Source organism: Mytilus edulis, chromosome 2 (assembly GCF_963676685.1).
Source record: "Mytilus edulis chromosome 2, xbMytEdul2.2, whole genome shotgun sequence".
Classification (NCBI taxonomy): Eukaryota; Metazoa; Mollusca; class Bivalvia; order Mytilida; family Mytilidae; genus Mytilus; species Mytilus edulis.
This window is the reverse complement of record NC_092345.1, coordinates 59,277,293-59,380,614: the sequence shown is the minus strand read 5'-3', so window position 1 is coordinate 59,380,614 and position 103,322 is coordinate 59,277,293. Positions and strand designations below refer to the sequence as shown.

At 33.2% G+C, this 103,322-nt stretch overlaps 2 protein-coding genes across 2 annotated transcripts; both read left to right on the top strand.

Annotated features, from left to right (window-relative positions):
• Positions 1 to 36,683: 36,683 nt before the first annotated feature.
• LOC139512569 (very low-density lipoprotein receptor-like) lies at positions 36,684 to 52,755 on the top strand. The gene is made up of 8 exons (XM_071300289.1): positions 36,684 to 36,779; positions 38,913 to 38,948; positions 45,189 to 45,369; positions 45,749 to 45,970; positions 47,664 to 47,779; positions 50,381 to 50,653; positions 51,640 to 51,678; positions 52,623 to 52,755. Exons 1-8 carry the CDS (start codon positions 36,722 to 36,724, stop codon positions 52,694 to 52,696), a joined length of 999 nt encoding a protein of 332 aa, XP_071156390.1. The 5' UTR covers positions 36,684 to 36,721; the 3' UTR covers positions 52,697 to 52,755.
• Positions 52,756 to 68,604: 15,849 nt separating this feature from the next.
• On the top strand, positions 68,605 to 92,227 carry LOC139510620 (low-density lipoprotein receptor-related protein 8-like). The gene is made up of 8 exons (XM_071297170.1): positions 68,605 to 68,639; positions 70,131 to 70,311; positions 81,009 to 81,239; positions 81,572 to 81,687; positions 82,890 to 83,177; positions 89,564 to 89,605; positions 90,416 to 90,457; positions 91,954 to 92,227. The coding sequence occupies exons 2-8, from the start codon at positions 70,226 to 70,228 to the stop codon at positions 92,022 to 92,024; spliced, it is 876 nt and encodes a 291-aa protein (XP_071153271.1). The 5' UTR covers positions 68,605 to 68,639; positions 70,131 to 70,225; the 3' UTR covers positions 92,025 to 92,227.
• Positions 92,228 to 103,322: the final 11,095 nt, after the last annotated feature.

The window sequence follows — 103,322 nt, the reverse complement described above, 5'->3', positions numbered from 1 at the left end:
TTTTTTGAGGTATTATGACTTTTGTCAATAATTGTGCAGTGAGTTTTTGAAGAAAGGGATCAAAATAATAGTACTAACTTGTACACTAGTTAAAAATGTAATTTTTAGTGTTCCAGCGCAATCACAAACTTGAAATGCGCTGAAAATCCGTAGTCATTTCTTAAATATTTTATCGTAAAAGAGACAAAAACCACTAAAATGTCCTGATCGTTTTTAGCAAAGTTGAAATAGATGTAAGAAAACATGGTTTCGTAAGTGTTTGGGTTGATAAAGTTGAAAACACTTTTGTTTAAATGAAGGAAAATGTATATGTCAATAGAAACAAGACCGATTAATAACTGGATTCCTCCTATATTTGCGCAAAAATCATGCATTTGGTCATTGGCATTAAAAATATATCTTCTGAACACATAATTTCTAAAAGAAAACAAGCTGGGTGAGGATCGTCATAATTTTTTAATGTTTTTTTTTTTTTTTTTTCACGTCTTGAGTAGTAGACTTAAGTATTTAAATTTATAAATGTTCCAAACATGCAAGTGGTATGCTGATCAAACCCAAGACGAAAAGATCGCGTGTTGGATTCCCACTGCTGGTGGTGGAAAAATTATTTCCTATATAAAATGTAACTTAACTTTACTTTCAAAAAGAAAAGAAAAACCAACGAAATACTTATGTTTGTTTTAAAAATGTATGTGTGTGTCAAATTGTCCCCCACTCCCATTTGCTTCATCGGGTTTAGTGTCCGAGTTTAAAATTGGACGAAAAGAGCGTCTGAAATCAGTTATTTTGAATGTTACAGACATCGAGATTTTAAGGCATAGAGCAAATATGATAACTTGTATGTCTTTAACATACTTGGGCCATTGTGTTTCCACCAAAACCTTACCCTATTAGCGCAACAATATGTTTCAACACTACTTTTGCCCCAAGGATTTCGTATTTTTTCACATTTTCTCCAAAAGTCACTTGATCTTCCGAAACATACCACGTGACCAAAAAAAGACGCACTATCTTGAAACGTTATTTTCTGAAATATTTAACCAGTTATCTTTCATATGAGCCCAACATGGCATGTGCAATTCAATTTAACTTTTAATTATTAAATAGTGTCTTTTCAATAAGTAAATAAGTAAAGGTATAAAATGTCTGCAAGGGAAAGGGTCAATCAAACTTTCAAAATCAAACTTTCAAATCTTATATATGTACGTATACATTGTACATGTCTTGATTTAAAAATATTCCATAGGAGTCCAAATGGTGCAATATAGGTCGTTATGTTATATGTACGTCATTGTCATGATTGAAAAATTTGCACTAACACAGCCATTATATATTGTAAAAAGTATAAAATACTATAAGTTTAAACACAATGTAGACGTAATAGTTCTAGGACACCGCTCTATGTTCCAACTATGTTTGAACTCATCAAAGATACCAGGCTTATAATTTATAAAGCCACAAATTAAAATACACACACAAACACATAATAAATCAAACAAAGACTAATTGAATAAAACACTTATTGTATATTCTATCTCATGATAAATACTGTTGATTGACCTTCAGACATCTTTTGATTTTCTTTCGTTGATGTGTTGTGCTCTCGTTGATGGATAACCCACACCTGCTCTTAATTTACACAAAGAGGATGCGTCTTTTGTTACTTTTTGCCTTTTCATTTTTACAGAATTTTAAATTTTTTTGCAGCTAATTTCTAAAATTAAATCTAATATCTGGCCTTGAAGTCATAAAACTTTCGAGTCCGTTTTTTGTACTCATACTCCAAAATCAACCAACCAAAATGCTGGATTTCATGTTTCGAGCATGATTTTTGTTCTCCAAACACCGAGCAAAGTTTTATGACTTCGACCGCTGGGTTGATTAACGTGCTATATAAAAAAGGACGTAAATATCCCGGTTGCGATACTCCTAGAGATATTTTTTCTACAAATTCACCAAAAATAAATGCAAATGCGCCAAATACCGACGGAATTATTGAGTTCAGTATTCAGATAAATGGGCTTTAGTGTACTGTGCTGTAGCTGTGTTTTTCTATATTCGTACGTATGTCTTATTACATGTCTGTACGTCTGTTTTCTAGGGTAAACATATTGTGTGGTAGTATATCCGTAATGTTTGGCCCTAAGTCCGCTTTTCTAGTATAAGTTGTTATTTTGGTATCGTCTAATGGTTGATTCGTGCGTCTGTTGTGCTGCTTTTGTTTTGTCTTGATCAGATTTTGTCAAATTTGAACCATTTTTAATGCAGATATAGTTCGATATCTATTCACGCAGCGCGATCTGATATTTCATACAATTTATCTTTACCTTTACGACTTGTTTTTACAACAACAAATATAAATCTCGTTACCAATAAAATATTTAATTACCTAACTACAAAATATACCTCAATATAAGAGCAACATGACTTTCAAAATTGTTATTCTTGGAAATAACTTGACCCTTAACAAGATTCCTATCGTACTAACATGCATCACCAGCATAAACAGTTAACGTTTTCGTGGTAAATTTCAATTAGAAGCAAATAAGATCAATCGATACCTCATCCAGTTGTTTTTCTTAATAATTTGAGGAACGCTAATGTAAATTGTCTATACTCGAGAACATCACCAGGTGCTTGTAGTATATTAAACAATTAACAAAAGTTTCAACGGTTTCTTTTGAAAACATGTGCCTGCCTTATAAAACATTGCACGTTCTTTAATTTCATGTAAGAACACAAATGCCTGGTTACATAGAGTACTTCTAGTACATGTTTATTCTTCGGGTGCGGTAAATATCATGTATATACACCTACAACTCTGTGTTCAGAAAAAATAAAAAAAAATAATACTAAACTCAGAGGAAAATCAAATTGGAAAGTCCCAATCACATTGCAAAATCAAATGACAAAACACGTAAAAAACGAATGGACAACAACTGTCATACTCCTGACTTGGCACAGGCATTTTCAAGTGTAGAAAATGGTAGATTAAACCTGGTTTTATAGCGCTAAAGCTCTCACTTTGTACGACAGTCTCATCAAATTCCGTTATATTTACAATGATGCGTGAACTAAACAGACATAATAAATAGAATAGTCAAAATATGGGTACAGACCAAGGCTTAAGCTAGTTTCGGTTCTGAAAAATAAGCCAACTTTTGCACATTACAATTTCCAAACATTTTAAACCACGAGAGTATTAAAATTACTGCATCGTTTTTTATTTGGTGGTTACTTAGTATTTTAAGTATCTTGACTATCCATGACAATGCTTTGTACAGCTTTCCATTATAGAAGATCTCTTTTATTTTTTGAAATTGGATCAGTCGTTTACCTTATATTAAAATGAACTCAATCACCCACTGAGGCTTCAATTCTTTGTCAACTTTTTCTGACTGAAGTTAAAAAAAAATTACAGCACTTTTATACGAGTTCAGAAATCAAATCCTTAATAAATCTTGTACTTTCAAATTTATAACTCCCATTTTTTAATTCTTAAAGAAAACATGTAAAATACGTCAGGATTCCAGACTTTATAAATCATCCGTTTTTCATAAAATAATGAAATTTTTGATTAAAAGGGATTAATGTACGACAAAAAGAAATAAATAACGAATCCTTGTGCTGTAAAACTATGACAATCTGGTGTTCGAAAAGTTGATTCGTTGCATGATTTGTCTAAAACAAACATGATAAATGACTTACGGTATTACATTATAGGCCTGTTAAGTGACAGGTACAGAGATATTTTGTACTTTATATTTTTGTATCAAGCGAAAAAACACGAATAATCAAAACCAAAGTTTCAAAAAACATATGAACAAATGTACTATTATCATATAATGATATTTCAAATGCTTAACAGTCCAGCTCTTTTATCTCATATGATACAACCTCTCCGAGCAGGGCTCTGTTGAATAGTCCGCGGGCGCCCTGTAGTAACCACTTTATCTGTATGTCCGTCTGTATTTGTACATTTTGTATGTCGTAAAATGAAACGATTGCATAAACTCTTTTTCCAATGTCATATGAACAATGTGAACATAATTACCGGAAGGTCTCTTAGTTTCCTTTTAGAAGGAAATTGAAACAAACATTAAGATGCAAACTTTATGTTTGCTACAAAATCACATATTTTAAGAAAATTTTTATTTTCTACTAGAATTACGATATTCTATTCATAATTTAACCAAATCACACAATAAGTCTCTTTTGTGACAAAATTACAAATTTTGATAAACACATTTTTGTACTAAAATTTCAACAAAATTGATCTGTGAATACGAAAGGCTATTTCAAATTGATTCCAGGTGTCAAATTAGTAAAAAAATATGATAAAATTGATTTTTGTTAACAAATAGCCGAGAAACATCTTTTTGTGCTAACTAGTATACAGTGTAAGATTTCAACAAAAAATTAAATATCGGCATAATAAACTCTTTCATATAGGTTGAAATGTTAGTGTATTATGAAAGAGGGAAAATTGAGTAAACATCAGTATGTGCAAGGATGTTAATAACAACTTTTATCATAATGTTTAGTAGTGAATACAGTAGTTTTGCATATTTGATAAATAGCCTGCTGTTTAATCAATATCGCGCTACTTTGATGCGCACCCTTTATCGCATACCCTTTATCACACCCCTACCCTTTATCGCATACCTTTTATCACACCCCTACCCTTTAGCACACCCCTACTTTTTTTTTTTACATAAATTTAAGTCAGTTTTTATTTATGTAAGCTTAAGAAAATTTTTTCCTTAAAACAGGTCCAATAGAACGGTCGGAGTGACGTAATTTATTGAATGACGTCATTGTTTGGTATGTGAAGTCACGAACGTCAAGTTTTATATTTTTTGGCACACTAATGCTAAATGAAACTATAAAAAATACAAAAAACAACAAAAAAAAAAAAAAACAATAATAAACAAAAACAAAAAAACAACCGCACGCAAATTGTAAGGTAACCAATGTGCTTCGGATAAGAGCAGTTCTTTTAAGGCTTTTGAAGCAAGACAAAAGTAGAACTGAAGATACCCAGAGCTATGGATCAGAAAACAGTTCATGTAATATAATACTCTACTTTTGAAATATATGATAAAGCGTATAAAACATGGCAAAATCCGTATCATCTGTCGTATCATCCCGAGACACCAATATCAGCCCAAGGGCCTTTATGATACGGATTTTGCCATATATTATTCTCTATATTATTTATAATAAGTATAACATGAATCCGATATGAAAATCGCTATGTAGGTATAATTCACTATTTCAACATGATACCATGTGTAGAAAACTATTGGTTGCCCAACATGTACAAAATGCTTAATATACACAGTGCTTGGATTTTATCAAAACTATTATTCATAGAGAACACATCCTAAATATATTTATGGTGTCAAAATTTATGAAAATTGATACTTTATAAACATTTATTGCTTTGTATTCACTCGTCTCTGTTCTATATAGGGGCCTGCTCGGGTCATAACTCATTTTGTTACACGTACGCTAGAGGTACGCGTAACAGGCCGTTCACGTACCCTACACGGAACACTTTGTTCTCGTATCCAAGAGGAACATGTAACAATATTTTTACGTTCCTATGAGTGCATGTAACTGTTCACGTACAACGTATCCTAGAGATACGCGTAACTTATGTTCACATACCCTTGAGGTTACGCGCACCTCTAGCGTACGTGAAACAAAATGAATTATGACCCGAGCGGCCCTTCATACTCTTCCTTGCACATAAATGTTTAATCTGTCCCTTTTCAGAATTGAACCAATTGAAAGTAGCTAGTAAGTCATATGAATGTATACGAAAAATCTGACAATTGGTTTAAGCAATGTCACTTTAAAGACATCGTATAAACTTTCTGTTCTTTTAGTTTGTTTTTACTTTATATATATTTATATATATATATATATATATATATATATATATATAGAGTCTATAAGAATCTACCAACCAGTAAACTTAATAGGTATTGGATCATCAAAATTGACAATACTACACAAACAGGAAAATTTATATGAGTCTGAAAGATTGTGTAACAATACCGATAAATAGATGGAAAACAAAACAATAAAAAGTGTTGAATATCATTGCACAAAGATGGAAAAACTGAACAGATGATATAAATTATACAATAATTGCAAATATTTCGGCTCAACAAATGGCCTTCTATATATATGTCGAAAACTCGTTGAGTGAAGAAAAACAAAAGCAGAAGTCAAAGAACAAATAACAAATAACAATTGCGTCAAAAATGTAGAATGCGAAGACTAACCACAATATGTCAGCACAGCAAATAAAGTGTTGTAGAAATCATAAGCCATTTGAAGCTGTTACAAATGTATATTGATTAAAAGAAATAAAAGATTTAAGAAGATGCGGTATGAGGGCGGATGAGACAACTCCCCATCCGAGTAACAGTTGTAAAGGTAACCATTATAGGTCAAAATACGGTCTTCAACATGGACCCTTGGCTTAAAACCGTTCAAACGGAGAAAACCAACGGTCGTATCTATAATTTAAAAAATGAGAAACGAGAAATACTTACTTACCACATCAAAAAAAAAAAAACAACAATCACTGAACGTCAGGTTCCTGATTTAGGACCGGTGCAAACAAGTGCAGCGGGTTTAAATGTTTTAATAGGTACCCCAGCACAGAAAGATACAAGTATAAAATATTAATTGAAATGGCTTAACTCAATCAAAAAACAAACAGTGAACATACACTGAACGAATAAATGTGATCTATGGCACAATGTAAATACAAAATCAATACAATAAATGATAAGATGTTAAACAAATTTCAGAAAGACAACCATAACCTTCAACAATGCCGACAAATAGCATAATCTGCATTCCAACTGATTTAATATCTTTGATTACCTCAAAATATGTATTTTACAAAAACCTTGAGGAAAGACATAGTTTTGTTGCAAACAGAAAAAAAAAATATACTACATAAACAATTGAATTTTAAAGATTAAAATGTTAAAGTTCGCTTAGGTAATTTAAAATTTGGCAAGCACATTTCGGAAAAAAAATTGACAGCTGCTAAAACGAAAAGTTAGATTTAAATAAACAAATGCTTCAACCGGAGATAAAGCATAGCTAACGGAAGATAAAGCAAAGCTAACGTGGCTATTGTACCAAACCTAGACTCGATTAGAACTAAAATTGTCCATACATGTATAGCAACTTGTGTTTGATTTTTTATTCCGATAGCATATGACTGTTAAGTTTAACCTGATACAAACAAGTTTTAACTCAGTTTATAATTACTAATAATTTATTGTAATTTCCATATTACGAACATTTCAATTTTCTTTATGTGTTGTTTGTATGAAGTTTTCATATTCTTTTCTTTTGATTTGTTTATTAATTATGTTAATGGTGATATGTTTAGTAAGACCTAAGACACTGCACTAGGTATACATCATGATCTTTAATAATAAGTAAACACCAGGATAACATAGACTTTGTAAGTTATCTAATCAAAATTAGTTTCAAATTATTTACTTTTCTGGATTCTTGTTACAAAAGCGATAAATGTTGCACGATTTATTATTTATCAGTATTTTTCAAGTTAATGCCTAAAGTTATTAATTTTTGTTACTCATTAGAAATTATAAAGACTAGTTGAAGTGTGATTATAAACATGATTTATATATTGTTACATATATTTTGAATTATATTTCATCCGGTTTATGGGCTATAAGAATGGAATAATAGTGCACTGGGTCATTAACATAACGAAAAGAGTGCATGCAACTTGTTCACAGACATTTACTGCAATTTTAAAAGATAATTTTGATTAAAAACGAAGGGTTACCTCGTCAAATGAAAACTTCTCAGTGACGTCATGTGGTTAAACCAAACATCTGGTTGGGAAAATACTGAGGAAGAAAAAAAGATTTGGTATTTGAATCTGCTTTAATTATTGATAAGAAGATAAAATCGATTACAAAGTGCGTTTGGTACACTGTAAAAACGTCAAGTATAACTTTAAACAGACACAGTATTGCTTAGATTTTTCTACAAGGTGTTCTTCAATTGTTTATTTTATGATTAGAGAAAAAAGGGTTCAACAGAAATTTTAGGTTTTTCGGTTTTTTTTTACCCATGACATGAAATCTAACTTATACAATTACAGAATGATGCAATATGTCCATACAGACTATTTTTAATTATTAGTATAAAAGAGGGACGAAAGATACCAAAGGGACAGTCAAACTCATAAATCTAAAACAGACAACGCCATGGCTAAAAATGAAAAAGACAAACAAAAAAACAATAGTACACATGACACAACATAGAAAACTAAAGAATAAACAACACGAACCCCACAAAAAACTAGGGGTGATCTCAGGTGCTCCGGAAGGGTAAGCAGATCCTGCTCCACATGTGGCACCCGTCGTGTTGCTTATGTGATTACAAATCCGGTAAATAGTCTAATTCGGTAGGTCACATTCATGAAAGGGAAGGGGGTTGTAGTTACGACGTAAGGAACATATCCGATATCATTTGTGAAACGGTTATTCCATAACGGTCAACCAACTAGTGATGGCGTCAGTAAAATTTACGAAGGGATGATTTCAACTTCACCATTTGGAACTCTTGGTTTAATAGCTTCCTTGTGAGCAGTAACCCTCTATCAAGAAAATCATGATAGGAAATGCAAGCACGGGAATATCGTATCAATTGGGAGATATATACCCCGTATGCAGGTGCTGCTGGAATGTTGCTACTTAGAAATGGAAAGTTCACAATTGGAAAGCTGAAATCATCTCTTTTGTCGTAAAGTTTTGTTTTCAACCGACCCTCATTGTCAATTTCTAGATGTAAGTCAAGATATGAAGCCGACTTAACTGTATCTGTAGTATCCTTTATCTCCAATTCGATGGGATAGATGCGTTTCACATAGTCACCAAATTTTGAATTGTTTAGTGAAAGAACGTCATCTATATAGCGGAAAGTAGAGTTAAAGGATATTGCTAACTTCTTACATGTACTAGGCGATTACATTCTTAAATTTGATAGGATACTTGTTGAGAAAAGTAAGCATCTTTATGAAGTCAACGTAGATTGCAGTACGCAACAGTTGCCTGACTGTCTTCAGGTTCAATGACACATATTTGGTAAACAGTTTAGGACAATCAGCATAATCGTACGACTATCTGTACAACAAAATAAATAAAAATAAATAAAGACACAATTATACTTGCATCAAAACGATTACAACGCTTTCGGAATGTTGGATGAAATAGGCCGTATATATATATATATATATATATATATATATTTTTTTTTACCCGGCATTGGTGTGTTGCCGTTTTTATATATTTGCATCATAACATAATCTGAATGACAAAACTGTCCATGTCCTTCTAAATAAACATGTTTTTTTTTGTCGTTTGATCGGTTTTATTTTCTCCCTCCCTCAAATACATGTCCGACTCGAGGCTTCTTTGTCTATCTTTATATATACGTGTACAACAAATTCCCAAGAAGTTCTTTCGAGACAAACGTTAATGAATTTGGCAATAAGCAAAATCATGACAAAACATGTTTCCTGAATATCAGAATTCTTTGATGTTCAGACGTAATTCATGTTAAGCAATCTGTGCTTGAAATAAAACATCAATTATATCCTGATAAATCCATGACAGCTTCTTCCAAACGTTTTAACAGCTTTAACTTATGATAAGAAAATCAACTTCTGGCTATTTACATTGAATATAAATATTTCGTGATAAATTAATACCCACTAAATAATAGCTATTTCAGATGAAAGTTAATAGAATTTTGAAAAAACCTTGAACAGATGATTTGATTAATCAAAAAGGTTGACGTTTATACATTGTTGTGCTTTACTAAGCATGTAAATGAAATTTTTCACATCTTATTGTTTTCTATATCAGAAGTTAAAAGTTCTGATACTCAAACGATACTTACTTTTTACAAGGAGACACATTCGAAAACAAGAAGTAATTGTAACAGGATGCTGTTACGAAGTCTCCCAAACAAAGCTCCCATAACTCGCCATCCATATGGTTCCATGTTCATTTGATTTGATATTTTGTCCCGTACAAGAATATATATGGCTTACGAGTAGGGATCTCCACCATTTACAAGTATTCAAACAGGAGGGGTTGGTGTTGACCCCCAGGGAATTTACCTACATTTCATTTCATTTGTTTTATTGTCCCCTACAAGAATGTATATGGTTTAAGGGTGGGGATCTGGACCGTTTACAAGATAATAGCATATTCTCAAATTGAACGGGGTGGGGCAACCCCCAGGAACTTCCCTTTAATTTCATTTGATTAGCTTTATTGTCCCATACAAGAATATATATGGTTTAGGGGTGGGGATGTTGACCGTTTACAAGTTTTCAAACAAGAGGGGGTGGGGTGACCCCCTAGGGACTTCCCTCTTATTTCATTTCATTTTTGATTTATTGTCCCCTACAAGAATATATATGGTTTAGGGGTGGGGATGTTGACCGTTTACAAGTTTTCAAATAAGAGGGGGTGGGGTGACCCCCTAGGAACTTCCCTTTAATTTCATTTCATTTGTTTTATTGTCCCCTACACGAATATATATGGTTTAGGGGTGGGGATGTTGACCGTTTACAAGTTTTCAAACAAGAGGGGGTGGGGATGACCCCCTAGGGACTTCCCTTTAATTTCATTTCATTTGTTTTGTTGTCCCCTACAAGAATATATGTAGTTTAGGGGTGGGGATCTGGACCGTTTACAAGATAATAGCACATTCTCAAATTGACTGGGGTGGGTATGACCCCCTGGGACTTCCCATTAATTTCATTTGATTTGTTTTATCGTCCCATTCAAGAATATATATGGTTTAAGGGTGGGGATCTGGACCGTTTACAAAATATAAGCATATTCTCAAATTGAAGGGGGTGGGGATGAACTCCCAGGGACTCCCCCTATATTTCATGTGATTTGTTTTATTGTCCTATAATCAATTCTGAAGACTGCATGTATCTATCACTTACAGTTTTCAAGTTATATTCATTTAAAAATTTTAGAAAATAAAATCCCATAGGGTTCTATAGTAAACCCCTTCCTCCTTTCTACCCCTCCCCCCAAAATACCCCTTAATAGACCCCAATGCACAAACGAAAGATTGATGGCTCATCTAGACATATTATTCTACCATTTTATGAAATTCTAAGTCAATCTGACAAGCGGTTTTGGAGAAACGCTGCGGACAAGTTCATTTTTTAAAGTGGCGAAAGAAGAGGAAGAAGAAGAAGAATAATAACTAGATTTGTAATTGCTAGCAATAACGGATGGCACCCTCGTCCCCCCATTGCCAGGCGAGCGGCAGCCATTTTGGAAATTCCAAAGTCAAAGAGTGCATCTACACTTGTAAATTATCATTTTTGCAAAATTTCATTGAGTTTGGAGCATTTTGAAATTTTGGACAATTTTGCTTTTTCCATGGTTACGGCGGCCATTTTGGAAATTCCAACTTCAAAATGCAACTCCGCACATGCCAGTCACTATTCTTGTAAAGTTTCATCCAGTTTGCAGTACTTAATTTTTTTTGGAAATTTTGAACATTTGTGCTGCAACCATGGTTACAGTAGATAATTCCAAAATTCTAAAAGCGTACATCTCATTGCCACATGTTATGTTATATATCAATACAGTTTCATTCACTTTGGTGCACTACTCTCTGAGAACATGCTGATTTTATGCATTTTTCCATAGGGTCAATGCAAAACTTGGCCCCTGTTTCCATGACAACAGCGGCCATTTTGAACTATCCAAATATTGTCTTGACACCTTGGCATACTGGAGAACATTTTCATAAAGTTTCATCCAGTTGGATGATATAACGAAAGAGTTAGAATTTTTGATATTTTAGCTGTTTCCATGGTAACGGCAGCCATTTTGAAAATTCCAAAGTCAAACTGGAAATCAGCACATGCCAGTTAACATTCCTGTGGAGTTTCTTCCAGTTTGGACCACTTTGATTTTTTTCGCATTTGTGCTGTTTCCATGGAAACGGCGGTCATCTTTTACCATTCCATAGCAAGGTGCACAACTTCAAATGGGGGTCCTCATTATGTTATAGTTCCAACAATATTGGATCACTCAATTCTTAGAAACACGATGGACAAAATGTGTGGAAGAATAATAAAAACTAGAATTGCCATTGCAAGCAATAGCGGATGTCACCCTTACCCCCAATTGCCACTAAGCGGCAGCCATTTCAAAAACTTTTAACAGTGAATGCACATATTTGCATGGCAATGCATTTTTCTGTAAATTTTCAGTACATTTAGATCATTTTTAAAAACATGACATTTTTGCTGTTTCCATGGCAACGGCAGCCATTTTGAAATTTTCAAAGTCAAAAGTCTCATATTTACATGCCAGTTTACAATAATATTAAGTTTCATTAAGTTTGGAGCATTTTGAAAATATTTGACAAATTTTAGTTTCCATGGCAACGGTAGCCATTTTAGAAATTCCAACTTCAAAAGTCTCATCCAGACTTGCCAGTCTACAATCATATTAAGTTTCATCAATTTTGGAGCATTTTGAAACTTTTGAAATTTTTGACATTTTGATTGGTTCCTATGGCAACAGAGACCATTCCCAAAATTTAATGGCATATACCACATTGGTACATGGGAGGGACCATACCATCAAAGTTTCGATCCATTTGACCTACCATATTAAGAAAGTTAATGCCACTTTAAGGTTTTTGGACCATTTTGACCTGTTTTGCATTGTTTCCATGGTAACGGTAGACATTTTCAAAATTCCAACGCCAAATTCCACATCTTACAATGTTGCTCATCGTTACTGTGAAGTTTTATAAAATTTGGAGCATTTCCATATTTTGGAAATTTTTGGTGTAGTATCCATGGCAATATAGCAGTTCCAATGATTGCCAAAATCATCCCAAAGCAGTATATAGTGGGCACCTACATTGTATTAAAATCTAAAGATTTTAAGGTTAAGCATTCTCAAACAATTCACCTAACTCCAAAATTATATTTTTTCACCATTTTTAAGTTTCCATGGTGATGGCAGCCATTTTTTTAGTTCCAATACCGGAAAGCAACAGGAAAGTCAGGGTTCCTTGTTATAGTGCACCATCATTCAGATTGGTTCCTTTGGCTCTGAGAAAGCGGGCGGACAAAATTAGGTGGAAGAAAAATAATGATAACTAGAATTGCCATTGCAAGCAATAGCGGATGTCACCCTGGTTCCCCAATTGCCACTAAACGGCAGCCATTTCCAAATGTTCCATCAGTAAATGCAGATATATCCATAACAAAAGATCTTTTTGTCAGTTTTCATAGCTTTATGTACGTTTTTCTGTTTTCAACAATTGTGCCGTTTCCATGGCAACGGCGGCCATTTTAGAAATTTCAAACTCAAAAGTCAAGTGTACATTAGCTAGGCAACATTTGTTTAAAGTTTCATTAAATTTGAAGCATTTTGGAGTTTTTCATATTTTTGCTGTTTCCATGGTAACGGCGGCCATTTTGAAAATTCCAAAGTCTAACTTCTGCTGCAAATTGTTCTCTCCATAATTATATACCATCATATACCATTTAATGTCTCAAGAATAAATTTAACACTTATGTTCTGGAATGTTCCATAAATAATTCACCCCCTCAAATTATGTCTAGAGACCCCCCAGTTGAAAAAAAAATGTACCATGTTGAAGTGTGCATGAGTCTCTTAATATCATAGAAGTTTCATATAAATTGGAACACGTTTCTATTTTTCACATTTTTGCTGTTTCCATGGCAATGGCAGCCATTTTTTTAATTCCAAAGTCAGATGCAAAACTACACATAGTGATTAACATTATGTTATAGTTCCATCAACATTGGTCCATTCAGTTCCAAGAACTAAGCTGGACAAAAAGTGCGGAATAAGAATAATAAGAAACTAGATTTGTAATTGCTAGCAATAACGGATGGCACCCTCGTCCCCCCATTGCCAGGCGAGCGGCAGCCATTTTGAAAATTCAAAAGTCAAAGAGTGCATCTACTCATGCAAGTTATCATTTTTGTAAACTTTCATTAAGTTTTGAGCAATTTGAAATTTTGGACAATTTTGTTGTTTCCATGGTTACGGCGGCCATTTTAGAAATTCCAACTTCAAAATGAAACTTTGCTCATGTCAGTTACTATTCCTTTAAAGTTTCATGCAGTTTGCAGCACTTTATTTTTTTAGGGAAATTTTGAACATTTGTGCTGCAACCATGGTTACAGTAGATAATTCCAAAATTCTAAAAGCAGACATCTCATTACCACATGTCATGTTATATATCAATACAGTTTCATTTACTTTGGTGCAATACTCTTTGAGAAAATGCAGATTTTATGCATTTTTCCATAGGGTCAATGTTAAACTTGTCCCCAGTTTCCATGACAACGGCGGCCATTTTGGAGTTTCCAAATATCGTCTTGGCATCTTGGCATACTGGGTAACATTTTTATAAAGTTTCATCCAGTTGGGTCTTATAACGACAGAGTTAGAATTTTTGATATTTTAGCTGTTTCCATGGTAACGATAGCCATTTTGAAAATTCCAAGATCAAAATGCAGCTCAAGCCATGCCTGTTAATATTTAAGTGAAGTTTCGTGCAGTTTGGAAAACTTTGAATATTTTCGGATTTTTGCTGTTTCCATGGAAACGGCAGCCATTTTGACCATTCCAAAGTCAGGTGCACAACTTCACATGCTGGTGCACATTGTGGTATACTTCCATCAACATTGGTCAACTCAATTCCAAGAAACTGCGTGGACAAAATGTGTGGAAGAAGAATAAGGAAAAAAAGAATCGATGAATAACAATACGTCACCCCAACTCCGTTGAGGGTGCCATAACTAGATTTGTAATTGCTAGCAATAACGGATGGCACCCTCGTCCCCCCATTGCCAGGCGAGCGGCAGCCATTTTGAAAATTTCAAAGTCAAAGAGTGCATCTACACATGCAAGTCATCATTTTTGTAAAATTTCATTAAGTTTGGAGCATTTTGAAATTTTGGACAATTTTGCTGTTTCCATGGTTACGGCAGCCATTTTGGAAATTCCAACTTCAAAATGCAATTCCGCACATGTCAGTTACTATTCCTGTAAAGTTTCATCCAGTTTGCAGCATTTTAATTTTTTTGGAAATTTTGAACATTTGTGCTGCAACCATGGTTACAGTAGATAATTCCAAAATTCTAAAAGCGTACATCTCTTTGCCACATGTCATGTTATATATCAATACAGTTTCATTAACTTTGGTGCACTACTCTCTGAGAAAATGCTGATTTTATGCATTTTTCCATAGGGTCAATGCAAAACTTGGCCCCAGTTTCCATGACAACGGCGGCCATTTTGAACTATCCAAATATTGTCTTGACATCTTGGCATACTGGAGAACATTTTCATAAAGTTTCATCCAGTTGGATGTTATAACGAAAGAGTTAGAATTTTTGATATTTTAGCTGTTTCCATGGTAACGGCGGCCATTTTGAAAATTCCAAAGTCAAACTGGAAATCAGCACATGCCAGTTAACATTCCTGTGGAGTTTCTTCCAGTTTGGACCACTTTGATTTTTTTCGCATTTGTGCTGTTTCCATGGAAACGGCGGCCATCTTTTACCATTCCATAGCAAGGTGCACAACTTCAAGTGGGGTTCTTCATTATAGTTGAGTTCCATAAACATTGGTAGATTCAATTCTGAGAACTCGCGCGGACAAAATGTGTGGAAGAAAAATAAAAATAATAAGAAAAAAAAGAAACGTAGAATAACAATATGTCACCCCAACTCCGTTGAGGGTGCCATAAAAAAGAATCGTACAATAACAATATGTCACCCGACCTCCGTCAGGGTGACATAACTAGATTTGCCATTGCAAGCAATAGCGGATGTCACCCTTCCCCCCATTGCCACTAAGTGGCAGGCATTTAAAAAGCATGTAGACAGTGAATGCCCATATATGCATAGCAATTCATCTTTCTTTAAATTTTCAGTACATTTTGAGCATTGTCAAAAGTTTCACATTTCTTCTGTTTCCATGGCAACGGCAGCCATTTTGAAAATTCAGAAGTCAAAAGTCTCATCTATACATGCCAGTTAACGATAATATTAAGTTTCATTAAGTTTGGAGCATTTTGAAAATATTTGACATTTCTGCAGTTTCCATGGCAACGGTGGCCATTTTGGAAATTCCAACTTCAAAAGTCTCATGCAGACTTAACAGTCAACAAATATATTAAGTTTCATCAATTTTGGAGCATTTTGAAATTTTTGAAATTTTTGACATTTTGGCTGGTTTCTATGGTAACAGATACCATTCCAAATTTCTAATGGCAGATACCCCATTGGTACATGGGAGGGAACATACCATCAAAGTTTCAATGGATTTGACCTACCATTTTAAGAAAGTAAATGACACTGTAAGGTTTTTGGAGCATTTTGACCATTTTTGACTTGTTTCCATGGTAACGGCAGACATTTTTGAAATTCCAACGCCAAATTGCACATCTACCAATGTTGCTCATCGTTCCTGTGGAGTTTTATTAAATTTGGAGCATTTTGATATTTTGGAAATTTTTGGTGTAGTTTCCATGGCAACATGATAGTTCCAATGATTGCCAAAATCATCCAAAACCAGTATATGGCCGGCACTTACATTGTATCAAAATATAATGATTCTAAGTTAAAGCAACTCCAAATAATTCATTAAAACCAAAAACTGGAATTTTTCACAATTGTTCCGTTTCCATGGTAACGGCAGCCATTCTTTATGGTCTTAAGACCTACTGCAACCCGAAATTTTGTGTTCCTCATTATAGACAACTATCATTAAGATTGGTTCCATTGGCTCCGAAAAAACTGCCGGACAAAATTAGGTGGAAGAATAATAATAATAAAAAAAAGAAACAGAGGAAAAGCAATATGTCACCCGACATTGTCGATCGGGTGACATAATAATAATACGGAAAAAGAAACAGAGGAAAAGCAATATGTCACCCGACATTGTCGATCGGGTGACATAATAACTAGAATTGCCATTGCAAGCAATAGCGGATGTCACCCTGGTTCCCCAATTGCCACTAAACGGCAGCCATTTCCAAATGTTCCATCAGTAAATGCAGATATATCCATAACAAAAGATCTTTTTGTCAGTTTTCATAGCTTTATGTACGTTTTTCTGTTTTCAACAATTGTGCCGTTTCCATGGCAACGGCGGCCATTTTAGAAATTTCAAACTCAAAAGTCAAGTGTACATTAGCTAGGCAACATTTGTTTAAAGTTTCATTAAATTTGAAGCATTTTGGAGTTTTTCATATTTTTGCTGTTTCCATGGTAACGGCGGCCATTTTGAAAATTCCAAAGTCTAACTTCTGCTGCAAATTGTTCTCTCCATAATTATATACCATCATATACCATTTAATGTCTCAAGAATAAATTTAACACTTATGTTCTGGAATATTCCATAAATAATTCACCCCCTCAAATTATGTCTAGAGACCCCCCAGTTGAAAAAAAAATGTACCATGTTGAAGTGTGCATGAGTCTCTTAATATCATAGAAGTTTCATATAAATTGGAACACGTTTCTATTTTTCACATTTTTGCTGTTTCCATGGCAATGGCAGCCATTTTTTTAATTCCAAAGTCAGATGCAAAACTACACATAGTGATTAACATTATGTTATAGTTCCATCAACATTGGTCCATTCAGTTCCAAGAACTAAGCTGAACAAAAAGTGCGGAATAAGAATAATAAGAAAAAAAGAATCGTACAATAACAATATGTCACCCGACCTCCGTCAGGGTGACATAACTAGATTTGTAATTGCTAGCAATAACGGATGGCACCCTTCCCCTCATTGCCAGGTGAGCGGCAGCCATTTTGAAAATTCCAAAGTCGAAGAATGCATTTACAGATGTCTAGTAACATTTTTGCAAAGTTTCATTAAGTTTGAAGCATTTTGCAATTTTTGATATTTTTGCTGTTTCCATGGTTACGGCGGCCATTTTGAAAATTCCAACTTCAAAATGCAACTCCGCACATGTCAGTCACTATTCCTGTTAAGTTTCATCCAGTTTGCAGCACTTTATTTTTTTTAGAAATTTTGAACATTTGTGCTGCAACCATGGTTACAGTAGATAATTCCAAAATTCTAAAAGTGTACATCTCATTGCCACATGTCATGTTATATATCAATACAGTTTCATTTACTTTGGTGCAATACTCTCTGAGAAAATGCTGATTTTATGCATTTTTCCATAGGGTCAATGCAAAACTTGGCCCCAGTTTCCATGACAACGGCGGCCATTTTAAACTATCCAAATATTGTCTTGACATCTTGGCATACTGGAGAACATTTTCATAAAGTTTCATCCAGTTGGATCTTATAACGAAAGAGTTAGAATTTTTGATATTTTAGCTGTTTCCATGGTAACGGCAGCCATTTTGAAAATTCCAAAGTCAAACTGGAAATCAGCACATGCCAGTCAACATTCCTGTGGAGTTTCTTCCAGTTTGGAACACTTTGATTTTTTTCGCATTTATGCTGTTTCCATGGAAACGGCGGCCATCTTTTACCATTCCATACCAAGGTGCACAACTTTACATGGGGGTCCTCCTTATAGTAAAGTTCCATCAACATTGGTCCATTGGATTCCGAGAAACACGACGGACAAAATGTGTGGAAGAAGAAAAAGAAAAATAAGAAAAAAAAGGAACGTAGAATAACAATATGTCACCCCAACTCCGTTGAGGGTGCCATAATAAGAAAAAAAAGAAACGTAGAATAACAATATGTCACCCCAACTCCGTTGAGGGTGCCATAATAAAAATAATAAGAACTGAGCAAAAACAATAAGTCTCTTAACTTTGTTTGGGAGACTTAAATATTGTATAGAATAGTTTTATCAAATTCCTAATGACTTTTGAAATTAATATGGCCATGGGTAAGAAGGAAAAGATGGGTTTGTGATTACTGTAGTACATACTTATTACTCGTCACAGCATCGTATGGTCGTCACAAGAAAAAGATTGAAAAAAACACAATTTTCATCAAAATAAAAAATTTTAAATTTAAAGTCTGCCATCATACAGTGTACATATCGAAGAAAAATAACAATTGTTTGATCAAATATAATTGAGAATGGAAATGGGGAATGTGTAAAAGAGACAACAACCCGACCATAGAACAGACAACAGCCGAAGGTCACCAATGGGTTTTCAATGCAGCGATAATCTCCCGCACCCGAAATGATACTCAAAAGAACTATATAGCAAGTAGACAATTAAAAACAATATGATGGATGTAGCGCAGAGTCATTTGCATGCCCTCTAAAAAGAAAGAAAGCAATATTTTACAAAAGAAAACTTCAACATTAACAATTATTCTGTAATTTACAAACATCTATCATATTCAAAAGTGATATGCTATCATTAGGTATGCATTTCAAATGCAATGCATCGTTTTGAGGCAGCTATACCAGTTATTGAATGCAACCAAATGATCGAGTTTGATAGATTAAGATTTATATATGTCTTGTTATGGAGGAATATACTTCCATCGGCAAATACTTGATGGACCATCAGTATCATTATTCAACTTAGACTATATACATCAACTCAAATTTGGTTAAAATCGAATTTTCTTTACAGAAACAGTAAAAGATTCTTGTCCGCTTCTAGAATCACTATTAAAAATATACATTATTGTACAGCCGATAACGAAATGATGTCATTGTAAGGAGAAAAACTTTTTTGTTGAGTCTTAATACTTAAGTTAGTTTAACAAAGGAATTTAGCTGCACAAGAAATATAATTGCATTCATCTTTGATGCAAGTAAACTTTTCTATAACTTATGTTGGTCGGACGGCGTAACTAATTTTTCAAAATTACATGTAAGAATCTAACAGGAACTACATTTTTTTTTCTTTTAATATCATTTTATTTTTTTATTGTTCTGCTAGTTTCAACACCGTTTCAACATATACAAAATGATAAGCATTAGAAAAATATTTTATTTTTCTTCATATCAGAAAAAACTGTATATATGATAGATTGCTTGTCTTATGCTAATGACAAATGCATTTGCATTTATCTATTTCTACAACAAAACTAATCAATCCACAAAAGATCGACGTAAATTTTGCACCTAACTGACCGAATTGATTTTGTAAGCATCATAAATAAATGTTCAAACAAATCGAATAGTTAAAATCTTCAATGAGACTTAATTGTTGTATGGAAAGAGTTATCAAATACAGAGGTCTATAAACTCATTTCTTCTGATCAAATGTCGGACGGCTGATATTGGTTTTACTTATTTTGCTATCAATTACTTCATTTTTTCTCATGTTCTGTTTTCCCAACATTATACCGCCCAATAAAGAAAAAATGAAAATATCTACATAAGAGAGACGAAAACTGATATGTATATCTTACAAAAAGGACAAATGCAATTTTTTTTCCTGCTTCATAGGACCGTTAAAAACCATCTAGGAAAGTGCAGGATAAAGGAGCGCAATGAAATTTAACTTATTTCATAAATATTTATCTATCTTTTTATATCGTGTACATGTAATCCAGGAAATTTCTGTCGTGTATACGTAGACTATATAATTATGATCTAATACAAATGTACATTACAACTTATTACAATACTACAGTAAAATGCCTTGAACGACTATTTGAATCCATAATTGAAAGCAATACATAACAAATTGTCGTCTGGAGGCCTTAACCGGAAAAAAAAAAGTATTATCGTATAATTTTATACCAATGAATTCTAGAAATACAACAATTTTGTCAATAACGACTGTGCTTTGCTGTAAAGTAATTTTACCTTTTTAATAATTTATGGTATTTTAAATGTTATACATTTGGTATTAACAACAAAATGCCTGTAATTTCATATCATATCATATACATTTGATACAATTTGAGAGTACCAAAGGGTTACTCAGAAGACTTTTTGGGAAATAAACACAACTAAAAACACACAAACAATTTGATGGAGTACAAATAACAAAAATCGCGACACTTAACCAAACTTGAACTAACTTCCAGATAAAATAAAAAAGAATATACAGTAGTGTTGCTACATTGTATGTCTTGTTTTACACCGCAAGTTATTCATGATATATTTTAGTCGAATCCTCTAGTTTACAGGCGCGAGTCATCGTTCATAATAGTCTACTAAAACGTTGGGAAGGGAATTGACAAAAAAGGTTTGCTGACTGAACCACCGAAGGTGTGGTCACATATTTAATATGTTCCTCCAAGTTTACGTCGTTGTTCGAAGATATTAATATAACCATGTTCCTGATTATTATTTCAGATATTTAACACCAAAAGAAAAAAGAAAAAAAAACAACCAGTGGAGATAAGTGTGAAGCTATAACATTGAAAAGAAGCAATTTTCCAGGACCGAAAACATGACTTAAAATGTAAATCTTTAGATAGGCTGTAAAATTGACATGTATAACAGAGAGAATTAAATCTGTCATTTAGATAAACATAATAGTGTTGAAAAAAATAGGAAAGTTGGTATATTTTGCAACACGGCAATCCTCCAAGTAACATAAATCAAACCAAAACAGGATAAAAGTAGAGAGGAGAAAGATAAAAAAGAGATATTCAAGCTCAAATGTCGAAACCGAACTGACAATACCATGGTATATAACGAAAAACGAACAAAAGACGAACAACAGTTTATACTGTACACAAAACACAACATAGAAACATAAAGACTGAGAAAAAAGAACCCTCGAGAGTAATGTAACTTAAAGGATCCCACTTCCTGTTAGGTCGTGTTGCTCATATAAGTTCATACCCGGTGAGAAGTCAGATTTCATATAAGTTCGTACCCGGTGAGAAGTCAGATCTCATAAGTTCGTATCCGGTGAGAAGTCAGATCTCATATAAGTTCGTACCCGGTGAGAAGTCAGATCTCATATAAGTTCGTATCCGGTGAGAAGTCAGATCTCATATAAGTTCGTACCCGGTGAGAAGTCAGATCTCATATAAGTTCGTACCCGGTGAGAAGTCAGATCCGGCAGTTCGCATTCGAGTAAAGGTGGACAGGATTGATGTTAAGACAAGAGTCATTTATACCTGTCGTCATTTTAATATGACCAATTCATCAATGATACATCAGTACAATACAACAAAATTCTAGATACGGTATTGATCCATAAATAAGTGTCTACAACATAAACATGTCGATAGCTCTTAATCGCTATTTTCACTGACGTGTTGGAATTTCTTCTAGTGCATATTGCAACCGTTTTTAACCATTAAAGATTAATTTTGATATTATCTACATTGTTTAATGGAAAATGTCCGATAGAGAAGATAAAAACTCTGTCGAATTAATTGATATTTGATAACAACAAAACTTACAGTTCGTCAAAGCAAATTAACTACAAGGTACATGCTATTGATTAAAGACATACAAATATACATCGCCTCCCAGTTCGTAGTCTCAAGGTTGGATCTGTCAATTATCTGTCAATATTTAAATATGCAATTCCTTGGATCTGTTGATAACATTCCGAAATGTATTTAAAAGGTGTATAGTTATCAAAGGTACCAAGATTATAATTTAATACGCCAGACACACGTTTCGTCTACATAAGACTTATCAATGATGCTCATATCAAAACAGTAAAAAAGACAAAAAAGTAAAAAGTTGGGGAGCATTGATGACCCAAAATTCCTAAAAATTGTGCCAAATACGGCTAAGGTAATCTACTCCTGGGATAAGAAAAGATAAGAAAATCCTTAGTTTTTCATATAATTCAAAATTTTGTAAACAGGAATTTATACTTTAAAATGACCATATAATTGATATTCATGTCAACACCGAAGTGCTGACTACTGGGCTGGTGATACCCTCGGGGACGAAACATCCACCAGCAGTGGCATCGACCCAATGGTGTAAAATAGTTGAAACATCCACCAGCAGTGGCATCGACCCAATGGTGTAAAATAGTTATCAAAGGTACAAGGATTATAATTTAATACGCCAGACAGACGACTGAGGATAATAAAGGAACAATAAAAAATCCGACAATATAATGTTAAAATTCGAAAAACGTGATAAGCTAATCCTTCCCCAATAAATGACACTCGTTGTTTACTTAAAAGCAAGCCTGTTTTAGAATATGAAGTACTAAATGTTGGTCCCATTTCCGGCAATGCAATTTTCAGCAATTATCTCCTTAAAGGACGTTTTTAATAAACTAATTATGGAAAACTGCTGTTGATATCTATTTGTGATTTAATCTCACTTAAATATACTTGGTCCCGTTGCTTTTCTTAGTGATTTCCCAAAAAAATTTTCCCCAATTTTGATCAACATAAAAAAAACAAACATTTCCGGCCCTTCATCATATACAATGAGTACATGTTTGTGCTTGCATGAAACTTTATTTATAATGCTTTGCAGAAAAAAAAATATAAATGATATAACAACCAATCGCAGAAAGCCAGCTATTTTTATTCCTATGTTATGTTACCATCACAATTGGCTGCGTCCATGTTATTTTATGTAGTACATTACAACCAATTACCATGTTTACCTCTATGTATAAAGTTAAAAGTTTATGGTTGATGGTGTGAACATAATAGAAAAGATGGCTTAATTTTGGATACGACAGTTGGAATATATGTGTGGTAATCTTTGAAACAGCTATTTCATTACGCTACTAAGCGTCCGTGATACTTTTCAAGGGATGAATTTAAATATGAGGCAGGCATAACCTGTGAATGGGGACAGAGTCTGTATGTATTATTTTTTTTAATTCAAACATGTTGATAAAAGAAACGGAAATACCGTAACGTTCCTGATTTTGGTTCTGTTGTTAGGGATTTAGCTGTGACGTTCTTTAAGTTATGACGTCATATTCAAAGTAAACAAAAGAAACACTTTCATCAGGTAACATTTTTTTTTTCATATCAAACAATTATTAAAAATTTGTATTGAGTTCCAATCTTATACTTTACTAGACTGATAAATACATATCTTATTCAGTCTCATGCAAACACGACCGGAAAAGAAAGTAGATTTCTGCGCAAATGCGGGGAAAACCGGAACAGGAAGTATATCTGAAAAAAAGTTTTTCCGATTTTTTTTTTTATTGATTTTTCTTCCATAATTGGGGACTTCGTCCCCATAATATCACCACACCCTTGGCTCAAAAGCTTCTGTATAAGCAGCATCCTTGAGCTCCCTCATGGACTGTGGTAAATATGCCCATGAAGAAGGAGATGTTTACTCCATATGCAGGTAAAACCAGAATGTTACTACATACAAACGAGTAGTAATTGAAATATATATCCTTGTCGTATGGTCAAGATGTCAATCGACCCTCAGTGTCAATTTATAGTTGTAAGCGAAGATATATGACAGACGTGACTGTGTAGAAGAGTATTTATGGAAAGCAGTTGATTCCTAAACGATTACCAATGAGTGACTCTAGTCACAAATTGATTGTTGCTTTCAAATCCACTACTTCTTAAAGATTTATGTACTTAACCCATGGAAGTATTTTATTGTCAATATAATACTTCCATGCTTAACCCATATTACGTAAAACGACCTCTAACTTAAGCTTTGAACATAGATCAGGGTCATTGAATTACAATGATTCAATTTTATGTAATTTAGTGTTGTGTAAGGACCAACAATTTACACGTACATGTACATGTTCAGTTAAATACGACTTTTTTATTCATTGTTTGAACTTTAAAAGTAATTTACTTGACTTATTTCATTACGATCCTGACAGTTAAGACTTGTAGGTTAATAGATACAATTACAGTTGTTATCCATTCGTTTGATGTGTTTGGGCTTTTGTATTTTGCCATTTGATAAGGGACTTTCCAGTTTGAATTTTCCTTGGAGGTTGGTATTTTCGTTTTTCTAACTTTTTAGATACAGAGACGATTTCAATCATTCTAGTTGTAAACTATAGATCAACAATTGAAACTTATTTGATTGGTTTTTTTTTTCACCACTGAAATATCATTCGAAAATAGTACTTATATTTTGTTGGTTAAGATTAACGTTTTAGTCTGAAAATCTATATCTCAAGACTCCCAATTATGTGATATTCTACAAAGGTTTCACCTGGATGTAACATATTCCAGTGAGTTTTAAGATTCCCTTTGAGTCTGTTGTATTGTATAGATATAATTCATGTAGTTTTATCTTAAATATGAAATACTGGTGAAATATTAACCACCTTTTTTATTGTAATAGTACAAACACAGGAATTTGTGGCACGGACCACCCTTTTGATGGCCCCATTGTATTTTTGTTTCCATATTTACAATTTTCTACCAGACATAATTGTAACAATCAAGTAACCGTTACGACTTATTCATAAGTATATAATATTGTACTTATACATCCCTTCATTGTGTTATTGTTCTGTTGTAATTTTTGTATTCTTTTCTTTCATTTTTTGCTATTATGCTTTGTCTCTATGCCTTTTTGTGTTTCGTTGTCGCATATGATGTGGCTCTGTACTTATACATCCCTTCATTGTGATATTGTTCTATGATAAAAAAAATATATTATCGTTCATCTTTTCTAATATGTTTTGTCTATATGCATGTTTAGTGTTTTTCCCCTAAGAACTGTTTTACATTTTTCTTGTTGGGACTTTTTAGTTTGCTTTGCTTTTTGTATTTTCCTCGGAGTTCTGTATTTTTGCGATTTTACTTATTGTTACTAGTTACTAACATCTACATCGTTTGGTTTCTGGTGGATATTTGTTTCATTTTCAATCCTATCACATCTTCTTATATTAGTTATGTACTTTTTCCATCAAACGTTTAACTCAACTTCATATCTATCTTATGATGACATGGTTTCAATTCAAATAAGCTCGCACAGATAAATTATGTACATCCGCTAATGACTTAATTGATTGATAATCAAGATATGTTTTGTCTGATTAATTGACATTTTAACATTAAAAAAACTTCAAGTTCCTCTTCAGAGTATGCATAATTATTTCCTAAACAAGTACACCGTATAACATTTATTTTGATTTTGTGAGAATTTCAAGAAAACGTGCAGATAATTTGTTTCACAGGTAATTTATTATTCACTTAATCACGATTTAACGGAAGCATGTGCCCATTTTCCATTAAAGTTGCATGCAACGTAATTTGAATCTGCATTATTTTGAATGAAAATAATGACCCCAATTATATTAATTGTTAAAAAAATGTGTTATAATTACGGTAGTTACAAATTGCATATCCATTTTCAAATGAAAACAATAACTCTTGCTGAACTATTTAATACGAATGTTACTTTAAGTAGAAGTCGGTCTTCGTGATAGCTATAATCCTATTTTTTGCCCATTCTCAAATATGTTTTAGAGTTATGCTTCTTTTAATATATGCAAAATGCTTAAAGTAAATATCCATACTACAAAAAAGGAAGCACTATTATAATTCCCTTTAATTGTAATGGTATCACCATAGGCATAATATTATGATTAAAACTAACTCGGAGCTAGAACAATATTTTGTTACATTACTAAACTTTCATTACAATTTGCCACTTAAAAGTGTGACTTGGGAATATGAATATGGTCACTTTAGTCATCTTCAGATTGACAGTTAAATGAGACAACTGTCAAACAAAATCAATTGCAAGGAACGCAGACAATAAAGAGCAACCATACTCCTTCTGCAACGAAAAACCCTTTACAAAGGTAGGCAAAGTTCATTGGTTTATACAGGAATATTCAGAATAATGAAAAAATGATAAAATATTAGAAATCACGTCTAGCTGTGCCGATCATTTTTTCATCTCTGTATTTAGTTTGATAACCAAATTGATAGCATCTAGCAAAATGAACTCCAGTGTTTATAACATTAATCATCAAAAAACTAATCCTAGGCCTTCGATATAAAAATATGAATATATATTTTATTCAATTGATGGCTTTAAATTCAAACTTGGCAGCGACATTGTATGTATATTATCAGATGAAAGATACAAAAACGTATATCAGTATGTATGTTTCATATATCAGGTTTAATTTTTTACAAGGCAGCTTCCGAATGGTTTCTTATTAAACCCATTTCAGAGGGATAGGGTTACACCCATACTATCAACAAAATGTCTGTGTCGCATATGAAACAATATATGATACTTTTGTTGTCCCCTTCTCGTTCAAGAGATGTTCCATTCCGATCTTAAATGTCATAATAGTTATCAAAGGTACCAGGATTATAATTTAGTACACCAGACAAGCGTTTCGTCTACATAAGACTCATCAGTGACGCTCATATCAAAATAGTTATACAGCCAAACAAGTACAGAGTTGAAGAGCATGGAAATTGCATGAAATAACGAACTCCAAGGTGAAATAAAAATTGTATGAAATAACAAAACTCCAAAGTGAAATAAAAAAAAGTAATTACATGTAGAGCCCGATATCCTTAAACTTCCAGAGCACCCGTTCACGTCTAGTTTTAAAGAAAAGCTGTCCCTGTTGCTCTTGTATTTGCATAAGTTGAAAGTGTTTTACTTTTTGCTGTTTACTTTTTGTCAATATCCATGTTGTTTCTATCGATTCCAGTCTTGTCGATCGTATGTCCAGAAAAATCTTGTTTCAATTAAATTGAATTTGCTATCTGGTCAAACCTTAGGGTTAGAATATTTACATATTTCATTGATTGCGTCCGAATATGTTAATGTCTCATAGTAAAATAAGAGTTATTTCTAATCATTTGAATTAACTTATGAACATGTTAAACATAAGAAGCATGATGGGTGTGACAGATGATCAGGATTTGCAAACCCTTTTAGTCAACCTGTAGTTAGAAAGCTCCCGTTTTATGGCGGTGTTCATCTTGTTACTTTTTTATGTTGTGTTTTGTAGACTGTTGATTTTCTTTTCATCAACATTCGTTCAATGGCATTGTCAATTAGCCTTCGATCTATGAGATTGAATATCCAATTGAAAACTTTCACCTCTCTTCGACGACGATTGCCTTAGTCATATTTTGCACAAAGTTCAATTTTTTACAACTGTGAATGTTACATTTCAATGTTGTGTTTCCGTTGTGTCGTTGTTCTCCTCTTATATTTGATGCGTTTCCCTCAGTTTCAGTTTGTAACCCGGATTTTGTTTTTGTTCCCTATCAATTTACGAGTTTCGAACAGCGGTATACTACTGTTGCCTTTATTTATTCGAGCAACCGATGAGTCTTGCTTTAGACGAATCACTCGTCTTTTGTACTAGTTTGTAAGCCTGATATTTTTGTATGAGTTTGTACAGTTGATAACTTAAAACATTTCACTAAAATAGAACGTAAGTACGAACTGTTGACCTTTGAAAAGTGAAATAACTTTCAAAATAGCAAGTTATTCCACATCATTCAATTTCATGAACTACACGTACATCTACACGAATTCATGTCCTGTTTAGATAACAGTTGTGGTATTCAACAGAATACAAAGGCGAAAGATAAATTTTTTACTTGAAAGCTTAGAATAAAATATTCAATGAACAAATGCAGTCAATCAAATTAAAAAAGCTATAAATAAAATATAATCGAGTGGAAATTTGTTCATCTTCATTGTTTGATCAATACGTGATTAACCTTTGGTATTTAGCTATAGTAGTTAATCACTTCCATGCGTATCACCAAGTTTCAATTTAGGAAATACCATCATTATATTCAAAGTTACAGACAAATGATGCTTTTAGAACCACTGTCGTAAAGGTACAGAGATCTGTTATCAACGGTTATACACATCATTATAAATCACAAACCTAGTTAGATGAACAGAAGTATTCATTTCAGTATGAACGCCCGTATTGTAAAGCAAAATAATATGTATAATAAGGTATAATGTTCACAATTCGCAACACGTCGTTAGGAATATTAACTCCTAAATGTATCCTTGAAAATAATAATTTAAAAAAGACATCGCACAAGGCAAACATGAACTGTTTAATTAAGAGTATGTTTCTTGAATACAGGATGAGGCTGATAAAATACTATAATTTATATTTTACAAACTGTTAAACCAGTTCTTACCATATCACTATAAACTAAATTATATTTTTACAGTTTCCCTGTCTTTTACCATTTAAGTAGTTAACTATTAAAAATAGTATAAAAACTAAAGACTACAAGTTATGTATGTATAATTTACAGCATGACAGTGCAAAAGCAATTGCTACTCAATAAATGGTATACTAATGGGACTGACAGTCAACTTGCAATTGCACTAATCAAGTAGTAATATTTCAAACTCATGCAGTGATGTTAAATATAATAAGATTCATTTGTATGTCACTCGAAATGAATGAAACAAAATAGTTTTTTTTCACATTCAATGTCCAGTAAATGCCAAATTGTGGTTAATTGAATAGTATTTCGGATGCATCTACCGCTCTTTGCATGTCCATGCTATATAATTAAAATGATTGTGTATTTCTGTTCCCTGTACAAACTGAAATGTTAGTTTGGATAACAATTGGACTGATGTGCCGATCGTTAATTCAGGGGTTTAGATTCTTTTTTAAACAGCGGAGTCCGAGTTAAACTTTCTAATAGGAGGATTGCATGGTTGCACTTTTAGCAATACACAAGGGATAAGAATAATCCGTCTTTGATTCCCTGTTGTAATACCTAATATTCATTTGTAAAATGTTTAGAAAATTCTATTCGTAATATAATTAACTAATACAAAAGCTATTTTACTGCCCGTAGTCAAGAATAGTTTAACATTTGTGTTTGGGGAAAATCATCCTAATAGATGTGCAGTTGATAAAACAAATTGCGTAGAAACTGTGAACAATTATAAGAGCTAAAAGTTCATGCTGGAAATCTGATACACAATAATAATGAAATATTACTCCTACCTTTTAAATTGAATTACTTTCATACGATACTTCCTGGATTGTCCGTTTCCGATCTCATTTTTCAAACATCAGCGTCAGAAGGCTAGGCATGGTTTGAATCACTGTCAGTGTTATTTTATCTGACCATAAGTTTATTACAGGATGATGCGGTCATAAAAAAAATGTTGAATACGTAAGTGCAAAAACGTGTTTATTATCATTTCATTTGTAAAATTCAAACAGAAGAATTTAACATGCTACTACGTTTAACCTCTACATTGAAACTACATTCATTTCGAAGATCCAATATTTACTACGTGTATTATATCTTTCTTGTCTTCCTCTGCTGACTTCAAATAAACGGTTTATAAATTTATTTGAACAACATACTTGCCAATGTATCACTTTAAAGTAATATGAGTTTTCTCAGTTACATTATAAAACTTTTTTGAAGAGTTATCCCACATAAATTTTGAATAACATAACATATTTATAGATTTACAATGTGCAGTACATATACAGGTACTATCATACAGAAGACATTTTAAATATATCAAGACTGTACCACAAATTACTTAAGGCCTTTTCTAAGTTCCTACATGAATACAAAGAATTGGTTTGGAAGTTGGATTGTGCCCGTTAAAAACTTTATTTCGAACAGGATAGTCCAGCCAGATATCTATATAAATATTATTTACCGAGCCCCCGCGCACTAATTCTAAAAGTTCATCAATACAACACTATAATCAGATCTTTAAACATTGTTTTATTGGTAGAAATACTGATTTGTTATCAGTTAGTTAAAACCAAACTATCTGATATTTTAGATATTTAGATGCATGATAGTTCTGTTAGTTAGCATTGGCTTTTACTAGCTGTCAGTAACTTTCAGATATAAACATAGTCTTTTTTGGTTGTGGGGCAGGTTCGTGATTTAGTTAGATGTTTTTTTTTTCTGCGTTGTATCGATCAATGTTAAATCCTATTCCATCGATTATTATAGTCTGTTCATATTTTCTGTTACACCACTAGTTTTGGTTCTTCTGTGTAGGTTATATGCCTCCTTTAACATGTTTAAGTATTTAGAGTCATATTCAAAACAGTGTGGCTGTGGCCATTGATTGACGACCTTAATTATCCCATTGACTGGGACAGATTAGGTGAACGTTTGTCTGTAACGACCACTGCTCACTACTTACTTATTATAGAATTTAAACTGTGAGGTAACTAAAGGTTCTTAACGCCTTCAATAATAAAATAATTCGAAAAATTAATCAGGAATAACCTTGATGTTTTGATTTATATTATTGATATAAATCATAACATCGTGTTATTCCTGATTAATTTTTCGAATAACTTCATTTAGGTGTTGAGAACCTTTGGTGACCCCACAGTTTAAGTGTCTTTAACAAGTACATAGTGAGCAGTGGTCGTTACAGACAAACGTTCACATAATCTGTCACAGTCAATGGGATAATTTAGGTCATCAATCAATGGCCACAGCCACACTGTTTTGAATCTGATTCTATTTAATCATGGCTTTCAAACATTTGGTCGAGTTCCGGATACAGGATAATCCAGACAAGACTTAGTGCTAGACATCTTTCAAATTTCTTGAGAGTCATTTTCATATTTGAAATTGACAAAATCAATTTTGCTTGTCTTAAATAAACGACCAATTATTTTCCTGTATATCATACGATTTGTGCCCCGTGAGTATCCAACAATATAGTTTTTTTTCAGTAATGACTGTTGTAAGTGTTTTATGCTAGAATAAAATTAAAAAATTGAAGAACATAAAATCAAAGGTCTTGGTGAGAACAGTAAGCTTCACTTTAACGTCTGAATTAATACCGATCCAATGACGTCACACAGCGTCATTAGCATGATGCGGTCGGCCCTAGAGGTTCAGAATACATGACTAAGTCATTTCATGTTCACATATTCCCTTAACATCATGACGACAGTGATAATCTGTCTAGCCGTGACATATGTTCTAGCGTTAACCACTACGTAGAGGACGTTTGTATTGTCCAGCATCGATTATGCGGTTGCGCCTTCGTTTGATGAGGTATCACCATATATACGAAGACACAAATAGCTATTGAAAACCTGAATGGGATATGCACCTTTGGTATGGCAAGTGCTTGCCTACACATATAAACATTTTGATTTGACAAAATGCATCGTCAAAACTGAAAAGAAAGTTTAGAAATTAAGAAACCTTTTACTACAATACTGTTCTGTGCAGGACTTACATTTCTTTTGGGGCATTTTGTGATTGTAAAGGTTTATGTAGGTTAGTATTTAATTTTTGTTTTACCGAATGTTTTCCATTTGGAAAACTGAAATAGTTAAATCACCTAAATGCATATCTGGTGCATTGAAAAGACGCTATTTTATATTCTTATCATCGGTTAGATATTGTTTGTACTTGGTTGTAACATGTTATAAGTTATATATGTTTAATAACAAAGTATTTGGATGATAAATATTTAGTATAATAACATTGAACTCCAAAGTATCCTCTATGCAACGTTAAGCAATAACACAAACCCAGAAAAACATACAAAAGCAAACTTCATACTACAACGACCAACACATAGACCAAAAGTCACAATTTGATAAAGAATTTACGTACACAAAAGTCCGAATTTAGCTTTTAAAGACGCAGTTTTCTTTAAAGTAAAACGTAAAATAAAATGTTCAGATGACTATTTTAATTTGTATATAAACAAGTAGAATTCAGAAATTAAAATGCCACTGTTCATGACCCTTGTCAGTTGTGTCATACAATCCCATCAGTTTGTGATTGTTACCTTGATCAATTGTCTAAAATCTGAGCATAGTTACAGAACTATATACATTTTATTAATGGTAACCGTTAACGTAAAAAGTCATAAACAGCAAAGTTCGTGATTATATCTAGCAACAACTTACCTTGCATAATGAACTGTAAACAGTGACCGGTTACAATGTGCTGCATTTAAATCTTTCAGAAACAAATCCCAAGATCATCTCGATTCACTTTTGTCATTTCAATTTTTAAGATATACCTGACTTAGTATTGATAATGATGTTCTCATCTTTAATGCTACACGGCTTAATTGTATTTTTCTTTATGTTGTAGTAGTTAAAGTCAAATGGTTTGAATTTTCGTGTTAACAATCTTTCGAAAACTCAGACATACCAAACAGTGTCATTTCAATTCTGTATAAAATCGAACATTAACAGACTAATAGATTTCTGCAGGAATAAAAATGGCATATTAGGGATTTAGAGTTCTTTTTAAATCAGTTCTGATTGTTGCTCTCCATGGACGTAACAAATTTATCTACCATAGGTTTGATTCACGAATATGAATGCACAGACGATTAAGATTTACAGCATCGCATTTTGTTTCTGTAATTGACAAAGCAAGTACAGAAATAGACAAATATTGATTATCAATCAATTTGCTATAATTGTCGGATTACCTCCTCATTATAAAAGCAATAAATGAATTTACAAGTCGATTATGCAAGAACAGGATCAATCGATACGTTTTCCAGTCAACGTGAAAATGTCAGGCTAACAAGAAAAATTTGCAAAGTTATTTTAATTTGTCAAAGAAAAAAACGAATTTCAAAGTATAATTTTGATCTTCTTAAGAAATTTATAGAAATCGATGTAACATTTGTTCAATGCATCGTCCAGATACATGGTGCATACATAGAGCTGGTGACCTTTTAGTGATATTTAAGCTTATCTCTTTTATAGTTATTGCTTTCTGAAATCTATCATTTATAAGGACACCTTTCACATATCAATACATTGCATTAAAATTTTATTTTGTTAAAACTTCAGTCTTAACAGAGGCTTTATTACTTAATCTTAGTTCTAGAACCGGACTTACAATATAATGCATTTGTTTTGAACTATGGAACATCTCACACAATTGAGTTATTTCCCATGTTATCAAAGAGGGTTCTATATCCCAATAAGTTGAAGCTCTCCAAGGAAATCGATGAATTTTTCGACAATCAACTTATTGATACAAGCTTCTTTCAAATTGTAAAATAGTATCATGAACTGCAATACAGAGATATATAAACACAGTAATGGCATTTCTGAACATGATCGACGCTACCACATATTTTCAGAGATATCATTGTTTATTTGCTTATTAAATAAACATGATAAAGAAGAATAAATAATGAAACATATAGTTTTCACAAGTTTGTTGTATGTACAAACACTCTTCTGGTAATATCTGTGGATTTTTATAATATGATATGGCATAGATAATTATGTCGAAGAATTACAATAACACACGCTGGTTTTTTACGCAATTGCTAATAACATTTAAGGTACACTTAAATGATAAATGATGGAACTGCTGTACAATACAAATTACGTTTATATCATATTACACTTGAGAGGCAAAAGATACCAATAGGACATTCAAACTCCTAAGTCAAAAAAACAGAAACATCTGACAACACTATGGTAAAAAAACTACAAAAAATCACGTACACAATAAAGTAGAATAAATAAGGAAACATACAGTTTTCGAAACTTGTGTTGTTTGTACAAACACTTTCCCGGAAAGATATGTGGATTGTTATTCTATAATGTGACATAAACACTTTCCTGGTAATATCTGTGCATTGTTTTCCTATAATGTGACATAAACACTTCTGTCTAATACTTACAATACCACACGCTGGCCATGGTTTTCTTCGCAGTTCTTTCGCCTAACAGAGACACTAAAATGATAAATGATGCAATTGCGGAACCATACAAATTACGTTAACATTATAGTAAAAAGGTGTAATACCTTCATTGATTTCCACTTTTAGTCTTTGTTAAATTTGCACTTTTAAAAACAAATGTGCAGAATTCATCTTTGTTTCAAATAAAGAAACACTTGCCATGAGTAAAGTTTTATCCTGTCCAGTAATATAGAAAAAATTTCGCATAACATTTCATTGTATATAAGAAAATAACCATCACTGGATCAAATTACTCCCCTTATTTAATTTGTGTATAAGGTTTAGAACCATGAAACCTCAAGTTAACAAAATATTCTATAGAAACCCCAATTAAAATAATAATGGTGCTCTGATATACCCAAGACATATGTTTATGACACAGAAATGTTTTACTGCAATAACATGTAGGATTAATTACCTACAACTGTCAAATTCAAGGAAATATTTTTTTCAACCTATTTTCATATACAACCGGATGTGACATACCATGATTTTGGGATATTACACCTAAAAGAGAGGCAAAAGATACCATTTAGACATTTAAACACTTTTGTTGAAAAACAAATGACAACAATACGGCTGCCCCCACCAAAAAAACAACAACAAACAAACAAGTAAAACAGTAGTATAAATAAGAAACATACATATTTCGCAAGTGTTGTTGTATGTACATTTGAACAAAAACTTTCCTTATAATATCTGTGGATTTTTATAATATAATACATTGTTATATGATATAAATATTTATGTTATAGTATTACAATACCACACCCTGGCTTTCTTCAAAATTGATATTTCACGAACCTTGAAGGGACACTTTAATTACGAATGAGGTAACTGCGGTACCATATATAAAAATTAAGTTTATACGAAATATTATAATTGAGAGAAAAACGATACCAATAGGACATTCAAACTTTTTAGTCGATCAGAAAAACTAACAACGCCATGACAAAAAACAAAAACCCACAAAAAATATCATATAAAACTAAAGACTGAGTAACACGAATCACACCACATACCGGTGGTGATTTCAGGTGCTTCGGAAAGGTACGAAGAGCTTGCTCAACATTTGTCATGGAATTTAGAAATTGTAAGGAATTTGCAGGTTGTGTTGTCCTTCAGTTGTTTATTCTAATTTCCATTTTCATTAGTGTTGCTGTCTTTTTACAGCATATTATGCGACGTTTATAATCTTCATTATTAAATCATTTTCAGTCTACATTTTCATTTATGCAGCAAAAACATCTGATTGCGGGATAAATTATAAACGATACAGTGTATTTAATTAATAGCTAAAATATATTATGTTACGCTATGATCCGAACATACAAAAACAGAAATGTGCGTCTTCGATTTAGAATTGTAGTTTACATGTACTTGGATATATAGTCAGACTGTCACAATTATATATCATCCGACTATTATACTTCATGAACTTCAAAACACAAATTTTAGAAATCCCAAAAAATTACAGGAAGCAGGAATGTTGTATAAAAAGTTTGAAACATTGTTACAACTTAATGTATCATGAGGAACACTTCAAGCTGACAGTGCAAATACTTGATAAAAGTCATCTTTGAATATTTATATCTATGTCAGAAGAAGAGGATGTTTTTTACAAAAAGATCATCAGTTTTTTTGCTTTACATAATATTAACTTCCTTGATTTAATAATGAAATATTTTTCCATCAGGCTAACAGAGAGGATATCAAGTATCAAAAGTCCAAACACATTTGTCACTGTTGGATAATTTGATACATGTGCCCACAATCGATTAAAACATTAAAAGTATCTTAAGCGAACAACTGAATGGTTTTATTACAGGTAAAAGAAACACCCTGACATAATTTAACAAAATTTGCAATTCTCATCATTATTATCATTATATTAACTGCGTAATTTAAATACAAAGAAAATAAAGAATTGTTTTGATCTATTTCACTTGTTTATAAATAAAAACATTTTATCTTGACTAGTTCAATTTATTATTGAAAAGCAATCCTGATACACTAAATTGCCGCCGCTATGTTTACCATATTATCATGCACAATCTTAGCAGTTTACTTGGTGGCATTAAAATTTGGTAAGTAATGATTAATTTATATAATGTAATAATAAAATACAGATTTTGTGAAGAGATAGATCTACTTCGGCCCGTAGCGATAGCTTGATTGATTGGTGTTTAAAGACATTTTCAGCACTATTATGCTATTTTGTGGCGGTCAGTTATTATTGATGGAGAAAGCCGGAGTGTCCAGAGAGAACCCCCGACCTTTAGTAGGAAACCGACAATCCTAGTCAAGTAAGTTTGGAGTCGATTGTACCTGCCCCTTGCGGGATTCGAACTCACTACCTCAGTGTCAACGGACTAGTGATATAGGAGTTCGACTACTTTAGCTTATGTAGGTTTTCAACTAGCGGATTTTGCAGGTTTGTGTTTTTTTGTCAACCTAGTTTTTGCGAAGATATTGAATGTTGTCATTTTGTGTTATCAGATACAAATCGGAGAAAGTTATATGCTATTAAATGTATCACGTTTTACCAAAAAAAGAAAGAAAAGAAAACCGGAACAATGTGTATCTCCGCCATATGCACATTGTTTATGGTTTTAGCGCAGTTTAAGTAGAGCCATATCAACCCGTCTCCCATATATATGCTTCCTTCGAAAGCATTTTTTTGTACAGCAAATGATAAACATATATGCACGAACAATGTTAATTTTTTATTAATTAAACTCATAAGACGACGGGACCTTGGACTCCGTAAGGAGCACTAGATACCCACGGTAATGGAAGGAGCAATAAATTTAGGGGCATCGGTTCGATATGGGATGATATTATATCTGGCTGTATGTGGAAGGTGTTATTTGATGAGTTCCACAAGATTTTAACATGTTGATTTTAAATACTCATTTTACTTGACACCATATATAATATTCGTCAATCAGATATTCACCAAATTAGTGAGAAATTGTAACCTCCCTTTTAGTGTTGTCCGATACAAATTTAAGAGTAACTTGTAAATCGAATTGACGAAAAGTCTTTTGCGAATTGTATGAAACAGTCATACAATCGAGAAGATTAGTTAGTTATAAATCTAAATTGTATCCACCTTTTTCTAAACCTGTAAATGGCAGTTTAAATATGACAGTAGTAATCCGTTGATTTGATGTGTTTGAGATTTTTATTTTGCCATTTGATTAGGGACTTTCCATTTTCCTCGGAGATCGGAATTTTCGTTATTATGCCCCACCTACGATAGTAGAGGGGCATTATGTTTTCTCGTCAGTCCGTCCGTCCATTTGTTCATTCGTTCGTCTGTGCATCCGTTCGTCCCGCTTCAGGTTAAAGTGTTTGGTCAAGGTAGTTATTGATGAGGTTGAAGTCCAATCAAGTTGAAACTTAGTACACATGTTCCCTTTGGTATGATCATTCTAATTTTACAAAATTAGATTTTTTACCCAATTTTACGCTCCATTGAACATGGAAAATGATAGCGCGAGTGGGGCATCCGTGTACTTTGGACACATTCATGTTTAATAATGTTTTAATTTGCTTTTTAATTTCGAAAACAAGAGATGAACTCTGTAGGCAGCAAATTAACATATTAAAATTATCCAACATAAATTATACTCCTTGTAGGGGTTTTGACCTTCTATTTCATTAAAATCTTATCCCTTTTGGGTGTTTTTCGCAAAACTTTGATAGCTAGAATATGAAACAAAAAACTGATCGACAAAATGAGATCATACAAAAAAGGTCAACATTTATTTACTTTATTTGTTCAACGAATTCATTTGAATTCATTTGTGTGTTTGTATCCTATAATGGTGAGTTTTATCCTTTTATTGTTCTTGTCTATTATCTTGAAAACAATGAAAAATACAGATAAAGTGTGTCTTGCAACTATGCTCAGAAATTTAAATTAGACATTTTAAACATTCTTTCCACTTAAGGTACCTTGATAAACAAGACAGAGAGAAACTGTGAACAGCAAGACGAAATTACCAACAAAATTGTGGATATCGTTAATTGGCTTCTTTTAATGGTAATTTTTCTAGGTTACATGGCTTTACCTTTTATTTTTAACTATTACTGATAATGATATAAATGAAACATCATTTACGCGCGTCTGGCGTACTAAATTATAATCCTGGTACCTTTGATAACTAATTAACCAGTTATGAGATTGTGAGCCTTTTGTTTTATTACTTCAGGTAATGGTGAGGAGACTACCCCAGGATCATGCAGTTGTAAGTACAGTAATTGTTTATTTGTATAACACTTACTTTTTAACACATTGAAAAAACATTCTATTGTCCCTTGAGATATGATATCATTTCTTTTAGTTTCAATAAATAATGTATTATAATATATTTATCGCTATTTTGTGCATTTTCCTTAATCTACTCAATTAATATACTAGCCAAAGAAGTTCATACAATTCAAATGTTGAGATTGGAAAATCCTTATAAATCAGTTATTACATTTAGCGCATTTGACAGTAAACTGACCAAATAATAATGATAATAGAATATGTTGTAGTGACTGTAGTCAATTAAAAAAATTTCACCTCTTCTTTTACTTGTATGGTGATTTTTATTCATGTTTACCGGCACTGAATACGATTGATTTAAATCTGACGCTGTCAAATTTAAATTAACGATAAAAAAAAAAAGATAAAACAGAAACGACTCATTGAAGTACAAAGACATAAGTCGATCAAGGTTCATTTATAAATGTAAGTCCGATGGGATCAGATAGTATACGGATAAATGCACATATACATGTGAGAGACAGAAAATACAGTTGAAAGTGACCGATGTCGGATTCACTAGTATAATGATCTTGTCTTTCTCTATATAGGAACCACCTTTAGTTTAATAGTTGTGACAAAATCTTGCCATAACATTATCGAAAGTTATGTGTGAATAAAAGTCGAACACCAATTTAAGAATTTTATTCTATGCCTTTATCGTCATCATAACGTGGAAACAGAAGTATAAAAAGTTCTGTTCCCAATGTTAACGAAGCCAATACAGTATTACTTTGTGCAGATGTGGTCATCAAGCAAGAAATTTATGAAATTTTGCGAGACAAGTAAACATGCATGTATGCATAGGGGTTAAAATTAAATATATATATATTGTTTACATATACATGTACATTGGTAATAACGTAAAAGTATACATCTGTATACGTTTTTGAAATAAGAGGTGTATCTAATTATATTTAATACCAAATAAAGATATAGATCAATGATCTATATAATAAATTGCTAATTTGCAATAATCGTGACAATCTTAACCAAATTGATTGAATATACATTTATAATATGCTGAATTGAATGTTTATGTACCCCATCCTCCTCAAAACTGAAGAATAAAATTTATCATTTCATAAAAGTTTAGTACATTTTAAGAGACCTGAAAATAAAATATGAAGGCGTTTCATTTATTGCACGGGTTCTGTATCAGAATTTAAGTGAGGTAAATAAATACTAATATTATAGTAGATAAATCAACTGTTTTTTATTTGTACTACGACGGCAAAAATGAATTGTACATTGTATGTCAAACCTGTGTGTTTTGTTGACTTGATTTTATTTTTGTCTATTAAATCTATGCAATGATCAAAATCAATTCCACGGCATCAATTTGACTGTTAAAACTGCGATCAAAGAGAGAGTTAGAGTTGTCTTTCTTTGTGCGTTGTTTATCTTTTTAAATGGTCGTATATATTATATGATGATTACAAAAATTGAACCGTTTGTCTTTTGACAAAATAAAATTGTTACAATCAACACAAACATCAAAATCGATGTTTCCAAGTCAATGTAAAGAGTTGAACATTTTCTAATAAAAGCTAAGTGTGTATAAATAACTCAACTTTATTCGTAGGTATATTTCCATATGGCTCCATATTATTTACTATAGTCCGGCCGATCGGTGAAAAAATTGCTCAAATAATGAGGAAAGCACCAATTTTTGCATGATGGTACATTTTTGTGTACTGAGCAATATTAGCTATGGACCCATCCTCAAAATTCAATATGGCGGCCTATTTCAAGATGGCTGCCGTACGTTCTAAAATATTTTCCAGTATTGCACAAACCACAGTGGATTTGATGCTGGGTGCACAAAAATCAACATATTTGAATGACTTGGTGTACTTAGCAAGATTTTGTTTTGTTCTACTTTTGAAATACAAAATGGCGGCTATTTTCAAAATGGCCGCCTTGAAAAATAAGCAAATATTCATTATTGAGAATTGACCTGAATATGAGCATTTTATTGATGTATAGTGTCATTTGGTATCTGTCCCAGTTCTGTCCTTTCTGATTTTGCCTTGCTTGTCATTTCATACACAAAGTAGTAGCTGTCATAAAAAGCTGCAGTAGTAGCTTTCATTAAAAGCTGCACTATTTGTTGTCTTGAGTCACACATAAAAGCTGTAATTTGGGATTTATCTGCCTTAAGATATTATTCAGTGCCTATCTTATCTCTTGGTCGCAATATTTTGCAATTTGAGACATTAAACTGAATTGAGAATCAGTTAAACACATATCAGTGAAATGGCAGGAATTGGGGACAACAAGGACAAGAACATTGAAATGGCAGAAACTAAATCACTTGGTGATATTGAGAAACCCACAGCTGAAGACGCTTTAACAGAGGACAGCTCAGAAATGATTATTAAACAATTGTACCAAGAATATTTAACAGATAGAAATCAAATGCTAAAAGAACAGTTGATATTTACCGCAATATAAAACAGAGCGAAGCGCGAATATATAAAATATGTGTTGGTCTCATTACGTTTCAAGCTGAACAGAAAGAGGCAATGAATATCAATAACAAACAGGTGAAAGCAATATCTCAGCAACTTCAGCAGTCTGACGACAGGATAGACCACAAGGCTAGTAATAATTGCTTGACGGAATTGATGGTCAGACCAATAAGATATTCAATGTTGTGGTGAGACTAATGGACAAGCTGACAACACCTGAGGAAGGAGACACAGTTCTATTTCAAAGTGCATTTAAACAGCAGGGTACCTTCCAACAACTGGCATCTGTTGTGAATGAATCAGTGGACAATAGAAATAAAGAAGTTAATATTTCTGCAATGGACACATCATCTAAGCCAAAATTTGACCTTAGCCAGTACAACGCAAGTTTACCAAAAGTACACATCAAAATCCATGCCGTGGGTCTTTCCACAATTGTGCCATAAACCGTGCCAACTCATGTTGAAGGTGTCTTCGCCTTAAGTCAAAAGTCCTATGTCAGGGCCCTTGGCCCTGCATGAGACAGTTCAAATTATTCAACAACAATCTCCATTTAAGAACATACTATAAACCTCTAGTACTAATCAAGGATACCAGCAAAAGGCTTATGTGTCTTCTTACACACACTAATCATCTACTATGAGTCAATAATATTTGGTTTAGATCAGCACACCATTACAGAAACAATTAGCTGCAAATGAATTCTATCAAGTTTCTCCAATGCTGAATGCAGTGCCTACTTACGGTATCATCCCCGTCGAGTCAATGGCAAATCCCACATTTATCACTCCAATTATGACAACCTCGTCCGCTTCTGGAGCTCTAATATGCTTCCCATAACATCAAGTTGGCTCCATTGACCGATCCAGGAAAAGGCAGAGGAAAGAAAAAGAGTGTGACAACACCTCTTCTTCAGACTCTTCACTGGAGAGAGAATATACCATGTGGCAAGAAAATCTTTGAGCAAGGGACCGGAGCCGAAGCCCACAGCTGCCACAAATTTAAAAACTCAATTGAAGAGGATCCATCTCTTGGGAGGCGCTCATTTACCAATTTGAACGAACTGCCGGTAGATGACAATGGGAAATCAGGAAAAATGTGTGTAGGCCCCAGATTGCCAGGCCGATGTTGGCTTTGAGTACGCTCGCATGGTAAACACAGATGATGATTCCAAGGCCTTAAAAAGCATTCATTTGGAGCAGCGCTTCAGCAAGGAAGACGATCAAACCAGATTGCAACCATAACATTCCGTCGAGGATGTAAAGACAAAGAATCTTCAAGGCATGTAATAGAGAGGAACCTAGATGGCGATATATGGATAAAAAAGTGCCAATTATGACCATCGACCACCGTTAAAGAAAATATGAGCAGTCCTTTGGATTATGAGTTGCATAACCTCACACAACTTGTCACAAAACTAACTGATGTTATGCTTTCAACTAATCGGCATAATTTTGGATTGGCCGATCAATATAATCTCGGTTCTTCTGATAAAAAATCATGGAAGATCACCAGTTCAATGGAAGATCACATGATCAATATAAACGTGGACGATCTATTGAGCAATACAATCGCGGTAAATCGGCAGATAGAAGTACATCCAAGCTTAATGCCTATCGATCAGTAACACCCCCACTAAGCTAGAGATCATATAGTCCCTAAAGACAACGGTTAGCATCTCCACGGACAAACTCCAGAAATCCCGAATATTTCAGACAACGGTCACCTTCACCAGGATACGGAGCAAATCAAAGTGTAACCTCAACAATGGAGCAAAGGGTCGGACTAGTAGGACAACTCAGATTCCAAAGTCTATTGGCAATGAAACATCATCTTATCACACAATCGAACAGAGGCCCACTGCCTCGTCCAATATTGTCATCAGACGAACCATTTGAAAGAGCTTAGTAGTACGAGGTACTACACATGACCAGAATGTGAGCATGATTGTGGACACTGCTGCAATGATAACATTAGTAAATGAGAAATTAATTCCAGTAGAAAATTGAGATTTGGAGAACGTAACGCTACGTGATGAGGTTAACAGCTTGTTATTGAGAAGATTATAAGGAACGACTCTCGACATTAATAGAGTAAACATACAATGGGATGTGTGCAAAGAGCCATTAACAGACGATGTTATACTTAGGCTAGTTATTTTGGACACACTGATCGCAGTGATAAACCTGAGTAGTCCCACAATTACCATTAACAATAAAGAGATAAATGCTTCATTTGTTAATAGTGGAAACGAGATTTTAACTCAGCTAGTTTGCATAAAACGAACCATCACAGTTCCACCAAATTCAAACATGACTGTTACCATTAAGACTAATAAAAGTGCTGACCAGGAGTGCATTTTAGGATCATGCTCGCTGAAATGTTGCAAATTGGTTACGCACGTACTTGGAAAAGGAAATAGTTGCCCCTTAACTATTTTAAATGATGGCAATCGTCTAATCCGCCAGAAGAAAGGTACACCTATTGATTACATAGAATAATTTGACGATGTAGTGGGTACGGCAGATGCAAACGCGATAAGTGACGTAAGACGTGGCATTGAAGAGACACGAGACAAGGTGCCCTCGGCACTGCCTCAAAGTTCAGATGAGTTACCTACTATTCCACCACATTTAACCGACCTATATTAACGTCAATCGACTCGTTTCAACCTATTTCATTCCAACCAAAAACTGAAAGCGTTTAAAGAACAATTACAATAACATGTAACATTATGATATTGATTAACATTTTGAATTTCACTATTTGTTTTTGTATATGCAGCTATATTTGCAACTTATGTGTTATAGAAATACCCAAATTATTTGTTTTATACTTTTGAATTAATTGATAACAAATTCAAGAACATGAAGTCCATTTTTAAAGAATCATTACTTTAATTTCCGAAATTATATAGAATACTTTTAGGACAATCTCGAATTTTATACCGTTTTTCCGCCATCTTGAAAATGGCAGCCATATTGGATTTTTCAGAGTGGGTCCATAGCTGAAATCAAAGGGTATATAACCAAGAACTACTATGCAAAGTTTCATGCTTTCCTCATCAAGTGAGCAATTCTGCTCTATATCTGCACCAATCGGCCGGACTACTACCACTTAAAATAAAACTACGATTTGTTTATATTGAAACTATCTACGATTCCGGGTTTACAATTTTGTAAGTCAGACGCGAGCTGATACTTTAGTTACAGAAAATTCCGAAATTGTAACACAATTTATATAATAAAAACAACATTGAGATTCATTAGAGTAAAAATTATTTAATTCAATTTAAACCTAAATTTATTGCCTCCTTCTCCTAATCTCCGGTTTTCTTTTACTTTCATAATCGTTAGAATGAATTCCATCGATGACTTTCTATTTTACAATGACTATACTTACAAATACATATAGGAACTGAACAACACAAGATCAAGATAGCCTGATGCGCTGTATGCACAATACTTGGTTCCGATAAAATTCTTAAGTTTAAAGTGTGGAAAAGGGGGGCGGGAGCTCGAACACACGATTAACCTCACCACATTTGTCTATACCTATCATAGATCAGTTATTCAGAGGTTGCTGTCTGTCCTAGGCATATTTCATTTTTTGGTTTCACAAAAGTCAGGCCGTTTGTTATCGCTTTTCAATTGCTAACATTTTGTCAGTCCTTTAATATGCTAATTCGTCAAATATGCCTTTAGTTTCAGGAAGTGAACCACAACTTTTATTTTCCAACAACACACATATATTGTTGACCGCTTTGGATAGTGACAACTCGAGGGTACTTGTAGAAACTATGACTAGTTCTGTTTCATTTGTTGACTATCATTTTACGGATGGATCTATTTACTGGTCAGATCAAAATAAGCAGACAATAAGCAGGTATCATTATAACTGTAACTTCTAAGTTGTATAGCTTCTGTACGAAATTCTTTTGTGATGTATTATTTTAACAACCGAATAAAATCTATTGTAACCGCATGAGATTTTACTTTTTAAATGCAAAAATGATTGGATGAATGAATGATGAATGACTGAGAGGACGAAAGAGAGAGAGAGATATTTAGAGAGAGATAATAAATTCTGACAAAATTTGAGTACAACTACAAACGAATGTGCAGTTCACAAAATGATTTCAATGGTTACGTCATATTACTCTTCTTAAATTACTCATAATGAAATTATTGTAAAACATATTATAGTGTGTTACGATAAAACATATATTAGTCGTTTTTCAATGTTGTTTGTATATGTTTTTAAGGAAAACGTGTCCATTAGGCGACGAAAACTCAATTATAGAAACTATAATTCAAAACTCGAAAGCCATGGGAATAGCCGTAGACTCACTAAACGACCATCTTTATTGGGCAGACGAAGATAGAGCTGCTATAAAAAGATCTCGTTTAAATGGTTCCAGTATTGAAGTGATTTTAGACGAATCATTGCAATCTCCGGTTGCAATTACTATAGACACCTCAAACAGGTAAATACTGAGAATTTCATGATATTTAGATTAAACAAAAAACTAATGTACGATTAAATGTCAGTTATCATTATTGATAGACTGTACTTCGGTATCGCCTTGTGATTAAAATGATATGTATGTTAAATCATGCAATTGTTCCAAAACTAAAGTTACAACTATCTCTGGCAAATTTGAATTTGACTACGTTCGCTGCACAATTCTATATCAAATTTTAATGCTCAAAATGCATTATGTGTCTGCTTTTTCAAAACTATTGTGTTGAAGGTATTTAAGTTCAGTTTGAAACACGAGTCTGACACAATGATTTCGGTTTCTAATATATTTCTTATGTTGAAGATTTGAAAACTAGTAAATAGGATTATTTTCATTTTTACTTTCATAAGCATACATAAGTCAAGATAAGATATATAAATAAGAAGCTATGATTGCCAATGAGATAACTATCCACAAGAGACCAAATGACACAACAATTAACAACTATAGGTAACCGTACGGCCTTCAACAGTGAACAAGCCCATAACGCATAGTCCGATATAAAAGACCCCGATATCACAAATGTAAAACAATTCAAACGGTGTTGGTTTTGTGCCATGAATCCAAAATATTAACAGAATCAAATGCTTTAAACTAATCCAACAAATTAAGATGGATCCTGGCTTGGTAGTAAACAAATATAAAGATACGATTGGTCTAGTATAGAAATCATAAAATTGAGAATGGAAATGGGGAATGTGCCAAAGAGACAACAACTCGACCATAGAAAACAACAACAGCAGAAGGTCACCAACAGGTCTTCAATGTAGCGAGAAATTCCCGCACCTGAAGGCGTCCTTCAACTGGCCCCTAAACAAATATATACTAGTTCAGTGATAATGAACGCCATACTAATTTCCAAATTGTACACAAGAAACTAAAATTAAAATAATACAAGACTAACAAAGGCCAGAGGCTCCGCTCCGTATTGCTTTTTGTCATGCTAAAAGGTCTAAAGAATACAATACAGTATACATCTGTTAAAAAAACCCTCTACGATGTAACAATTTCAAAAGATTCTACATATCAGAGTGCAAGCAATTGAGAGCAAGCTAAACATGTACATACGGAAACAGCTAATATATTATAGTGATAGGTAAATATATAAGACTGGGATGAGAAGGAGTAGAAAATGTTTATAATATACCCGTTCATGCATATCAAAATAATCACATGACTACTTATAGGAGTTATTGCGCTTTAGAAATGACGTACGACTAATTTAAACGTTTTCGGCTTAGGATTTTGTAACTTGAAATTATTAAGTAGGTAAAGCAAAACTGTTAATAGAAAAACTAATCATCAAATATACCAGATCTATAAAACTGCAAATAAAATTCAAACTACCAATTTATTCCGTTTAGGAGTTATGTCCTTAAATTACGGTTTTGTGTTACAAATTAAAGTTTATTTATTCAATAATCTATGATAGAAAAAAAAAAAGAAACAAAAAATGTAATAAACAATACAAACTTTCAGGAACATTTAAACATACATTTTATAAGAGACATATGAGACAAAAATCTCACCAAAAAATAGTAGAATAAGATTTATTTAGGACAATTCAGTGTTTTATCATCCTTCATGTTAATCAAAATATCCTGCCCACCAAATATGCATATACCATTTAATTTTATAAATGTATTATCTTTTATAGATGGTTATACTTCAGTGATCACGGCAGACATACAATCGAGAAATGTAAATTTGATGGAAGTAGCAGACAGACACTAATAAGTGATGACATTCAGACCCCATATGGTTTAGCCTTAGGTAAGAATTGAAACTTCTTAATCAATCTAATCCATGTCTAATTAAGTAGTCAATTATGTTTATCACTAATGCTTAATTTTTAGAAATGCGAAGCTCTTTTTGCATTTGCGTCATTTTGTTATTATCTATTTTTTTCTTACTTATATAATAATTTGGAACTGATATGATATTGTGTTCTAAATTACAGTTAGCACACGCTATGATGTTTGATATGATTGTTATTTGTATAATTTGCTGCAATCATCTGCCTCAAGTTCAAAGCAAGGGAGTGGAAGTTTGATTTATATTTGTTACTGGATAGACACAACTTTTGGTTGATAACACTCAAACACTTTAGCTTAACAGAGGGGGGGGGGCAAGGGGTTTAACTGTTATGCTGTTATGGGGCAATTTAATTCTTTGTTATCTGTTATTTTGAAAATATATTTGCTGTTAGCTGTTATTGTCTTATTCTTTGTTAGCTGTTATTGGGCTATTAGTTTTTTTGTTATCTGTTATTGTGATAATGTATTTGCTGTTAACTGTTATTGAAAATTGGAATGTTAGCATTTTTTTTTGACAGCCAATATTCGGTAGAAATTGAAGATCATTGGACATTGGGGTCTACTAATATAATTGTCCCGTATTCAGAGAAGGATTCCATTAACATTTACCCATCACAGAAGTGAGTCCAGGGCAGTTCAAGTATATCTTATGATTATCCTTTGTAATAAATTCCATTTTTTTTTTATGAATGTGTATTTAGAATTATCTTAATTTTTTGTATGAGAATAATGTTCCTTGTTTCCCGTACGAACATATGAAATTAAAAATAATTCTTAATATGACAAAAAGGAAAACATATGGCCAGGAATATCTGACAAGGATCTCAATTAAGGACTAGGACCTAACAACCAGTTAACCTTTTATATAATATGGTACATAGACTCAGCTCTGATTCTTTTCAAAGCAGAACCAAATGCATTGTACAATGAAAGTTCCAACCATGTACTTGGGTCCGAAGCTGTACATAACTCATTACAAACAAAGATTTCTTTTGTTTCAAGCCATTGTTTCCCTACTAAACTATGTATTCTACTTACTAGTACACTTGGTACAATCAAAAACCTCAGCTGATAAAAAATTGTTCAAAAAAGGCCTTTGAAAATAGTGGAATAAATTGCTTTTGGAGTGTCAAAATTCGTTCGAAGTACTTGATAAATTGCATGCTTATAATTGGTGCTTTTGATTTTGCTACCCTATATACCACTTTGCCTCATAGTCTTATTAAGAAAAATTCACACACCTCATTAAATGGTCATTAAGAAAAAGTCGGAATATTCAAACTCTTTTAGGTCATTTTTTTTTATAAGCAACAAAGGGAGCTTCAGTCAATATAAATAAACAATACACCAACGTTTCATGAGAACTGCTGAAAGCATTTTTGAGTTATTTTTGAAAACTAGAAAATACCACCTTTTTTAATGAATAAAATATCTTAACTCAATAACATAAAATCTAAAATTAATAAAAATCAAAAGGGAGTTTACCACAATAGATATAAACATTTCAGCGCAGTTTCATGAGAACTGCTGAAAACATTTTTGTGTTAATGTCTGAAAACTGGAAAATACCCCCTTTTTAATTAATAAAACCAGTTAACTCGGAAACGTAAAATCTAAAATTTATAAAAATTGAAAGTGACCTCATGTTAATAGATATAAACAATTCACCAAAATTCCTTGGTTTGTGAAAGCATTTTTGAGATATTATCAGAAAACTGGAAAAAACACCAATTTTATTGAATAAAAACCCATTACCCGGAAACTTAAAATCTAAAATTTATAAAAAAAAAAAAAGAAAAAAAAAGAAAAAAAAGGGAGCTCACGTCAATAGATATAAACAATTTCCCAAAGTTTAATGCACATTGGTTAAAGAGTTTTTGAGTTAATACCGACATGTTGACGACAGACGGACAACAGTATACCATAATACGTTCCGTAAACGAGCGTATAAAAAATATTATAATATATTGAGTAGTAATTTAAACACATTCTAGATACATAAATTAATACTAAAAACATAGTCATAGAAAATGGAATGCATTACAAAGGATTATATCCGTAATAAGAAATACTGATTTGTCAAAGACTGAATTATTTTAATATTTCATTTACTGTTATCTGTTTTTGTCCATTTTAATTCCTTGTTATCTGTTATGAGCCAAATCAATTTGCTGTTTTGCTGTTATTGGGACCCCCCTTGCCCCCCTTTTAACATATGCAGTAACATTCATTCATTCGATCTTGCAGAGTATATAAATTCGCTTCATTGTTAAAATACTTGGGTCTCTACCATAAGTCTGATACTTTTCCGAGCAATTTCTATGTTTTCGTACTTTCAAAAATTTATATCGAAATAAGCGTTAGTTTTCAAGGAAAATACTGTATCTGTATGTTTTGTAGGGTTCGTGTTGATTAGTCTTTAGTTTTCTATGATGTGTTGTGTGTACTGTTGTTTGTCTTTTCATTGTTTTTCAAATTTTGGCCATTGCATTGTCAGTTTTTTTTCCGAATTATAGAAAATGTATTCATTAACAGACATATTTATGTATACATACAGATTTGAACTCAAAAAGATTATATTGGACCGATTCTGCATTGTATCACATCAAATCTTCTAATTTGGACGGCACTGATGTTAAACTAGTCTCCATAGATAGGTCATCATTGGTAGGCATTTCTATTGTTGTTATGGGAATCGACTTATATGGATCTTACATGTATGTTAGTAATCTTGGAACTGGAATATACAGGATACAGAAAAACAAACAGAATGCCGTGCCACACAGAATATCTGGGACTCATCATGCAGCTTACGGTGTAAAGATGATAAGTAAGTATCATAAAAATATCTAACCGTTTTCTTGGTTAACATCCTTCACAACATACATATAAAATCATGTTTATCTGACCTATCGAAAGCAAGGGATATGCATCATAATAAATGTACAAATTTTGCGTATCGGCGCGTATCGGACAAGATGAGTGATCTTACATGTAAAACAACAGATCGGGAATCTAATACACAAACTGTCAGACCATTCGTATATAAGTTTTTCTCAGCTTCTTGTTGACCTTTTAAAATCTTTGTTGTTCAAGAGAATAAATGATCAGACAAAATTTTTGTTACTTGGTTAGTCTTCTATTAAAATTATTTTAACAATACTTTGAAATATGATTTTATTTAATCCAGTGGCATATGAAACATCATTTACATCTGAAACCGCTCACTCTGTGGATGGTTTTGTTTATATCTTGATTTAGCCCTTTTAAACCAATTTACGAAATGTTAATAACGTCTTAGATTTAAAGGTTTGAAATCTATATTCGATACACCAGAGGGTAATTATAAACGTACGACACACAATACACGAACATTCATCTAGATGTCAACGTACAATCTTCAAAAGTATTTAAGTTGGTAACAAAACGTAATATTTGTGGCCGACAAAATAGTGTCTTTTGTTATCCAACATCAAACGGAAACCTGCAACTTGCATAAAATTCCGCAAATAAAAATCCATTATTAGGAAAGAAAGATAGAAAATCAACTTCTGAATAAAATAATAATAGATAGTAGAATTTGGTACGCCAGACATGAGGTTCGTCTTCAAAGGAGTAATCAGTGACAATCAAATCAAACAACGTCAAACTGACAAATAAAGTACGGAGTTGGGGATTATTAAGGACCCAAATTTCTGACTGGTTTCTCCAAAATACTGCTACGGTTATCTATTCCTGACTTATTTCTGAAATACGGGAAAATTAGGATATTTGCTTACACATTGCACTTACTATGTTTCATGATTTATAATGTAGAAAGCCACAGTGACACAAGTGATGCAACAACGATGAAAGGTAATAGAGTCATTTTAACATCTTCGTTTTCATCATCCTTATCTTTAGCATTCGTTCTTCGTCTCCTTTTTCTTTTTTCAGTATAGTTTAGTAATATTTGTGTTGTTAACATATTATATTCAATATGTATTGCTATAAATATTCTATTGTGGAGAAGACTAATTTGTGTCTGATCCTTTTTCGGTTTATCGAAATACAATATGTTTAAACTAACAACGTAACGAAATCATTCCATGCTTATCACAGTGATAACTTTTATTCACGGAACATCCATTTATTATTGGTTTTTTTTGTGTTTTTTTTTAAGCAGTGTGGTTAAAACAAATGTTTTTTTTTAATATTTGCGATTTTCTGTGTTTAAAAAAACACATCAGTGTATATATCTTCAGGAATAGGTGCTTGTGCCATTAATATAACCATACTTATCTTGCTTGAAAAAAAATCAAATAAATAAATAAGTATACTCTACGTGTTTAATTAAAGTTAACTAGTAAAAGAAATAAAATTTTTCGCGTAAACGTAAGGAGGTTCACCCGGTGGAATTCTACTCTCCAGTATAAAAAGCTTGTTATATACATTGAGTGTAATAAAGCCATGGTGGGAAATAAAGGCAACAGTAGTATACCGCTGTTCAAAATTTATAAATCCATGGACAAAAAACAAAATCGGGGTAACAAACTAAAACTGAGGGAAACGCATTGAATATAAGAGGAGAATAACGACACACCATTAAAATGTAACACACACACACACACCCACACACACACACACACACACACAGAAACAGACTAAGCATTAGACAAAATCCTACGAGAATGACATTTAAAGTTTGTACATGTATCTTGCGTCTCTAATGGTTTGGAAGCATTTAGTTAGTAACAATCAAAATCTGTAAGATATTTAAAAAAAAACAAATAATTTTTATTTATTTTTTTATTTTTCAGGATCTGCTAGACAAATGATCATATTGTTTGCTGGAATCCTATTCGTTGAATTTCAAACATTCATATCCATATAAAATGGTGAAAAAAATAAACGGATTAAACTCTCTTCCTTGATTTCAATTTTGTTTTTATAAATTTTCCATATATTAGCATATTTTTCTATATATTTTCCAACTCATTCAGTATTGTTTCTAAACCATTTCAAAGATTCTATGTACTGACGTTGTTGTTCATCTTTTATCTTTTCAGTCCTTGTATATCATTAACTTTTACCGTTTACCAATTTTAAATTATATACTGATGACGTGGATCCTTATTTATACACCCGCCATTGTATTATTGTGTTATGGTCAATTTTGAGTCAGGAATAGATAACCGTAGCAGTATTTTGGAGAAACCAATTTTGAGTACTCTTGCAGGATCTGCTTACCCTTCCGGAGCACCTGAGATCACCCCTAGTTTTTGGTGGGGTTCGTGTTGTTTATTCTTTAGTTTTCTATGTTGTGTCATGTGTACTATTGTTTTTCTGTTTGTCTTTTTCATTTTTAGCCATGGCGTTGTCAGTTTGTTTTAGATTTATGAGTTTGACTGTCCCTTTGGTATCTTTCGTCCCTCTTTTGTTCAGTTTTTCTTATATATTTTTTTCCATATGCTATTTTGGTGTTTATTTGTTGAAACAGTTATTTTTCTTGTAGTAATTAAGATTATATTACAATATTGACTGCCCATACATTCTTCTTAATTTAATTGAATTCTATGCGACTTTCATTAATAGTTTAAAACGACACACAACCGTTATAATATACTTTATATATTACTATATGATGTATACCCTTTATGACCCCCGAAGACGATGAGTAGATATCAAACAATGTCAACTCGCCCCACTTGCCAATCGGCCCATACTTTATCGCCACTTGATAAAAAAATCGCCCCACTCTTGTTTACCGACTCGCCCCACACTTAAAAAAGTGTAAAATCAAATTGAACAATCAGTCTGACAACTCATTTATTTACGAAAAAGGTTTAAACCCTACTGAATAAAGGTCTGCCAACTCGCCCCACTTATAAAAAGATCTTGCTTCCTTTAAGTATGTTAAATTACTGTTACTTCGTATCCAGTCGTCCTGGTGTAGTGGTGTGTGTCTTGGCTTGATAAGCTAAAGGTCTTGAGTTCGAATCCCAGCATATACCCTGGATTTTTTCTACATGAGTTTTGATAGATAGTCTTTTCCGTATAATTAATTATAAAATATAAAGTTTTATAGTGGATTTGACATTCCCGCAAAAATGTTACAGAAAGCATAACAAAGAACCTCAAACTGGGGTGATCTGGTAGGGGTGATCCGGTTCAGATCACCCCTGTTAGAACAAAGGAGCTGGGATGTAATACAATTGAATTGTCTAGCTAGCTATAAAACCAGGTTTAATCTACCATTTTCTACAAAAGGAAATGCCTGTACCAAGTCAGGAATATGACAGTTGTTTTCACTTCGTGAGATTTGTTTGATTTTTTTTCGCATATTTAACAATAAACTCATCATAGATACCAGGACTAAATTTTATATTTACGCCAGACGCGCGTTTCGTCTACAAAAGACTCATCAGTGACGCTTGAATCAAAAAAAAAAAAAAAGAAAAAAAAGGCAAATAAAGTACGAAGTTTAAGAGCATTGAGATAAGACTTTTCATTTTGAATTTGAGTTGAAGTTCGATATTTATGTTATTTCACTTGTTAAAGATAGAAAGATAGCAGAGGGACAGTCAAAATCTAGGATCCAAAAGATTTGTCGTTCAAAGTATTTTCAAAATTATAATTGAACAATAAAATAATGGCATTAAAATAGAACAATAACATAATTGCGGGATGTTTAAAAGTACAGAGCGACGTCATATGTACCAAAGAAACACAAAAAGTCGCACGTACGAAACACACCAGCAAAAATAACAGACAAAACAAACAACTCATTGACGGGATGTATAAGTACCGAGTGGATATAATCGAAAACAGACCAAACAGTAAAAGTAATATCAATAATAGAAGAAATACAAATAAAAAAACAACATAACACATTATTAAGATAATAAACAACGTCATTACGCAGAATCTATTCACCCAGACCATCATGTATTATTTGTGAAGTTGATACGGAATATTTAATAACAAGGTTATAGATTTGTAGGTACCTTCCGATGATCTTTTTTAGAGAAAAGACAAGATATTCTCTGACATATCCCTGGTTCATCAACTTTCTGCTCAGACACTGGTGACGTTTTACTAAGTCTGAGTAAGAGCTTCAAGCTCTTGAACATAGAATAAGTTGGCAAACATGAATCCTACCAAGAACTGGGTGTGATCACAGGTGGTCGTGAAGGATATGCAGATCCTGCTACACATGTGGCACCCGTCGTGTTGCTCATGTTATTACAAACTTGGTAAATAGTTTAATTCGGTAGGTCACAGTCGTGAAAAGGGAACAGGATTGTAGTTACGACGTAAAGATCATATCCGATATCATCTGTAAAACGGATGTTTCATAATGGTCAACCAACTCGTGATGGCGTTGGTAAAATTTACAAAGTGATGATAGAGTTTTAACTTTGTTTTTTTTCCTCTGAAGTTTTACGTGTTTAAGTTCTGTGTATTGTTTTCCTATAAAAAAATTTAAAAGTATTTATTTCAAACAATTCTGCAAGTATCAAGTATTCTATTTTATAATTTTGTCTTTTCTTAATCTTTCTTTTTTTATTTATTTCATTTTTACTACAACACAATTGTGCTAATATTTTATTTTTGTATTCATTTTCAACGAGTAATATTTGAATGCTTAAAGATACTGACTGTTTTACCTGTTATATAGACATTAACTGTTTAGTGTCTTTAAATATCAGCTGTATTTGTACTAGGCTAGGAAACAAGGTGTATGCGAGCTTTTAGTGAGCTACTACACCTGTTTCGAGCCGAGTTCAAATAAAGCTGATATTTAAAGACACTAAACAGTTATTTTCTTTATCCTGTAATTAATTCTGTATATTATTTGTGTTTTGAAAGACACAAAAAAACACATGTTTTGCATTTATTTTCGATTTGAAATCCCTTGAGGCCCGTGTAGTAATACGATACAGTAATCACACATTCAGCTGAAGAGGGGTTCGCAAAAAAAGAATCACGAATGGTCAACAATAATACATCGCTCAAGGTGAATAATTATCTATTTTAACATAACAAATAATTTCAACAGTAAATACAAATAACAAAACATTGTCCAATTTGAAACAGGAGTGTACGAGTTGTCCTACGCTTCAGACTCGACATTCACTAAACATGCATGCTGAAATTGACATGGTTGTTTTTGTTACACAATCATACACATTCAAGTTTTGAAATCGATACTTGTCATCGTAGGACAGATTGCTGTTCATGTGTGTATGTTATCAGAAAATTGGTGTGATTCTTATTGCTCTAAAGAAATGTTTGAAAACAAACAGAACGTATTAAAGTAATCGTAAATTCGCAATTATTACGCCATTGGAATGCAACTGCAATACACATTATGAGGTCACGCAGGTTCATACAATACTCAGTTCGGCAGTGGGCGGAGCTTCATAGTGATATCTGTATAGTATACAGGTACAGCATAGCGATATCTGTAGGGCTGTATCTGTATAGTAGAACACCCAATTGCCGGATAATAATTTTATTTGTTATAACAACACCTACTGTATTTTGTATGTAAGTAAGTAGGTAAATAGTTTATTTTATTATACCTCAATTATCATTTTCTATATAAAATAAATGCGCAATATGTTGACTATTTTTTTCAAATTGCAAGCGTTGAACTATTGGACCGGTTAATAGTTTTCAACTATTGGACCTCGGTGAAACTATTTGACCGTAAGCGTCATTATATTTTGCGGAATTTCCAATTAAGCTATGAGATTGGCGGATTTATAAAATACTGCGGGAGTAAAGACGTCGTGTTTTACCTATTGTATCTATGAGTCAGTGCAAGACATAGCCTTAGCATTTCAGAATATTTGTGTTCAGTGAAAGTTATGGTTGGGTTTCTGCTTTATATATTAGGACAGTTTATTTATCAACGCCATTTATTGTCTGTTGTATTTTTCGATATAATTAAACACTTACTGACTGGATATTCGTGGAATAGTAAGTTTATTGGCTACTCTTCAGTACAATAGTTGCACCTCGGGGACAATCAACTTACTATTCCACTCATTACCAGTCAATAAGTATACAAAAGTGTCACACATTGATTGGCATAAATACAGTCAAACCTGTTAAAACGGTTACTTAAGGGAGAACAAAAACATGGTCTCTTAAGACAGGTGGTCTTTTTTAAATACAGGTTCAATTTTTAGGAAATGTACTACAGAGGGATCTTTCATTGGTGATCCTTTAACACAGGTTTTTGATGAATACAGGTGGTCTCTACGCAGGTTTGACTGTATAAGCAGTATATAAATATATACAAATCAAACAATCAATATCCAGCCATAAAAACGACTATGATACACTATAAAACTTAAAATTCTATAAAAAATTCAAATATATCACGTAAAAACATACAAGGTACAACTATTTACCGGATTTGTTATCACATAAGCAACACGACGGGTGTCACATGTGGAGCAGGATCTGCTTACCCTTTCGGATCACCTGGGATCACCCCTAGTTTTTGTTGCTGAAAAAAAACATTTGTTTTGCCAGAAACATTCATATAAAAGTTTGCAAAGGACATATTGTATATCATAACAGTTCATAATTTCAACAATAGTTTTATGTATATCAAGCTGTGATAATCGTTTCTATATTTTTAACATTAATGAAAAAGGTTATATCGAATTTCGTCATAAAGCGAACATTCCATAAGAAAATGTTTTTCTGTCTCTACATTACATCTATCACATGCTTAACAAAGTCTGTCTTTTACGGGTGTATGCCGCCTGCAAATTCTGCCAATTTCGTATGTTTGCAATGTATGTAGGCATAAATTGAATATACATATTTATTAAAATTTAATGATGGCATAGGTTGAAGACACCTAAAATTCGTTATCGAATAGTCTCATTATGCCGATATTAGAAAACATACTCGTTTCAATGGTATTTATAACAAATAGGTCATACTTACAGAATATGGTGTTTTGTTTTAGTATGATCTTAATATGAAAACCAAAAAGCCAATTTTAGACTAGGTACATGTGTACCCCATAACTCTGAAAATATAGTGGCTATCCACTAATAAGCACTAAACATTTTGAGATATTGTTGCGTCTTATATAGGGGACAGGTTTCGATGAATAACAATTGTCGGACACGATTGGGGTTGAAAAACCTCGAACGCATTCGAACGAGGTATATGATGGGAAAAGAAATTGAACATGATTTTGAAGACTCATTTGGGGAAAATAGACAGGTATGAAGGGTTAACCATGTTCATAGGAGGATTGACACGTTTGAGAGAATTAGATGCATATTTTAGAATAATGTATTCGAGATTTTAGAAGCAAATACAGCATTTAATATCTTTCTCTTATTCCATTTGCTAAATACAAATTGAAAGTAGTAAATTAACACTTGTAGGTCAATGTAAAATGCATTAGGCCCATAAAAGAATATCATGGACAATTTTGTTTTTAATTTTTTAAGCCCTTCTATTAGTTTGATTCGATCTTTACTTCTGTTTTTTATGCAGATATAATCTTGTTTTATTTGATCATATGAAGTCAACAAAAATTAATATTATCCTTTTCTTTTATATATAATATCATTGTTGTGAAAAATTCTCTGGACGAGTATTGTGAAAATAATTACATAAAGTTCCATATTGCATGTTAGGTACGTAAGCGCGTCACTGTTTTTTTTTTATATCCAGTGGTGTTTGTCGTTGATAGAATGTTGATAGAATGAGTTCATTTATGTTCTACAGGTTGCACGATGTGTCGACTATTATATCATTAATTTTGTTTGTGCGTTTTTCTGTTATGAATGTTCTTGCATGTGTGTGTGCTGTATATCAGTCACTTATGGTTGTCATTTCAGCGAAATGTTTTTAATATTGTGTTAAAGCGGGAGGTTTGGCTAGTCAGTAAACCAGGTTAAATCCACCATTCGTTTATATGTGTTTCTGTTGTGTCGTAGTTCTCTTATATTTGATACGTTTCCCTCGATTTGTAACCCGGATTTGTTTTTTCCTTATCGATTTATGAATTTCGAACAGCGGTATACTACTGTTGCCTCTATCCATGTATGTGCGGATTTGTGTTCCGGTTCTTCCTTTAGTTTCCTTATATAGTTGAAAAATTTCCTTCGGTTTTAGTTTGTAACCCGGCTTTATTTTCTCTCAATCGATTTATGACTTTTGAACACCGGTATACTACTGTAATAACAAATATTGTACATTTCATGTTTTTTTTAGATATGTATATTATAATAAATTTCTTTGCACGGTTTTATGTAAAGTGGTTCTTTTATATGTAATAATTTCCTCTTTTTTTTTATCTTTCTGCAGTATTTGGTCAAAAAGATGCAACAATTCCAAGTAAAGTATATATGAATCTTGAAAATTAAAGTGTATACAATCAACATTATTAAATACAAATAGGGTATCCCCAGCACAGTAGTCTGCACTTCGGTGTTGACATGAATATAACAAAAATGGTAATTTTTAAGTAACTGATTGAAGTTTTGGGTCCTCAATGCTCTTCTACTTTATACTTGTTTGGCGTTTAAACTGGTTTTTTTTTTATCACTGATGAGTCTTTTGTAGAAAAAACGCGAGTCTAGCGTATCTAATTATAAGCCTGGTATCTTTGACAACAATTGTATCCTATTACAAATCTTGATCTTGATCTACTCAATTCATACATATCAATGCTTCCATTACACTCTAATAATACCAAGGCAAGACATTGAATTAACTGTTTATTTCCTGGCCAGATCAACGATTATTGAAATAGAACAGGGAATATGATAAACCTTCATCATAAGAAACAGCTGGGACATTACCAAGTGTCGTAACTACAATCAAGTTCCTTTTTCCACGAATGTGACCTATCAAATTATACTTTATACCGGGTTTGTACTAACATGAGTAACACGACGGATGAAACATTTTGAGCAAGATCTGCTCACCTTTATGGTGCACATTCATTGTAAGATTATCCCAAGTTTTTTTGGGGGGTTCGTGTTGCTCAGTCAAAAGTTTCCATGTTAATTTTTGGTGTATTTTAATTTGTCTGTTGGTATTTTAGATATTTTAGCAATGGTATTTTCAACCTATGAGTTTGATTTTCCATTAAATATTATATTTAACATTGCCATTAGTGCGAGGTTTGGCATGCCACAAAACCAGGTTCAACCCACCATTTTTTCTTTGAAAATGTGCTGTACCAAGTCAGAAAAATGGCCATTGTTATATCATAGTTCGTTTCTGTGTGTGTAACAGTTTTACGTTGTGTTTCCGTTGTGTCATTTGTTTTCTCTTATATTTTAGTGTGAATTCACATTACTATAAGACGTGTCACGGTACTTTTCTATCCCATATTCATGTAATTGGTTTTGATGTTATATTTGTTATTATCATCGGATTTTGTCTAATGCTTAGTCTGTTTCTGTGTGTGTTACATTTCAATGTTGTGTCGTTGTTCTCCTCTTGTGTTTAATGCGTTTCCCTCAGTTTTGGTTTGTTACCCCGATTTTGTTTTTTGTCCATAGATTTACGAGTTTTGAACAGCGGTATACTACTGTTGCCTTTATTTTTTTGGTATTTTGGTTCTCCTGTTAATCCTGAATTTAAAATTAGCTTAACCTCACCTTTGTTTGAAAATTGTTTCTAGATCAGTTGTAATGACAAAATTGGGAAAGCAACCCAAACAGACATAATAGGTTATCTGTTGTACAGTAGTTGTCGTTTTTTTTATGTAATTTATACGTGTTTCTCGTTTCTCGTTTTTTTTTTTATGTTATATAGATTAGACCGTTGGTTTTCCCGTTTGAATGGTTTTACACTAGTAATTTTGGGGCCCTTTATAGCTTGTTGTTCGGTGTGAGCCAAGGCTCTGTGTTGAAGGCCGTACATTGACCTATAATGGTTTTACTTTTTTTAAATTGTTATTTGAATGTTGTCTCATTGGCACTCACACCACATCTTCCTATATCTATATAAGCTCTTACGAAACCATGCTGCGTACACAGTTAAATAATTGTACTGCCAGGGAAGACACATCCCAAGACCCCCCATCAGTTTGCGCATTTTCAAAGGTAGCTATTTAATTATAGATACACAGATGAAAAAATGTTACAAGTCATATTCCTGGTGGAATTTGTATTGCCTGTAATAGAAAGCATGTATAAATATATGTTTCTTATTATATTTTTACGAACAAAACATTTCGTAAATATTTAACAGAAATATTATGGCCAATGAAGAATACAAGTGCATGACTGTATCATATCTAGAATATTTATCCTCGTTAACCTTCTTCTTGAAGAACTTCTTGTATATTGATATCGTTAGTATTGGTTTCAAAGTTTATAAAAAGGCATTTTATAAAATGAAGTGGTGGTTAATTACACTTATAATCATAAATAAATGAAGAAAAAAAAGCTACAGCTTCAGTCAATTTAAGTACACCAGTTGGTACCGGAGATAAGAGATCTAACTTTTTGAGGATTTATATACAAATATTAGAAAATATGAAATATAATAAATGCAACAACTATCCACCTAATACACAAATGACGTAAATTTTATCAACTACAATTCTATAGAGCTCGGCCTATAACAATCAATTTATTTTGTCATGAACCGTTTTGACGATCAAATTAATTATTTGAATATTTAAGGCAGTTGAACCATTTTGACATTTTGAAATTCTATTTATTTTTCTTTCGCCTTTTGATAATTAAACCGGTTTTAAAGAACTCTATAGCATTCACTATCCGGTCTTAATGCTTAATCAACGTTACTTATAATTTCTCGGTGAATTCTCTCTATATATACTAGTGACAACCGTACGGTATTATACATTTAGTCAGACTATTTTATATAGAGCAAATATTGATTCTGGTACACCCTAAAACAAAACAATTTGGAAATCCAAATATACCTGAAGCAGGAAATGATTATAAAATAGAAACTACGCCGCTTGATTTATAACGAGGAAGCCTCACAAATAAAATATTCAACTATTTAGTATCTATTTCGAAGGAAGGCGGATTTAAAAAAATAATCTGTGTTCCTATGAAAGAGACAAAACTTCCTTGATTGAATACATACAAGATAACATATTTCCACCAGCTGATCCTTAATGAGATAACAGGAATGTAAACAATAGAAAGTCCGAACAATTTTATCAGCATAAAAGGATAATTGGATCTGTATGCATACAATTGGTAGTAGTAAATCAACAACTAGTAACAAAAAATTACTATAAGATAAAACAAAAACCCTGACCTACTTCACCAACACTTTTATTTTAAAGTGTTTAAATCTTGTAAAAAAATCAAAACCTAACCATGTCACTATTTCTACTGCGCATTAAAATTAAAATATTCTGATGGACAGGCTGAACAAAGAAACGTTTTCGATCCATAACCACCCAATTCCACATTTTTTTTTATATATGAGAACATTTTAACAGACGTAGGATATTTTTGATAACTAAACCTTAAACACAGCATTAAGGATATGTTCACCAGCTTATCAAGCATAATCTTAGCATTTTACTTGGTGGAACTTAAATTTGGTAAATATTGATAAATTTTTTATTGCACAGATTAATAATTTAATTTTGGATGTAACGCATCTTCTGATTGGCTGACGTTATTTTGTTATCAGCCCATAGACATAATTAAGTCATGTGACCTTGACATCATCAACGTTTTTTTCACGGTTTTAAATGAAATTTATAACTGTTAAATAACCCGCTATGCGCGTTATTCAGTGTGCACTAATTTTTTTTATGTTATTTCTTCATAGACAGAAAAAAATATTACAGTCATTCCTTAATTAGATATCTTTTTCTGTATCGGCCGGATTATCACTCTGCGATATATATCAGCGGATGGCGTTACATGTTAAGTATTACGTTTTCTTTACACGAAACAAGTGCTACCTGATGAGCCACCGCTCGGTATGATTTGATAGGCTTTAGGTATGAGCTTTGCTCGTTGTTGAAGACCGTACCGTACAGTGACCCATAGTTGTTAATTTCTGTGTCATTTTGGTCTTTTGTTGACAGTTGTCTCATTTGCAATCATACTACATCTTCTTTTTTTTATATTTGTATGCTTGTGTTACCTTTCATCATACTTTCAGCAATCAGAAATACAAATTTGTGGGAAAATGTAACTTATTTTTACTGTAACCAGTTCAAAGTTTGATTTTACGATATTGCACAAAAAATCCCTACAGATTGAAGCTGTAATGCGAGGCATTTATTATCCGGCGACCCATGATGTTTACTGGTTTTTAACTCGTTGATATTACATGTTTCTCAGTTAATTTCTCATCATGTTCACGCCTAATAGACTATCAAATCTCAGCCAAATGGTTACGCGAGAAAAAAGTTTACTGGCCCTTCCTGTTGAGCTTTTCCGATACAAAACACTTAACATATAGAAAGGTTATGTCGACTTTTCATCAATTTATGGTTACTCTATCTGTAAATATTTTGTTGAATAGGAGAATATCATTTCATAGATATCTGAATGAGAGCTTGTCTAGATATAAAATACATCGATAATAACCTATTATTTAATAATTAATGTTTAAAAGTCACCAATATGTGCTAATATTGAAATTTCAAGTGTTATTCGGTCATTACAAGTGTTATTCGGATATTAACAGTGTTATTCGGTCATTTGATGTACCGCATTACGCGGACCAATGTGATATGAAATGAAATCGGAATGACTTTTTTCTCCTGCAGGTAAGTGCGGCCAGCTCAGTGATGTATTTACTATTTCATAACGAATATTATTTTATTAAGCTGTATGTTACAAAGTATGTCAGAATGAGATTGTCCTGTATCAGTTGTGATATTCTGGAACAATGTTGAGATTTAGCGTCAAATAAAACTTCCAACTAGCTTACTGTAAATCAGATACGACAGTCAAAATGCATGAACCCTCTGTTAAGTGTCTGTCATTATTGCTTGTTTTTGTGTTGACATTAGTTTTGAATGAATGATTCCTCTAGGTCTCCTAAATACAGATACTTAAGAGTAGGAGTTTTGAAAGCTTACAAACGAGATGTATATTATAGCGCTGAGGATCTAGCTGAAGATGTTAAGTTAGCACTGGAGAAATAAAGTTTAGCGATCAGGATGTAAGGCCTAGCGCTGTAGATGTTAACTGAGCGCTTTATTTATAAGGTACAATGTAGCACAGTTGGGAGTTTTGATTTGCAATTCTGGCCCTGTGGATTGGTCCAATAAGAACGATGGTGAGCAATTCAATTCATTGTTTGATAGCCGAAGAATAATACAACTATCAAACTATCTTTATGTGAACATCAAGATTGTTGTTCGCATGTTTTATTGTGAATTTTCTTATTGATAGTCGTTGCATCACATCCGTACCGACATTAGGTCCAGAAATTATAGACTCGTGTTGTATACATACTGTATACGCTCAAACTGTGTTCTATTCAATTTTATCGAAACATTCTTCGGTTATCTAACAATATTATGTACTGCACACCATGTTTCTTATTAGAAAATACAACAGGGCCGAATAACCAAACTCCTAACTGTGCACATACTACCTAAAACCTACAGCGTTCGACCACATCTTCGGCTCTTCAATGCTAAACTTTACATCCCGTTTTCTATGCGTTAAAACCCATCGCTGTTTATTCTCAGTATCAACAGACATACCGGACTTGATCATGAAAAAACAATAAATGGTCGTTTCTGATTAACAATTAGCTAGTTGGAAATTATATTTGACAGGAAATCTCAACATTGTTTCAGAATATCACAACCTGATATACTTTCTATCATATTTAGCATAATAAAATTATATTCATAAAGAAATCCCCAAACAAAACCCAAAAACTTTATTATACTTTTATATTGACAAAGCAGAACACTTACTATATACTGATGTATATGTCACAGTACATAAGTGAAATTAGGAATTACACGTTCATGACGTAATTACTAAACAATTCAGTATATATCTGTAATTACTAGTCGAATGAGTGATTACATGTATTTACTAATTGTTTCAGTAAACACAAGGAATACCAGATTTTTTTAGTAATTTTTACAGCAACATGTATTTACTAACTTGATATTTTTGTTTCAAAGTTTGAGACAATATTTAAGGAACTAAACAAGAAAGTAAAGGACTGGGATTTGAGGGCTTACTTTTGGGTTTAAAATTCAAAGGTATTTTACAACTGCATGCACTTTAACTACAGTTTTAAAACTGGAAAAAGTTTCGTTTTTTTATAATTGGCAAGAGTTAGACTTTTATAAGACCTCCCAGCTTTTTTTTTTAAATTAAAAGGTCAAGGAACAGTAGATGGGCTATGTCACAGATGTTGGTAAAATGGTCCATATGAAAATCGAAAAAATAATAATTCAAATTTCCGTTTTAATGATATAAAATAATAAAATGGTCACAGACTTCGTTTTTTTTTGTGTATTTTAAATCAATTCTTTGTTGGTACTGAAACACGTCAACAATCGACGTTTTACGGTATATTACGCGATAACGTTACGATTATGTCTCGTTTGTTTGGTACTTTTCCACTTAGAACACAACTTTGATTGATGTATACCATAAAAACAAAGTTGTTAACCCTATTAATATTCTACATCATAGAAACGGAAATTTTCGTACCAAAAATATAGTTTTTGAAGGAAAATATATGGCGTAAACATTGGAAATTTTATGATATAAAGTAAAATTTAAGATTTTTTTTTTGTCGATTTGATGTGTTTTCTATACAAATAACCATCTTTTTGAAAGAATTGAATCAATAATATTTCAGAAAAAAAGAGATAAATATATTATTTTTTCGATTTGCAAATACAGTTCAACCAGTCAAACGTGTATGTCAATGCAAAGAAATCTATGACATAGACTATTTACGGCCGTAACCCGACCTTAATACTTGTATAGTAATAGTCATATTGCAGTCACTCCATCTTTTCTGTAGCAAATAGTGATACCTGTTTTATAGATGTTTAATAGGCTAGCTATTGACGTACAGAGTATCGGATTTGATGCCGATGACACTTATCCTTACAAAGCATCTTGTCCAGAATTCGAACAGACATCATAATTTCCGGATAAATTTGGAGCTTTCTGGTAAAAATTTTACAATGTGCCTAGGGCTGTATTTATTTACATCATTTATCAAAAATATAGGTGGTATAGGGTATGGACATGACGTTATTAGCATTTGAGGACTAGAAGGAGGTCGACCTAGTAGGGGCTAAGGGATGACAAAGCAAGACAAAGCAAGGGATGCACTTTATTCCCTCCATCTTTATTGCAGCCATTAATTTAATAATAAGGACTGTTAAATAGATGTTATATGTTTAATTGTTTGAAATAAAACAGAAATGTCTTGAAAACAATTACAGTGGTTGACGATTTTTGCTGTGTCATTTTTTTTTTATTTGTAATAGTACTGACTGATCTTCTAATCATTATTGCCCTTACTTTTGATCAGCTGATCATACAATGCAACATTGTTTTACAAGTGAGTTAATAGGTGTAAAAACTCATTTAAAAATTAGTAATTACTGGTAATAACTGTGCAGTTTTAGGAATTACTTGTATTAACTGAGTGCAACAGGAATAACATGTAATTCCTAAATATAAGTTATTACAAGTAATTCCTAATTTCATCTATATACAACAACGTTAACATATTATACGTTGCGTATTGGTGAGCTCATTATCATTTTGTCGGAAGAAAAGTTATTCCGATGTCATTTCAAATCACACTGGTCCAAGTAATGCCCGATAAAGCTCTCATTAAGATATCTTTGGCAAGACATTCTCCTATTTAACAAATTATTTACAGATTGAAAATAAATGATAAAAGTCTGCCTATCCTATCTATATTTTGGATATATTGGAAAAGCTCAAAAGGAAGTACCAGTCAAGTTTTTTTCGCTTATCCATTTGGTTTAGATTTGATGGTTTACCAGGTTTAATATTATTTGGCAATCAGGTATACACATACAGGAAAGCCTAAACTCCTTTTTGTTGTTTTACGAAAAATTACGATAAAACGAAATGTAGAAAGGAGGTGTTTCGCCGCCATATATAATATGTTGTTAAAGTTGTTTTTTTAAACAAATGTTTACAGAGTTACCCAAATCAACCTTTCGACCAATTTTGTTTTTGTTGGGAGTATAATATATGCTAAATGTAACATATTTTCCTGATGTATATAATGAAGTATAGCTGTACAGCAATGTTAATGAAACGAACTTTACTTATGTTGGTACATACATGCGTTTTTTATTTTATTACTCGAGAACACACATTTGAAAACTAAATACACAATTATATAGAAATCCCCGAGATCTTATATTATCTTATATCAGTCGCATCAAATTCCATTATATTGACAACGATGTGTGAACAAAACAAACAGACATAATAGGTAAAAATGTCAATAATACAGCAGTCAACATCGTGTTATAATCATAATAACTAAAAAAACATACAAACATGTAACATGTGTAATAAAGAAGTACAGAATGGCGCTTGTTAGATATAGGAAGATGAAGTATGTGTGCCAATCTGACAACTTCTCATTCAAGTCACAATTAGAAAAAAGTAAACCGTTAGTAGTCAAAATACGGCCTTAAACACGGAGCCTTTTCTCATTGCGAACAACAAGCTATAAAGGGACCCGACAACTTATAAGTGTAAAACCATTCAAGTAGGAAAGCCAACAGTCTAAATCATATGAAAAAAAATTGAGAAACAAGAAAAACTTATGAACCACATCAACAAACAACAACCACTAAAAAAAACAGTTTCTGACTTAGGGCACCAAGACTTGTTTTAATTTTCTTATTTACTTTCTTCATAGTTAAAATGTATATTTCTATTTAGTGTATTATATGATGGCTTTCGTTATATCAACGTGTAACAGTTAGCTTTGTCAGATTTACTTTGATCACGGCCAATAATTACTTATCATATATATACTAGTATATCTGATTGAACATTTTATTTTGAGGTAATCCCTCAGAGAATGCATACCTTGAACTATTTGTTATATTGGATATGGGGCGCTCAAAACTGTATCTTACTTTATAAAAATGCTATATAGTTATCAAAGGTACCAGGCTTATAATTTGATACGCCAGACGCGCGTTTTGTCTGCATAAGACTCATCAGTGACGCTTACATCAAAATTGTTTTTAAAAAGCCAAACAAATATAAAGATGAAGAGCATTGATTACGAAAAATTCCAAAAGGTTGTGCCAAATACATCTATCTAATCTATGCCTGGGATAAGAAAATCCTTAGTATTTCGAATAATTCATAATTTTGAAAACAGTATCTTCATAAAAATAACCATATACAATTGATATTCATGTCAACACGAAAGTGCTGACTACTGGGCTGGTGATTACCCTGGGGACGAAACGGCCACAATCAGAGGCATGGACCCAGTGGTATAAATAGTTACCAAAGGTACCAGGCTTATAATTTGGTACGGCAGACGCGCGTTTCGACTGAAATCGAACTAGAACAACTGTGTTGTCCTTGTTTGCAATCCAAGATGGTGGTATATAAATAATGTACCGTAACTTTCTCAGAGTGGATTCAACAGTTTTGCTTACTTTTTGAAAGATGCCTGCCACAATTGCGTATATTTTTAATTAAGCATGTCGTTATCAGGTGAGCAATTAAGGCTTCTGTAAGACTCGAGTTTTATAAATACAGCATACAAAAAATTATACATTGCAGGTAAAGGAGAGTTTACAAACTCAGGATCATGTAGATGTGAGTAATGTTTTTTTCTCTACCACTTACTACATTTTCTACATTTTCCACACCAAGCATTTTCATCAGAGAAACAAAAAGAGGCGGAAATTACCCATAGAACATTCAAAACTAATGATTCGAAGAAAAAGCGATAACGCCATTGCAAAAGCAAGAAAAACACTACGAAAAGTCCACAGATCGTTAAATTTACGAATCTTATATTTCTTTTTATACATGATATCGATTGAAGGATACATATCAGTTTTGAGGACACTCAGATCTGTCATTTTGTCGACAGGTTTGCTTTTGGTCCATCCAAACGATACGTCTACTCTAGACTATAGCTGTTGACATATTACATAATATTTGAAAGACGTCACCATGCTCACTTTCACGCTAGAACTGGTTCTTTTATTGTTTATATGAATTAATTTATTGAGTTCTTTCTGTGTGCCAGTAACGCATGACATAATTTAAATTAATATAAACTCGATATATGCATATTGGAAAATGTGAGTAGTTACATTTAGAAAGGAAAATACCAGACCTTGAAGTAGCAGGTCTTGTTTGATGCAAACGTTTGTGCAGACTGATGTTAGATTTAACTTAAAAGAACAAGGATCAAGTCTGTCTGATTTTACATGTTATGAACGCATCCTCGTGTATATTGCTATATCTAATTTAGGAACTGAAGGCAATTTGAAGTAAAAGTAAATGAGAAAGCAACTCAACGATAAATATAAGCAACGAGACATATAGAAGACATCATATAGGCTCCTAAAAAGATAGGTGTCTATACAACAGGTGAAGCACTACATCGTTTTTAATCTTTTAAAAGGAGTTGTGAATGAAAACACACACAACCAAGGATATGTCATTAACACATAACTCTCAATTACCCGCCTCTTTTCCCAGAAAAAAATCCACAGAACGCAATAAATCGAAAGAAACAAAAACAAAACGTTAGTTTGTTTGGTAGTCTTCGATTAGAAACACAATTGGTAATGATATAAGACCTAATAATAAACAACACAATTAAAATATTTTTCTTTAATCTTTATATATTTAATTTGAAAAAGGGGACTTTGGTATAGGTCAATGAGAAAACAACCGAAACAAAAATTAAAAAAAAACAACATCTACAGTGTTACAGGCCAAAATACGATCTTTAAAAGAGTGCAGTCTAGACTATAATTAATGTCAAACTTTTAAATATCCGCTGTTTGTTCAGGCATAAATAATATCTATGTTTTTGGTGTTTTTTGTGTTTTTTGTTTTATCTTAATGAATGCAACCACTGTGGCTGTTATTCGGGTATATTTCATACGCAGCAACTGAATAAACTGTTCAACAGAAAATAATTGAGTGCATATACCAATAACATCGTTTTTGTCATTACCAATGATATATACTGATTTTCCGCAGCCTATCTTATTCCATAAAAAATTGAAAAGCGTACATGCACCTTTAAACAAAATTGTTCCGCTACAAGCCGTCATATCACTTTAGTTTCAGGTATTACACCACAGCTTTTATTTTCCAACGGCACTCATGTATTTTCGCAAGATTTGGATGGTGACAATTTGAAGATACTTGTGGATACTATGGATAATTCTGTTGCATATGTTGACTATGATTTGAAGGATGGATATCTGTACTGGTCAGATCTGAATACGAACACAATCAGCAGGTATCACTGTTACTGTTAGTAGTTTTTAAGGTTTAAATCCATATATAGTGCCTGATATAAATAATGTTCTGTGTTAAATGCATGACGAGGAATTTCAAAGGTAACACGCGACCACCAAAAGCTTGATATTTATGGAGCCTAGGTGGTCGAATGGTCTAGCGCGCAAGCTATTTGGTGCTTTCAGATTTAACATTGCTCTGGTATTTAGAGTAGTAATAAATACTAAATGTGTTTGTTTGATGGATCGGTTGTAGAGTTGTAGAGACGTACAATATAAATGTTTGATTTTTGTTTGTGGACTGCCCTCAATGCAGTTATAACATCCAGTGCACATCGAAAATAACTACTTTCATTTGGCATATCTTTGTAATCTTTGCGCCGTGTTTGGAAATTTTAAAACTGTATCAGCGTCTGTGGTGTTCGCTTAAATTGTATGAATTTCAAGATTTAGAAAAAGTGTCTCAGTTTGAATATATTGACATGATTAGTTTGACAACGTGCTATTATTGAAGAAGGATATCTGTTATCCGAAATATCTAATATTTGTTGATTTTATAGTTATTTAATGGTGATGTTGTACCCTTTTTGACGTGTTATATATTATATTGAGTAGTGTACAGAATCATATTACATGATCCATCGCCCTGTAAGATTGATCGTTGACTATTTATTCAGTCATTATATATATATGTGTGTGTGTAGGACTCTAAAGTGCGATGGTACTCTAAAGTGCGATGGTCACGCTAAAGTGCGATGGTCTCCGCTAAAGTACGATGGTGTGTCACGCTAAAGTGCGACGGCTGTTTGTTCGCTAAAGTACGATTGTTTATCACGCTAAAGTGCGATGGACCAAAAGGGTATTGTTTAAAGGGCTAAAAGCTTTAAAGAACACGGATGTAATGAGGATAAATAGCCTTTAAGGAAAAGCTAGTATGATAAGGTTTTATAACATACATGCTAGGCTTTATAATTACCGGTAGGCATAACCAATTGTTTCTAAATTAAGAAGAACGACCACATAATAGTTGCTAAAATGGTAGTTTAGGTGTGACAAAAATCAATATATCCTGTATACGATAAACAAAAATTTAATTCGGGCGTATCAAATTTTTGGATACTTGGCGTAACTTGACGTTCACACAGTATATATATCACTAATGTCAAATCTCCCCTTGAAGTTGTCATTGTAAATTACAAATACAAATCCTTCATTGTGAAACATTTATTTGTTTAAAACATTCCTAATTTAAATGAGAGAGAAATGCAATGTTCTCCCAGCTTTCACATTTTTTCGCAATTGGTAGTAGTTAATCAAATATTCTACATTTTTCTTTCGGCATGTTCATTTTTTGTTTGTATAAAAAACTGTTCACGTCATAATCCATAGTACGTTTATTACGTCTATACTTTCGCGGACCATTGCACTTTAGCGTATGGAGGAATCGCACTTTAGCGTAGACCATCGCAATTTAGCGTAACCATCGTACTTTAGCGTCCCTATCGCACTTTAGAGTCCTACATATATATATATAAATGTCTAAGAATATAACTTAAACACGCTAATTTTCTAATAGATTTTAAATAGAAATACGTAACATTTCGCTAAACAAATTAGCTTCATCAGGCGTGTGCGTCTCTCAAGGTCAAATTGGATGCATGACAAAAACATATTTTTGTAGCTTCATCTCTACAAGAGTTGAGGAAAAATTGTAGCATATTGATTGATGTTGCATAAAATATGTTTGTAGCTACAACTACATGAAGTTGGAATAAAAGTTTAACACATTAATAGATGTTCGATTAATTGTATGAATTTCTATAAATTAATTTGTATGATTTCAAGATAATTATAGTGTTGATTTGCTTTTAAATCATTTTTCGTCTCTCTCATTGAGTCCATCAGGTTCAAGAGTTCGTAACTGGTGCATACAAAATCTCTCTCTTTTTTGTCTTCCTTGTGTATTCCAATTTTGATTTTTCTCAATATTTTGAAATGTGACGTTTTCAAAATCATGTCCTGCTCTTAAAAGGTGTCTTGTAATTGGGCAGTTCCTTTCTTTTGTATAAAATGACCGATGGTTATTTAGTCGGATGTTAAATGGTGTTTCTGTTTCATCAACATATTGTAATTTGCAAGTTCCACACGTTAGAACATAAATGCAATTTTGCATTTTGCAATTTGATGTTATAAATATGTTGTATTTTTTCTTTGTGACTGTGCTGACGAATTGGGTTTCGATGTTGGCGACTTTGCAGCACTTACAATTGCCCCTTCCGCATGGTTTATAACCTCCGATTGTTGATATCTCCTGTTTAGATACTTTGGATGTTACTAGAATATCTTTGAGGTTTTTGGGTCTGCGGTAAGCCATAACGGGAGGTGATGGAAAAAATCTCTTTTAAGGAAGGATCATTTTCAATAAGACGCCAGTGTTTGTGGATAATTGATGAAGGATTTGTCAGGTGAGGATGAAAGCTAACAACAAACGGGATTTTATTTGTGTGGGCCGTCTTTTCTTTGTATTCAAGTAGGTTTGTTCGGTCTTTTTCGTTTGCTTTACCGAAAGCTTCTGAAATATTTTTGTTCTTATAACCTCTTGATTTGAGTTGCTGTCTGAGTTGCCCCAAACGATGGTTTAATTTTGATTCGGATGAACAAATCCGTTTTAACCTGATGTCTTGGCTGTACGGAATGCTCCGGGAGCAGTGTTTCGGGTGACAACTCTTCGGAAAGAGAAATTGGTGTTTATCAGTTTTTTTTGGTGTGAAGGTCGGTTGTCATGACTCCGTTTTCTAAAGTTATGGTGGTGTCGAGAAACGCAATTTTCTCATTTGAAACTTCAGATGTGAACTTTATCGATTAATGAAAGTTGTAACAGAAATCGAGAAATTCTTGCAGACGTTCTGCAGTTTCGTTCCATTTGAAGTCGATGTCATCAATATTCTTCACAGGCTGATATTCCTTCGTCTTGTGGAATGTTGTTATATAAAGAAGACACGTCCATGGATGCAAGTATAGTATTGCTTGGTAAAGGATTGAAGCTTTCCATTTTCTTGAGATAATCAGTTGTATCTTGAATGAATGAGGGTAGTTCTTTCACATGAGGTCTTAGATGATGGTCTACAAATTCTGATATCTTTTCAGTTGGATGACTATTCGCTGACACAATTGGTCGACCTGGATTGCCCGTTTTATGTATTTTAGGCAACATATAGAATCGTCCGGCCTTTGCTCCGTTCTCAAGAGGTCGGAGATAATCAAAGGTGTCATTGTCTACATGCTTATTGTCGAACATCTCTTGAAGGATGGTGTATCAGCTTGTGAAAATAAACCGATACAGTTACTTACCATCCTGATTTTAAAAATGTGTCATCCATTGTTCAGAAGCATTGGAAAATTATTGAAAATGATTTAAATCTAAAAAGAGTATTTTCATCACCACCAGTCATGGCCTTCAGAAGACCTAAAAACATCCGTGACAAATTAGTGACATCTGTATTAGCAAAGCAACCTAATCCATCGCCCGGTTGCTACAAACAATGTGGTCGAAGGAATTGTTTGTGTTGTAAAGCTGCCAATACAAGCAGTTCTTTCATCAGCTCCGTTACTAAACAAAATTATACCATCTACTCTAATTCCAACTGTAAAACGGAGAACTCAATTTATATATTAACGTGTGACACTTGTGGCATTCAGTATGTGGAAGAAACAATGGACAAATTTAATATTCGGCTCAATAAACATCGTTCATCGTACAAAATCAACAAAAACTGTCCTCTCACAAGACATCTTCGTTCAACGAAATATCCTTTTGATAATGTTACTTTCCAAATTATAGAAGTCAACACCGAGTGGGACACCACGGCGAAAAGGAGAAGAGAAAACTTTTGGATCCACCAACTCCACACTTTAGAACCTGATGGTCTTAACGAAAAAGACGAAAAAAGATACAGGAAAGATAAAGAATAATTTAAAACAAAACATCGTCCTTTTTATCCCGTAATATTGGCCAATAGACGTTGCTAACTTCAACTACCAATTATGTATTTTTAAGGTAGCTAAATCCAAGTGCAACATACACATTGAGCTGCAATTAGTTATCAAAGGTACCAGGATTATAATTTAGTACGCCAGACGCGCGTTTCGTCTACATAAGACTCATCAGTGACGCTCATATCAAAATATTTATAAAGCCAAACAAGTACAAAGTTGAAGAGCATTGAGGATCCAAAATTCCAAAAAGTTGTGCCAAATACGGCTAAGGTAATCTATGCCTGGAATAAGAAAATCCTTAGTTTTTCGAAAAATTCAAACTTTTGTAAACAGGAAATTTAAAAAATGACCACATTATTGATAATCATGTCAACACCGAAGTGTTGACTACTGGGCTGGTGATACCCTCGGGGACGAAACGTCCACCAGCAGTGGCATCGACCCAGTGGTGTAAATAGTTATCAAAGGTACCAGGATTATAATTTAGTACGCCAGACGCGCGTTTCGTCTACATAAGACTCATCAGTGACGCTCATATCAAAATATTTATAAAGCCAAAAAAAGTACAAAGTTGAAGAGCATTGAGGATCCAAAATTCCAAAAAGTTGTGCCAAATACGGCTAAGGTAATCTATGCCTGGGATAAGAAAATCCTTAGTTTTTCGAAAAATTCAAACTTTTGTAAACAGGAAATTTATTTAAATGACCTTCTTCTTCTTCTTTCAGTAACTTCCTCCTGTGGTTAGGAGCACATCAAATGTTTTTGATTATCACAGTGGGCTTATGTTACACGGACGCTAAAATCACTTTGTTAAATCACAATAAAAAAACCGCAATTGCATATATTAAAAAGACGATGGGCTTATATTACACGGACGGTATTAAAAGTTATTCACTTTGATACTTCGTTAAAAAATAGTCTAAAATCTAAAATGACACTGATTCACTTTATGAAATTAGTAAAACCGTGGTCTGACACTATTAAATATCTGCATGTCTCTATATTTAGAACATCAGCTACCACTTTGATACAGCAATTGTCTGTATATTACGTCTATTATTGGAACCAACAACGTATTCCTAAGTACATCTATATCACAATTGTCCTCCATGTACTTCTCACTTCTAACTGTTATTTATGTACGCGACTATTTTGTGCTCTGAAAAGGATTGAAATAAAGCTCAATTCCATATGATGATTAATGGATGTGTATATTATGATAGAGAATTTATCTGAGCCAACCTCTGTTGATGTAATTTATCACACAGATTCCTAGAAATTGATTCAACCACTAGTTTTCTGCAGTCAACAATTAATTGGCTTAATGTTTCCCTATTTTGAAAATTTGTTTTCCACTTATCAATCCCAATTTTATTTATAACAGCCTGTTTAAATGGAGCATAAAAAGTCCTACTCGATTTTGCAAAGCGGACAAATTGGGTCTGTACTTCCTATATTAAATTTAACTTTGGTTGCTTGTAAAAGATAGGTCCCAGTTAGTATTCTAGCTTTTGTTATGGCTTTCTTTGTATCCCCCGGAATTTCTGTTGCTGTTTTCCAAACTGGATGTATTTCTCCTATATTGATAATGTCCGTACATAGCCTAGTCAGGGTTGATTTTTCTCTACTTAAAGATCTAAATTTATTACTTCAAAATGTATTAATAGCATGTCTGACGGATTGTTTCCATTTAATTTTTGTTGGAAGAAATATTAGAAGCTCATCAATGCTTGGTAGGCTATATTGAAGCAGGACATTTTCTGTTCTGTGTAGAAAAGTTCCATAGCAAATTTCTAGTCGGTACTGACGCAACAAGATATCCCTAAGATTTTGATTTTCAGATGCTAGGATTGAATGCAGAAGGCTTAATTGTCTTTTGTGAAGCTCGGCCTCTATAGGGAGGGCACCCAGTAGTGAGAATACTGCAGCCGAAGCTGTTCTTATTGGTAGAGCCTGAATATTTTTTAAGAATGATAAATGGAAGTCACCCAAGTCGTTGATTTGGCTGATCGTAAGAGGCAAGACTTCTAGACTGTAGAGCAGACGGGGTAATATGTAGATTCTATAAATACTATAGGAAATCCTTGGATTCAGGCCATTTGTGCCATGTACACCTGTTGACATAAGTGAATAGGATGTTCTTCGGGCTAAACTAATGCGATCTTTCACATTTATTCTATTTTCATTTTTTGATGATCTTATAATACCTAGATGTGAGGCCTTATCTGTCTCTGAGACGGACTTATCCCAAAGAGACCAGGAGCATATGGATGATTTCCTAGAGTTTGTGGAATTTTCATTTTGTTTAATAAGAACGCTCTTTTCAGGGTGGATATTATATTGATGTTCTTTCAAATATGAGTCTACTACATTGAGCATGATTTGCATTTCTTCATCCAAGTTAGATAAGAGTAGGATATCGTCTGCGCACGTAGGACATCCTGCATAATTTGTGCCTAGATATAAACCAATATTTGAATCTTCTAACTGTCGTAAAAGGTCTTCAATATAAATTTTATAGAGATGCGACCACATTATTGATATTCATGTCAACACCGAAGTGTTGACTACTGGGCTGGTGATACATTTTCTTATTTTCAAAGCAGCTAAATTCAAGTGCTCATAGACATTGAGCTGCAAAATTTTCTTATTTTAAAGGCAGCAAGTGCAACATAGACGTTGAGCTGCAAAAGTGTTTCTTATCATCCACATCCGATTTCACCTGGATAGATGCACGCTTGATAAAGCTAGTTGGTCTAGCGAAATATTGCGTTTATTTTCATCATTTTGGAAATATTTTAAACATTCTTATATTAACATACTAAATAGTGTGTTAAAATTACATTGTTAGGCAATCTATATATATATAAAGTGCCTAGCAAACCTAGCAAATCAACCTAACGATGTTAGAGTAGATTTGATTCGTAACTTCCTCCCCGGCGCCGGGCCTGGAACCTGTACTTTTTATTTCTAACTTCTACGACAACACCGCCTAGCATTGCGCAGAGACCTTATCCCCTCCTCTAACTTTAGCTTATAAAAATAAGCTTTCGTTTCGGTAGGTGTTACCTTGTCGTAGGAATTAAACAAGGATCTATGATACAATACACGAAGTAATCTTTTTTAGTATACATAAATGATCATCTACTCATCTCTTCAGTATAATTACAGGATGCTAATCTATTTTTAGAAGCATACAATCACTGTAAATTAATATGTGTATATCTCTGCCTATGTGTAGTGACAACTGCAAATTATACCTTGTCCATCTGATTTCTTATGATTAAGAAATACCAGGCGTTAGAATATGTATAAAGTGCCTAGAAAATCAACCAAACAATGTAGAGTAGATTTGATTCGTAACTTCCTCCCCGGCGCCAGGGCTGGAACCTGTACTTTTTATTTCTTACTTCTACGACAACACCGCCTAGCATTGCACAGAGACCTTATCCCCTCCTCTAACTTTAGCTTATAAAAATAAGCTTTCGTTTCGGGAGGTGTTACCTTGTCGTAGGTATATATATAGAGTCTATAATAATCTACCAACCAGTAAACTTAATAGGTATTGGATCATCAAAGTTGACAATACTACACAAACAGGAAAAATTATATGAGTCTAAAAGATTGTGTAACAATACAGAAAAAAAAATGGAAAACAAAACACTAAAAAGTGTTGAATATCATCGCACAAATGTGTAAAAACTTAACAGATGATATAAATTATACAATAATTGCAAATATTTCGGCTCAACAAATGGCCTTCATCAGTGTTATAAGTTTTAACAATACTGATATATAATGTATAAGGTGTAAACATAGATCAGTAATAATACAGGTAAGTTTTGGTCGATTGGTTTTAATCCAAAATCCTGAATATCATAATATAAACATTAGACTGTAAATTTAATTATTTCTTTCTATTGATTCCCTCTGGATGGAGGACACCCAGTTCTTTTATCCAAAACCTCTCCCGATTTTCTGTTTGACTATGTTGCCATGTACAATCCTGTTCGATCACAAGGATATTCATGTGATCAAAATCTTTCAGATTGTGATCTGGTAACCTGAAGTGTTGACTGACAGGAATGTACGTTTTTTGTGAGGTCACTCATGTGGCCATTAAGGCGTTTGTGAAATGGCTGCATCGATTCACCAACATATTGGTGACCACATATAGGACACTCAAGAACGTAAATCACGTTTGAGCTTTTGCAGTTGACATTGCAGAAGATCTTGTATGTCTTTTCTGTGGTCTTACTGTGAAATGTTGATGAATGCTGCACTTGGTTGCAACATTTGCAGCGCTTATCCTCACAAGGCTGGCAATTACCTACAGTATGGGTAGGTTTAGAAAGGTCAGCACGGACAAGTATATTTCTCAGGTTGTTAGGTTGTTTGAAGGCAATCATGGGAGGCTCAGGAAAGATTTTGGATAACTTAGAATGTTTCTCGATTGCTGTCGAATGATCACGAATGGTCTTGAAACTATTTCTCAGGCATGGATGGTAAGTGAGCACACATGGGATTCTTTTACTTTTCTGTTTTTCTTTGTAAGTTAACAGACTGCTTCTGGGGATGGATTCCGCATTTTGAAAACTATTTTTGATGTTTTTGTGTTTATATTCCCTTCTTTTCAAATGTCCTTTGAGCTGCCCAAGACGTTGTTTTGCAGTGTCTTCAGAGGAGCAGATTCGTCTTATTATGAGAGCCTGGCTGTATGGAATGCTCTTCGTGCAGTGTGGAGGATGGCAACTTTCAGGCGACAAGTATTGATGAGTATCTGTAGGTTTAGAGTATATATCTGTGTTTATTATACCTTGTGCTAGATGTATCAAGGAAGTATATGGTGGAATTAGATGTTTCATGGGTGAATTTGATGGTAGGGTGTTGATTGTTAGCATTTGTTATAAAAGTTTGTAATGAAAATGAAAATTGTATATTAGTCAACGAACTTTCTAACGCGGGCGCTGAATCGTTATGAGTGACGGTACATGTACATAATGATGAAATTGTATAAACGCCTAAAAAGTGCATATATATATATAAGTAGTGATTCACACGCTTTTAAAATCAGATTTTCAATAGCAATTATTGTCGAAGGTGATGTACGAGATTTTAAGAACTTTGAATTCGTTATGCAAATAAACAAAAATCTATAAAGAAAATAAAAAAATTTTAAATCGCAACTATCCAGTGTATTTCATTGTGCTTGTTTACTTTTTTAGTAGTCAATAATGGAATTCTTCAGATACCATGGATACATGCACCGACACTCGTCTCAGAAAAACAATTTCCTATATACCTTTATACAACACAAGGTACTTAACTCGCGATTTAGAAAAATGTCAGCCGGGGGCGAAATTCCGTTATATGCTGATTTCTCGGCTGTCAGCCCCGCTAAAACTTGTTATGTCGTAAATCTAAATTGATTTATCTTCACATTTGTGTATAACACGCCTACATTTGGTGTCGGAATCGTACGTAGCAATCCTACCCAAGTATGTCAATCGTAATTTTTTCGTCTACCGACGATGGATTGTAAATACACAACTCGCAGTAAATGATTAATTATAAAAATTGTTTCAGAAAAACTGTAAGTTTTTGTCTGAATAGAACTTATTGATATCACCCATTTAGTACAATTGTATAAGATACCGTAAAAAAAACTATAACAAGTGTTATTTGTGGTATGTTTAATAAGATACGAGTTTCCCTTTTTAGACAAACATTTCCCTTGACGTCGATGTCATTCAGACTCTCTCTTGACTTTACATAGGAAACATCTTCGCTAGCCAAGGGTTACGATCCACTCCTGCTCTCTTCACCCTTGGCAGATTGAGCCAACATTTGTAATATCAATGTCGCGCCATCTATCGGAAGATTAAAGTCACGCCCATTCCGAATACATTATTCTTGACCAATGGTAGCACTTGAACTCTTCAATTTGGAGGTAAAAACTACCCACTTGGTAAAACCGGAAACGAAAATATACGTCAACATCCATGCATTTGTGCATGAAACATACACAGGAACTTCTATTTGTTGATTAAAAACATTCAAGTTGTCACTAAATATAGTCGTATGTTTAGTGATGTAAAGACTTGTTGCACAATAAACACGTGGCAATTGTTTACAAACACTTTCTACATTTACACGTGATCATGTTATAGGCGCTTTTTGATTGGATGCAGCGAGTTTCTACTGCAACCAATAAAAATTCTTACTTTGTGTCTCCGAAATATTATCTCAATCCGCCAAGGGTGAAGAGAGCGGGAGTGGATCGTAACCCTTGGCTAGCGAAGATGCATAGGAAATGAAACAAGATTAGATAAATCTGAAATTCATTTAGACTTTCCCATAAAATTGGCCAATCGGAAACCGAGATATATAAAGAGACGAGACGTTAATTTCCAATCCATCGTCGGTAGATGAAATAATTACGATTGACATACTTGGGTAGGATTGCTACCGATAATTCCGACGACAACAAGAGTACGCGTGTTATACACCATTGTGAAGATAAATCAATTTAGATTTACGACATAACAAGTTTTAGTGGGGTTGACAGTCGAGAAATCAGTATATAACGAAATTTCGCAACCGGCAGACATTTTTCTAAATCGCGAGTTGATTGCCTGTGGATACATGGTATTTCGTTAGTAATTCAAAAACATTCTTTGAATACACATATGTTTGTTTTAAGGAGGAGATGTGCATCTGGTAACGAAAGTTCTGTTAAAGAAGTTATGACTCAAAAACAGTCAAATTCAAAGCCTATCGGAATAGCCGTAGACTCACTAAACGGTCACCTATATTGGGCGGAACTAAATGGAGGGCCAATAAGAAGGTCAGACTTGGATGGTTCTAATGTTGTTGATATTTTAAACGAATCATTGGATAAACCAATTACGATTACTATCGATATTTCTAACAGGTAGGCATTTAATTTCTAGCAAAGATATTTTAAGGTCTATTGTGTATCGTTTGGCTAATTAAGCTTTCAATTTGGTACATGTATTTGGCAGAACATTCTTGGAACAAATATAACAATCAATTGAAAGTGGTTTATCTAGTTGTGGCACTTAATTAATCAGGGGTCAGAAAAGTAAGAGCTGTATCAATTTCGTCATAAAATCCAATAAGGATGTAGTGTTGCATACTATATTTGTATTTCTCAAAATGAAAAAAGGAACTAGTCGGAGTAGTAGAACACGTATTGGATAACCGAGATACTATTAAAGTTTCTTAGTGTTTATATTTTTACAGATGGTTATACTTCAGTGATCACGGCAGACATACCATAGAGAGATGTAAATTTGATGGAAGTAGCAGGCAGACACTAATAAGTGAGGACGTGATTTCACCATATGGTTTAGCTTTAGGTAAAGCATTACATTTTAAATTGCAACTAGAAAATTAAAACGACGGCATTTAAAAAATGTCCCAAACCGTCTATATTAGTTACATTCTTCACGAGTATAGAAAGCGAGAAGAATTTAGATGATTGGCAATCTACATGTACCTATTACATTGTTCCTGCAGTGTACCAACCTATGTCCGAAAAAATTGAATCATTTTGTAAGTTACTGTTATCGATACATACAGAAAAATGGCATTTTTGTATTTGATACTGACTTTATCAGCAAGGATATCAAGTAAGCCCGCTAGGGCGCGCTTATATTCGAGCTGATGAAGTCAGTTACAAAAAAGACAATGCCATTATTCTGTTTATTGGCAAGTTGATATTACTGTATATTTTTGATGTTCAGAATAAACAAGTTTGCTATGATAATTTTGAAATTAAAACAACTTGAAGGTTTGATGTAATGTATAGGGCGAAAACGAAACCAAATAAAAAAACACTATTTTCCGGTACTGTTAACGCCATGAATGAATCAACTAACTCATGTTATTTATAAAAGAATAAGATACAAGAGTAGTTACTGACTATTTTTAGTCTTTCTATAGCTTGAACTGTTGTTTTCTAGAAAACGGACAAAACAGAGATGATATATTAAAAAAACCCGCAATATTGACAATCCGTAGTTGATGTTTGTGTATTGCAGAAAATATATCATTCTATAAATAATTGTAATTTTATTGTAGTTTCTATTCTTTAGAAATTAGGTTTACTTTGTTATTGAAAACACATGTCCAATCTGGATTTTTCTTGATTACTTACGCATGTGATTTCTAATATGTTAAATTTTTCGAGAACTAAAATAAAACACTTTATAATGTTCATAAACCATTGAAATATGAAATATGCATACCCGTTTTAGTGGCTGTTATGTTTTTTCAACGAATTGTCATTGACCATAATTTCAAACTTTAAAAACGTATATTAAACTAATAAACTGTATAAAATCATTTACCTACAACTGTCACCATTCATATTGGCTGTGTCATTTATTTTTCATTCTAATCAAACATCAACGTTTAATTTGGCTGTTTTTTTTTTCTTCTTTTACTATCTATTCTTTTTTCGGGCTTTTCTAAATTGTATTTTGTCAAATAATATATAATGAAGGTTATTCCAGAAAAGGTAACATACGCTCTAAATATAATTTATTTATATACACAGACATGGACGCGAAAAGATTATATTGGACCGATGCTGCATTGTACCATATTAAGTCTTCAACAATTGTCGGCTCAGATGTTAAAACACTTTCTATAGACGTAAGACCATTGGGATACATAGGCACGCGAATTGTTGTTATGGGGATTGATGTGTACGGATCTTACTTATATGCTAGTAATATTAACACCGGAATATACAGGATACAGAAAAACAAACTTAATGCCGTACCAGAAATAGTATTTGCAATTGAGTCAGCTTATGGTACAATATACGGTGTGAAAATTATAAGTAAGTACTTATTCGTATGAACTGAATATAAAACCAGGGTTCGTAGTTTCTCATCGAAAATATTAAACGAAATCTTTTTTGAACCTCGATGTCAATCGAGAAGAAAGTATCATTTGTTCGTTGTATTTGGTATGTAGTTCTAATCCACGGGTGTCATTCGGTTTAACGAGAGAAATGATCGTGAAAGAATACCAAACGGCGATCAAGTATTGAGAGACGATCGTGAAAGCTCTGGTAACGGATCATGAAAGACATTTAATCGAGAAGACATATGAAAGGTCAATAAATATTCTAATTTAATTAATAACACAGACATATTTACGACAAAACAAAACTGTCTGTCAAAATGGTTCAACATTATGATCATGCAGTATGTGAGAATATCCAGTTTTAAAAGTACATAGTTATTACAAAACAACAAAAGGCAGATTTCTTCTCGACATTTCAATTACATAAAAAATGTAAACAAACATGATTTTTTTCACAAATTCGAGTAGAACAACTACTTTTATCCGAATAAGGACATTCTATTTGAATTAATCAAATGGTTCTTATGGTTATTTTGTATAAACATAATCTAAAACTTGGTAAATAAAGAACTATTTACACAAAACATGATTTTTCGGATCGTGAAAGATCACGTACCGCATTTTTGAAGATCGTGAAAAGGATCGTGAAAGATCTGATGCTACGAAGACGTTCAAATTATATCATAATTAATATTTGTTATTGGTATGGAGAAAAGCTAGATAGGTCAACATCCTCAATAGGTTTAAGCATTTCAAAGTATATATATTTTCAGAAAATGAAATGAAAAATAGATTGATGATTGTAGGATGAAGCTTTTAATTGTCATGTGAAGTACTCACTTATCACGACTTATAGGATACCCACATTTTGTATACTGGATCCTATAAACTACATGTCCGTCAGACAGGACTCACCTGACCCCGAATTTGCCTCATTTCATGAATGAAGATTCATTTTTGTAGTCAAGTCCGTATCGCGGATTCGTTAAGCTTTAGGAAATCTGTCTGTTGTTATGATTGTAAGGTGTACATTTTTTACTTCTGCAAGGTTTCAAATAACATCGAACTCATTATTATGCATCACTCGGCAATGTTCATTTTATGTTATGTAACCTTTTGAATATATACCTGTATGCTATAGCGCCAAGGTATTTCGTGTATGGTGTACATGTCTGTCTGCATGTTTCATATATGACCATGATGACGTCAATTGTATTTGATATATTTAATGATAGTAAGATGTCTATGTCTGGCTGTCGGTCAGGGTTCATATACTTTTGACCTTATGGTCCGAAATTAATTGCCAAACATAACTTTTACATTTGTCAGTTTCTAAGGCACTGTAAGGATCGGAACAAATTTATTTGGTGTACGGGATATTTGTAGAGATCTGTATGACATGGTTCATCTGACCTTGAACTCGTTTTATGAACCATGGAAAATCTTAAGCGCATTTGACACTTCTAGTAAAACCCTTGATATTATAGACGTTCAACAAATATACTATCATAAGTAAAGCAGACGAGACATTACATCATTTGCGCTATGGTATTCTATAGTCTGTAGTATATAGTTAAACCAATCCACATCTGCGTTATATATAAAGAACTTAAGAAAGTACTGTTGCACAAAATGTTGGTTATCGTTCAATCTCAAATTACTCTGAAAGATGCTGTTTTGCTGTATTTTTATGTTTGATGGATATTATTATGGTTTAAACGTTGCATATCCATATTATTGGCAATAGTGTCGGTCTGCCTGAATTGCACTTAACCGATTCTCAGAGCTGAATCTTTCACACTTATTTAGACACGTTTTTAGTTGTTGCTTTTTTAACTTTCGAGGTAAAGTGTTAAATAGAAAAAAATAATAGCTTTATCAAAATAGTTACAGGCTTCAACCAGTTCCAGGTTTATCAAATGGTAAAAGAAATATTGATTTCTGATTACTAGTATTAAGTCTGGTCACGCATTATCTTTGACGATCAAAAGAATGCGTTGCCTGATCTTTCACGATCAAGTTTGATGGAAATTCAACAAATTCAAGGTTTTCATTAACAAATTAATGCTTTTAAGGGAAGCACATACTTTAATTTTACTGTACTATCAGATACACCAAAGATTAAATTTCAAATATATCATAATAAACTGAAAGATGACCATTATAGGTACAAAAAGCGTGTTATTTGTAATTAATTTCATAGACATGCATTACGCCTTTTGTGTTTTTTCATAAAGTACTGCATATTTTCTTTATCTTATTTCACAGTTATGTTGAGGAAGTTCATAGTTATCAAAGGTACCAGGATTACAATTTTGACAGACATATTTGTTCCGCATTTTGAAAATTAAGCGATTTTTATGAAGATTCTAACCTAGAATTTACATTTAATGTCTTTCACGATCCGTTACCAGAGCTTTCACGATCGTCTCTCAATACTTTACCGCCGTTAGATATTTTCACGATCATTTCTCTCGTTAAACCAAATGACACCCGTGTAATCCTAGTGGAAGCGTTTCTCTGTGAGTTTCATGTTGTATGCAGTAATCAAACAGCCGTTAAGCATGGCTTTCAAGTTGGTCTCGTATTCATTATTCGATACCTTTTCCTTTTATAACATTCGTTACATTATCACTTCTTTTAGGCTGCATTTTCGTAAATATAGACAATGCAATTTCCCAAAAGGACTGCGACACTTTTACTATGAAGTTGCGTGAAAAATTACAAATAAATGGATGAAATGCAATATCAAATCAGCAATTGAAGTGATGAATCTGAATGAACTATCCCTGAACAAATTTACTGACTCCATGGTTCAAAGTCATTTCTTGAAAATTTACGACAAAAAGGATGATTTTTCGTTTCCTATTGTTAATTTTCCCTTTTTGGATGGTGATGTTCCGTTTGGACAATCTTACGGTGTTTATATTTCACAACTTGTTTGCTATGCCTGTGTCTGGTGTGACGTTTTTGATTTTAACGAACGTAATCTATGTATAACGCGTACTTTAATAAGCCAAGGATTTCGTTACCACAAATTACTTGAAACCTTTACTAAATTCTTCCATAGATATAATTATTTGGTTTTGAAGTTTGGTTGTACCTGTGGAAAACTTATTTCAAACGGGATAGCACATCCTCATTTTTACGGAAATGTTAATTACAGTGCCCGAAAATTTAGTAACGATCCTAGTAAACTTATATATCATTTAAGGTAGATTCATGGTATACCGCCAGCTTGGATTGTACAATCACAGTACAAAATCGGTCTAGTTATTTGCCTAAATCAGCAAATTTGGAAACAGATTTGCAATTTAATGGTTAGACTGTTTATTTATATAAAGAAAACTTGCTAATTTATTGTATTATTCAAAATATATTAAAAAATATCAACCTTTTTGGTTTTTAAAATCATTTTTTTCAAATGAGCCATTTAAGGGGAGATAACTCTTTTAGCACAAAATTTATACGGGGCTAATAGGGAAATTTTTTATTTTTACTTGTGGCAAGAAAACAAGTTCGGTGACACCATGTTTTCTTTTTATTTTCTTAAAACATATTATAAAACCAACCTTCTCACAACTTATTTCAAAATTCTTTTTTTTTTAAGGACTGTTATGTGTTTATTCATGAACAAACTAACCAAATTTAGGCAATTTTCAACGACTCATAGTTTGCAAAATAGCACGGTGACCCATACTTTTTATTGTATTTTTGAAAAAAGCATAGGAAAATCTCCATGTTGTCAAATTATAAGAAAATTCTGTCTCAAAAAAACATTTACTTATGATCTACCTTAAATACACTTATTCTAAAAGGTTAACAATCTAACACTGTAATTGGATCATTGAATATTGTTTTGATTGGTATTAATATTGATTTTGTTTTCAGTAAATTAAAAGCAAACTTAATATTATTGTTATATACAAATACACATTTATGGATCTTCAAACTGTCGATACCTGTATCTTGGCACTGCACAAGGTCAATTTTTTTCTCTGACTGTTTATGACGTCTTTACACTAAATCCATTGGATGTTGAATGCGTAGTGATTAATGATTTAGTCTTTGATGTAAGAATTTTTTATTAGTTGTTAGCGGATTTGAACTAGCTTTCAGTAATTGCGAATAAGTACTTAATAGTGTATTTTTGTTGTTGGGATATGCACGTGCCCAACCACGTCCACTCTGTGTTTTTGATAAATGTATTTCTATTGGTATCCAGCCTTTTTCAACTGATTGTTATAGTTCGTTCTTATGTTGTACTGTTACACCACTGTCTATATAGTAAGGGGGTGGTTGGGATTCCGCCAACATGTTTAACCCCACAACTTTCTGTATGTATGTGCCAGTCAAATGTCAGGAGCCAGTAATTCAGTGGTTGTCGTTTGTTGATGTGTTACATATTTGCTTTTCGTTTATTATTTGTACATAAATAAGGCCTTGATTTTCTCGTTTGAATTTTTTACATTTCTTATATCGTGGCCTTTTATAGCTGACTATGCGGTATGGGCTTTGCTCATTGTTGAAGGCCGTACGGTGACTTCCAGCTGTTGTTTATTTTTGTGTCATTTGGTCTCTTGTGGAGCGATGTCTCATTGTCAATCATACCACATCTTCTTTTTATACTAGGTTTCAACGCGCTCCAAAGGGAGAAACGTGATGTTTCTCCTTACGTTAAATACATACTTTATTGTAAGTCATTTCAAAAGAATTTAAGCTACTTATTATTATTAAATATCTTTTATACATTCACATAGAAACAAGTTGTATTTAAAGTCCAAATAAGTAAATAGAGATGAATGTTAGACTAAACTCACCCAAAAACGCTGAATATGGCTTTCTCTATCCACCAATATGACAGATCATACAGCAGTATAGACATATTACCTAGAATTTAACTTACACATTTGGTTTCGAGATTCAATCTACTCAGATTAATTTTGGGTGAAAAGCATAACATTAAGGAATGATTCAATTCTTATTTGTAATGTAAAAAAAAACGCATTCGATAAATGCTCACTCATTGCTATAATCATCAATTATACTAGAACACACCCGTGATATCGCGGGTCTGTGACGGAATTAAAGAATATAACTATGCGTAAGCCTTATTTTAGTATTGGTATTGTCATCTGATAAAGTCATGCCGATTATGAGATGCACAGTTTTCTCTGCTTTCAACATCTTTCCGTTTGAACCCGTCGACCTGGAACTTATCAATTATTGGTACTATTATTTATTTGGAAAACAAAATGGCCTGGAAAGGAGTATTTTTTAATCAACAGCATTGTCCTTTATGAGTTATAAATAAAGTTGAATTCTTTGATTCGCTGTTTGACGCCATTTCGGCTAACAAATTGAAAACTGTACATGCTGTACCTATACGCCTTATTCTAAGTCCAGATTTTTATTATTCGTATTGTCATCTTAGAAAGTCATACCGATTAAAATACTACAATCGGGAACAATGTGACAATGATTGAATTTAGTTGTGTCAACCCTGTTATTACGACCCGTGTATATAGCAAAATCTTAAATACAGCATTTGGTGGTGCGCCTGTCAGATGCGGAACGTACAGATAAGTTAATAGGTAACAGGTGAATATACTATTGGTATCGGTATCGGATTCGACCCTGAACTTCTTAATTATTGGCAATATTAATTATGCGGAAAACAAAAGGGTCTGGAGTGGTGTAATTTTTAATCAACAGCATTGTACTATATTAATTATATATAAAGTTGAATTCTTTGATTCATCGTTTTTACGTGATGACGACTGACAAATTGGACCTCGTAATTTTAGTATTACAGATATTGTAGAAAACCACGCAAATAATGCAAATAATGCTACAAACGAGAAAGGTAAGTTTGAATATTAACGATTCTTGGTTTTTTTTATCAACATATATGTTACGTTTGGACGACGTGTTTTTTTTTTCTATTATGGTTGATATCACTGCTAGTGGACGTTTCGTCCTCGAGGATATCACCATCCTTGTAGTCATATCATTGCTATAATTATTTTCTGTTTTTTATTTCAACGTTTACAACGTGTATACAAATTTTGAAACGCTTAGATGTTTTCCCCCGGTAATAGAACGTTTGAGCCAAAGTTAGGTCTAGCAAACACAATTATAAACCAATTATCTTTGATGATTTTTTTATAGGTACTCGGTCAATGCTACTGACTTTGAAGTTATTTTTATTTTGTTTTGAGACTCAATCTACTCAGATTAATTTTGGGTGAAAATCATAACATTAAGGAAGGATACAATTTTTATTTGAAATGCAAAAAAAAACCCGCATTCGATTAATGCCAACTCATTGCCAAAATCATCAATTTTATAATGTAGAAAACTACGCAAATAATGCCAATAATGCAACAAACGAAAAAGGTTAGTATGAATATAAACGATTCTTGTTTTGTTTTTTTTTTATTAAAACAAATGTTACGTTTGGACGACGTGTTCTTCTATAATCAGTAATAAATCTTATGGGAACCAACTGAAGTACCAAATAAAAATAATTGCATTTTTGGGAAGTTTAACAACCACTGGGTTGATGTCACTGCTGGTTGACGTTTCGTCCTCGAGGGTTTCAAAATCCTAGTAGTCATATCATTGCTATGATTATTTTCAGTATTTTTCCTAACGTTTATAACTTGTATACAAATTTTGAAACGCTTAAATGTTTCCCCCCGGTCATAGAACGTTTGAGCCATAGTTAGGTCTAGCAAATACAATTATATAAACCAATTATCTTTGATGATTTTGTTTATAGGTACTCGGTCAATGCTACTTACTTTGAAGTTTTTGTCCGCATTAGTACCACCATTCCAATAATCACAACGTTTACGTCAACATGAAATACCATTGCAGTGTTTATTTTCTATTAAATTTCAAACCATTAAAGTAATAACACCCAAGCACATAGAAATCATTATCCGTATTTGTCACATCTTGTGAGAAATTTTGGTTTTGTTTGCTTTTCAACTTTTGTCAGTTTATTTTCAATCTATGAGTTTGACTGTACCTCTGGTATCTTTCGTCCTTCTTTTATTTGGTTTTGAGACTCAATCTTCTTAGATTATTTTTTGGCGAAAAGCATAACATTACGGAAGGATACAATTCTTGTTTGTAATGCAAAAACAACCCGCATTCGATAAATGCTCACTCATTGCTATAATCATCAATTATATATTGTAGAAAACCTCGCAAATAATGCAAATAATGCTACAAACGAGAAAGGTAAGTTTGAATATTAACTATTCTTTTTTTTTTATCAACATATATGTTACGTTTGGACGACGTGTTCTTCTATAATCAGTTATATTTCTTATGGGAACCAACTGACGTACCAAATTAAAATCCTGGTCTCTCTGGGACGTTTAACAACCACTGGGTTGATGTCACTGCGCGATGAAGACAACCCTCATTAGTATCGTCACCGAATTTTTACAAATCATGAGCCAATTTATTATTTTTTTAAAATGAGAATGGAAATTCGGATTATTTGTATACTATGATAGATTTATCTTGATGCACATCATGTGTGCCTGAGCGTACAAGTAATATACTTATTAAACTTGTAAAACTTGGTTTCTTTAGCCGCTTTTTTTTAAACACGTATTTGGGATTTACGACAGTAAGACAGTAACTCAACGATAAAAAATCCAGAACCGAAAAGGTCAACCAAATCATGTTGCTTGATAATATACAATACTTATTATCCATATTATATGCCAACCTTTTTTTTTAAATATGAATCTATCTAATGTTTGAAGTCATTACTAGCCTATTATATCGAATCACAGTATCATATGAGAAAATTAAAATACATGTATAAACTAAATTAATAGGTATATGCATACGTTTATTTGATATTAATCTTAATATAATATAGCTAGACCAGTCTTCATTGCTCTGCAGAGCTGTCAAAAAAATCCGTCATTGAATCAGGTGACATAAATTAACCATTATTCAAATCTGTACATCGAAAGCAAGATTTATTCAGAGCACATTTGTAACAGCAAAATGAGGCAGTCCATTGATTCCCTAAAGGAGCGTGAGGGGGTGCGTCGACAGGCTAAGCGTCCTTTTTATGCAACGATATAACCTCTCCCAGCTTTAATATTTATCTAGATATTTCTGATTATCTCTGCTGAGTCAAATTTCAAAACATATAAATAAATTAAGATTTTGTTCCTTTCAAATTGAATTGAAAAGAATCCAATTTATCATTACAATTTTAATGTTGTCATAGAGGTAAAAATATGTTATGCATTGATTAATTTCAAATTTGTTATATTATTCAATTTATTAAATATGTCAATTTTGTGCTATTTTTATTTAATCAACTTATTTCATCTCCATGTTAATGGTTAATTGATAACCTTATGAAACGTTGTGTTTGTTGGGAAGGGGTATGTAAACATATTAAAGCAAAAACTAGCCAATATCCTCCGAGTTGTTTGCTCGTATTTGTCGGAATAAAAATATTGTCATCTACCCATTATTGATTATTCTATTAATATTGAAGTAAAAAAGGAGGTACGCATTTTAAAATGGCAACTATCATTTTAAATTGATTTAGTTTAATATAAGAGGCGTTTTTGTATGTTCTACATTTTATTTGGGACACGACTGACTGTTATATTCAACGTAACAGGTCTACATCCTGATTTATAATTCTTTATGTAATCACATATCTCCAAAATAAAAAAATACTTTCATGTTATTTACAGGAAATGTTGGACACATGCATATACTGTTTGCAGGAATGATATTCGTGGAGGTCCTACTCAACAGGGTGTAAACGTAGTTTTAATATTTCTGTACATATAAAATCTAAAAAAAAATATAGTTTGTAACATAGACAGTTCCAAGCTTACTGCACCATATGAACATTTCGACAATTAATGTATATCCAGAGTTGAGGATAATTTAACTTTTAACAGTTTATTAAAGAATAATCATTATTAATAAAAAAAAATGAAATAATACTGTTTAAACAGTTTATTAAACATAACCATTATTAATTAAAAATAGTTCTGTGTCAAACAAAATATATGTGTTTTATAGTGATTATTAGCCTTTCAAGTATATGGAACATATTTGTTTTTAATAAATTTGATGAGTCATATGGCTTCAATCGCGAATATTTACTGATAATTTAAAGCATTACGTACTTTTATAAGTCGTAAGGTCATATGAACTTAAACAATAGACAGGTTTCTCTACGACAATGCTAATCTCTAAACCCTGATAAAAAAATGCGAGGAAATCTAGCAAAGGTAATCAAAGTTCTACCACCAAAGCTCACCATCACCGAATTTCTGCTTTTTACACTGCACTTTCTTCAGATTTCCAACTTTTCTTTCAATTTTGGTCAGTGGAAAAGCAAAGGTACAAAAAAGAAATAACAGGAAAAAAGTGTAATGGTGCTTTACTATATAAACACACAAATACAAACAAAACTTTATCATTTAAGAATACACGCAGTCGCTGACTGCCAGTTCTATGCACTGAATCTGCTGATGTAAAATTATGCAATTCTACACTGATATATTTAGTGTGTATTTCATCACCACCAACAAGACGGGAATAAAATAGCCTATCGTATTACACAACATATATTTGTAAAGGATTGTGATGCTAAATATATATATAATGAAATAATGAATAAAAAAATTCAAACAAACACTTGAACATCAGTAAGGGAATTGCAATACAATACCCAAGTAAAGATCAACGACTCAACAACGACATTATAGCTATAGTCTTTTTTATATAATTATACGCCAATTATAGCTTATAGGAAGAAAAAACTTAGTTGCCTAATTTAACTTTACTTTCCGCAATATACATGATGTTCTTTCACTAAATTATTCAAAATTTGGTGAATATGCTAATCGCATCTATCCAATCGAACTTTTGATAAAGGATACAACAGATACAATAAACTCTGCCTCATATATTAAATCACATATCTAGAAATTGACACTGAGGGCCGTTTTTACGGTAAGAAATTTTAGTTTCCCAATTGGTATCTTTCCGTGATTACGTAGCAACGATCAACACCCTGTATACGGAGTATATATCTCCAAATTGATACGATATTTCAGGGCTTGTATTTCCTATTATGGTTTAAAGTGATAGAGAGTTGCTGATCAGAAGGAAGCTATAAAACCAAGAGTTTCAAGTAATGAAATTGAAACCATTCCTTCTTAAATTACACAGACGCAATCAAGAGTTGGTTGACCGTTATGGAATATCTGTTTCACATATGACGACGGATATTCAAAATTGTTGTATTTACAATACCGTCCCCTTTTCTTCTAATGTGACTTCCGGGTCAGACTTATTACTTATCACCGAAGTTTTACTATGATGAGCAGGATAATGGGTGCCATATGTGGAGCAGGTTCTACGTCTCCTTTGGATAACATGAGATCATCCGCAGTTTTGATGTCGTTTGTGTTGCTCAGCCTTTAATTGTCTATGTTGTGTTTTTGCACTGTTGTTTGTCTGTTTGTCTTTTCCTTTGTTAGCCATGACGTTTCGAATTTTCTGTTTAAATGTCCCTTTGGTATCTTGCTCAGCCTTTAATTGTCTATGTTGTGTTTTTGCACTGTTGTTTGTCTGTTTGTCTTTTCCTTTGTTAGCCATGACGTTTCGAATTTTCTGTTTAAATGTCCCTTTAGTATCTTTCGCCTTTCTTATATAAAGCCTTTTATGGGCAATTCAAACATTTAAAAGTTTAATGAATTATATTAATATGAAAAAGGAGGTGTTAAGTGTGTCATATTTCCTTTTAAAATAAACCCAGATTCTTGAAATCAATTAGTAAACATCTTCGACTGACATAATTATGACATTTAAACTCTATTGTAAAAATGATTTAACAATTAAACTGTCAATTGTTCTTGAACAATTGAGAGGTCTTTCCTTTTGTAATGTGAAATACATGTTCAAATAGACGTAGAATGTATTGAAAAGCTTTAAAACACACTGAAAAACCTTTAAATAACGTTAAAAACACCAAATTCGCTATATGGGACATGACCTTGACCTTTGACCTTTTGACCTTTGTCAAGGTCATTAGTCCCGAATGTCATTGCCGAAGACCCCATGGGTCTAGGACCTTTGGTTATATAGTAAAAGATGATTTTGTCTTTCCAGAAACTTAACACAGGTGTTATGCCCCTTAAAAAAAGGTCAAACCTCTTCGGTCAAAATATAACAAAGTTGTGCCGTAATGACCCAAACATTTTCCACTATTCAAAACTTCTGTAAGTATAATGGTTTCTGAGATTATCCCATAACAAGGTGTTACGTCAAAGGTCAAGGTCAACATACAAATTTGACCTTGAGGTATTTTTCAAAGATACATAAATTGATGATGATTGGTGAAGATCCTAGGTGTCTACGACTTACGGTTTCTGAGTTTTGGTGGTCAACCGACACCGGTTAATTTTCATAGGGGCATAACCCTACCAATGAGTCGTTGAATCTTTTCGATCCAAATGTAACGAAGAACCAGGGTCTGGTCCTGAACAAATTTCACCCTTTGTTTTTTTTCTACCTATTACGGTTACGGTGTTGGAACGATAACAAGGTTTTTGGGTTTTGGAGGGATTACTCCGAACCGACAAAATATTTCGACTCACAGGGTGAGTTCCGGATAGGTATTCATGACACCGATACAAAGTGTGAACATGAAAGCGACACGTCTTACGGTTACGGAGGCTAACTTCGTCAAAGTTTGGCGGAACAAAAAGAATAATAATTAAAATGTCAATTGTTCTTGAACAATTGAGAGGTCTTTCCTTTTCGAAATGTAAAGTAAATGTTCCAATAGGCGTAGAATGCATTGAAAAGCTCTCAAACACACATAAAACCGTTAAAAAATGACAAAAACAACAAATTCGATAACTTGGACATGACCATGACTTTTGACCTTGTAACCTTTGTGAAGGTCATTGGTCCACAATGTCATTGTAAAAGACCCCATGGGTCTAGGACTTTTCGTTTTAGAGTTAAAGCTAATTTTACCTTTTCAGAAACCGTTAACGGTGGTCATGCCCCTTAAGAATATGTCAAATCCTTTCTGTCAAAATGTACAAAAGTTGTGCCTCAGTCACCTAAACATTTTTCACTGTTTACTATTTCTGTAAGATTAACCGTTTTTGAGATATCGACTAACAAGTTGAAAGGTCAAAGGTCAAGATCAACCTTAAAAACATTTAAAACACACTAAAAATCATCAAAATAAGGTCAAAAACACATAATTCGCTATCTGGGACATGACCTTGACCTTTGACCTTTTGACCTTTGTCAAGGTCATTAGTCCCCAATGTCATTGCTGAAGACCCCATGGGTCTATGACCTTTGGTTATATAGTAAAAGCTGATTTTGTCTTTTCAGAAACCTAAATCAGGGGTTATGCCCCTTACAGAAAGGTCAAATCTCTTTGGTCAAAATGTAACAAAGTTGCGCCATAATGACCCAAACATTTTCCACCATTTAAAACTTCTGTAAGTATAATGGTTTCTGAGATTATCCCATAACAAGGTGTTAGGTCAAAGGTCAAGGTCAACATACAAATTTGACCTTGAGGTATTTTTTAAAGATACATGAAATGATGATGATTGGTGAAGATCCTATGTGTCTACGACTTACGGTTTTTGAGTTTTGGTGGCCAACCGACACCGGTTAATTTTCATAGGGGCATAACCCTACCAATGAGTCGTTGAATCTTTTCGATCCAAATGTAACGAAGAACCGGGGTCTGGTCCTGAACAAATTTCACCCTTCATTTTTTTTCTACCTATTACGGTTACGGTGTTGGAACGATAACAAGGTTTTTGGGTTTCGGAGGGATTACTCCGAACCGACAAAATATTTCGACTCACAGGGTGAGTTCCGGATAGGTATTCATGACACCGATACAAAGTGTGAACATGAAAGCGACACGTCTTACGGTTACGGAGGGAAATTTTGTCAAAGTTTGGCGGAACAAGAAGAATAATAATAATTAAAATGTCAATTGTTCTTGAACAATTGAGAGGTCTTTCCTTTTCGAAATGTAAAGTACATGTTGCAATAGGCGTAGAATGCATTGAAAAGCTCTCAAACACACATAAAACCGCTAAAAAATGACAAAAACAATAAATTCGATAATTTGGACATGACCTTGACTTTTGACCTTGTGACCTTTGTGAAGGTCATTGGTCCACAATGTCATTGTAAAAGACCCCATGGGTCTAGGACTTTTCGTTCAAGAGTTAAAGCTAATTTTACCTTTTCAGAAACCGTTAACGGCGGTTATGCCCCTTAAGAATATGTCAAATCCTTTCGGTCAAAATGTAAAAAAGTTGTGCCTCAGTCACCTTAACATTTTTCACTGTTTACTATTTCTGTAAGATTAACCGTTTTTGAGATATCGACTAAAAAGTTGAAAGGTCAAAGGTCAAGGTCAACCTTAAAAACACTTAAAACACACTCAAAATGCTTAAAATAAGGTCAAAAACACATAATTCGCTATCTGGGACATGACCTTGACCTTTGACCTTTGTCAAGGTCATTAGTCCCCAATGTCATTGGTGAAGACCCCACGGGTCTAGGACCTTTGGTTATATAGTAAAAGCTGATTTTGTCTTTTCAGAAACCTAAATCAGGGGTTATGCCCCTTACAGAAAGGTCAAATCTCTTCGGTCAAAATGTAACAAAGTTGCGCCATAATGACCCAAACATTTTCCACTATTTAAAACTTCTGTAAGTATAATGGTTTCTGAGATTATCCCATAACAAGGTGTTAGGTCAAAGGTCAAGGTCAACATACAAATTTGACCTTGAGGTATTTTTCAAAGATACATGAATTGATGATGAATGGTGAAGATCCTAGGTGTCTACGACTTACGGTTTCTGAGTTTTGGTGGCCAACCATAAGATTAACCGTTTTTGAGATATCGACTAAAAAGTTGAAAGGTCAAAGGTCAAGGTCAACCTTAAAAACACTTAAAACACACTCAAAATGCTTAAAATAAGGTCAAAAACACATAATTCGCTATCTGGGACATGACCTTGACCTTTGACCTTGTGACCTTTGTCAAGGTCATTAGTCCCCAATGTCATTGGTGAAGACCCCACGGGTCTAGGACCTTTGGTTATATAGTAAAAGCTGATTTTGTCTTTTCAGAAACCTAAATCAGGGGTTATGCCCCTTACAGAAAGGTCAAATCTCTTCGGTCAAAATGTAACAAAGTTGCGCCATAATGACCCAAACATTTTCCACTATTTAAAACTTCTGTAAGTATAATGGTTTCTGAGATTATCCCATAACAAGGTGTTAGGTCAAAGGTCAAGGTCAACATACAAATTTGACCTTGAGGTATTTTTCAAAGATACATGAATTGATGATGAATGGTGAAGATCCTAGGTGTCTACGACTTACGGTTTCTGAGTTTTGGTGGCCAACCGACACCGGTTAATTTTCAGAGGGGCATAACCCTACCAATGAGTCGTTGAATCTTTTCGATCCAAATGTAACGAAGAACCGGGGTCTGGTCCTGAACAAATTTCACCCTTTGTTTTTTTTCTACCTATTACGGTTACGGTGTTGGAACGATAACAAGGTTTTTGGGTTTCGGAGGGATAACTCTGAACCGACAAAATATTTCGACTAACAGGGTGAGTTCCAGATAGGTATTCATGACACCGATACAAAGTGTGAACATGAAAGCGACACGTCTGACGGTTAACGCGGCTAAATTTGTCAAAGTTTGGCGGAAAAAGAATAATAATAATAATAAACAGAAGAAATACAGTAAGGTCTTTCCCTTTTGTAAAAGGAAAGACCTTAATAATAATAATAATAATAAACAGAAGAAATACAGTAAGGTCTTTCCTTATAGAAAAAGGAAAGACCTTAATAATAATAATAATAATAATAATAATAATCAGAAGAAATACAGTAAGGTCTTTCCCTTTAGTAAAAGGAAAGACCTTAATAATAATAATAATTAAAATGTCAATTGTTCTTGAACAATTGAGAGGTCTTTCCTTTTATAATGTTAAATATATGTTCCAATAGACGTAGAATGTATTGAAAAGCTTTAAAACACACTGAAAATCCTTTAAATAAGGTCAAAAACACTAAATTCGCTATCTGTGGACATGACCTTGACCTTTGATAGTTTGACCTTTGTCAAGGTCATTAGTCCCCAATGTCATTGCTGAAGACCCCATGGGTCTAGGACCTTTGGTTATATAGTAAAAGCTGATTTTGTCTTTTCAGAAACCTAAAACAGGATTTATGCCCCTTAAAAAAAGGTCAAATCTCTTCTGTCAAAATATAACAAAGTTGCGCCGTAATGACCCAAACATTTTCCACTATTTAAAACTTCTGTAAGTATAATGGTTTTTGAGTTGTTCTGATAACAAGGTGTTAGGTCAAAGGTCAAGGTCAACATACACATTTGACCTTGAGGTATTTTTGAAAGTCTCATGAATTGTTGATGAATGGTGAAGATCCTAGGTCTCTACGATTTACGGTTTCTGAGTTTTGGTGGTCCACCGACACCGGTTAATTTTCAAAGGGGCATAACCCTACCAATGAGTCGTTGAATCTTTTCGAATCAAATGTAACGAAGAACCGGGGTCTGGTCCTGAACAAATTTCACCCTTCGTTTTTTTTCTATCTATTACGGTTACGGTGTTGGAACGATAACAAGGTTTTTTGGTTTCGGAGGGATTACTCCGAACCGACAAAATATTTCGACTAACAGGGTGAGTTCCGGATAGGTATTCATGACACCGATACAAAGTGAGAACATGAAAGCGACACGTCTTACGGTTTAGGCTGCTAACTTCGTCAAAGTTTGGCGGAAAAAGAATAATAATAAACAGAAGAAATACAGTAAGGTCTTTCCTTATAGAAAAAGGAAAGACCTTAATAATAATAATTAAAATGTCAATTGTTCTTGAACAATTGAGAGGTCTTTCCTTTTCGAAATGTAAATAACATGTTCCAATAGGCGTAGAATGCATTGAAAAGCTCTCAAACACACACAAAACCGTTAAAAAATTACAAAAACAACAAATTCGATAATTTGGACATGACCTTGACTTTTGACCGTGTAACCTTTGTGAAGGTCATTGGTCCACAATGTCATTGTAAAAGACCCCATGGGGGTAGGACTTTTCGTTCAAGAGTTAAAGCTAATTTTACCTTTTCAGAAACCGTTAACGGGGGTTATGCCCCTTAAGAATATGTCAAATCCTTTCGGTGAAAATGTAAAAAAGTTGTGTTTCAGTCACCTAAACATTTTTCACTGTTGACTATTTTTGTAAGATTAACCGTTTTTGAGATATCGACTAAAAAGTTGAAAGGTCAGAGGTCAAGGTCAACCTTAAAAACATTTAAAACACACTAAAAAGCCTTAAAATGAGGTCAAAAACACATAATTCGCTTTTTGAGACATGACCTTGACCTTTGACCTTGTGGCCTTTGTCAAGGTCATTAGTCCCCAATGTCATTGCTGAAGACCCCATGGGTCTAGGACCTTTGGTTATATAGTAAAAGCTGATTTTGTCTTTTCAGAAACTTAAATCAGGGGTTATGCCCCTTACAGAAAGGTCAAATCTCTTCGGTCAAAATGTAACAAAGTTGCGCCTTAATGACCCAAACATTTTCCACTATTCAAAACTTCTATAAGTATAATGGTTTCTGAGATTATCCCATAACTAGGTGTTAGGTCAAAGGTCAAGGTCAACATACACATTTGACCTTGAGGTATTTTTCAAAGATACATGAATTGATGATGATTGGTGAAGATCCTAGGTGTCTACGACTTACGGTTTCTGAGTTTTGGTGGCCAACCGACACCGGTTAATTTTCATAGGGGCATAACCCTACCAATGAGTCGTTGAATCTTTTCGATCCAAATGTAGCGAAGAACCGGGGTCTGGTCCTGAACAAATTTCACCCTTCGCTTTTTTTCTACCTCTTACGGTTACGGTGTTGGAACGATAACAAGGTTTTTGGGTTTCGGAGGGATTTCTCCGAACCGACAAAATATTTCGACTCACAGGGTGAGTTCCGGATAGGTATTCATGACGCCGATACAAAGTGTGAACATGAAAGCGACATGGTGTACGGTTACGGAGGGAAATTTTGTCAAAGTTTGGCGGAACAAGAAGAAGAATAATAATAATAATTAAACTGTCAATTGTTCTTGAACAATTGAGAGGTCTTTCCTTTTTTAATGTAAAATACATGTTCCAACAGACGTAGAATGTATTGAAAAGGTCAAGGTCAACCTTAAAAAGCTCGAAAACACATTAAAAATCCTTTATATAAGGTTAAAAACACTAAATTCGCTATTTTGGACATGACCTTGACCTTTGACCTTTTGACCTTTGTCAAGGTCATTAGTCCCCAATGCCATTACTGAAGACCCCAAGGGTCTAGGACCTTTGGTTATATAGTAAAAGCTGATTTTGTCTTTTCAGAAACCTAAAACAGGGGTTATGCCCCTTATAGAAAGGTCAAATCTCTTTGGTCAAAATGTAACAAAGTTGCGCCATAATGACCCAAACATTTTCCACTATTTAAAACTTCTGTAATTATAATGGTTTCTGAGATTATCCCATAACAAGGTGTTAGGTCAAAGGTCAAGGTCAACATACAAATTTGACCTTGAGGTATTTTTTAAAGATACATGAATTGATGATGATTGGTGAAGATCCTAGGTGTCTAAGACTTACGGTTTCTGAGTTTTGGTGGCCAACCGACACCGGTTAATTTTCATAGGGGCATAACCCTACCAATGAGTCGTTGAATCTTTTCGATCCAAATGTAACGAAGAACAGGTGTCTGGTTCTGAACAAATTTCACCCTTCGTTTTTTTTCTACCTATTACGGTTACGGTGTTGGAACGATAACAAGGTTTTTTGGTTTCGGAGGGATTACTCCGAACCGACAAAATATTTCGACTCACAGGGTGAGTTCCGGATAGGTATTCATGAAACCAATACAAAGTGTGAACATGAAAGCGACATGGTTTACGGTTACGGAGGGAAATTTTGTCAAAGTTTGGCGGAACAAGAAGAATAATAATAATAATCAGAAGAAATACAGTAAGGTCTTTCCTTATAGATAAAGGAAAGACCTTAATAATCAGAAGAAGAAGAAATACAGTAAGGTCTTTCCTTATAGAAAAAGGAAAGACCTTAATAATAATAATCAGAAGAAATACAGTAAGGTCTTTCCCTTTAGTAAAAGGAAAGACCTTAATTAAACTGTCAATTGTTCTTGAACAATTGAGAGGTCTTTCCTTTTGTAATGTAAAATACATGTTCCAATACACGTAGAGTGTATTGAAAAGCTTTATTACTCACTGAAAAACCCTTTCAATAAGGTCAAAAACACATAATCCGCTATTTGGGACATGACCTTGACCTTTGACCTGTTGACCTTTATCAAGGTCAATAGTCCCCAATGTCCTGAACATTTTGCACTATTTGCTATTTCTGTAAGTATAATAGTTTTTGAGATATCCAATAAAAAGTGAAAGGTCAAAGGTCAAGGTCAACCTTAAAAAGCTTTAAAACACACTAAAAATCCTTTATATAAGGTTTAAAACACTAAATTCGCTATCTGGGACATGACCTTGACCTTTGACCTTTTGACCTTTGTCAAGGTCATTAGTCCCCAATGTCATTGTTGAAGATCCAATGGGTCTAGGACCTTTGGTTATATAGTAAAAGCTGATTTTGTCTTTCCAGAAACCTAAAATAGGGGTTATGCCCCTTAAAAAAAGGTCAAATCTCTTCGGTCAAAATGTAACAAAGTATCGCCGTAATGACCCAAACATTTTCCACTATTTAAAACTTCTGTAAGTATAATAGTTTCTGAGATTATCCCATAACAAGGTGTTAGGTCAAAGGTCAAGGTCAACATACACATTTGACCTTGAGGTGTTTTTCAAAGATACATGAATTCATGATGAATGGTGAAAATCCTAGGTGTCTACGACTTGCGGTTTCTGAGTTTTGGTGGTCAACCGACACCGGTTAATTTTCATAGGGGCATAACCCTACCAATGAGTCGTTGAATCTTTTCGATCCAAATGTAACGAAGAACCGGGGTCTGGTCCTGAACAAATTTCACCCTTTGTTTTTTTTCTACCTATTACGGTTATGGTGTTGGAACGATAACAAGGTTTTTGGGTTTCGGAGGGATTACTCCGAACCAACAAAATATTTCGACTCACAGGGTGAGTTCCAGATAGGTATTCATGACACCTATACAAAGTGTGAATATGAAAGCGACACGTCTTATGGTTAACGCGGCTAAATTTGTCAAAGTTTAACGGAAGAATAATAATAATAATAATAATAATAATAATAAACAAAAGAAATACAGTAAGGTCTTTCCCTTTTGTAAAAGGAAAGACCTTAATAATAATAATAATAATCAGAAGAAATACAGTAAGGTCTTTCCTTATAGAAAAAGGAAAGACCTTAATAATAATATAACGTTCGTCGAGATTTATGACACACCGTCAATCTTGTACATATTCTTGACATATACATATTAAACCGTTTGGACATTTACGAAAATGAAAAGTCGTCCCCTTTTTAAAAAATTTTTCGTTGAAAATTAACGAACGTATTTCTAATATCAATATAAATGACAGATTTTACAAGCTTGAATTGAGGCGGATACATTTCATCTGAACATTTGGAAATTTCTAAATATTCACAGACAATAGTTTGTCTAAGAATGTAAATAAAAATGACTTTGCAGTGATGTTTTGGAGGACTTTTTTTCATTTCTGTGTATGTCAAATATAAATCCATCTTTTTCTGATAATGTTTTTGATAATCCAAGTATCGCTTAAGTTACAAGACCTGTAGAAATATAATTCGTAATAGAGTTTTTACTATTTTATATAGATTTATTTTCAAGATAAACATGCTGTATTTGCCGATACTTTTACCTGTCTTACTTAATAGATATACAAGAAGGTGCATTTCATTTTGATGAGATTAAATCAATACATCTTGAATGATATTACATTCAACCATTTCTCCTTAAGTCTCAATA

Excerpts from the sequence above, each read along its gene's own strand:
- LOC139512569 (XM_071300289.1), top strand. The coding sequence starts at position 36,722 with ATGTTTACCATATTATCATGCACAATCTTAGCAGTTTACTTGGTGGCA. Across the intron at positions 38,949-45,188 it reads TACCCCAGGATCATGCAGTT|TTTCAGGAAGTGAACCACAA; the intron begins GTAAGTACAGTA and ends ATATGCCTTTAG. Across the intron at positions 51,679-52,622 it reads TGATGCAACAACGATGAAAG|GATCTGCTAGACAAATGATC; the intron begins GTAATAGAGTCA and ends TTTATTTTTCAG.
- LOC139510620 (XM_071297170.1), top strand. The coding sequence starts at position 70,226 with ATGGATAATTCTGTTGCATATGTTGACTATGATTTGAAGGATGGATAT. Across the intron at positions 83,178-89,563 it reads ATACGGTGTGAAAATTATAA|AAAACTACGCAAATAATGCC; the intron begins GTAAGTACTTAT and ends TTTATAATGTAG. Across the intron at positions 89,606-90,415 it reads TAATGCAACAAACGAAAAAG|AAAACCTCGCAAATAATGCA; the intron begins GTTAGTATGAAT and ends TATATATTGTAG.